The sequence below is a fragment of the Nelumbo nucifera genome, chromosome 1, assembly GCF_055504915.1.
Source record: "Nelumbo nucifera cultivar China Antique chromosome 1, China Antique-T2T, whole genome shotgun sequence".
Lineage (NCBI taxonomy): Eukaryota > Viridiplantae > Streptophyta > Magnoliopsida > Proteales > Nelumbonaceae > Nelumbo > Nelumbo nucifera.
The window spans coordinates 9,889,590-10,013,692 of NC_142649.1; the positions used below are offsets into that span (position 1 = coordinate 9,889,590).

The 124,103-nt window shown below is 40.6% G+C and overlaps 2 protein-coding genes across 7 annotated transcripts; one reads left to right on the top strand and one right to left on the bottom strand.

The window, feature by feature from the left end:
• Positions 1–29,888: 29,888 nt before the first annotated feature.
• On the top strand, positions 29,889–42,801 carry LOC104612182 (protease Do-like 10, mitochondrial). The gene is made up of 8 exons (XM_010279514.3): positions 29,889–30,319; positions 30,581–30,826; positions 33,612–33,807; positions 38,527–38,786; positions 39,557–39,684; positions 40,464–40,667; positions 40,962–41,012; positions 42,362–42,801. Exons 1-8 carry the CDS (start codon positions 29,929–29,931, stop codon positions 42,605–42,607), a joined length of 1,722 nt encoding a protein of 573 aa, XP_010277816.1. The 5' UTR covers positions 29,889–29,928; the 3' UTR covers positions 42,608–42,801.
• A 1,837-nt stretch (positions 42,802–44,638) lies between these two features.
• Positions 44,639–120,194, bottom strand: ITPK4 (inositol 1,3,4-trisphosphate 5/6-kinase 4). 6 transcript variants are annotated; one of them, XM_010279515.3, is made up of 14 exons: positions 118,555–118,793; positions 118,363–118,434; positions 118,035–118,222; positions 115,313–115,348; positions 111,028–111,226; positions 93,960–94,051; positions 75,027–75,095; positions 73,955–74,157; positions 69,694–69,847; positions 64,345–64,458; positions 56,979–57,041; positions 45,698–45,843; positions 45,432–45,582; positions 44,639–44,970 (listed from the first exon to the last, which is right to left on the bottom strand). In XM_010279515.3, the coding sequence occupies exons 1-14, from the start codon at positions 118,649–118,651 to the stop codon at positions 44,812–44,814; spliced, it is 1,743 nt and encodes a 580-aa protein (XP_010277817.1). In that variant the 5' UTR covers positions 118,652–118,793; the 3' UTR covers positions 44,639–44,811. The 6 variants fall into 6 exon arrangements, with proteins under 6 accessions (XP_010277817.1, XP_019055778.1, XP_010277822.1 ...); XM_019200233.2 differs by lacking the exons at positions 118,363–118,434; positions 118,555–118,793 and adding an exon at positions 119,968–120,194; XM_010279520.3 differs by lacking the exons at positions 118,363–118,434; positions 118,555–118,793 and adding an exon at positions 118,914–119,068.
• Between the last annotated feature and the right edge of the window lie 3,909 nt (positions 120,195–124,103).

The following is a 124,103-nucleotide window of genomic DNA, read 5'->3' on the forward strand; positions in this document are numbered from 1 at the left end:
CCGAGGGTGATGTCAACATATTTCAGCCCCTTGTAGGCTTTGGTGGGCCGCTTGGATGTGGCCTCTTTCTTAACCATGGCATTGATGAGTTGGAGGGCACCTACTCTTGGCGTCGTTGTGGGTTTCTCCTCATCACTCTCTTCACTGTCGCTGAGTTTGGCGATGAGGGCAGTGAGTTTCTTCCGTCTTGGACAATCACTCATCCAATGATTCCCATTGCAAAGGTAACAAGGTGCAGGAGGAGTATTTGGTCTCCTAGTGAACCGATGGCCCTGATAGCTTTGGGCTCCTTGTGGCTTCTTCCCTTGTTGGTAATTGTTGGGCTTGATAGTGGGCACTGGTTTCTCCTGTGTAGAGATTGATTTCTGATCTCCCCACTCAAGCTATTGGTACGTGGGCTATGTGGTTGGTGGTCTTCCTCTTCTGACTTCCTTAGATCAACTAGTTGCTCAACCACCGCCATGGTTGTTTCTAAGTCCTTCACCCCACGCCGTTGTAGTTCGAGCTCTACCCATGGTTTGAGACCATCCATGAAGTTGAACAAATGGTCTTTGTCAAACATGTCGAAGATCTCAAGGGTCAGGGCTGAGAACTCTTGGACATAGTCATGCAATGAGTCTCGGTGCTTCAAGTTCTTCAACTTTCTTCGTGCCAATTACTCAACATTTTCGGGGAAGAACTGTCACTTGATCTCTCTCTTAAAATCGGCCCAGGTGTTAAGGGTCTGAGTGCCACGTTCAATGTCCTGGCAACATCTATGCCACCATAACATTGCAATATCATTTAAATACATGGCGACTATACGTACCTGAGTTTTGTCATCATGGATGCCAATCGCGGAGAAGTACTGATCAAGTTGCCACAAGAAGTTTTCAAGCTCCCGAGCATCACAAGCACTGAAGTATGGAATTGGTTGGCGCACCTTGATGTGGGTGGATGGAGTGGGTGAAGAGACGGTGGAGTTGGCCATAACTCTTTTCATGATTGTCAACTCAGCCCTCATCTCATCCAATTGTGCTTGGAAACTGTCCATCATGCCTTGAAGGCTGCTTTGGGAAGAGCTGGTTTGTGACTGCTGCAAGGTGTTGTGAACATCTCGGAGGGCTCCGTTGAAGCGGCTCTCCAGCTCCACCACAGCATTCTCTACAATCTCCGTGTTGAGATGGAGTTCATCGACCCGATCTCGAGTCTCACCTACTGTTGCCTCGCAACGTAGGATGCACATGTCCATGCTAGCTAGTTAGTCGATTGATTTGTCATGCTTGCTAGCTTTAGTTGTGCGGCCCTTCGGGGCTTGTGTCCTGGTGGGTTCGTTGAGTGGAGCCTCATTGGTGTCATGGGCTTGGTGTGGTCCGTGTAGTGTGTCATCGGCAATGTCGTGGTTGCTCTTCATTGTGTTGAATTAGGGGCAGTTGACAGGGTCCAATGTGTGTAGGAGCTCTTGCACTGATACCAACTGTCACGGGGCTAGACGTTGGGGCCCCGTGTGGCACTCGAATGCAACGAGTAAGCCTAAGAAATAAGTAACAACACAAGAAAATGAAACAAAGATGGCACACGAATTTGACAAAAGGCAAATTGTATTGCATTAATAGATGGCAAGCATAAGCACACGGTTCAGTGTCGAGGGGATCTCATGCTTAACCTTTACATGCTCTTGATTCACTCGACTACCTACCTCCCCTCAAAGAGTACGTTAAGCTTTTGGGGGAGTGACATAAAGATACATCAAAAGGATGAAAAATCATACTAAGTAATTACAAGAATGTCATTGGCAATCCCCCTATACAAAAGTACATGCACAGCCCACCCATGACACACACTTGGACACTTGAGTGGCGGCTGTAGGCACGATGGATGGCACTTGATGGCGCGGCAAAGAGAACACTTGTGACACTTAGGCAAGAAGACCCTCTCTCCCCTTATTTGTTTATGCTTTGCTTAGATTGCTTTTTTGTAGACCTCAATCAACTAGTAAAATCCTCTGCTCTAACTTGGATTAAGATAAATACTCATTGCCCCACTAATTCCCATTTATTTTTTGCAGATGATAGCTACATCTTAACAAAAGCCTCCCTACAAGAAGGTGCAACCTTTGTGGATGCCATCAAAAGATATGAATGTGCTTTTGGCCAAAAGGTGAACTTCTCTAAATCTGATGTCTTTTTTAGTGCAAATATCCATCCTAAAATTAAGAAGATTTTAGCTCATAGCCGGAAAATTAGAAGGGTTAGCCATCCATTTAGGTACCTTGGATTGCCTACAAATTTTGGGAGATAAAAAAATTGAAAAGAAAAACCTTTTTACAAATATGATTGAGAGGGTGGATGATAAAGCAACTACTTGGAGTAGTAAATACCTATCACAGGCTGGAAAGGAGGTGCTACTCAATGCTATGGTGGCTGCAATATTCGCCTACACCATGTCTTGTTTCCTCTTACCTAAGGTAATTTACAACCAATTAGGGAAGCTCCAAAGGAATTTCTGGTGGGGACATAATGAAAGGAAAAATAAAAAAGTTCACTGGATCTAGTGGGATCAACTAGCTTGGAACAAATCAGATGCAGGAATGGGATTTAGGGATCTACACTCCTTCAACTTAGTTCTCCTAGCAAAACTAGCTTGGGGATTAACTACTGATGCGGCACGATCCGGGCACTCCTAGCTGGCTGCTGACTGGCTCCTTGTTGACAACGGACGACACCTGAGAAGATGGAAAAGAAGGATTCCCGGGGATTTACTCTGTGGGAATACTTCGAAGCTTAAGTCAAAACATTTGGGAAGAAGAAAGAAGAGTGCGAAAACTAAGAGTGTAGGTTGCGCTTTATCACTGTGCTCGAGAGGTTAGCTCGCGAGCAAGTAAAGACTCAGGTTGAGAATGTGAGAGTACGGAAGTATTCAAAAGTCTAAGAAGAGTCCCCTTCCCCCCTGCCTCAAGGGCTTTTATAGGGGAGTTATTGTCAAATCGGGCATAACTGCCACTGGGCCCCTGCCGCAACCATTACCTGCTAGGACTGCGTAGGTGATCGTTGCAACGTACCTCTTGCTCGGATGAGTGACACGTCTTAAAGGGGCAGGCACACCTCCGCCTGCTGAGAGACGTGGGTGCAGACTGTCGAAAGGACAGGGACTGCGCCATCAGTCAAGAGACGTGGCATAGTCTGATCGGTACGGTTTGTCAAGTAGAAGCTTCATGAGAAACATCCGCGTTGCTCATTCGCGAGCTAGTTTGTAGCGAGCTTAGAAATACTTCGGGGTTACCCTTACTAAGGTCGTTCTCTGGGGTGACTTATTCGCTTAGGGGCTAGAGTGAGCTGGTTTCCCTAGATCGCGAGCTGATGCAGTCTTGGAGTATCCCCTTCGAGGTAGCTCGGGGGGACCCGGAGCTAGTGTTGCAGCGAGCTCCTCCTACAGTGAACTATGATATAGCGAGCCGCTCTATGGGCTCGTTACTTAGTTGTGATCAGGCTATGGCGCTGAGTTGTTCCTCCATCAATTGCCCCCCACTCCTCGAGCTAAGAGCATTGCCTTAGCGCAAGGAGTTCATGAAGTATGATGGACTGATTTGACCGAAATTCAAACTTGATTGATTGCTCACATTAAATGCTTTCGCGGGAATCGGGAGATTTTTTTACCTTTCGTATTCTGAAAACGTGCAGAGGTGGCTCTTAACTCCGGATGTCCTGTAGCCGTCGTTACCTCAATCATGGGAGACGTGCATCCAATCGCTTTTCAGTTTCAGAAGGCGTACGGTCAGCACACCTGCAAACCATCATATCTGCCTTAATCCGGACCGTTGATTCGGAGGCGTGGAGACTATAAATAGGAGAGCCCTCTGGGTCTCACTTTCTCTCACGCCATCTTGCTGTCTTCGGATTCTGAGGTCGTGCATCTATCAAGTCTACTCGAGTTCCTCAGTTTACTTCGTCCCGTCTTTTCCAGTGAGTCTCGATTACTATCAATCATGTTTGGATACCCGTACCATACTCACCACCGGGGTAGTGACCAGGATGATGATGCTCCCTCGGGCTTGGGGGGAGCTTGGGAACATGTCCCGGGGGCTCAGAAGACCTCCGGTGATGGAGCCTCCACTTCCCGGGGAAGGGAACCTGATACTTTCGGCCCTTCCTCTTTGACAGCGGGGAGACTTAGGTCTCTAATCAGCTATTTTCACCTTCCTGGGTACCTTGTCTACTGCCTTCCCACCTGTAACTTCCTGTGGGAGCACGGCCCCAACGAGATAGTCATCTACCTGGAGCAGCTCGAGGCTGGCTAGCGTCTCCCCCTACACCCCTTGATAGTGGAGGTGCTAAACCGTTTTAATGTCACTATCGATCAGGTTCATCCCAACGCCATTCGGAACATGGTTAGGACTATATCCTTGTGTTGTGAATACTGTCTTCTTTTGGACCTGGACATCTTTTCTGCTATTCTCGGTATAAAGAATGCCACCCCCAGGGTTCCACCGGAGAGGCATCTTTACTACCTCTCCCCTGTCGTGGCTACAAGCTCTTACACGAGCTACCCAATAAAATTCCCGCCTGGAAGCGGGATTACTTTTTGGTCTGCAACCCCGAGGGGTGGCCCTTCCCTACTTCTTGGAGGGGCACCATCCAAGACTTCAGGGTCGAGCTGGACTCTGAAACTCAAAAAATGATGTTGTCCTGGGCATCAGTAGGCTTCTTCTGTTCAGACTACTTGACCGAGGAGAAGCTCGTGCAGGTCGGCCTGAGCCCGGGTAGGTTGCCTCTTTAGGTCGCATAGTACCTTGTCACAATATTGTGTATATACATATACTTTGTTCTTACCGAACTAATACCTTATGGTTTCTTCTTGGCAGCCATCATGTCCGGTGTTGACTCGCGCCATCTTCTTTCAAGCAACCAGAGGCGCAAAGTGAAGAGGTCGCACCCCGACCAGACTCCCCCCTCTGGGGGTACCGAGTTCGGGTCAGCTGAGCCAGGCTTCACCTCTCTGCCGCCCGAAGTTCTGCTACCCCCATCCGAAGGAGGTGCCAGCGGGGCCAGCCTTGAGGAGGGCGAGCTCCCACAGCAAGGGGTAGTCCCCACGGGGCCTTCTCAGTCGTTTCCCTATCCTCGGCTCCCAATGGGGAACTGGGAGGGTGTAAATGACTTCGTTGTGGCTCGCCGGAGGAGTCGGAGAGCGATCTACAATGAAGAGGTTGCTAAGTGGGTAGCGATGGAGCTTGGGGATCTTGCCGCACTTGTCGCCTCTCACTATATGGTGGTAAGTGGTTCTTCTCTTCTCCTTCGTCTTTCCTTCCTTTTTTGTTGTCCTTTGACTCCAGTCTCTTGTTGGCAAGTAAACACTGCCATACACGCCATGGCCCTCCAGACGCACGTCCACTACTACGACGCTCGTAACCCGAAGGTCAACATTCAAAAGCTCCAAGGCGAGATCGATCGGACTCGGGGTGAGCTCCTTCACACTCACAAGCGGAGCGAGTCCCAGGAGCTGCTCGTCTGAGACCAGGAGGCGCAGATTGCCAGGCTTTCTGAAGAGAGCGCACGCTACAGGGAGGAGTCGTCAAGGGTGGCAGTGGAGAGGGAGCTCCTTCGCCAACAAGTTCAGGATTTGGAGTCCACTCTTCTGGACCGAACTCGGAACTTCGACAACATGGTGGAGGCTGAGCGAGAGAGAGCGGTCTAGGACTTCAAAGACTCCCAGGAATATCATGACCTCCAGGTAGAGTATGGTTCAAGTTCGTACCGCTCTGGGTTCATGCTCTGCTAGTGGTTGGTTTGGAAGAAATTCTCCGGGCTCAACCTCGACGGCATCACTATGAAGGGCCTGTCTCCCGAGATGGCATACCAGGTGAAGGAAGATGAGCCTGACTCTCCGGAGGATGAGGACGAGGAGGTGGATCTCTGAGGCTTCGGTGGCATTTGATCATCTGCTTTGACTTCTGGTGGCTCCCGGGTGCCATAGACCCGGTCTTGAAAGGATCTTTTGGTGGGGCGGTTATGCCCTTTTTATTTTCTATTTGACTTTTTTGAGATTTTTAGCTCGGTTGCTATTTTGTTGTTTATTTGTTTTTTTTTTGAGACAGTAATGAAATTTCCCTTTTCTTCCAAGTAGGGTGTGCTCTTTTTATTTTTGCTAAAGCGATCTCATCACTTCGTGCTATTAGGGCTATATGCTGAAAATAAGACCTTTTGGCAATTATGTTTAAGGCATCTCTATAGTATACCGCGGAGTGGTCACAATGTATGCCCAAACTACACGTTTGTTGCCTATACTTTGGTTTAACCAATGTGCCGAGATGAGCCATGCTCCATGGGGTTTGGACCCGAGCTGCCAATGCCTCTTATATTTCATACTTTGCCTTCGTCACTGAAGCGACTAAGTCTTTCCTGGTGCCGAGTTCTTTTATTAGCTCGGTGTTTTAGCCCTTAGGCTGAGGGGGCGAGATAGTCTGCCCTTGAAGTTTGCCCATGCCGTGGAGGCGATTGGGTCTTGTTGCGCCAAGGTCGTGTTAGCTCGGCATTTTGGCCCTTAGGCTCTGGAAGTGACTCATCGTCTACTCAGTAGTTCGCCCACGCCATAGAGGCGACTGGGTCTCATTGCGCCGAGGTCGTGTTAGCTCGGCATTTTGGCCCTTAGGCTCTAGGAGTGACTCATGGTCTACTTAGTTGTTATAGGTAATATTGTCTTAAGTTGACAATATTCCATGCCCGAGGTACTTGTTTCCCTTCGAGGGTTTCGAGCTCGTATGTTCCTTCCCCGAGAACTCATTTCACTCAGTAAGGTCCTTCCCAATTCGGTCCGAGCTTGCCAACGCCGGGCTCAGGTATGGGCGTAGGATCTCATCACGGGGCGGTTCACGGGGAAAACTCCTAGCCTTCCCTTGCCCTTCCCTTTGCGTGCTGACCCTATTGTGGCGAACTAGGGGGTGATTTGTCCAAGAGATCACCCTAACTCTCCTAAGCTCTTTTCTTGATAAAAAATTCAATCCCTTTTCTTCAATTCATGGCTCCTTAAATAGGAGATTACAGAAGGAAATTCCTAATTAAACTCAAACTCCTAATTACCTACTCCTAATGGTAACACAACTCTTACTTAAGATAAGATAAGATAAGATAAGGATAAGGATAAGGAATGAGGACTAGTGTAGCTGGCGGCGAGTTGGCGAGCAGAGCTGATGTGGCAAGATAAGTGTGGACCCACCTTGATGAGCTATCGTGTGCGTCCCGCCCTACCGATGCTGCCGGGCGGCGCACGCGTCTCACAGTGTTGCTGCCGTGTGGTGCATGTTGTTGTCGTACGGTGGATGCTACACGCTGCCAGGCAGTGCGTGCTGTTGTGCGTGCCGCTGCCTGTGACTGCACCGCAGTGTGCTGCCGAGCGGTGTGTCCATAACATCACACCCCTCCTGGACAACGAGCTTGTCCTCAAGCTCGAGGGCTGGGTAGGCGTTGTGAAGGTCGGTCTAGGGAATCCTAGTGGCCTCAGCTGAGGGTAATCCTTCCCATTCTACGAGAACCTCAAATGTACCCTGATTAATGCGTGACTGGACAAGAGATCGAGGGTGGAGGATGGGTCTGCCATCCTTTAGAGGAGGTAGAGAAGGCACGTGCTCATGGGGAGTCCTGTAAAACGCTTCAGTAGGGACACATGGGAGATATCATGGATTCTGCAATGTTCCGGTAGCTCGAGTTGATAGGTAACCTTCCCGATCTGCCGTAAACCTTGATGGGCCCGTAAAATTTTGGGGCTAGCTTGGGGGGGTCTCGACGCCAAAGGGAGAGCTGACGGTAAGGCTGGAGCTTCAGCCAAACGAACTAACCAGGCTCGAAGGTGACTTTGCGGTGGTGCTGATCGTAGGCTTGCTTCATGCGCGCCTGTGCCTGCTGTAAGCGTAGGGAGACTTCGGCCAGGAGGGCGTCGCGGTCTTGGAGACTAAGCTCTACTTCTTCCAACCGTGTGGAGCCTGGTTCGTAAGATAAAAGACGGGGAGGGCTCGGCCATACACAACTCGGAAGGGAGTCATGCCAAGGGAGGAGTGGTAGGACGTGTTATAGCAGTATTCGGCCCAAGGAAGGCAATCCACCCAGCGTCATGGTTGGTCCCCTACGAAACAGCGGAGGTACATCTCTATGGTACGGTTGACAACCTCTGTTTGCTCGTCTGTTTATGGATGGTAGGAGGAGGAGAAAGCTAGGGTCGTGCCCTATAATCGGAACAGCTACTTCCAAAAGGTGCTGGTGAAGACTGCGTCCCTGTCGTTGACGATGGACTCGGGCAGCCCATGCAGGCGGAAGATGTGGGTGAAGAAGGCGTGGGCCATAGAAACTGCGCTATATGGGTGGGACAATGGAATGAAATGGGCATACTTGGGGAAGCGGTCCACCACTACGAATAAGACTGACTTCCCTCCGACTTTAGGCAAGCCTTCAATGAAGCCCATGGAGATATTGGCCCAGATCTGTGTTGGAAGTGAGAGGGGCTGCAGGAGGCCTGCTGGGTGTAAATTCTCCCATTTTTGTTGCTGGCATGTGGAGCAGTTCTGGATGAAATCCCTAACTGAGCCGCACATACCCTACCAATGAAAATTGGCGCGGATGCAATGTAACGTCTTCTGAACCCCTTCGTGGGTGGCGTTATGGATGTTGGCGATGACGGCTGAAATCAATGGGCAATCTGTCGGGAGATATATCCTCCCTTTGTACAGCACAAGTCCCTCGTGGAAGGATCAGTTTGGGTTGGTTGTTCCGAACTGTAATTCTTGCACTCGATCCCTCCATGTTGGTGATTGGGGCAGTATGCTCCTTAGGTTCTCCAATAGGGTAACACGGGGCTGGGAGATCGCGCAAAGGTGTATCGTCTCTTCATCATGCCTAGATAGCGCATCTGCGGCCCGGTTTGATGCCCCTGCTTTGTGGTCTACGCGGAAGTCAAACCCTAGCAGTTTACTTGAGGCTGTAATGGTCTGTCTTGACGACGAAGGGTCTACCCCACAAATATGGCCTCCAGTGTTGGACGGCCTTGGCAAGCCCGATCAATTCACGCTCGTAGGCTGGTAGCTTTAGGTGCCGATTTGCTAGCTTGCAACTGAAGAAGGCTATGGGGTGCTCTTGCTATTGCAGCACTGCGTCGATGCCTATGCCCGAACCATCACACTCAACCGTAAACTCCTGGTTAAAGTTTGGTAACTGCAGCATGGGAGTTGAGGAGAGTGCATCTCTTAAGTTTGTGAAGGCGGCGTCCGCTGCTTCATCCCACTGGAATGCATTCTTCTTTAACATCTTGGTTAATGGGGCCACCAGGAGTCCGTAATCCCTTAGAAACTTGCGGTAGTACCCGGTGAGACCTAAGAACCCGCGGAGAGCCCTAGTGGACTAAGGCTTGTGCCATTCTCGAATGGCCTGAATCTTAGAGTCATCTACCAGGACTCCTTCCTTGCTGATTATATGTCCTAGATAAAGGACCTGATGCTCTCCGAAAGAACATTTGGTTCATTTTAGGAAGAGCTTATGTTGGCGTAGCAGCTCCAGAACCGTTCATAGGTGACGAACGTGCTCCACCCACGACGTACTGTAAATCAGGATGTCATCAAAAAATACTAGGATGAATCTACGGAGGTGGGGTCGAAATACCTCGTTCATCAAGGCCTGAAATGTGGATGGAGCGTTGGTGAGACGAAAAGGCATAACCAGGAATTCAAAGTGGTCGTGATGCGTTCGGAAGGTTGTTTTCTTCACATCTTCGGGGGCCATTCGAACCTGGAAGTAGCCTGACCTGAGATCCAGTTTAGAGAAATATTGAGACCCGTGGAGCTCATCTAGCAGCTCGTCCACCACAGGAATCGGAAACTTGTCCTTGACGGTCCTGGTGTTGAGCTCCCGGTAGTCTACACAAAACCTCCAAGTGCTGTAATGTTTTGGCACCAGCAAGACTGGCGAAGAGAATGGGGAGCGGCTTGGGCGGATAATACCCTGCTTCAGCATTTCTGCACATTGGTTCTCTATCTCGTCCTTCTGAAGGTGTGGGTAGCGGTACGGCCGAACGGCCACAGGTCCAATCCCTGGCATTAAGGGGATCCGATGGTCACATGATCGGATAGGAGGAAGGCCCTTGGGTTCTGAGAACACGTCTGGAAAATCGGCAAGAAGTCTCTCCATCTCTGCAGCGTGCAAGGCGTCGCCATGGAGAGTATGTACCTGTGGTCTTTTTGCTCTCATCTTGGTCCCTTTCCATGTGACTTGTTTCCCATGTAGGTTAAACGTCATGGTCAAGGCACTGATATCCCCTAGGATAGGGCCGAGGGTGATGAGCCACTTAATTCCCAACACTATATCGAACTCGTCTAGGGGCAATACAAATAGATCAGCGAGGAATGGTTCAGAATCCACTCATATTTGGATGTTTCGGCAGATCCCCGGGTTGTGAACTCTCTCCCCATTTGCTACGGCTACCTGAAGCCGCGGTCTGTCTTCCACCGGTAGTTTCAATTGGAGCGCAGCTTGTTTGCTAATAAAATTATGTATGCGCCCTAAGTCCACCAGAACCCGTACCTGTTTTCCTGCCACTTGGGCCTGCAGCTGCATGGTTTGGGAGTTTTGTATCCCGGTGATGGCTTGGAGGGAGATCTCGAGTTCTAGTGTTGTCTGCTCATCTTCTTCCTCCTCCAGTTCGTTTACCAGGTTAGGCGGGCTCTGCATCTCTACGTCAACTCGCAGAGGTTCGGCTAGGCCAGCTGTGAACATATCCACCTGCTGGTCTGGGCGTACTGAAGAGGCTCTGGTGAGAAGGGACTGAAACTACCATTGATACTCTGCTACTGTCCCGGTCTGCTTGAGGTTAATGAGTTCCCCCAAGGGGTTGCTTGTTAATGGGGGTCCGAACCGAAGGAGGCAGTACGACTTGAACTGCTCCCAACTAAGACCTAGTTCCTCCTACTCTACTCGGTAGAACCAGAGCTGTGCTTCTTTGATCAGGTGGAATGCGGCCAGGCTGACCTTGTCCTTCTCCTCCGTGCACTGATTACGGAAGAATTGCTCACAGCGGTACAGCCATCCCAGTGGGTCACTACTGCCGCTGTATGAGGGAAACTCCAGACGACTGTATTTGGGTATGACCGCTGCAGCTAGGGTGGCGTCCTGTCATTCACTAGAGCCTTCGGCCCAATCTGGGCGGCGGCTGTGGTTGGTGGCCACCTCTTCAGGACTCCTTTCTCTGGTGGCGAAGTATAACTCTAGTAGGCGCCGAAGCTCCCTGACATCCTCCTTCACCTCTCTTACTTCTGCGTGATTTTCCACGAGTCGGTGTTCCAGTTCGTGGACCTTGGATGATAGCTACTCCATGTCGCCCATGACGCTAGGCTCTGATACCAAAATGTTATGGGCTCGGGCATAGGATCTCGTCATGGGGCGGTCCACGGGGAAAACTCCTAGCCTTCCCTTGCCCTTCCCTTTGCATGCTGACCCTATTGTGGCGAACTAGGGGTGATTTGTCCAAGAGATCACCCTAACTCTCCTAAACTCTTTTCTTGATAAAAAATTCAAACCTTTTTCTTCAATTCGTGGCTCCTTAAATAGGAGATTACAAAAGGAAATTCATAATTAAACTCAAACTCCTAATTACCTACTCCTAATGGTAACACAACTCTTACTTAAGATAAGATAAGATAAGATAAGGATAAGGATAAGGATAAGGATAAGGATAAGGGATGAGGACTGGTGTAGCTGGCGGCGAGTTGGCGAGCAGAGCTGATGTGACAAGATAAGTGTGGACCCACCCTGATGAAATGTTGTGTGGGTCCCGCCCTACCGCTGCTGTCGAGCGGCGCGCGCGTCTCACAGTGCTACTGCCATGTAGTGCGTGCTGTTGTCGTGCGATGCATGCTGCGCATTGCCGGGCGGTGCATGCTGCGCGCTGCCAGGCAGTGCATGTTACTATGCGGCGCTGCCGGGCGATGCGTGCTGCTGTGCGGCCTGCTATGCATGCCGCTGCCTGTGACTGTGCCGTAGTTTGCTGCCGGGTGGTGTGTCCATAACAATATCGGTTTATATATTTGCCCAACTTGAAACCGATCGGTACTGATGAAAACCCGGCCAACTCGGGTTGGGTCGGTCCGGGTTGGTCGGTTTGGTTGGGTTGGGCATTCTTATGAACAGCCCTAGTGAGGACGACAACAGTATGAGCTTGGAAGTACGGGCAGAGCTTTCGGGCTGCGATAACCAGTGCGTAGGCCAATTTTTCTATCTTTGGATATCTTGTCTCTGCTCCTTGCAACACTTTACAAACGTAGTAGATAGGCCGTTGGACCCGATCAACTTCCTTTATTAGTAACGAGCTGACCACTTCATCGCTGGCCGAGAGGTACAGCTCTAAAATGTCGCCCTCTTCGGGGCGGGTTAAAACCGGAATACTGGCGAGGTACCTTTTGAGCTCGTCAAACATGAGCTGACAATCTTGGGTCCATTCGAACCCTTTGCTTTTCATTGCCTTAAAGAAAGGCAGGCAGCGGTCTGCCGATTTGGACATGAAGCGGGTTAGGGCAGCTATCCTACCATTCAACCTCTGAACCTCCTTCACTTTCCGAGGTGTTCTCATATCTAAGATAGCCTTTATCTTGTCCGGGTTGGCCTCGATGCCGCGCCGATTCACAATATACCCTAAGAATTTACCCGAAGCAACTCCAAAGACACACTTATTCAGGTTCAACTTCATACTGAATTTACGCAGAATTTCAAAAACTAAGTTCAAATCTTGAATTAAATCACAAGAAAGTTGGGTTTTGATGACCATGTCGTCTACATAACACTCCACTTTCTGGCCAATTAATGGCTCGAACAGTTTATTTACAAGTCTTTGGAAGGTTGCCCTGGCATTTTTTAACCCGAAGGGCATGACCTTGTAACAGTACAAGCCAAGCTCGGCTATGAAGGTAATTCTCCTCGTCTGTTGGGTCCATCCTGATCTGATTGTAGCCTGAGTAGGCGTCTAGAAATCTCAGCAACTCATGCCCCGAGGTCGCGTCCACTAGGCGGTCAATCTTGGGGAGTGGGAAGCAGTCATTTGGGCAAGCTCGGTTCAGGTCGGTGTAGTCGACGCACATGCACCATTTACCGTTAGCCTTTTTCACCAGAACGGGGTTGGCCACCCAGCTCGGGTAATGGACTTCCCTGATAAAATCGGCTGCAAGGAGCTTCCCAACCTCCTCATCGACTACCCTCCACCGCTCTGGGGCTAGGTTGCGTTTCTTTTGCTTAACAGGCCTAACTACGGGATCGGTATTAAGCTTATGAGTTATAATGTCGGGGTCTATGCCGGGCATTTCTGCCGCGAACCAAGCAAAAACATCTAAATTCTTAAGTAAAAAGCATACCAGCTCGGACCGTAGGGGCTCCTCGACGGAAGCGCCGATCTGAAGCGTTCGGGTAGGGTCCTCTGCCGAGGTCGGAATGGAGACAGTCTCCTCCGTGGGTGTAGCTCGTTCCTCGCTCTGCTCCGTAGGTCGCTCTAGCTCGAGGTCATCGACCACCTTAGCTTTTCCCTTGAGGGCGGCAAAATAGCACTTGCGGGACTCAAGTTGGTCACCCCGTGCTACCCCAATACCGAAGTTAGTGGGGAATTTCATGGCCAAGTAGTAGGTGGACACCACAACCCGTAAGGCATGGGTAATCGGTTGACCTACTATGGCGTTGTATGGGGAGGGGGTCGCGACCACCAAGAAGTCGTGGTTGTGCCTTACAATGCTAGGCCAGGTGCCAACTTCCACAGGTACTGTTACTCTTCCTAGGGGCCGAACTTCCTCTTCACTGAAGCCAACCAGGGAAGTGTTTGTGGGCTTTAGGTCGCTCTCCTGAAACTGGAGTTTGTCAAAGGCCGCTTTGAAGAGAATATCCGCCAAACTGCCTGAATCAACGAGGACTCGCTTGACTTCGAAGGCGTTGACCCTCATCTTTATGACGAGCGCGTCATCATGAGGGTAGTGGACCCCGCGCCCATCGTCCTCTGTGAAGAAGATGGGGTCTTCTGTCCTTGGCCATTTTAGAGGATTCTGCTCTTCCCTGCTGGATTCACAAGATGACGTGCGATTTACTGCTGAAGTGCAACCTGCCACAATCGATCCCCCGACTATGACGTGGATGATCCCCCGAACTGGTCTCTCTTCGAGGGGGCTGCTTCTGCGGTTGCTCCGCTTGTCGGCTGGATTCGGGGGCATCTCTACCTTGCTCCCCCTGTCGACCTGCTTTATTATTATTACTATTATTATTTTGTACAAAATTTCGTAAATATCCGCGACGGATGAGCTCTTCTATCTCATCGCAGAGGTTCTTACAACTCTCGGTACTATAACCGTGGTCTTTATGAAAACTACAATACAAATTTTTATTCCGGGTGCTCGGGTCGGCCTTCAGCCGAGGTGGCCACTTCACATACGGAGCGTCGTTGATCGCCATGAGGATCTCGGCCCGTTTTGTATTGAGGGGCGTGTAGTCCCTGTCTGCTGCTAGGGCTCGGGAGGGCTGGACTGGCCTCGCCCCCCGAGCTATGTCCTTCTTCTTCCTACTGTCGCCCTGAGACGGGGGTTCTGGTTTCCTCTTTCTTTTTTCTGGGGCCTGTTCGTCCTTCTGGTTGATCTTCTCCTCAGTCCCAATAAACCTATCCACGAGCTTAAGGAACTCGGTTACGGTTTTGGGTTGGTTGACAACTACGTGCCACTTGAACTCTTTATGGGTGATACCTCGCTTAGCTGCTGTGAGGCGTACTACGGGATCCAGGTCGGGTATCTGCAAGCAAGCATCATTGAACTGCTTGATGTAGCTCCGGATCGACTCCCCTTCCTTTTGCACTATGTCGATGAGGCTTTCCTGAGTTTGCGGGCATCTCTTGTTGGTGACGAAGTGGGAGGTGAAGACTTGCACGAACTGCACCCAACTCTTATTGATCCTGGCGCGAGGTTCCGGTACCAGGTGCGGGCCACTCCTTTGAAAGTAGTGGAAAAGGCCACACACATGCAGAACTCGCTAGCCCGTGCCAGGTGCATCTGGGACTGGAAGGCGTCCACATGGTCATTTGGATCGAAAGACCCATCATACTTGTCTAGAGGAGGGAGCTTGAAATTCTTTGGCATGGGGACAACAAGGAGTTCTGGAGATAATGGGGAAGAAACCGAGAGGAGGGGGTGGCTTTCACTTTAGTCGAGCACCTTTGAAAGTAGTGGTAAAGGCCACGCACATGCAGAACTCGCTAGCCCGTGCCAGGTGCATCTGGAACTAGAAGGCGTCCACATGGTCATTTGGATCGAAAGACCCATCATACTTGTCTAGAGGAGGGAGCTTGAAATTCTTTGGCATGGGGACAACAAGGAGTTCTGGAGATAATGGGGAAGAAACCGAGAGGAGGGGGTGGCTTTCACTTCAGTCGAGCACACCTCCTCCATTCCTTTGAGCTCGGGAGAGGCCCTAGATGCAGTTCGGCGATCTTGTCGGCGCCTTCGCTGCTGCTTTGCTGGTTCAGTGTTGGTGCTCGACGCCTCGGTGTTGCCGTGCTCGATAGGCCAGACAGCTGGTGACGACTCTAGACCGAAGGGCCCTGTCTGTAGTCCACTGCTAGGACCTCGAAAGGGTTGTTTGCTAACGGGAGCTCAAACTGCGAAGGTTGTGGTGACACGGGCTTTATTGGGTGAGAGGCCCCTGACCCGCCCACAGGCTGCGAGGCGGGTGCCGAGATGGCAGCCGGCCTCTCTTTCTTTCCACGGGAAGAGGCGCGGCTCTTGGCTGGATCTTGGACCTGGGAGGCTTCTTCTCGACGAGACCGTTCACTCTGGCAGGTTGGTTTGGCCTGCTTCGCGGGCAGGTTCCGAGGTGGAATCGACATCTGGGCCTGAGGCAGAGAGGGAAACTGTTGCTGGTACTGGTACTGGGAAACCTGGTGCAGCACTTGTTGTTGGTAGAGTTGAAACTGTTGCATTTGAGCCTGCATGGCCCGCATGCATTGCACTAAGTCCTCCAATTGGTTCGGGTTGGCCGCTGGGGGCACAACCGAGGGTTCAGTAAAGGTTACTCCTGCAGTAGAAGGGAGCGGAGCAATGGTGGGTGCCACTGTAAGAGGCACATTCAGATTGGGGACTCTGTCCACGGTGAGGGGGACAGTAAACTGTCCAATGCAGACAATAGGAAGCCGGGGCTGCTCCCCACTAGCGTTCTAGCTGTTGCCACGTCTGGCATTGCTGGAAGAAGCCATAAAGAATGCTAAGTTTTTGGAAGAAAAGTGTTGTAAAAGCTTGGAGGAAGGATTTTAGAAGCGTGTTCCCACAGATGGCGCCAAATGATGTAGCATGATCCGGGCACTCCTAGCTAGCTGCTGACTGGCTCCTTGTTGACAACAGACAACACCTAAGAAGATGGAAAAGAAGGATTCCCGGGGATTTACCCGATGGGAATACTCCGAAACTTAAGTTAGAACGTTGGGGAAGAAGAAAGAAGAGTGTGAAAGCTAAGAGTGTAGGTCGCGCTTTATCACTATGCTCGAGAGGTTAGCTCGTGAGCAAGTAAAGACTCGGGTTGAGAATATGAGAGTATGAAAGTATTCAAAAGTCTGAGAAGCTGCCTCAAGGGCTTTTATAGGGGAGTTATTGTCAAATCGGGCGTAACCACCACTGAGCCTCTGCCGCAGCCGTTACCTGCCAGGACTGTGTAGGTGATTGTTGCAACGTACCTCTTGCTCGGATGAGTGACACGTCTTAAAGGGGCAGTTATGCCTCCGCCTGGTGAGAGATGTGGGTGCAGACTGTCGAAAGGATAGGGACTGCGCTGTCAGTCAAGAGATGTGGCGCAATCTGATCGGTACAGTTTGTCAGGTAGAAGCTTCCTTCAAAACGTCAGCACTGCTCATTTGCGAGCTACTTTGTAGCGAGCTTAGGAATACTTCGGGGTTACCCTTACTAAGGTCGTTCTCTGGGGCGACTTATTCACTTAGGGGCTAGAGCGAGCTGGTTTCCCTAGCTCGCGAGCTAAAGCAGTCTTGGAGTATCCCCTTCAGGGTAGCTCGGGGGGACCCGGAGTTAGTGTCGCAGCGAGCTCCTCCTACAGCGAACTATGATATAGCAAGCCGCTCTATGGGCTCATTACTTAGCCGTGATCAAGCTATGATGTTGAATTGTTACCCGTGCTGAGTCAAGTCCATGTGTCTTCACTTCATAGGTCGGGTCAAATCATCCTCCATTAGCTAGAAGAATGGGTCTTAGGGGTGGAAAAGCTTGTTAGCTGGTAGAGACTTGGTAAAAGCCAGAGCAAGTTGGCTAGTGAAGAAGGGCCTTAATATTTCCATCTGGGACGATTGTTGGTTACCCTCAATGGAGGGGTGTAAGGTAGTGGGGCCAAGGCCAGGTCCAGGTTACCCTTGCTAGGTGAGTGAACTGATAAATTAGGAGGATAGATCTTGGAAAGAAAGTGTGGTCAGAGATCTGTTGGGTGATTTTATTGCCTCCCATGTCCTAAGAATTAATCTGGTCTCAGAAGAGTGGGAAGATATCCTATTGTGAATGCCTGATAAGAAAAAAGAGATTTAGTGTAAGATTTGCCTACTTTGTGGCTAAACAACAAATTGCTAATGTTTTAACCCTCTCCCCCACCCAAATCCAGCTGAATCCCCATCTATGGAACAAAATTTGGGGCCTCCCAGTGGAACCCAAAGTTAAGATTTTCCTCTGGTGTTGTTGTAAAAACGCAATTGCAGTCCAATCCAACTTGTTCAAGAGAAAACTTGCGAACACAAACCTTTGCAGGTTGTGTGGCAAACAGCTAGAAACAATATTTCATGCTCTTTGTTAGTGTGAAACCCCTAGAAAAGTTTAGTTTCTGAGCTGTTTTGGGGTTAACATGGAGAGGTACCCAACAAACCTAACCTTTTGACACTTGGCTCCTTGAATGGCTGGAAATCTATGCACAGTCAAAAGAAAACAAATTGTGGCTTTTCCAAACTACTGCCTATCTACTTTGGAATATCTGGAAATCCAGGAATTCCACTATCTTTAATGAAGCAAACAATTCATTTGATAGCATTATCTTGAATGTGAACAGGCAATTGCAGCTCATGACAGAGACTTTGAAACCCTGCTCAAGAGGTACAAGTGCACCTGAAGCTCGACAGGAGTTTTTCCCTTTTCGGTAACCACCAGAAAAACAGTGTTTAAAGTTAATACTGTTAGACAGTTGTATGCCCTTAGCTTCAATCAGAAATATGTACATTATGAATTTATTGTAAATGAATAAAGTACACATTTGATTCATGTTCCTGTGGTGTGTTTCTATGTAATACCCTTAAACTGGACACTTAATGAGACTTGTGTTAGTTTAGAATGTTCACAGCCATTGGGTAAGTCTAGGGAGATTTATCCTACCAAGGCTGACACTGGTGTGCTGCCAACTGTTGGGGTGGCTTGTCTCAGCTACCAGGGTGAGACCCGAAGCACATGCAGTGTAGGATTAATAGAACCTTTGAACCGGACCAGATTTCCAGTATTGCCCTGGACCTTGGAGATAGATGGGCAAAACTGGAAAGTTACACCTAACCCCTATACTCGATTATGATACTACACTAGGTGTCGGATTGGGTTGTCTTTGATGTACCAATCAGTGAGATCCATAGCGGGGGTCAAAACCTGGGTATGTTGGGACAGTCCAAGAATTCATCTGAGTGGGTGATCATAGTGACAGGATCAGCTCCTTTGTCGGACAAAGGTAATGATCGGGGATGCACTCTCTCTGATGGAAACCAAGACTATCGGCAACCTTTAGACATGCAACCTAAGACTCTTGTCTTCAGAGCTGAAATCACAGAATAGAGATTTCTGCAACCTCTGCAAAATCTCTCTTGCCGCCTCCTTCCTGCCGCCGCCATTACCTTTAGTTCGATCTCCAGTTCTTGGGAGAAATCAAGATCTGATCTTGATACCAATCTTTTGGGAAAAGATTGATTGGAGCTGTACTCACAAGCCATCAGATGATTCTTGCGAAGGTCAAGTTCTTTTGAAGAACATTGTTGATTCTACTCCATCCTGCACTGCGCCATCTTCAGTGGGAGCAGTCTTTGGATCCTTCCTTGGGCGTGAACACCTCCATTGGGAGATACTAATTCTCCATATCAGGTACATCCTCCCTCCTACTCCTTTTGGTTCAGATCTGGTTTGGTTCATGGTTCAAGATTGATCCTTGAAAAATATGTTTTTCTAAAATAGGGAATTCGATTCCCTGCAAAGATGGGAGAATTTTTTTTGAAATTTGCCCAGTCCATTCCGCAAGACTTGGGCGTCCATGTGATGGATATCCCATCCTTCAGTGGTATCAGAGCCATGGTTCAAATCTTGAATCAATTTAATTCAGATCTGAACCTGCGCAAATGGGCAGAAGGTGTTCTACCCAATTTGCGCAGATAAGTGTTTTTGGGAATTTGCTCCCAAAATTATGGGCGAATAATCTCAAATTAAATTTTATATAAATCTGATTATTGTTTAGAATAGTTCTTTATGATTTTCTTGATTTATGGGCTGTTCGTACAAGAGGAGATCGAATTCTTTGTTTGCACAGGGAACCTGCAAGCTTTGCAGTTTCTTGATTTACTCATTACATTTGGTCTGCAAATAATTTTTTTTATTTTTTTAGACTCAATGTATTAGGTATTCGATCTGATGTAATTATAATAGAAATTAGGTTTTCTATTTATTTTTTTGGATCGAAGATGGCGGCGCAAGGAAGGAGATTTCGCAGATGGGACATTCGCTACCTGTGATTTGCAGTTTGTGAAACTGCATTCTGTGATCTAACCTCTGTTTTGCATGATGGATTGTACAAACAGCCCTGGATTGACTGATTCTTGTTTTGTTTCATCAGTTCTTTAATTTCAGATCATTTTCTTGAATTAAAGATCAAACCCTAGACCCATTCGAACCAATATTGGTTCAAATTGTTTGGACTGAATCTAGGGTTCGATCATGGCTGAATATCAGCCCTATTTTTTTTTTAATGGGCCTAAGGATTGATAATTAATTGGATATTTAATTCGGCGCAACCTGTAAGGCCAAGTTTTAAATTGTTAAAACTACCAAAAGCCCACTTCATAGGATAAAGCTATATGGGCCGAACTGTGTAACCCTAATTCAGCCCATATACCTAGATGATATTAATTGTTAATATTATGGATTAAAATGGGTTTCAAATGGGATTTTACAGATAATTAATTGATTGGATCAATTCCTCCCTGCATGTGATGTATGGATGTGTGATGTGCTACGTTCATGGGCCATAAGTGCTTGGCCCATGCAGATTCGATAGTGGCTCTTGCGCACACCATGGCTGAATGCACATCATTGCCATGGTGTCCCTCCTGGTCATTGGATGACCTTTCTCATTGGTGGACCCCACACCTCCTGAAGATGTTACGTGCGGAACCCTAGTCGATTTAGGCCCATCGAAATCTGGCTTTATGAAAGTCAGTGGGAGCCACTTTGGTTTGACCTAAAATAAACTAGGGCGTAATTCTTGTTCCCTCCAGTAAATATGAGTGCACGTGATAGGGAGATTCATATGATGAACTCTCTAAAGGCCTTTCATCATTAGCATGAGGATGGGTTCTTCAGTAATGGGGAAACGCACCAGAAAATGGGCTATCCATTTGCTGATGGGCTTGTCCAAGTGTTTCATAAGATGATAGCGGCGTCATAGACCGATGTGGGAGGGGCTTCACCAGAAAATGGGAACTCTCTCACGATACCTTGGCATTCACGAATATGATGGGTGAGCACTCACTGGACAAAAAGGTTTACCTGAAAATGGCTATGAACCTTGTCTGACAGAGGCCAAAGGGAAAACTCATATGATGAGTGGATATGATCCTTCACAGAAAGGTGGTGGGGTTTTGCAACTGAAACAGTTGGCTCCATGCACCCTATGTGGTTTCCCACATTTCTAGAGACAAGTCGCTGCTCCGTCCCTGAGAAGGAGGGAAAACTCAGGGATGAACAAATGGGAATGGAACATAGATTAAAATCCATGTCTATGATATGAACATGAATCAAATAAGGTTGTGGACTGATATTTGTTGTTTTATCAGAAAATGGCAAACGAACAATTTTCAAAGCTTCTTGATGACAACAAGCTTAAGGGCCCAAACTATGCCGACTGGTACCGTAACCTAATGCTGGTTTTAACATCTGAAAAATTGGACAAGGTAGTCAAGTCTCCTGCTTCGGAGCGTCCAGGTGATAGGGCTTCTGAAGCCCGTAGGAGAGAATTCCAAGATTGGGAGGATAAAAACTCCCTAGCCCGCTGCTATGTCGTTGCTTCTTTGGACAACTCAATACAGAGGCAGTTCGAACAAATCGAACTCGCTAAGGACATATTGGACAGTCTGAAAACAATGTACGAAGAGCAGAACCGTTCTACTCGGCAGAAGGTCTTGAAAATGTTCATGACCGCTCAGATGTCCAAGGGGCAGAAAGTTCACGACCATTGTCTTCGGATGATGGAATACATTAACGAGCTAGAAGCCCTTGGATCCGGGCTAGATCTTGGCACTCAAGTGGATGCCATTCTGAACTCCTTGCCCTCTTCCTTCAATGGGTTCATATTAAACTACAATATGAACAAGTTGAATGTCAGCGTCCAAGAGCTCAGCAATATGTTGCAAAGGGCCGAGGACTTACTTAAGAAGGATGAGCCTGTGGTGATGTTTGTTGAAGCTAACAAAACGGGCAAGAAAAAGAGAAAGGCAAAGAAGCCTCAGAAGAAGACTATCAAGCCCAAGAAGCAGAAGAAGGACAGGACAGTAGATACATGCCACTTTTGCAAACAAACCGGCCACTGGAAGAGGAACTGTCCTCAGTACCTGGAATCCAAGAAAGGCAATTTCGAATCTTGTGTCATAGAAACCAACTTATTGGTGGCTTCTGCGTCCTGGTGTATTGATTCTGGGGCTTCAACTCATGCGTGTAACTCACTGCAGGGGTTCAAGGTAAGCAGAAGGCTGAATGATGGAGAAGTGATGCTCTACTTGGGGACTTTTGCAAGCGTTGCTGCTACGGCAATAGGCACCGTAGAATTAAAATTTAGAGAAGGAAATATTGTACTTAAATATTGTCTTTTTATGCAAAATCTAAGAAGAAATTTGATTTCTGTCTCAAAACTGTGTGCGGATGGATATTCTGTCTTTTTCAGTAATACGATTACTATTAAAAGAAACAATAAATTCATCGCATATGGGGAACTGGAGAACGGTCTCTATGTTCTACATCCTTCTCTAGAAACTAACATAGCCGAAACTACGTCGGCTGAAATCCCCAAGAAAAGAGCACGTGATACAGTTAATCCCACGTGCCTGTGGCATTACCGACTTGGCCATATCGGTATTGACTGAATCACAAGACTGGTAAAGGATGGTCCTTTGGATTTTCTAACTGTAGAAGATCTTCCCACTTGTGAGCCTTGCCTTCAGGGTAAGATGACAAATAGGCCATTTAATGGTAAGCCTGAAAGATGTACAGGCACGCTTGACCTTATACATACTGATGTATGTGGTCCCCTGAGTGTTAGGACCCGTAACCAACACGTGTATTTCATTACATTCACCGATGACTATTCTCGGTATGGTTACGTGTACCTAATGAGACCTAAGTCTAAATCCTTTGAAAAGTTCAAAGAGTTCAGACAAGAGGTCGAGAAACAGTTAGGGAGATAAATTAAGTCCCTTCGATCAGATCGAGGCGGCGAATATCTCTCTGACGAATTCAGGGACTACTTAAAGGTAAACAGGATAGTATCACAGTTAGCTCCTCTTGCTACACCACAACTTAACTGTGTTTCAGAGATGAGGAATAGGACCCTATTAGATATGGTCTGATCATTTCTCATCCATTTAGAGTTACCCACATCTTTTTGGGGATACGCATTAGAGACTGTGATATACGTGCTGAACCGGGTTCCAACCAAATTGGTTCCTAAGACTCCCTATGAGCTTTGGACCGGAAAGAAACCAAGTGTACGACACTTGAAGATTTTGGGTTGTCCGGCTCACGTTAAAAGAACGAATCCGGACAAATTGGAATCCAAGACCAGCCGTTGCCTATTCGTAGGCTACCCAAAGGGCTCAGTGGGCTACCTATTCTATGATCCAAGTGAGCATAAGGTGTTCTGCAGTTGGAATGCACAATTCTTGGAAAATGACTATATCCTGGACAATCTTCGTCAAAAAATTGTTCTTGATGAGGAGAGCTCAAATGCAGTGGGAGGTGTCCCACAAGTTCCAGGTAGTGATCAACCTAGAAGATCTACCCGGGTGTCCAGGCCACCGGTCCGTTTTGGTTACGATCAGGATAGTTACCTGGTCGAAACCTTGACTAGTGAAAAGGATCACATGACTTATACGGAAGCTATGTTGGACATAGACTCCCTTAAATGGGTAGATGCCATGAGAGCTGAGATGGACTCAATGGAGACCAATGGAGTCTGGACTCTAGTGGATCCGCCCTCCGGGGTAAAAGCAATTGGTTGCAAATGGATTTACAAGAGGAAGAAGGGCCCCGATGGCAGGGTTGAGACCTACAAAGCTCGTCTAGTGGCGAAATGATACACTCAAAAAGAAGGCATCGATTATGGGGAAACCTTTTCGCCCGTGGCCATGCTTAAATCCATTAGGATCCTGCTAGTTGTAGCAGCTTACTATGACTATGAGATTTGGCAGATGGATGTCAAAACTGCGTTCCTGAATGGAGATCTTGCTGAATATATCTATATGCAGCAACCGCAAGGTTTTGTAGTTGCGGGTCAGGAACACATGGTCTGTAAGTTGAATAGATCCATATATGGACTCAAGCGAGGTTCTAGAAGTTGGAACATCCGATTTGACTCTATGGTCAAAAAGTTTGATTTTGAGCAGAATCTGGATGAACCCTGTGTTTACAGAAAGACCAGTGGTGACAAGGTTACGTTTCTGGTTCTGTATGTAGATGACATTCTACTCATTGGGAATGATGTAGGAATGTTAACTACGATAAAAGTATGGCTATCACAGCAATTCTCCATGAAAGACCTTGGAGAAGCCTCCTATATACTGGGTCTTCGACTCTATAGAGATAGATCGAAGCGGATAATAGGATTATCCCAATCTGCTTATATTGACAAAATAGTCAAGAGATACAGCATGGAAAACTCCAAGAAAGGAAATGTTCCTTTCAGGCATGGAGTCAATCTCTCCAAGAAGATGTCTCCAAAGACCTCTGAGGAGATTGAGAGCATGAAAGACGTTCCCTATGCCTCAGCCGTAGGGAGCATCATGTATGCCATGCTGTGCACTCGTCCTGACATCGCCCAGGCTGAGTGTAGTAAGCAGATTCCAAGCCAACCCAGGGCAGGAGCATTGGACTGCTGTGAAATGCATACTTAAGTACCTTCGAAGGACAAAAGAGTTTTGTTTGGTATTCGATGGTAGTTCACCACAGATCCAAGGGTATACAGATGTAGATTTCCAGTTGGATCCGGATGATAGAAAGTCTACATCTGGATATGTTTTCACGATAGGATCGTATGCTATTTGTTGGAAAAGCAGTAAACAGGGGTCCACAGCAGACTCCACAACCGAGGCCGAATTCATTGCTGCAAGTGAAGCTGCCAAGGAAGCCGTGTGGATGAAGAAGTTAGTTCACGAATTGGGAGTAGTTCCGTCCAGCACATCACCCATCCCATTGTTGTGTAACAACAATGGAGCGATTGCTTAGGCTAAGGAGACACGAGCCCACTCGAAGTCGAAGCACATCGAGAGGAAGTACCACGTACTCCGAGAGATTGTTGGAAGATGGGACATCTTGATTCAGAAGGTAGCATCAGCGGAGAATGTAGCAGACCCATTGACTAAGCCACTGACACAGAAAGTGTTCGAGAAACACGTGGAAAGTATGGGACTCCGGCTTATACCAAATTGGACCTAAGTGCAAGTGGGAGCTGTTAGACAGTTGTATGCCCTTAGCTTCAATCAGAAATATGTACATTATGAATTTATTGTAAATGAATAAAGTACACATTTGATTCATGTTCCTGTGGTGTGTTTCTGTGTAATACCCTTAAACTGGACACTTAATGAGACTTGTGTTAGTTTAGAATGTTTACAGCCATTGGGTAAGTCTGGGGAGATTTATCCTGCCAAGGCTGACACTGGTGTGCTGCTAACTGTTGGGGTGGCTTGTCTCAGCTACCAGGGTGAGACCCGAAGCACATGCAGTGTAGGATTAATAGAACCTTTGAACCAGACCAGATTTCCAGTATTGCCCTGGACCTTGGAGATAGATGAGCAAAACTGGAAAGTTACACCTAACCCTAGACTCGATTATGATACTACACTAGGTGTCGGATTGGGCTGTCTTTGATGTACCAATCAGTGAGATCCTTAGCGGGGGTTAAAACCTGGGTATGTTGGGACAGTCCGAGAATTCATCTGAGTGGGTGATCATAGTGATAGGATCAGCCCCTTTGTCGGACAAAGGTAATGATCGGGGATGCACTCTCTCTGATGGAAACCAAGACTGCCGGCAGCCGATTTCAATTGTTGAGATTTTGTTTTGCAAAATATATTTATATAAAGATATATATATATATATATATATATATATATATGTTATGGTTTCGAAATGATTTGTAAAATGTTTTAATTCCCGGGATCCATGTAAGCAGAGGGTGCAACACTGTTCCTTGCAGTCGAGGGAGAGGTCCTCCCTTGTCGGGCAGTGTTTAATCATTATGGGTTGAGAGGTTAAGTGTAAGACCATTGAGGGTAATACCTGATGGGCTAATCTTGCATCTGCCCACAGTCCCTAGGTGTTACATGGTGGCTTGGCCCATGGACCACTTAGAGTAAGTGTTGGGCCCATAGAGCCCATAAGATGGGTTTCAGGGGGTGCACTGTCCATAATAGTGTATTCGGCCAGGCCTTATAACAAAGGCTAGGCTGAACCCATGTGGCTGATGTGTAGATCAATGTTTGGGTCCCATGCCATACAAGGAAGCCCAAATGGGCAGCAATTTCAAAGGCTAAGTGAGTACATAACCTTAAATAGGCCTTAAGCCCATTTCGAACTGGGCTGATTTGATCAGTCAATTAAAGGGGCGGCAGCCTTTAGACATGCAACCTAAGACTCTTGTCTTCAGAGCTGAAATCACAGAAGAGAGATTTCTGCAACCTCTGCAAAATCTCTCTTGCCGCCGCCATTACCTTTAGTTCGATCTCCAGTTCTTGGGAGAAATCAAGATTTGATCTTGATACCAATCTTTTGGGAAAAGATCGATTGGAGCTGTACTCACAAGCCATCCAGTTGATTCTTGCGAAGGGTCAAGTTCTTTTGAAGAACATTGCTGATTCTACTCCATCCTACACTGCGCCATCTTCAGTGGGAGCAGTCTTTGGATCCTTCCTTGGGCGTGAACACCTCCATTGGGAGATACTAATTCTCCGTATCAAGTACATCCTCCCTCCTACTCCTTTTGGTTCAGATCTAGTTTGGTTCATGGTTCAAGATTGATCCTTGAAAAATGTTTTTCTAAAATAGGGAATTCGATTCCCTGCAAAGATGGGAGAAATTTTTTTGAAATTTGCCCAGTCCATTTTGCAAGAATTGGGCATCCATGTGATGGATATCCCATCCTTAAAATACAGACGGTGGATTTAATGATGGCAAAGGTGGTTTTGGTGTAATAATCAGAGATAGTTCTAGTCTTAGCATTGCAACTTGTTTTGGATCAATTTTTGTTTCCTTAGCTCTCCAAGTAGAAACTTTTGTTGTTAAATAGGGTGTTGCCCTAACCAAGCTTGCTGGGATTGAAAGGTGTGCTATTGAGACAAACTGCGAGACACTTGTTTGTGCTCTCAAGGAGAAGACTAAATATTTTTCAACTGATATTTCTCTTTTGGTAAAAGACATCATTGTTGCTATAGCAGGCCTAGATTTTTCCGTTAATTTCATTAACAGAAATTGCAACAGTGCAGCTCACAAGCTGGCCCACCGGGGTTTCGTGGATAGGGGTCTCTTTCTTTTTGATTGCCTAGATTGGATTATTAATCTGGAATAGACAAACCCCATCTAGCAAGCTCCATGATATTGAATTGGTTTTACTATTAATGCATTTCCTTTTACAAAAAATAATGTATTTTTAAGTAATTGTCTCAAAGTGTATAAAATTCGAGAATTCTCTATCCCCAACAAGAGGAGGTACCTCTGCCCCAAACCCATCCTGCCATTAGAGATAGAGTAAGGGATTTTGGCTACGGGGCGGGGATCGGGAGAGGGTGCCCTACACCATTGCCATCCCTATGACCCAGCATTCCTTCCAAACATGGAAGTGTTAGATAAAACTGCATAACTAGTGAGCCTCAATGATAAAATCAGTGGACTTCATGTACACCCCCACTATATCCCCACACCTTAATCCTAATGTGTAATATATAATACCAAAACAAAACATGGGGACTATATGAGGCGGCGACAATAGTTTTCCTTTCTCTTGCTTTCTGGCTTTTTCAGCCGACATCTCTTCTTTTTTACATGAGGTTTGCATATTAGGGAAAATCTCATATAAACATTTGCCCTAATATGCAAACCGTCCGAACCGTTTGACTTGGATGGTTGAGCCGCTGACCCAGAAACTGATAGCTAGAACAGTTCCGTTTTCGGATCGGTTTTTAAAACCTTGCTTTTACCCATGCATGTCCCTTTTTACATGACCAAATAAATATCTCAAGCAAATTTGTGACACCCTTGCGTTGTGTTATTGTATAGGTTTCCTTTACCTTTCTCTTACTTTCCCTACTTTTTCCTTCAAGCCAAACAGAAGCAAGTAATCTCCATCATCTTTGAAGTACAACACTTCATTCAATCCATGAAATGTAAACTCATATCTTTGCTCATCAAAGTTTTATGAATCCTTTACTTAATCAATCTGTCAAGCTCAGTTGAAAGAAACAAATTTAATCATCGATAAATTCGGAGAAACACACCATGAGATTCTCATTTTAGGTTTGGCCAATAGAGAACCAAAGGTTTTATCTCTTCTATGGTTCTATAAAAGAATGCAAAACAAAGAGTTTATATGCTATTTATTTTGATTGAATACAAAAAAATCATGTTCTATAAATTTATTTTTGTGTTTTCTTACATGAGAGCTCAGTTTGGAAAGAATACGGGTACAAATATGTACAGTACATAATATAAAAGGCAAGGTTTTGTACTCTACAAATTTGTATTTGTACTCCTTTCAAACTAAGACTTAGTTTTCAAACTCAAAAGTTGCATCAACAAACCCAAAGACTTTAGGCTCAGTTTGAAAAAAATACAAATGCAAATATATACAAAATAATACAAAACATAAGGTTTTGCACTCTACATATTTGCATTTGTACTCCTTCCAAACTGAGGCTTAGTTTTGAGATTAAAGCATTGCTTGTATTTCTCGAAGTCTCCCGTAGTTGCAATTTTGTCATCATGACAATTAAGTGGATCTCCTACATTTTGCAGCTTTCTTGTTATCTTCAATTTTGTAATTTTGAGCTTAAAGCATCATTTTTCGTGACTTAGTTTTCCTTACTTTGGGCTTCCTCCTTGATTGGCTGTGAATAATATTTTTCTAAGAAATGGGCCTTTTTGTAGTGGCATGACTTTCCTTGGGAGCTTTAAATTCAAATGTGAAGAAGAGAGCTGAGAGATTGTTACTCTTTCTTTTCCCTTCAAAGTAGAATTGGAGTGAATTTGCAATTATTGTTGATAATAATTTTCATGTGTGTTGATGAGACTTGAAAAACAGAGTCATCCTCAAAGTCAAAGTCCCTAAGCACCTATACTCATATAGCCTAAGGTTGGATTTACAACATTAGCCTACTTTCTAATCCTATCTAAATTGGATATTGGTCTTTTACTTACTCCATTATGTGTGAGATATAGGCTCACTCTATTGGGCTTATGGATGCCCATATTAACTTTTGGGGCCCATTTGCAAGAAAGAATGTGGCACCTAAAATTTGTTAGTAGTAGGGGTGGATCTGAAGCAAGCTATTCATGAGCCATGTTAACTTTTATTTACGGCCCCACTCAAACTTCAAGTTTGAGTTTATATAGGCTTGATTTAATATCGAAATCAAGTTCAACTAAATTTAAAAATAAAATAGGGAAAATCTATAATGTGGGAAAAACATAGTATGAGAAGAGTTTTGACCAATCAAAATCCACCCATGAATTTTGATAAATAACACCTGATTAACTACCACGTTTATGATTCTAGTTGACTAGTTAGAAGTTTTTCATATATCATATCTTTACCATATAATAATCTAACTCTTAAAAATATGAGCTTTTAAATTGAGTCAATAATTTTAACTAAAATTGAGCTTGAGCCCAAAATTGAACCTTATGCTTTTATATTGAGACGAACTCAAAATGGTTTAGTTTGACTCTACTCATATCCACTCCTATCCCAAAGGCTATATTTGATTTGAAGGAAAGGGTAGGGAAAGGTAGGGAAATTCATACAAGGTTTGTAAAGGTTTTCCTACCTTTCCTTTCCCTACTTTTTTCTTCAAACCAAACAGGCAAACACAGTGAAAATGTATCCCCAATTTAAAGTTAAAAGACAAAAAATTTATAATGTTATACAAGTATGACACTTCTAAGTCACGGTATACTTGTCCTTTTAATATTAAATATAACTTGAGTTTAAAAAATAAGATTATTTTAACAAAAAAAGCAAAAACAAAAAAAAAAGGGCCAACCCGAAGTCTTCGGGTTGGGTTATGGTTGCATTCAACCCGACCGGACCCCGGTCCGGCTTACACCCCTGAGCAGAACCCGCGACCTTTAAACCTAAACTCGTCCCTCGCTCTCCGTGGTGCGGAAACGAACCAACGAGCTCCGAGAGGAAGTGAGGAACCATGCTGAACTCCTCTTTTCGGACAGTTCGTAGGCTCTGCTCTCTTCGCACTCTTCTCGTTCACTCTCGTCGTCTCCCTCTCTCAGACGAAATCCTCTCCGAGTCCTCTCTTCTGTCTAGAGTTCCTCCTCTGCGCTGCTCCCCTACTCCAACTACCATTGCTTGTTCGTTCTGTTCTACTTCTATTACTACTAACTTCATCAATGACAACAATGGGCATGTACCTCCTCCAGTCTCGGATGAGAAGAAATTGGAAGAATTTCGATTCACAGATCCGTATTCGGCTATAGAGCTCGTTCTCGACTCTGTAGTGAAGATATTCACAGTGACGAGCAGCCCCAACTATTTCCTTCCATGGCAGAATAAGTCACAGCGAGAAACAATGGGTTCCGGTAATTCTTGAGACTACCATTAATCACATTTTAGTTATTTCATTGGAGAATTATTCGGTAGGCCTGGTTTTACTACTATAAGTATTGTGGTGACTAATTTATTTGAAACAACTGGTTGAATATCTTTTCAAGCTGATCCATAAGTGTTGTAGACATAATATAGGCGATCTAATAGACCAAAAGAAGTGCTTGTCTAAATTTGAGAAATTTACTTTGCACCTTGCCGGTCTAACCTTGGTATTTCTTTAATATTTAATGTAGGATTTGTTATCTCTGGGAGAAGGATCCTAACAAATGCTCATGTAGTAGCTGATCATACATTTGTACTTGTGAGAAAGCATGGTTCCCCGACCAAGTATAGAGCAGAAGTTCAAGCGGTTGGACATGAATGTGATTTGGCTATTCTTGTTGTTCAAAGTGAAGAGTTTTGGGAGGGAATGAATTGTTTGGAGCTTGGAGATATTCCATTTTTACAGGAAGCTGTGGCTGTTGTTGGATACCCACAAGGTTTGGTTTTCAATTTTATCTGAATGAGAGAATACGAATTCATTAATGGCCTGTTTGAAGTCCATCTGTAATGGAATTATATCGTTGTTGTTTATGTTTTTTTTTTTTGATAAATTCGTTGTTGTTTATGTTTTAGAATATAAGTTCAGCATCTATAATTGATCCATTCCCATTTTTTAAATGAAATACGAATGAGGTCATTTCTTGATTTCAAGAAATAAATTCATTTGCATTTTCTTCTTTCTCAACTGTAATGAGTCCATTTCAAGTGATGATTGATGAAGGTGTGAGTTCAATGCTATGTAAAACCAAAATGTAACAATTCCGTTTCCATTTTTTGGACTTATTAAAAAATTGTATTGAAATAAGATTATTTCTTCAACCAATTGTAGGAAGATGAATCCTACTAACATGATTTTGGTTTAGAAACTCATATAGACCTGGAAAAAATAATAAGAATTAAAATAACCATACAAACCCATGTGTCTGTATTTTGAGATAGGCAGATAGATGGATAGTTCTCTAAGATCAAGTCAAACTCAAGGAATTTGGGCATGCTTTTTCATAGAAAAATTAAATCACGAACAGAACAGGTGGACTATCTTCCGGGGAAGTACCTAGGCCTTCCCTTAGGTGCTAATTGTTCTTCTTCTGCTATATGGGATCCAGTCATTGAGAGAGTAGAAAAAAAATTGGCCTCCTGGAAGGCGAAATATTTGTCTATGGGAGGGAGAGTGACCCTTATCAAAAGTACACTTTCCAACCTCCCTACCTACTTCATGTCCCTGTTTCCTATGCCATCTAAAATAGCAAAGAAACTTGAGAAGTTGCAGAGAAATTTTCTTTGGAGAGGTTGGAAGAAGAGAAGACAATGCATCTTGTGAATTGGGACCAAGTATGTCTACCTAAGGCAGAGGGAGGTTTGGGCCTAAGAAGGTTGAAGGTGGTAAATTCGGCTCTGTTGAGTAAATGGTGTTGGAGGTTTGCTTCAGAAAGATCCTCTTGGTGGAGGTCTTTAATTGCCTCAAAATTTGGGGTGGATTGGGGAAATTGGAAGCCTCAGGATCCGTTCCCAACATGGGGTTGTTCAGTTTGGAAAGGGATTCTTAAATGTCTTCATGTGAAGTATGAAGGTGGGAAATGGGGGCAGGCTGAAATTTTGGAAAGATCCCTGGTGTTTGGACAGACCTTTAGCTGAGGCTTTTCCCCTTCTTTACCAATGTGCAGTTAACCAAGAAATATCAGTGGCAGAATCCTATGTGGTATCTAACAACACAGTGGCATGGAATTCTCAGTTTAGAAGAGATTTGTTCGATTGGGAAATTGATGGAGTGCTGCATCTATTGCAGATATTACAGGAGCAGTCAATAGACATTTCTGGTGAAGATGAATGGAGTTGGTCCTGGAGTAGGGATGGCTGTTTCTCAGTTAAATCCCTTACTACTAAACTTAGCAGAACAGGGGTTACCAACTTTCCCTGTCAGCAAGTGTGGAAGTCTTGTGCTCCCTCGAAGTCTAACTTCCTTGTGTGGACAGTGGTGCTGAACAAATGTCTCTCAAGACTCAACCTGGATAGAAGGGGTATTCAGCTCCCTTCTCTGGTGTGTGGTTTGTGTGGTCTATTGCCTGAGTTCACAGACCATCTGTGCATTCATTGTCCTATCTCTTCTAGAGTTTGGTATCATTTTATAGGAGCTGTTGGTCTTTGTTGGGTCATGCCAAATTCAGTAAAAGAGCTGCTGCTTTGCTGGAATTCTCAAGGTCTGAAGGAAAAAAGGAAAATTAATTTGGAGAACCATTCCTGCGGCTGTGATGTGGGTAATCTGGTCAGAAAGGAACAGAAGAATCTTTAGCAACAAATCAAAGAGCACTGAGGAGATTGTGCAGCAGGTGGTCAGCAAGCTGATTTCTTGGGTGTCTGTAGCCCCTGATTTAAAAAATTTGAATGTTCCTGAGTTGTTTAGATCTGAATCCATTTGGGATCTGTAACCTGTCCTGTGTTCTGAGTAGCCACTTGTGGTTAGCTCTCCTGTTGTAATGAGTCTTTTCTGAATTAATAAATTTCTTACTTTACCTTTCAAAAAAAAAATACTTCTTTTTTGTTAGGAATGTTCTTATGCATTATGGATGCTTGATATATTGGTACTCCATGTGTGATTGATTATCATGTGCTAAGAAGGGTATATTGGAATAGATGCTAATGTGAGAGGTTCTATGTTGGAGAGTTTAATGGTTGGGAAGGATTTATTAGCAATTTAATTTTCATTATTTATATAAAAAATACATCAGAAGCATTCTTTTACTTGCTTTTCTTCTCTTAACCTTCATGAAATAAAAATAAAAAAAAGGACAAATTGGAAGTTGGAATTGTTTCTTTTCGTTGCTGGTTCCCCCAAGGAAATATTTAAATGGTAGAACATTTGATCTAGAACTTTGTGGTGGAGAAAGTTGTATTTTCCATTTGTTGTTCCATTGTACACTTTTAGACTGGAAACCTCTGCACTATACCTCATACATCTCAACCATATAGGTATAAAATTCCTCAGTTCTAATGACTATTTTCATGTGCATAATTGTGGCATATGATCCTTGGCAATTCCCTTATTCTTCAAAAGATTAAGAAAAAGAAAAAAATGTGCAACATTCTTGGAAATAAATATTAGGAAAGAATGGGCAGTGTTATGTGTTACATGTTCTCCTATAAAATGGATGCAAGGTGAACACATTCTCCATTAAAATAGATAATAGATGCTTTATATGACATAACTTTTCTCCATGGTTACAGGTGGAGACAATATCTCTATTACTAAAGGTGTTGTCTCTAGAGTTGAACCAACTCAATATGTCCATGGTGCAACCCACCTCATGGCTATACAAATTGATGCAGCCATTAATCCAGGGAACAGTGGAGGCCCTGCAATCATGGGTGACAAAGTTGCTGGTGTAGCTTTTCAAAACCTTTCAGGTGCAGAGAATATTGGGTAAGTTTTAGATTAAACTTGAGGTTTCCTCTCTTATGATTTTTTGGAATTTTATTAATAATCAAAAGTATAGGCATTACAAGCATCCCCAAAGAGATGGCACAAGGTGCTACCTCTCACAAATTATAGAGCATAATACGAAAGAGAAACAATTACAATTGAGCCCAATACAAGTGATCTCTATTTAACCCTTGCTTAGCCAATGCATCCTCCATTCTCACTTCTTGATCTCCTATCCCAACTTATTCTCAAACATATTTCTAATAAGCCATTTAAATTTCTTGATCTCCTCCCTAAAGTTTTAGGTTATAGACTCGGGTTCCTTTAGCCAACCAACCACCAATTTTGAATCTCTTTCAATCTCCACATTTATCAAGTTTAACTCACTTGCAATCTGTATCCCTTTTAAGTAAGCAGTTCCTCCCTTATGAAATCCACCACTCCCATTGGACCCGAAAATAAAACAATGACAAATCCTTCTCTATTTCTTTGTACCCCTCCTATACCTGAAGGGCCTAGGTTGCCTTGACTACTCCCATCAATGTTCAATTTCACAAAGTCTTCCACTAGAGGTTTCCAAACTACATTAACTCTTTCCTTTCTTGATGAACTTTTGGCCACCATCCCCCAATTTCTCCAAATATCATCAAAAGAAACATGCAAAAAAGAGTCCGAAGTTCTTATCCAGTGTATTACTCTCACCATTACACAGTCTCTTACTGCTTCCTTCTCTCCTCTGAAAAGATTCTAGCATTCCTTTCTTCCCATAGGGTCCAAATTATAGATGCTCTTACACTTCTTCACATGATCCTGCCTCTTTTCTTAGGCCAAACAAAAGTAGAAGGGTCAAAAAGCTTATCTACTTCTGTTGGCAAATTCCACTTGCGCCCAAACAAAGAGAAAATCCATTCCCAAATATCTGCAGCAAAAGGACAGGATATTATCTAGTGGTAACAACTCTTTCCATTGGACCTACAAAGAATGCACCAATTTGGGGATAAGCACAAAGGGGGTCTTCTTTTTTGTAACAAGTCCAAAATATTAACCATCCCATGAAACACCTCTCAACAAAAAGCTCCTATCTTGGGTTGACGCCAAACTTCTGTAACAGGGAAAGGCTGGGGGGGGGGGAGAAGATGAATAGAAACTAGAGAGACTTAAAAAAAAGGAGGCACAATAAAAGCTATTTTGTGGTGCCATGTAGAAATAGTTAGGCGTTTATGCTAGGTGACCATCACCCTCCATGGCCACCTTGTCACTTAGGTGCCCACCTAGGCATCACCTTTACAACTATGTATCAACAAAAGAACCATTTTCTTCAAATTAATTTAGGAACAGAATATTTCCCTAAAGAAGGGGTTATCACTTGGTGTAATGGTAAAACCTTGGGCAGTTGGGCTGGCAAGCATGAGAATGTTAGTTCGAGTCTGAGAGCAGCCACTTTGTGCCAAAAAAAGGTCGAAGTTTAGGACTGTATCCAGTCTACTCCACCCAAGACCAAAGATAGCTGGGGCTAACATTGGGTAATGGTCTTTTTTCCCATCCCCAAAGCCCATGTTGTTCCCAATCCCTGATGAAGGTAGAATGTGATCCTAGGTATTCATTACAACCAGTGGGAGACTTTACCAACATGCTAGCTGGCACCATCAAATGAAGTCAAGATCATGATGGCATTCTTATTTGTGGTTTTTGAATTCTCCTTGTGAAGAGAGAATTGATTTACCAATGAGGTCTTTTTCTATCCCTGAGCTCTGCCTGAGTGGAGAGCAAGGTTAATTGGATTTGTTCTGTTCGCCCTCTCTTTGCTTTCTCCTCTTCTGGTTTTCTTTTCTTTGTCTTCATACCTTTCTTCTTGTTCTTTAATGAGCTCTTTGTTACCAATGAAAAAGAAAAAAAAAGAACTCTTACTCCAAACTCCAAAGACAACAAAAAGGAGAGATAACACCTTACAATGAGAAAGATAAAGCAATTTAAGTATAATTATGGTAGCAACAACAACAATACAAGTATTTTGACCAGATGAGCAATCTTAAAGAGGCATCCAACAGGTACATAGATCAAAAAAAAAAAAAAATGCTCCTAGTTGAGTGCTTTCCCAATGGTCTGGACCCCATACCAACTCTCCAATTTGCTCCTTAGCCTTCTTGTCCACCAATGAGTTGGTTTATCTTGGAACAAATTTGAATGATCTATTTTGTTCTGAATTTTCATGCTTTAAATTTTCTAATGTGATGTTTTCATACAAGTGTTATATAGAGAACTCCATATCCATCCAATGACAATCTGTGAGTTTCCTTCCAACTCAACTATCTCAAGTCCCAGAGGAATGACACATTTAAGATGGATTAGACCCTACATGATAGTCTTAAGGCGTAGCACAACTTGTTTGAGGATTTTGGATGAGATTATTCTGGATCTCCATGTTCTAGCTTCTTTTAATATGATTTCCATCACCTCCTTTTATTTTCTCACCTTGGTTAAGTGGTCACCATCACAATCATGGATTGAAATTTCAATATTGATGAACATTTTGTTATACAAAAATATGGAAGCTAATTTCATTAAGACATAGAAAATGTAGAGAAATTGGTGGAAGATTACTGAAAAAAATGGATGGTGACCTAAAGGGGTTAGAACAAATATAATTTGCACATCTAAGAACAAAAAAAATCTGTAGTAAATGATTGTGCATATCAAATAAAAGAAGATACGGGGACTCAAATAGGTTTACCAATTACAAACATTTATGATAGTGTTAACAAAATACCAGAGAGTTTCAACAATATTCTGAAAGTTTGAACATTAAACATATAATTTAGAAACAGAATTTGAAATATTGCTGATATATTCACAATATAGCTTTGATTTGAGAGAAAAAGAAGCCTGGGAGATTTCATATCAATGCCTAACAAAATAGGGAGATTTTGGTGAAACTTCACCGAATTTTGCTATTGCAAACCATGGCCATAATAATAAACAAGTTGGCTTTGCCTCAAAAGGGTTTGGTGTCATCTCTGCTTTACATGGGTTGGGAAAGCTTACCATTGCTATGGATGGGTAAGCACTTGGGAGAAATGAAAAGTATCAAATGGTTTTAGGCAATTTTTTTTATCAATAACTTCAGATTTCATTAAACCAGAAAATAGAATACAAAGAAGGAGAGACAAAATCTCTTAACTCTCCCCAAATTTAATGAAAAAAAGTTACAATTGAGCCCAGAACAACTGATATCTTCCCACCCCTTGTTTTTCCTGGACAATAGTAAAATTATTAGCTGTTCTTTTGACCCAATTAATTCTCACATCCATGCCTCGTGTCAACAATTTAAGTTTCTTCCTTTCATTGCTATAGCTCCATAATCTGGCTTCTTTTTGTAGCCAACACACCACCAGTTTTGAATCCGCTTCTATAATCAACTTATTGATGTTCATCTCCTTTGCTCTTTGCACTCCTTCCTTCAAAACCAGCATCTCAGCCCTCAAAGAATCCCCAACACCTATTGGCCCTGAGAATGGACCAATGATGCTGCCCACCTCGTTACTGAAAACTCCACCAATACCTGAGGGACCTGAGTTGCCTACACTACTCCCAAGTCCCATCAAAGTTCAACTTAGTGAAGCCGTTGGTTGGTGGGGACCAACCAGGATTAATAACAAGCTTATTCCTATCTGAACAAGCCTCCTCCTTCCACTTTCTCATAATGTTACCTGCTGAAAAAGCGTCAAATAACTCCAAGGATTTTGCCCATTGAACTGCCTTGACAGTGATAGTCTCTACAATGGCCTCTTTGCTTCTGTCCTTTTCTAAAAATATCCTTGCATTCCTTTCCTCCCAAATGGTCCAAACTAAAGCAGCTCTTACACATCTCCACAACAATTTTCCTCTTGTCTTTGGCAAACTAAAAAAAGTAGATGCAAACGAACTTTGCACATTTGGCGAAAAGTTCCACCTACACCCAAATAAAGAAAAAACAATCCCAAATGGAAGATACAAAGGTGCTCGGTCTTAATAAGTGATAGCAAGACTCTCCACTGGATTTACAGAGAACAGACCAGTGTGGAGATAAGCACCAACTGGATCTTTTCAGGCAAAATTGATACATGAAAAACAAGAAATTCATCGATTCTTTAGTCCTGGGGTTTCCATACATGAAAAGGGAAGAAAACCTGGGCTCTATCACTGAAATCATTGTCCGGCAGTGGATGCAGCTTTTTTTTTTTTTTTTTTTTCAGTATTGGGTGTAGAGGGTGGTATACTGTGAAGAACTGCAGGCTAAGTCCTCGTCTGATCTGTTTAGTTGTTACCTCTATATATGTAATGCATCCATAAGATGGGATCAAATTTGGACCCAGTCTTTATTTTTATCTATTATATTTCATACCTTACATGCTTCAGTATTGTAAATAAATGCATACTTGATACAAAGATGGAACTGGTATAGATAAATATGAAATCATCTAATATGAATGTTATTATTGTTATTGTTATTGATGGAGTGTAAAATAAACAAATATGAATGAAACATAACTTCACTTCAAATGTACAATGCTTAAATGCCTATAAATTCTAGTTATAGGCTTTGGTATTGATCCATTGCTCATGTAAATATGCAGAAGTAATGCTTGTCAATAATCTGAAAGAGAAAAAGTATGTGCAACTGTAATAATGACTTTAAAACTTCATTTATTTCTTTTCTTATATTTATTTATTTTTATTCAGGTATATAATTCCAGTCCCTGTAATAAAGCATTTTATAAGTGGTGTAGAGGAAAGTGGAAAATACATTGGATTTTGCTCTCTAGGTTTGTCGTGCCAGCCTACAGAAAGCATGCAACTGAGAGAGCATTTCCATATGCGCCCTGATATGACTGGGGTTCTTGTCTGCAAGATTAATCCTCTTTCAGATGCCAATCGGGTGCTAAAGAAAGACGATATCATCCTTGCATTTGATGATGTGCCTATAGCAAATGATGGAACGGGTAGATATATTGTCTATTCTTGTTGTTGGTTTCAATTTTCAGCTCACCCTTATTCACTTATTTTGGTTCTCATGTTGCAAGTTCATTATGATTTATCATTCTTTTTTTTTTCCATTTTTCTTTTTCCCAGTTGGGCAAGAAGCCAAAAAACTATTAAAGAAAAATCCAATTTATTGTCCTGACCAGAAGTACCATTTACAAAGGCATACTAGGACATGCAGCACAGGTTATGCATTTGGACCAACCAATCAATGAGACCCATGAAAATATCTAGTTGAAAAATTAACCTTAACCAGCCATTCTTAGCATTGCTTTCTTATGATACTTACCAACCTTATTATTTGGACAGCAAGGAAAATGATGCTTCATTGCTATGATTTTTGTATTCGTTTGGCATTCTAAACTAGAGTCCATAATTGAAATTTGTTGTTGCAAATTTCTGTTTTTGTGACCATTGTCCTGACATTCCAACCATAAACATAGCTGTTCTATATAAATAATGGGCTTCATGTTTATCCTACAAAAGTAGCTATCAGAAGTTATGTGCAAAATGATACTAATGTATCATACATTGAATACTGTGGTTTCACTTCTACTTCCACTAATTGAATCCATCATGACCTGGATAATATGTAATTCTATGTTACATTGCAAGTTTTTACCACTCTTTATTGGATCCATCATGACCAAGGATGTAGCATTATTTATTGATGCATCTTTTATGTTGTGGTTTTAACTGTTAATTTTACCTAGTTGTGTGATTTCTGCAGTTCCTTTTCGGAACAGGGAGCGGATAACGTTTGATCATTTGGTCTCAATGAAGAAACCCAATGAAACAGCTAAAGTTACGGTGTTGAGGAATGGTGTAGAGTATGAATTCAACATTACCCTCCTACCTGTGAGCATTTGTTCTCCATGACTTTTATCTTATCTTATGATGAAGTACCTGATCCCTGTTACAAATTGAATAATCTTGTTTGTATAACTAATGAATAACACATAAGTTGTAGATATGTTAATCTGCCATGTTTTGAGAGGAAATTTGATGTTATTAATAAGGAAAATTGCTATTTTTCCAATTAATATGCATGCTGAATTGTATATAAAAACTACAGAATTAGGAAAAACTTTGTTTTGTATTTTATGAAATTTTTACCGTCTAGGTGCCTTAACAACTATGTGTTTGTGTCAAACAAGTCAACATGTGATGCCATAAATTAAGTAATAAAACAAAATAGTTTCCTTTTCTCAAAAAAAATTAAGTAATAAAAATAAAGAATATAGAAAGTTTCATAATAATCGTAGAAAAATTGGGGATCTTCTTGTATCTATTCATGAATAGTTTCCTTTTCTCTGTTGTAGTTTGTGTATTTGCTGTTTGGAGAGGCTGCTGCTCGCGCCTCTAACGGGATTTTCTTGTATCTATTCATTATTTTAATGGAATTGATGTTCTTTATCAAAAAAAAAAAAAAATAATCGTAGAAAAATTGGGCATGTCTCTAATATTGTATATTAATCATTTTAAACAAAACTACTCTTGATAAATGAGAATTATTTTTGTTAATGATGGAAGTAGATAAGAAGAGATTTAGTGTCTAACCCATCACCCATTGATTGGGTCAAATGGTTTAGTCACCTTTTTCTGTTTAAGTAACACGAATGCTTGACGATTTGCAGTTGCAGCCATTAGTTCCAGTTCATCAGTTTGATAAGCTGCCTAGTTATTTCATTTTTGCGGGTCTGGTTTTTGTTCCATTGACCCAGCCATACCTTCATGAATATGGGGAAGACTGGTATAACACTTCACCCCGTCGATTGTGTGAACGTGCATTGAGGGAATTGCCTAAGAAGGCTGGTGAACAACTTGTCATTCTTTCTCAGGTATTTTCTTAGTCATGTTTTGTCCTCCTTTCCTTCTTCCTTGCTTAATAGTTGGCATGAGTTTGCCATGTTCTCTTGCTCCTAAGTAGGGCATGTTGAAAATAAAGTAACAGTTACTGATTAATAGCCAGAAGTAATAACATAACATTCATCTTCCATCATATATATTTGCTATTTCTTCAAAAGGAGCTGCCATAAACATCATATTGGCCATCTGAAACTGAATGACACAAAAATGATTCATAATTATGTTATTCTTTTGGTGATGATTGTTCATATTCTGAGATGTTTCAGGTGTTGATGGATGATGTCAATACGGGGTATGAGCGTCTTGCAGAAATGCAGGTACTGCTATCTTTATGCTTTTATAGCCTATTTTTGAAAGGCTAGTCTGTAATCTTTGATAGTTATCAGGACAAGTAATGTGCTTGCAGAAAGAATGTACAAAATGTCAGCTGGTCAGCTGATTGTACCATCTGATTGTCCACATTTCTTTGGATGGTGAAAAAGGGTTAGGAAAGTGAACTGTCTAGAAGGAAAACCACTTCACTGGGTGTGTATAATATTTTAGTCTAATTTGATTTCTGATGTGGGTGATTCAGGGAGAACCCATTAAACAATATTGATCTAGTCAAGAATTTTGACCAATTTATTGCCGGGTTACTAAATATAATTCTGTTGAGTTGGCCATGTTAATTCTTCTGCCTCAATGCCAAACTCTATCTAACTTGATTCCGCTAAACTTTTACACAACTATTTGAAGTTGGTTACCAAAGTCCAGGTCTAGTTTTCTCAACCTTTTCTAAGGTCATACTTTCTGTTAAATTATGTCCTTCAATCTTTAGCATAGAACATAAAAGAACCCATACATGGTCAATCCCATGCACTCTCTCTCTCTCTCTCTCTCTCTCACCACAACCCATATTCTCTCTATACTCCTGTCATTCTGTTGGATACTTGCAGGAAACCGACCATTAGTGGTGCAGTCACTGATTTTTTATTCTAGCAAACTGATTCCAAGTATTTTTTTTTACCAATAACAGGAATATTTTATTAAAGATAAAAAATGCAGATACAAAAATGAAAAGGGGAGGGATAAACTCTCTTATCCCTCCCCATAATAATTATTCAAGATCACAACAATCCCTTCCCACCCCTTTGTTTAGGAAGTGTATCAGCAAAGGAATTAGTGCTTCTTTTCACCCACTACACTCCTAGATCCATACCCTGGGTCAGCCACTTAAAAACTTCCTTTTTCATTAATATAGCTCCAAAACCCATTCCTCCTTTTATAGCCAGCCTATCACCAGCTTTGAACCTTCAATGATTAACTTCCTGATATTTATCTCCTTTGCCCTTTGCACACCTTCAATTACTACCAAAATCTTAGCTCTAAGTGAATACACCCGAACCAATAGAGCCTAAAAATGAGCCTAAAAACTCCTCCAATGCTTGAAGGTCCCTGGTTTCCTTCACTACTCTTATCAAAATTCATTTTAGTGAATTCATTAGTTAGTGCAGACCAAATGGAGCTGATCATAGTTTTAATAGGGACTGAATTGGCCACTTCCTCCAAATTTCTAAGCAAAGAATCTGCAGATATCCATTGTGTGAAATACTAGGGAACTAATTCCAAGTATGTTAATCAAGACATTGTTATTCATGATCTGACAAAGTGAACATGTCTTGTGTAGGTAAAGAAAGTAAATGGTGTTGAAGTTGAGAATCTGAAACATCTGTGTAGACTTGTAGAGGATTGTAGTGAAGAGAGCTTAAGATTTGATTTAGATGATGATAGGGTAATTGTTTTGAACTATCAATCGGCAAAGGTTGCCACATCTCGGATCTTGAAGCGCCACAGAATACCTTCTGCCATGTCAAATGACCTGATTGAGGAACAAAAAGAAGAATCACAAACGGAGTTGGCCAGCTTGAGATGATGCACTTTTTTATTTTTTTATTTTTTATTTTTGTACTCCCTTCTCTGAGATTTTTTTATGGCTGGTAAGTTATCCAGTTGGCTAATTTACTGTTCACAATCATCGCAGTAGTCCGTTCTTTGTGATGGCTTCTGAATTAATTTTCGATTTTCATCTTTTTGCGTTGAAAAAAAAAAGCTCTCTTACCAAATCAAGCCCTGTTCTCCATATATAGTTCTTTTAAAATGTGGCTTCTCACTATGACAAGAAGTTGATTTTGCTTACAAGTTTTTGTAATCTCTCTTACCAAACCTAGTCAGATTGTTTTTGTAAGTTTTCCTATACACCAAAAGATCTTCCATGTATATTAAGTTAGTTTGGAGCCCGAAGAGACTATGCTCCCCCGTCTGTTATCATTCGTGATGTTTTTTTTGGTCCTAGAAGACCTTGCAATGTGTTAAAAATAATTAATTTTAAGCTATCTGTTATATTAATTAGATGAAAAATAATATAGATGGCTATTACTAAGTGGGCAAAATTCCAGTGTAAGGTTGATTGTGGTTATAGGGTTGACATGGACTGCAGGATGGAAAACAGCTAATTCACTGGTTCTCCTATCTAGTGCGCAGTCTGGATTGACTACAAAATCCCTCCAGGCAGAAATGTATAGGATCATGTAGTGGTGTTACTGAAACCCCCTGTTAAGTGTTGAAAATGCCTTTCAGGTGGAAGCAAAATTTTGTGAACTGAAGAAGCGAGGATCAAAATTTCAAAACTCTCTGTGCCATGTGAATATTGGGCGCCCCAAACGCCCACCCAAGTTTCTGAGGGCCTGTCAAGGAGAGCCCAGGTTCAAAATTTCAATGTGATATGCTTTGGATAGGGCATATTGTATCGTATCAGTGGCCCATTGACATTGACATGCCTTTTTTTAAGACTTTTTCAAAAATAGTCCCCTCGGGAAAATATGAAAGCTCAGTTATCAGTTTGGAAGGAGTACAAATACAAATATGTAGAGTAAAACTTTACATTTTGTATTATTTTGTACGTATTTGTACTGTACATATTTGGATTTGCACTCCTTCCAAACTGAACCGAAGTAAAAAATAAATAAATAAAAACTGATGATTCAGCTGGCCAAGCTACCTCCGTCCCGTGTAGCTCCTGTTTTCTACCAAAAAAAACTGATGATTCAGCTAAGCTGGTTTGGCTACTTTGAAACTCTGTATAAGCTATTAAAAAAGGCTGAAGCTGACTGCTCTTCGAAGGAGTGACTGACAACCAATTTGGCATTTCCCGATTTTTCATCAAACATAACTTAAAGGCTGTCCTTGTGGTCCCCACCTTGGGAAGCCAGAAGCCGCTGTCCATCAGCCCTCCCAAAACGGCACTAATAATGCGAAAAACATGAGCAAACTGAGCCTTGGCCTAAACCAAACCTGCCTCCATGGGGATCGTCTTTGCTTCAATGCAATCTTCATTCTTGGTGACATATTAGTGGTCTGGTCGGTGGATGGTGGATCCCATAAGATTGAAAGCTCACATCTGCTGCCAGCACCTAATAACATACTGGTAATGCTACCCTGCTTGTTTTAAATTCAAAAGTGGGGCCTACAAGTGGAAAGAAGTTTAGAAGTCAATGGAATAGACATCTCATTATTCTTGTGCCTTAAAATCTTCCACAGCAGCTGTATGAACGCTTGCTAGGGTCCTTTGAGTTTGAAATGCTTCTTTTTGGCGTTCGAGATAGAATGAGCATCGGAGAGTGAGAGTTACTTGCTGACTGCAGTTCCAAATGTGTCAGGAGAAAGTTCCGCAATCCACAGTTTGTAGGAGGATTCACCGAGAGAACCTCTTATTTTGGTTTCTCCCAAAGAAAAGTACTTCATTATGGAAATATTACCATTTTACATATGCTAACTAAAGTTCTGATGGTACTAGCTACATGTGCTACTAGCAAAGGGAGTAAACTTTTGCAATCATCAATTAGTGGGGCGATGCACCATATTTTGAACATATTGTATCAATATTTTAAACCTTGCTTACTGCTCAAAAATACAAAACTAAATAAATAAATAACTCAGAAAATTCCAATACTGATTACTTTGTCCTGCATCAACACAATGTCTATAAACGTTCACAAGCCAAGTATGTCTGATTTCATCTTATTCCAACTCTTTGTCAATGGGTACATTGTAAAAACTTGCAAAAACATCTAATCGGCATTAAGAGGAGCAAGCTGATTCTAACTTTGCCTTTCTTGATTCATACGAGTTCCTGATAGCATCCCAAAAGGCCGGTATAGCAACATCATTGGGTACTTCCTTGAATGAAGGAAGGTAGTTTATATCCACGATAACATGGTCTCTGCTGCCTTCTTGAATCTGTAGTTCCCACAAAATTGAGAAGACAACAACAATCATTAATTCTCAACGAGGAAATCCAAGGTTCGCTCTAACTAGACCTCATAGGCAAGCTATCAAATAGCACACTAGACACGCTGGTAATTGTGAGGGATGGATTGCCATCAAATGAGACATCACATAATTCAAATGGGTTGAAAGATGTTCAGGAGTGTTAGGTCTCACATAGGACCAACCACTGACTCAGTGACTCCAACCAACTGTTATGTCCACTAAATATACTGATATTGCTATTACCAGGACATCCTAAGGTTCTGAAAATTGAGGCGCTTATGTATATATCACTAGAAGTAATGTCTGCTTTCTCCTAATTAGGATTCACAGATTCTCATGAAGCCAAGTCTTCAAGCAACTAATACTAAACAACAGTATAGTAAATAAAGTTTAGTAAAGATCATTTAGGGAAACTTAATGGGCCATACCACAACATCAAACCCAAAGATGGTGAGATCTAGAGTTCTCTTGAGCCAATTTGCAGCATCTTTCACTAATTCTATATCAAGAGGACTGTCATCCTTGGACTGAATTGTTTCCCCAGAAAGATCCTTTTTAGCAGTGGGTAGAGATTTCAAACTGCAGAGGGAAAAATGAAAAGCAATAAGAAATAATAAAAAACATTAAGGGTTCTTGAAATTCAAAGCCTGGGAAAGCAGCCCAAAGACGAAGGCAGAAAAATGAGATTGCATACCTGTCAAAGACAATAGGTTTGAGTCCATTCTTCTCAGATGATGACAACAGCACATCAGAATTTGGTGTTGATATCTTTACAGCATGGAAAACTTTGTTGCCCAATACATAAAATTTGAACAGCACAGATGAATGATCCACATATTCCTGCAGTTCCAACAATTTCATCCCAAGACCCAAATGCACAAGCAGATGATTTTTTCCCACTTGTAAAATAATTACAAGAATAGATAGCAGCCACCAAGTATGGTAGAGATGCCTAGATGGTGTAGGATATGTCATCTCCTATGCTGAAAATTGACATGACTGGATCACAATTTGATCTTGAACCCTTTTGGATGTCATGCAAAAATGTGGTACATAGTCCAGAGAATTTTTTTTCTTCAATAAGAAAGACTATTCATTTATTCAATATGCTTACTGCTGGTCATGGGAGCACCCATATGCAGACATCTTCTTGAGGTCTAACCCAATGGTTATCCTTGTTTTTGCTGGATGCAAGGTTCTAAATATCGGCACGGGCCAATACACCGGAAGGGAATATTGGCCCTGTGTCGGTACATTTTTTTAAGACTTATTTATTTTTTCAAAACCGGTTCAGAGGGGTCGGTTTAAGGCCCGGCTACCCTCTGAACCGGTGGCTGACCCGATACAACCCCTGGAGGGGCGTATCAGTAAGCCACTGGCACGATACGTATCGGCTAATATGGACCGGTACGTATCGATACTTTGAACCTTGGCTGGATGAACTGTCATTAATGTAAATTCAGAACAGAAGAAAGCATTTCAAAGGCAAAATGAAGATGTTTGACGGAAGGACTGTATACCCAGCAGGTATTTTCTATAGCCTAGTCTTTTGGTATCTCTTCAGTCATTTAGCTTCATGAGAACATACAAGTTTGTATGAATACACCAGCCAGGATTAATAGCATGATACCCACAAAAACAACAACAATTTTTTGTGTTTCTTAGAAAGCATCATGATGTAATCATATCATAAAATCAAAATTAGATTTGTTGTTTAAATTATAATATTTCTTAACCCTCATAAAATCTGTACATCTAAATCTGACAGTGGACATTAGTAATAACACTATTGCTTCAGTGAGTCCTCGTAGAATGATAATGCTAAGATATGCTTGAATAAAGAAAACTTGTCTTAAAACTTCAGAGATAATTCTTTTCTGGATTTGTTTCATGGATCATGCAAATTAACATGCACTAAGCTGTTTCAGAAAGAAAAAGCCCTTACATGCTAGTCCTAACTGAAAGGACTAGGAAGTAGTTGTAGAAGATAAAAGATTCAGTCAAGTATATATTCATTCCATTGAACAAAGGATCCCAAGTTCAGTTTACACCTCCAATTGATATTGAGCAGTTCAAGGATCCAAAAAAGAACTGTAAGGACAATTCTTGAACAGTTTGTGCGTTGCCACCCAGGAATGTAACCTTCCCCAAATGCTCTTTAAGACTTCCTCCTCTGATCTTGACTGATTTTCATAGTCTCATGTTTCTTTCCGACCAGATTGACCACACCACCGCCGCCGCTGGCAACACCTTCCATACAATCTTACCTCTTCTCGACAGACCCCTTAGACCCCAGCCCCGTAACAGGTCCAATACATTCCTGAACTCCAAAGACCTCTAACATTTTCATCCAAATTACCCAACTAAATCTGCAGTGCAGGAAGAGATGCTCCAACTTTTCAGAGTTGTTGCCACATAGGAACTTACCTGATTTCTCCTTTGCCAAATCCTCCTGTCCCCCCTTGTTCTGTCCACCTTATCGTGCTCAGATCTGCATCAACTCCTCCCATTGCTCCACTTCCCAATCATTCAGGTTCCTTCTAAAACTGGGACACCACACACCTGCCCCTCCAACCTGAGAAAAAACCTCCGACACCAAACACTCCTTGTTGATGGCAATATCAAAGAGGGTTAGGAATCTATCCTTAAGTGATCCCCACACCAGACCTCCTTCCAAAATGACTCTAGAACCATCTCTACTTCCATTCTTAAACCTTGTCTGAAATCCTTCTCTGGCTTATGAATACCCTTCCAGACCGCACATCCATAAGATAAATTTGATTCCCCTGGGTCCCAACTTGAGTTCCTTGAGCCATACTTAGCCTCTATTATTTTTCTCCATTGACTTGTGGTCTGTTCATTCCACCTCCAATACCATTTCCCAAGACAAGCCAGATTAAACTTTCTCACATTCCTTAAATCCAAACCTCCCGCCTTTCTAGGTTTATAAGCTTTGCTCCAATTGATTAAATGGAATTTAAACTCATCCTTCCATCCCTGCCAAAGAAAATCTCTCATTGTCTTTTTTTTTTATCAATAACAAATTCATTAATTCAACATGAAAATAATTACAAAGAGGAAGACAAATACTCTTATCCTCCAAATACAACTTGAGTCCTCAAGAAGAAAAAAAGGGAAAAGAAGAAACAATAAAATTACAATTTAACCCAAAACACTGAATCCCTTTCTACCCCTTGTTTAGCTAATCCATCAGCTAAAAAATTAGCTGATCTTTTAACCCAACTCATCTTCACTTCCATCTCCCGCATCAGCCACTTAAATTTTCTCCTCTCATTGCTGTAATTCCATAAGCCACTGTTATCTTTATTCAGCCACCCTATCACCACCTCTGAGTCCCCTTCAATCATGAGTTTTCTGATATTCATCTCCTTAGCTTTCTGGACTCCTTCCATAACTGCAGAGATCTCAGCTCTAAGGGAGTCACCCACTCCAACTGGGCCTGAGAACAATGCAGAAATGACCTCATTCTCATCCCTAAAGACACCCCCAATCCTTGACTGTCCAGGATTCCCCCTACTACTCCCATCAAAGTTTAGTTTTAAGAATCCAGCAGGTGGGGGGTGGGGGGTCCAAGGCACACTCATTACTGATTTGGTCTGTGTATAGTTTGCGATTTCACCCCACTTCCTCAACATGTCATCCACCGTGTAATCTGTGAATAGCTCTAAGGATTTCAGCCACTGTACAACCCTAATATGGATTATAGCCCTCGGTTCTTCAGCCCCTCTCTCAACTTCTAAGAAGATCCTGGAATTTCTTTCTTCCCATAATGACTAGCATACTGCAGCCCTCAGTCCTCACCACATAGTCCTTCCTCTTTTCATACACCACCTAAAAACAGAGGGGGAGAAAAGACTCTGCATGTCTGATGGAGGGTTCCAACTACACCCAAAGAGGGAAAAGGCCCACTCCCAAATTGACTTTGCAAATTGGCAAGACACCAGTAAGTGGAAACCAATCTCTCCCTCCGCTTTGCAAAGAACACACCAATGAGGTGACAAGCAAGTATTGAATCTCTTCTTTTGGAGCAAATCACCAGTGTTGATTCTTTCCAAATAGGCTTCCCAACAAAAACTACCAACCCTAGGAGGAATTCGTTTGCACCAAACCTCATTAATAGGGAAAAGGGGGGTAACAGGACTGGTGGACTGGCTTAAGACTTTAAAGAAGGAAGCACAAGAAAAAGAGCTAGTGGGGGTAGGGGTCCAAATTCTAGAGTCCACCTTAGTGGGGTCTAAAAAGACATTATCAAGAAGTTTGAGGAGGCTCAAAATACTGTCAAGGTTTGAGTCCCTCACAACCCTTCTCAGACCCAGGTTCCACCCAGGTGCAAAACTGGAAGAGGAAGGGGTGATGAAAGAAGATATTGGCTCATTTTTAAAATCAGAAAGAGCAATACAAAGAAGGAAACTGGTCTTTTAGGGGTGCAATCCCCACCCAAGTTTGTTCCCAAAATTTTATGGAGTTGCCTGAATTCAAATCATACCTGATAAGAGGGGAGAAAACTGGTAGCAGATCATGAATGGCTTTCCAAGGAGAAGTGCTTGTGGTCTTAGCTCTGATTCCAACATCCCATCCATTTTGCTCCAGCCCATGTATGCTTGCCACTATTCTAGCCCAAAGCTTCTCCTGCTCCAATGGAAATCTCCACAACCACTTCACCAAAAGAGCCATATTCCTTTTTCTAATGTTCCCAAGCCCCAAACCACCATAGTTTTTGCTCCTGGTCACCACCTCCTAGCTAACTCTATGATCCCTCTTCTCCTCTCCCGGCTCCCAAAGGAAATCTCTCATCATCCTCTCCAACCTGTTAGAAACCTTCATTGGGATTTTGAATACTGATAGGAAATGAATGGGTAAGTTTGTTAGCGTGGCCTTAATCAGTGTAGTCCTTCCACCAAGAGAGAGGTAATTCTTTTTCCAAGAGACAAGTCTCTTTTCAAATCTTTCCACCACCGGGTTTCAGAAGCTCTCTCTCTTAGGGTTATCACCTAATGGCAACCCTAGATAATTCAAAGGCCATCCCGAGACTTCACACCCTAGCACTTCTGCACTCTCCCTAATCTCTCCCTCCATATTCATACCCACTACACAGCTTTTCCCAAAGTTCACCTTCAAGTTTGACATTTGCTCAAAGAGTTGTATCACCAGTTTCATGTTCCTGATGAAACTCACATTACCTCCTTCACAGAACAAAATCATATCATCAACAAACTATAAGTGAGTGAGGGGTGTTTCCTCCCTTCCAACTCTCCAACCTCTGATAAATCACCTAGAGTCTACTCTATGAATCAAATTCCCCAAAACATCAGCAATTAGTATGAACTAGAAAGGAGATAGAGGGTTTCCTTGTCTTATACCTCTAATGGCTGGAAAGAAATCTACCACTGTCCCATTCACTGGCACTGAATGATGACAATTCCGAACACAACCCATGATCCATTTGCACCATTTAGCTCCAAACCCAAATTTAGTCATAACTTTCCTCAAGAATTCCCAATCCACCAAGTCATAAGCCTTTTCCAGGTCCAACTTACAAACCACCCCCTTCTTTTTCTTATTGTCTTCTCCAACTTCTTAGCTGCACTAGCTGGAATAAAGGAGAGAGACAACAAGTAGGTAGGAAGAGAAGACAAAACACTTTTTAAAAGCTTAAGTTTCCCTCCCTTTGATAGATACCTCGATTTCCAAGAGGCAAGTTTCCTTTCCATTCTTTCCATCACCGGGTCCCAAATCTTCTTAGAAGTACGCTTTTCCCCAAGCAGCATCCCCAAGTACTTTGATGGCAATTTTCCAACCTTGCATCCTACAATATATGCCGATACTTCCAAATTTGGACCACTCCCCACTGCCATTAGCTCACTTTTATGCATATTGAATTTCAGGCCAGAGACCACTTCAAACCAAATCAAAATCATTCTGATTTTTTCCACTTGATTTTCTGCCGCATTGACAAAGAAGAGAGTATCATCAGCATACTGTAGCACTGCTACCTCCACTTCTTGACCCACCTTGAAGCCTTTGAGTAATCCTCCTTCCACTGTCTTATTCACCATCATACTTACGGCTTCTGATACACAGATAAATAGCAAGGGAGAGAGGGGGTCACCTTGCCGTAGACCCCTTGAGCTCTGAAATCTGCCTTCTGAAATTTGCTAAAATGTATTGAACGTATCTTGAAGTTAGAAACTAAACTTGCCAAGAGCAGTATCATTGGGGTGAACTTGGAAGGGGGCATTATTGGAAGATATGCTAAAATCTTGAGGTGTTTGGTGATAGAGTGGCCTATAGAAATATTTAGGTCTTTCTCTAGGAGGAAATCACAAATCAAGCATTTCAGAAATTTTGTCCTAGATGTAAATCAGTCCTCAAAAATTAGGTGTAAATTTGAAAATTAGAGAGAAAAAGGAAGAAGAAAAGTAAGAGTAGTAGTACAAGAGAAGAAGATGACAAAAAGAGGAGGAAGAAGAAGAAAGGTTCGAATTATTCTCCCCTTTCTTCTCTAGTCCTTTTTATTAAGAATTAATGTTAATGTAATTACAAGTATGCCCTTAAGTGGGCAGCCAGCTAGGTAGTAACATAAAGAGATCAAACAAAAAGAAATAACAGGCCCATTAAGAGAGGCCCATTAGCTAACAAGAAAAAGAAAAGATATTACAAGAGAAGATAGTAGGACCCATTCGGCCCAGTCTCTTTACAGTCCATGATATAGTCTACAAAAGCAGAACCTATACAATTGGGATAAGGATTTGATGATGATGATGATAGATTGTTTAAGAAATTGGTTGCTTGGAAGAAAAATCATGCATCTTTGGAGAGTAGAATAACACTAATAAAGTCCACATTTGCCAAATTGCCTACTTACTATCTCCTGGTTTTCAAAATCCTACTCATAGTATCCAAAAGACTATTTGATCTAATGGTCTATGGTACGCGAGAGTAAGGTGGTTCGGATATGGGGAGGTTGGTATTTAGGAATTCCTCCTTGTTAGACAAGTAGTTGTGGAGTTCCATTTTGGACTCAAACAAATTAAGGTATGTTATAATCGAAAGCATAATGGGTGGGATGTGAGTTTGAATGTCATAGCATTAGCATCTTTGGCCTCTTGGAAAGCTATCTCCTCCCTTATTTATTTATTTTCAACTAAATGTATATGATGTTCTTTGTGAAATAAAATTAGAAAGATTAGATTCTAAGAAGATATGGTGGGGCATGGGGGTAGATGCCTCCAAGGGACAAATGTCTTTGCCAAAGGTTAGGTCCAACATTGCATGGACTCTCCTAAATGGATGAGGTGTTCATGTTAGACATGTATCAGAGTCCAACACTTACATGTAATATTTCCTTTTTATCTCCTAGCTTATTTGACAGAAATTAATAGTTACTATAGAAGATGAATACTATTTCTTATATAAAATGAATTCAAAACATATAAGCAACTTTAGTGGTATATGATTTTCCACGTATGTTTCTGAGAGTCATATTGTGCCCACGGATGGCAAATTTCCCCATTTCCCCGATCCTCGTGGGGATCCACCCTGAATGGGGAGGGGGTGGGGATGATTTCCCCCCCGTGGGGATGGGGATGGGGAAATTTTCATCCCCATTGGCGGGGACGGGGCAGGGATGAGGAGAGCACTCCCCACCCCACGGGGACCCCAATCCCTTACCCCGTAGGATCCCCACTAATATATATGTATATATGTACGCATACATTTATATATATATATATTAAAATATGCTTGAATATGCTTGAATCTTTTCTAATAGGATTGTAAATTTTAATGATTTTATATTTATTTATTTTAAATAAAATAAAAAACAAAAACAAAATGGTTGACATTATAAAACATCACAGGGAGTGGGATCCCTGCGGGGATGGGGATAACCATGTCCCCGTTAGCGAGGACGGGGGTGTGGAGAGGCTCCCCGTCCCTGCCCCGCCCCATTGTCATTCCTATTCGTCGCCTTATCAAGTGAGGCACTTGGACATGCACTAGGTTACTCCCATGTCCATTTCCATGCCATACTAGTTAGGCTCGTATCCAGTCCATCCCTCCCAAGACTCCAAATAACTGAGATCACTATTGGACAATGCCTTTTACTACAAAAAGAAGAGTTTAGAAGAGATTGATGCTTTGTATTATTTCCTATTTGATCTATAATGATCCTGTTATCAACCAAAAACTACCTAGAGGCAAGACATGAAAGGACAAGCAATACTATTTTACAAGGTACATGCTATTTTTAATACTGTTAGTATTACTAATCTCCTCTCCATTAGCGTCCTCTACATGTTCATTTAATAATTTTTCAAAATAGTTTTTTCATCTTTGTTTGATTTTCTCATCTTTAACCAAGACTCTTTAATCATCCTCTTTAATGCACCTAGCATGGTTTAATTCTCTGCCTTTCCTTTTTTTATTTATCAGTAACTAAGAGCATTAATTCATTAATATAAACAAATGGCGTACCACATTAGTTATTTGTATTATTACTTCTATAATGGAATTTAAATTGATAGAACTCTCTTTAAAAGTGATAATTTTTATTAATTTGTATTATTATTAAATAGAATGTAAATAGATTCTAATTTTTGTGATGATTTATTAATTAATTTTAAATTTTATAATGAACAATTTTAAAATATGATTATTTTTTATTAATGTTTTTATTATATAAATTAAACTTTGTTCATAATTATACATTTTAATTCATATTTATAATTAAATGAAAGTATATTAAATGGATTTTAAATTACAATTTTTTAGTTTGAAATGAAATTTAAATGGATAGTAATTATTTACATTTCAAGTATTAAAAATTTTATTGTTGAGTGGAGTACATGACATATATATAGCATAAAAGTTTAGGTCTTTTAATCAAATATTAAGAGAACTTGAAAGATTTTATGAGATTCAAGAGGACTAGGGAAGGTTGGGTTGGGTTGGGTTAGGGTTGGGGGTTCAAAACCTTGGGTTAAGCTAGGGTTAACTTCAACCCAACCTAACCCGGCCTGAGTTGCACCTGTACTCCTGAGCACAAGAAGGTGTAAGCCTCCTCAAGAGGAGGATGAGGAAGGACTTATTTTTCTTGTTTTCTTTTGATGAAAGATGCCTTGTATATAAGAAGAATGTGGATGTATAAAGTTGTCTAAAAGGATGATCTTGCCTTGCTTTGGTAGGACGCCCTAGCACAAGAAACCAAACTGTGTTGCATTAGAAAGGTGTTGGGGGTGAAGCCCCTGACCATGGGGGTCCAAGGAGTAGAGCCCTGGCCAGACTTCCCTTCCCTTCCCTTTTCTTTCTTTTCTTCTTTCTTGCTTTCTTTCTATATGAGTCATGCATGAGACACGAGGCACAAACCTCCAGTATGCCTCATGCAATTAAACTTGTTCATGGGTCGGGCTGGGCCGGGCTTTCACTCTATATTAACAGATTCTTCTAAGGCCCGAGCCCGAGCCCGGCCCTCATAAAAAGCCCGAAGCCAGGGCCTAGGCCCAAGCCCGAAATTTAACCCATGTTGTTACTACTGCTGAAGCGACTGAAGAGAGAGAGAGAAAGAGAGAGATTATAAAGAAAAAAATAAAAAATGTATATATCAAATTATAAATATATATTTCAATAAATATTATATTATTTATATAATATATAAAATACATATTATGTATTTTATAAAATATATAATGCTGAGTCGGGCCGGGCTTTTTTGAAAAATCCTGAGCCCGGCCCAAAACACAATAGGGCTTACTGTGTTAGGCCCACGGGCCTAATTACATGACCAAGCCCGACCGGGGTGCGGGCTGGACCAGGCCGGGCCATCGGGCTACCCATCCCATGAACAGGTCTACATGCAATAAGGGTTTAAGGTGTATGCCTCAAGGCGTTTTAATGGTGTCTCACTTGGAGGCAAATGTCTCCCATGCCCTCTAAAACATTAGTTATGATTGCCTAGTTGTGATGACAGCTTTAGTTTTCTTTGTTGAGTCCAGTGGTTGAGGATTGCAACAAGAAACAGCTTAAACAGCTGCTATTAAACAACAATTTACAAACATGATTATATCACCCTACTTGGATCAGATACAGGCAGCACACTACTGTTCAGAAAATTAATTCGCATCAACCAAGAAACTAGACTTTTGATCTTTGACACACTCCAAAGAGTAGCCTGTAAACCAACATGCAGAAATTGCCCAGAGTTGTTAAAACTCACCTATGAGCATGATAGGATGAGATACTCTGGGTTCTTTTGTCATCTCTCACATCACAGAACCACTCCTTCATCGCATACACCCTATGGCTATCTAAAACACTTCAGATCTGCACACTGGAAGCTTTTACACCATCATCGAAGTGAACATGACATACCAAAAAAACAAGTCTTTCTCTCACGGTCATGAAAAAATAAATAACATCAAGCCTTGTCTTTGATCTGTAGAAATTGATAAATCTCTCCACTGGTTGTTCAAATTAGCAAGTAATGCAGAAAAAAAGAATAGAAGAGTGAACAGTTTTAATGATATCTATGGCAGATAATGCTCTGCTACTATATTACCTATCATAAATTAGGGAGAGAGACAGAGAGAGAGAGAGCAACAAACTGTTGACAATATCAAGGTTTTTAGAAACGAACCGGAAACAGAACCGGTCAGGGGACTGGTTTCCGGTTAAGTGGTTCAACCGTCCGGGTCGAATGGTTCGACCCGTGATGTCATAATAAATTAAAAATAAAAAATATATTTATAAATAATAAAAAATTAAATAAAATTAAATAAAAACAGAAAAAATTACAGAAAATAAAACTAGATCATCCTATATCCATAAAATGAGAATCTGAGACTGAATTCAATTAGATTTACTCTGGAAATCCTCACCACCATCTCTAACTCCAAAGATTGCATGAAAAAGAACTAGAGGTAATCCGATGCCAAGTGACAAAAGAAGGTGAATCACAGCATGTGTGCGGATGAGCTCAACAATGGTCACGATGACCAAGATTCCAATGCCAAGGACTAAGCTCTCAATTAAATCGGCGATGGAAACCAACGGGGCAATGACAGGAAGCAACAGAAAATTAGTCAAGCTTGTAATCTGTATCGCCGGAGGGAACCAGAATCTATCCAGTTTCGAAATTGCCACCACCGTCAATAAGGTCCCAAACACCAAAAGTCTTTGCAAGAGGCTCAGAAAGATCATGGCCCAGACAGTGAGAGCATAAGAAAACCAGAAACTCTGCAAGTTTCTGATGGTTCGCACTGCAGCAGCTTCTGGGCTAATTAGGGCTGCAAATTTTCTGCGTTTTTGAGCTATGAATTCCTTGACATGCTCAAGCTTGGCTATCACTGCCCCCGCCATGGACCTGCTGCAAAATCAACGCTGGCAGGTGGTCTGTTGGGTGTGAGGGCTGAGAGGAGGGAAGGTTAGAACAAAAATGGGGTCGTTCTAACCCTAAGCATTCGTAAGATTTGGGATCAGGGATATGGGAGTCATTTTATTTTTTGTTTTTTATTTTATAGTTCAGCAAAAATAAAAAATGATAACCCGCAAACCGCTGCCCAGGTCAAACGGTTTAGCAGTTCAACTGTCTGGGTCAGCGGTTTTCTGACTTTTTCAATGGTTTTTAAGGAATCCCCGGTTTACAGTATAACCAGATCCGGGGGCTCAGTTACCAGTTTTCCAGTCCAATCATCCGGTCCGGTCCGGTTTTGAAAACCATGGATAATATGATGCTGCAGCAGCACCTCACACAATGGATTTTATCTGAGAATATTAAAAGGTAGAGCAATTACCAAACTACCCCTATATCCTATATACTTCAGATTTACAACAATATCCAATTTTCAGTTGACACATCTCAAGATGAAAATCAAAATAAAATGAAAGAAAAGCAATATGATAAAATAGTAATAGATATTGACACAAGGAAGAAACAGGAGTATTATCATGTTTTTTACCTGAATAATAGCTGGAAGAGGGACACTCAAGTTTCTAAAATCTTCAGCTCTGAAGACAATTGCCTGTAACAAAGGGATAAATATGATTTCCACAAAAGAAAATCAAAGATATGTATACTGTACTACTTTGATACAGTAAGTGGATTCCATACAAACAGGTATAGAGAGAGAGAGAGAGAGAGAGATTCAGCCACTAGAAACACATTATGCATCATTGATACACATTTTTCAATTTGGCAGACACGTATCAACTGATTACAGATCATAGTGCAAATAACTGAAAATTTCAGAAAAGTGGGAGCAAATATCTATATCTATCTATCTAGGCATATATAACAAGAGGGAAAAGGTGTCTTCAGATACTCATTTAGATTTCTTGCGTAGATGAGCTCTTGGACATCACCCACTTGGATCCATTGGCCAATGTAGACTGTTGACCAGAGGAGGCAATCTTGATTGCCCATGTTCAATGCCTAATCTACATTTGCTCTATGAACCACCATGTTGGACTTTGGTGACATCTACTCAGCACAGGAGTTTCCTCAAGGGAGACTCTTCCTCCTGAAACAGAAATGGGGTGGGGAAGGGAGAGAATCTATATCTATATCTATATCTATATCTATATATTAAAGCGCAATGTGCTGAGCTGGCACATTCTTACACTGAGGTTGCTTTGGAAGCGCACATTTCTGCTCTGTGGTTGCTTCAGGAGCTCACCTTGGTGCGTTCTCATTTTTTGAGATTTTTCATTTTTTTGTTTGGGTTTCCATCCACGTTCCTCTTATAGGGAGACGTGCAAAAGTAATGAGAAACACTTTCTGTCACATCCAATTAAAATCAAGCAGCCACCCTCCCACTTCTTTCTCGTTTCTTATTCCCTCTCCCTACACAGCACCGAGCCAGCCGCTTCTGGGTAAGCAGCAGAAGGAACAAAAATGGTAATCTCAATTCTCATGGTATCAGCTGAAAGTAGCAACCAGCTGCTGAACCCATACTGACCAGATATGGCTATGCCTGTACTCATGCCTTATAAGAACCAGATCACCGTCTCAGCGATAATGTATCCATCAGGAAATTGCTTTTCAAGCTTGGAGAAGGAAGGTTTTCAGATGATCATCAACAACCAAGCGACTAGAGCATGAACTTTCAATACCCACTTGCTATTTCCCTCAACCCAACAATAGCTTTATGAGAATTCCATCAATTTGCTACCTTGTCAAACTCCCATGAATTGCTTAAGTAATGGGATTGTACATGGATGGTGTAAATTTAATGTGTACCTGTACTAAGGAAGTCATTCTTTGTTTCTCAAAGAACCCTAATAAACTCATTCAGAGGTTCGTTTGTTGGAGCTTCTATTTTCATTCAATGGTAGTTATCATATTATTATTTTAATTCCTTTGTGAACTGTTTTTTGCTGGTAACAGCAGTGGAACCAGAGGTGTGGTGAGAAAAAGAAAGGGGAGAAAGAGAGGATTTGATGGTTTGGGTGGGCAAGATATTAAAACAAACGAATTTTATTTTTTTTAGAGTCCAGATTGACGTTAAAGTCTGGGCTCCGTTAAGGTGTTAATTTTTGGTTTCAAGTGAATGAAAGACATGTTCAAATGGGACAGAAAATTTTCTATCCCCCGGGGACAAACAATGTGAGCTCCCGTTTTTAACTTTTTTAATTTTTCAAAAAATAAAATCCGGGTTCTTTTTGCGTTTCTTCCATAAAAGATAAATGACTCACACGGAACACAGAGCAGATTTTTGGGTTCTAGGTTCATGCTTTGACCTATTAGATGGTTCTTTAAATAGATTGTTCTGGGATAACACTTCATTTTATTCTCCTCGATTTTCTTTTGAGATATTCATTTTATTCTTTGAAAGTAAGCTTTCTTGAGGATGCAAAAACGTCACTCCTGTAATTATTATTATATTATTTAATAATATGATATTAAACAATAATATCATATAATAATAATAGTAATAGTAATAATAATTATAATTATAATAACGATATATAATCTTAAAAAAGCAAAAATAATATAATATAGTGATAACAACAATAACAACAACAACAACAATATAATAATAATAATAATACAATATTTTTGTTGTAACCTCAACAACACTGATGAGGTAGTTAGAATGATTCAACATTATTTTAATCATTTAGAGCTTAATTGAATTTATCTTTTATGTGAATATTAGTGAACTACATTAACTTTCTTTCCATAAATTATGTTATTTATGATTATTTTCTTAAACCATGCAATTGATTTTGCTTTTGGCCATTCTTATTATAATTTATTTTAGTGTTTTGTCAAATTGATTGAACCTTTTCTTTTAGATTTTTTAAGTTGTTTGTAAGTTTTTATTATTTCACTCTTGATTAACAAAACTATGACTAAATGCTCTTTCCATTCTAGATCCCGCCTTATATATCAAGGCTCAATTACAAGTATCAGTATAACTAACTGAGGTCTCTTTTGTAACAACTTATGACAAGGGAGCCACTGACATGGCACACAAAAGATTCTTCTTTTGTCGAACATGCGGGTGATGGGAATTGGTGTTGGGCCTTCTCCTGCCTAAGCTGGGCTGCTCCTAACAGTTCCTCCCTATTGAATTTGACCAGCCCATTCAATTAATGCTTCTGTATGACCCCATTTCCCTTTCACGCCCAGCAAAAGTCCACAATTTGAGTGTGCTCTGTCTAGGCCCCTTCTTCAGTAAACCTCGGGAGTGATTGGGTGACAATGATGTTGGGCCCAACTGCTTTCTTGAGGAGAGATACTGGGTGCAACTTGGACGCAGCTGGTATCTCCAGCCTATAGGCAACCTTGCCTACCTTCTAGAATACCTTTAAGGGGCCAAAGTATTGAGGTGCTAGTTTATTCTAGGCCCTACGAGAAACAGAAACCTGCTGATATGGCTGCAACCTGAGGTAAGCAAAGTCACCAACATGAAACTCAATGTGCCAATGATGCGAGTCATAGTGGGCCTTCACCTTTTGTTGGGTCTTTTCCAAGTTCCTGAGGGTATGTAGGACTTCACAGACTAGGAGAAGGGCTTCCATTGAGGCCACAACCATAGAACCTCCTTCATAGGGTAGAATAGGGGGGTGGGAGGATTCATGCCATATAGAGCTTTGAATGGGGTTATCCCTATAACAAAATGGAATGTAGTATTGTACTAATACTCTGCCCAGGGTGACCAATGGGCCCACTGGAAAGGCTTCTCACTTGCAAAACACCTCAGGTATGTTTCCAGGCAGCAGTTTAGAACCTCAGTCTGTCCATCTGACCAGGGATGGTAGCTGAATAGCTGGTGGATCTATTCAACTGAGTCCCTTGTAATCTGAAGTTCAAGTACTCCCTCTAGAACTGAGTGAGGAAAGAGGAATCTTGATCTGAAACAATAGAATGGGGGTGCCATGCAACTTGGCCGGCCTGAGGGAATTTGAGAGATGTACTTCTGTTCTTGGCACAACACATTCGACCACATATTACTGGACATCCCTTTGCATGCTTGGCCAATAGTAGTGACTTGCAAGGCACTTGAGTATGAAACTCCTAAATGGCCCCCTATTGTGGAATCATGGAATAACTTCAATAGATTAGGAAGATGGGCCGACACCTCAGGCTGTTATGGGGGTTCCTCGCTTGGAGGCACACCTCCAGGTGTACACCTCCCACGCCTTTTAAAACACTGCTTTGTAGTATTTGGGTTTTCTTTCAGGGAGGGTTTAGGAGGTTACAAGGGTATACTTCTAATGTTGATAAAGTATTGGGAACTTATATGTATTTATGGAAGGAAAAGGAGATTCAAGGCTGACAGTTAACTGGTTGCAGGAGAAAGATTCTAGTTTGTGGAAGTTCTCAATTGAAAAAAAGAAAATCAACCAGATTACTCGAAACATGTAAATTCAGGTTCAGTGGGCCAAGAGGTGTGCCAATTCTTTGGCAGATTTTTTGGCCAAACAAGGGGTGGGAAGAGCAAATCTTTTTTGGGCTGTGTTGTAATATGATCCTTATTGTTAGGGAGGGTTAAGTGTTTTTACCCCTCCCTTTATACTGTATCTTTCCTTAATATTTTTTAATAAAAGTTACTGTTATTGATCAAAAAAAAAGGAAAAGAATACTTATATGTTAGAGGGGATCTCTCTACTTCAGATATTTCCCTAGACTTCATCACCTCCTTAGGCCAAGTCAAAAAAGAACCCCTTTAATCTAGCAAATACATTTGAGACCAAAACATTTCGATTACTTTTTTTTAACTCTTGAACCTTCTAACTATGAGATTAGCGTTCCTGAACTCCAAGAGATTCTTAGATTCATCATTAATTCTTTCCAATTCCAGAACTATTTCTTCTCAAACAGCTGACCTGCAAGTTGCAACCATATCTTCGCTCTATTGATGTTTGTATTTGGGTTTTCATTCAGGGAGGGCGTTGGAGGTTGCAGGGGTATACTTGTAATGTTGATAAACTTTTAGGGACTTATATGCATTTATGGAAGGAAAAGGGGCTTGTCTGCAATTCTAATATAATTGGATCTTTTGCTTATTTAAGCCATTGGTTGTTTGTGGTTAGAGTTGAGTGAGAGTGAACATTTTGTTGTGAGACTGTAGAGTGTAGAGACTAGAGAGATCATCCATGTATCTCCTACTCTCATAGTAGATAGTTTTCTCTCTCTTCCCATGGATGTAGGCTACCAAGCCGAACCACATTAAATCTTGGTGCTTTCTCTCTTTCTTCTTCCTATTTTCTTCTTGGCTTACCATCTTCTTTTCTGTTCTTTGACATGGTATTATAAAATGTTTATTGCGGGAATCAGTTAGGTAAACTAAGGAGGCCTAGCAATCGAGTTACTGTTCACGGATACCATTCACATTACTATTCAATAAGGAACATTTGTGAGCATTTTTCATTATTATTCTGGAGTTTTTCTAGGCTCCTAAAGGAGTGATATTGCTTCTCATTGGTTTTGTCAAAAGCTAGGAAAAACTTACATGGGATTTTGTTCCAGAGTTCAGGTTGTTTTTATATGATAAAGAAGATTAAATGGTCATTTGTGCAAAGAAATCTGAACTGGTTGATAAATAGGGTGTTTTCTAGTTCTTATTTTAACACCATTAAAGCCTTTTTTTTTTGGATTTCCTCTTTCTAGCTCTTTGGAAGGACACCATCTCCAGAAGGATTTATATTTGTTCTCCTTGTCTTGTGGGTTATGCTCCTTAGCATCTGCACTAGTTCACATCTTTAAGCAAATTCTGGTTTTTATGTTGCATATCATCTGTTTGATTAATTGTCTTAAAAGCTGACTGTTGGTCATTTGGTTAAGTTTGGTATTTTCTTTGGGAGTTGTAATTTTACAAAGATTTGTCATAGAAGTTCTGCAGATTCTCTGATCTATTGATCTATTTATGATTATCTGTACCAGCATGTGAAATTAGATCTCAAGGTGACTATTTGATGTTTGAGAAACCGTCTCAATAGTGCAAAATTTCTACAATGATTCTCTGTTGTCATGATCAGTTCTTGTATGATCCTGTTTGTGATTTAATTTGGTATTTGGAATATTCAGGTGAACTTTGGGTTATTATAATCCGTCAATATTTGTGTTGTTCAAAGAAAATACAAAGGAAGGTGACCACCAATCACATAAGAGAAGAACAAAAACCTATGACTCCAAAAGGCCAAAACTAGTCTCTGAAAAACCAACACAATCAACCACACTACACAACACAACAAACAACATAAAAAAAAAAAAATACAAAAACAAAAACAAACAAACAAAAAGCAAAATAGAAAAAAACCTCTCTAGCAAAAAGACTCAACTCTCTGCAAAATAGAAAAGCACCTTCTTAGTAGGTCCTATATTCCAAACAAACCCCCGTCCAATCTTTGTAAATACTTTTGACACTTGGATTGTTCGATGAGATTCTGGCTATTGAATCTTCTAACCGCATTAGGCTTCTTCTTCATAACCCTGAAAGCCAACTTTTGACACTTGGTCTGGTGCCAATTCTCCATCACAATGTTTTCAGCAGCGATTCTTTATCATGTTCTGTTTCGGATCATTGAGGAATCTGGTTCAGTTTTCATAATTGACTTTCATTGACCATTTGTAATTCTTTCATCTAGTTTATGGAGTTCATAGTTGGCTTTCTGCTAGCCAACTCCAATTTGGTTCAGTTTTCCAGTTTGCTTTCCGCTGGCCAACCCCAATTTGGTAATTCTATTGGCACTTTTGGTTATCTAGTTGGCTCTTCAGTTCAGTGACTGCAATTGGCCTTTCAATGGATAACTTCAATTCCTTGACATGATATTTGTTGGCTTTCTGTTGGCCAGCTTCAGTGTGGTGATTATTAGATCATGACATGGCTGCACTTTGGCTTTCCAATGCAACCTCATTTCATGCTGTTATCTTATTCAACTTTCAAAAAGCCAACTCTACTTTAACACCTCAAGTTTCGCGGCTGCTGCACTAACAATACACCAATTTTCATGGAGGTTGTTTCACCATCCTTATTTGCAAACTCAAGCCGGTTTTCCCATCTTGAGTTTGAGGGTGTAGAGAAATATATTGTATTTGGTTGTATTTCAGTTTTCTTTCAGGGAGGGTGTTGTAGGTTACAAGGGTATACTTGTAATGATGAAAAACTTTTGGGGGCTCATATAATTTATTGAAGGAAGAGGGGCCTGTGTGTAATTCTGATATAATTGGGTCTTTTGCTTATTGAAGCCATTGGTTATGTATGATTAGGGTTGAGTGAGAGTGGACATTTTTTTTGTGAGACTGTAGAGTGGTCAGCCATTTTCCCTCTCTTCCCGTGGATGTAGGCCACCGAGCCAAACCACATTAAATCTTAGTACTTTCTTTCTTCTTCCTATTTTCTTCTTTGTTTACTATTTTCTTGTCTGCTCATCGAAAACCATGAGCTCCCCCACTTCCTTTTCTTCCCTCAGCCTACCTATAGCACAAGCCACTAATACAAGTCTGCAAGTACATTGGCTGCTTTTATGCACCGTATGGGCTATTCAAATTATTGGCTAAAAATCTAGCTTCCTTAATGTACCATTGAAATTCCAATGGAGTGTCAGCCCCTCTCCTCATCTATAATCACAACTTGTGAGACACCTCCCACCTCCAGTTAAGGAGGATGTAAAGAAGTGACTAGTCCCAGTCCATTCGGTAAAGACAACCATTTCACTTAATAACATGCATATAGTAAGAAAGATAAGACAAACAAGTGGAGCATGCTCAATATTAAGACAACCAGTTACTTGAACTTCAAAAAATGAAAACGAGGAGATTTCATATTCATAAAACCAGATTCCAAAACATACAGGAAACATGGAAAAAGTCAATACCATACTATGGGCATCAGTTACACCACAAGCAACTTGAGGTTTCGCAATACATGGAAGACATAGTTTGGCTTCAGAAAGCTGTTCTGCTAAACTATGATCATTAAAATGATCAACCTGCAGATTAAAGCACGTATAAGTATAAGAAAAAGCAGATAACTCATTCATCAATGCACCTACACATACAGAGCCACATATATTAATAGAAAGTAGGAAACAAGCATTAAATATTGTTTAACAAGTTGCAATAAAATACATTAAGAAATAAAAATCTCATCAATTACTCTACATAGGACTAAATTCTTAATTTAACTAAAAAAGGATAATTGAGGGAGAAATACTAAGGGTCTTTTTTCCTCAAACAGAATGGTTTTATCCTTTTTTATCAGTATACTTTCATTTTTTTTATTGGAAACGGTTATCAGTATACTTTCATCCTTTTTATCATTTTAAATAACTATGCCTTCCCGCAACCAAGTTAAGGAATTATTTTTCCTTTACATGCATAGATATGTATGGGTATTAATACCTGTATAAGCAACTGAAAATTTACAAAGGGTCCAATGTAGAAGTGGTTATATATTAAGCAATGCATAGGTGAAGATACTGCCTTCATCTAATATGGTGCCATTTAATGCAATGAAATTGTTCCTCATTTCTTTATTTGTTGATTTCCACCAGAAAGGAAAGGAATGATGTTGTCATCCTTTAGATAAAATATGAGAAGCTCTTTTGGTTATAACTTATAAGTTAAAATATGAAGTAGCCCCCCACCCCCTGGGTATAAAACAAAATACATACAGCTTCTGACTTCAAGCAAGTTGGTTTAAGAGGGGGAATCTCTGGTTGACATAGGCTGTTGTCTTCTAGTGTGGAGGGTGCATGGCATTTGAGAAACTTTTATTAGGGATTAGGGAAGTAAGTTTTTTCTACTACTTGTCAGCAGAAAGACAGACCAAGGAGGAATCCAAGAGGAGTTTGCTGGTTCTGATATTCCTAGGATAGAATATTGATCTAATTATTTTCCATTGAACTTTGGTGTCATTTTGCCACTTTGGGATTATGAATGTCTGTACATCTCCTCATCCCCTTATCACCTACGTCTTCATTTATTGAGGAAGAAGAAAATATGCATGTCCTCTTCTTCAAGAAACCAGTAGTTGTTACAGATAGTGATGGAGGCCCAAACCTAGCCTAACAGGACTGGCCCAGTCTTTTAGGACCTAGACCTTCCCTTTTGGAGCAAATACCCCTCATTGAAACCAGTGGGCCTCTTAGTTTATCCCATGTTTAAACTCGACCTTGGAACCAGTAGAAAAAACACTACAAGAGAAAAGCATTGTTTTTGAATGGTTTATTATTTGTTTTCTTACCATAAATTTTGTTGAATAAGGTACTGTATTTCATTACTATGAAAAAAGTATGAAGTCCATGTACAATAAGAAACTGTACAATGGCAATGTACAGAATCATGACAGATTTATACTTCTGTTCACAAAAAGAGATTCATGAAAGAAGAAGAAGAAGAAGAAGAAAATGGTTTACAAACTCCCATCAAAGAAAAATATGCCTTTCAACTGGTATTTAGTACCTCCTCTTCTGAATTATATTTGAAGTAAAAAATGCGGCTTCCTTTTTTTTTGATAATTAACAGAAACTTTTATTAATAGATATTAAGAGAAAAAGATACAAGAGGAGGGGTAAAATCTCTTAACCCTCCCTAAAGGTACATTTCAGTTTACAATATTGCCCAGAAAAAAACTCTTCCCACCCCTTGTTTGGCCAATGAATCTGCCAAGGAATTGGCACTCCTCTTAGTCCATTGAAACTTGATTTCCATGTTTTGAGTGAACTGTCTAACTTTCTTTCTCTCATTCAGATATTTCCACAAACTGAAATCGTCCTTCTGCAGCCAATTGATAGCCAGCTTAGAATCACCTTCCACCATCAGTTTTCTGATATTCAACTCTTGGGCTCTTTTTACCCCTTCCAGAACAGCCAATATTTCAACTCTTAGAGAATCCCCCCATCCAATAGAACCAGAATACATGGCAATAATCCGACCTTCTTCATCCCTGATAACTCCTCCTATACCTGATGGGCCTGGATTTCCTTCGCTGCTACCATTGAAGTTCAGTTTAGTGAACCCCAAAGCTGAAGGAGACCAAACTGGGTTAGATGAAGTCTTCATTGGAGCTGACCATACCACTTCTTTCCGCTTCCTGATGGTGTCTCCTGAATAATTTTCAAAGAGCTTCATAGTCTTAGCCCAATGAGCCAACCTTGTAGAAATCAGTTCAATGATGGCACCCTTACTTCTTTCTTTCCCATGGAAGTTCCTTTGATTCCTTTTCTCCCAAACTGTCCAACAGATAGCTGCTCTTATGCATCTCCACAAGATTTCCCCTCTCTTCTTCAACCCCCTAACTGAAGCAGAATGGAACAAGCTTTGTACATTTGAGGGAGGGGTCCACCTACAACCAAAAAAAGAGGAAAACCAACACCAGATCTCTGAAATAAATGGGCAAGATATTAGTAAGTGATGACAAGTCTCTCCATTCTCCTTACAAAGGATGCACCAGTGCGGGGATAAACACCAATTAGGCCTTTTCCTTTGAAGTTGATCGCAAGTGTTACACTTTTCTAAGAAGACTTCCCAACAAAAAGCACTAATTCTAGGAGGGATTGGTCTACTCCAAACTTCCAAAACTGAGATGGTGAGTCCAAAAACAGGTGGGGAATGAGCCAATTCTTTGAAAAAGGAAAAGCACGAGAAGACACCCGAAGGAGAAGGGACCCCGATCCTAATATCCCTCCTAGAGGGATCAATACCCACCTCATCTAGAATTTTGAGCAGGTCAGAAATAAGGTTCAATTCGAAGTCTCTAAGGGCCCTTCTAAAACCCAAGTTCCAATCAACAGTTGAATTAGAAGTGGTCAGAAAAGTGGAGATTGGCTCATTTTTAAATTGTGAAAGGGAATACAAGGAGGGGAATATCTCTTTCAAAGGTGTGTTTCCCACCCAAACATGTTCCCAAAATTTCACAAAGCTACCATATCAAAGGTCATACCTGGTTAAAGGAAGGAAAGAAGGAAGTATGGCATGAATGGATTTCCAAGGAGAAGCTCTTGTAGCCCTAGATGATACTCCTATGTCCCAGCCATCCGCCGCTTGCCCATGAATACTTAAGACTACTTGAGCCCACAATTTATCCCTCTCCAAAGTCAATCTCCAAAGCCATTTCCCCAATAGAGATTCATTCTTTTTTTGCAAATTACCTAATGCAATCCCACCATCACTTTTGGTTTTGGTAACTATACCCCACCTGACTCTATGATCTCTTTTCTCCTCTCCCAGTTCCCATAAGAAATCTCTCATTAACTTTTCCAAAATCCCACATACTCCCTCAAGAATTTTAAACACAGACAGAAAGTAAACAAGCAGGTTAGCCAATGTTGACTTAATCAAAGTTATCCTGCCACCCAAAGAGAGGTAATTTTGCTAAGGCCTTCCAAATGCTGGTAGATGAAGAGAGAAGCCACTCTCTCAGGAAAGCAACCAAGAACTCCAAAATATTTCATAACAGCAATCCAAAGCTTAGCTGTGAGCTTATAGTGAATGAAGAGGTGGAAAGGCGCCCTTGGAGGCTCGCCTCGCCCAGTCGCCTAGCAGTTTTGTATATTGTCTTATAAAATACTTTTATATTGTTATTTTTTTGAGATTATAATTATAAAATAGACATTACTAAACAAAAATATTCATTTTTTGTGTTTATAAACTAATTTCTTTTTATTATTTTCTTATTTGTTAGGGTTTAATCAACACAAACATTGCTAACTGCTGTATTAAACCCTCAAAGACTTCAGAATTTGAACCAATAAGTAAGGGAAAAACTTTAAGTTTTGTCTAATCAACACATTTCTTCCTCCACATCTTCCACCTTTTCTTTTCTTCTTTTCCTATAACAAAAACAGGGGTTCAGTCCCCGTATTTATTGAATTTTCTTTTCTTTCTTATTTTTCTTCTCATAAAGATGTTGATTTTCTAGACATAAACATGAAGTTTATAATTTTCTTATGAAAATTATGGATAGTTATTAAGGAAAGATGGTTATGGAACCCAGGGAACTACCTAAGATATGTATTTTTCACTTAAAAAAATCCATCACCTAGGCGCCCGCCTAGGTGACTAGGTGACAAGGCGCCCCCCTGTTGCCTAGCCTCGCCATGGTGACTTCAAAACTATGGCTATAACCTGTCACCACAAACTGGTAGTGTTGGACTCTGGCCAACTCAGGCACCACTTTGAGGGGATGCTACCTCCAGAACAGGGAGAGAGAGAGAGAGAGAGAGAGAGAGTTCAGGTTTCCTTTTTTTCCTCTTTATTGTTTTACATCTTGCTTTTTTTAGGCTCAGGCTCAATACACATCAAGAACTAGTAGTTACATTCTAACAATTTCTTGATCAATACAGTAAATAGAGAGCACTTAGAAGTGATGCAATAGCAGACTAGGCATGGTGAGCAACAACACATTGCCAATTTATGTACTTGTTTGAGCAATCAGGGCCTTTTTTTTTAAGCAAAGGTAACTTTTATTGAAGATAGAAGAAACAGAAGTACATGAGAGGATGTACTGAAGACAAGAGTGGCTTGGAAGAATTACAAAGGCAAACAATTGTCACTAAACAAGAAATCTCTAGAGAGCCCTGATTTTGCTAGGCTATGTGGTTTTGCTAGGCTACATCACATTGCTAGTCTATGTGATGTAGGAAGTTAGATCTTCAGCATTTTTAGCTTTATTTTCAAAAATCCTATTGTTCCTTTCTTCCCAAATTCCCCATGAGTAATCAGGGCCTTTAGGACTTACCAATGTTAACATTGGAAGCCAAAAGAACTCAATAACTCCAATGTAAATACCAAAGGAGAGGAAATTGAGGCAGACAAACTATAGAGGCCTACCACCAGGAAATAGTGTCTATCGCCACAATAAACCCATTATGGTCCCGAAACTAATTAAAATTTTCAAATACAACTCCTTGATTTCTACATCAACAGCCAGCTTTCTCCCTCTTTTTCTGAATGTTGATCTCTTGTTTGGACACATCCAACAACTTCCCCAGGATATGATTTTATGCTGCATAAGCTGTCATAACCCTGGTTTATAAATTTGTCAGTACACTTAATAAAGTGCTTAGTTAATTGATGACTACTTACACGAAACAAAATACACATGAATTATGTGAATCATCAAGTATTATTATACAATACAGCCAAGTTCATCATCAGGATGATTTGTTTCATCTTTGAAATGCAATGTAAGTATCAAATAGATACCATTTCGTACTAAAAACCTTTAGAAAATGTGGGCCCCTTATTTTACAGCGACCTTCTGTGTTGAGATCCTCCAACCCAAGTAGAATCTTCTGGATCTTTAGCCGATCCAATACAGGGTATATGTTATTAAGTGGGTCAATTACACAACAGTCTGGGTGATCTTGGAAATACCTGTATAGAAACAAAATGCAATTAGAAAGGATCTGGTAGCACCTTATTTAAGCTAAATTATACATAGCAAGTTTCATAAGATAAGTTCACTATACATCAATCAAGGTCATGGAAATGGTAAGAACCAAACCTGATAAAAAAAAAGTAAAATAAAATAAGAGATGTCTTCGTTTAAACTAAGTACTCCTGTTGAGTGACTTCAAAGAAGAACAATGGCATCAATATAAAAATTAACAAAACAAGAATCATCCTCTAAAAGCTTTTCCCAAGAGCAAAATGTTCTTGTTGGAGCTGGTGTTGTTGTTACAATGATATGGAAAATCAAGTCGTTTTGAACTATAAAAGAAGTCAAAAGATGGCACCAATTGATCATGAAATAACACAAAAGGGAATACCAATTGCATTAGTTTCTTCTTCAAGGTGGTGATGATCAAGTGAAGGAATCCATTCCTAGGATACAGGAAAAGATGAACAAAGTGTTGGCAGGGAGCACAGTGAATGGAAAATAAAGATACCCCCAGACAAGTTACATTCTGATAAGAAAGCTGATGGCTCTAAGGGAGGATTTAAAAGTATGGAATAGGGAAGTTTTTGGGAACATTTCAAACAAAAAAAACTGAACTTCTTAGAAAAATGGCAAATTTTGAGAGACTAGAGGGCAGGGATGTCCTCTCTAGGGAGGGTAAAAGGGAAAAGGAAAGTGTGGAAAGGGAACTTTTGGAGGTGATTCATATGGAAGAAGTTATGTGGAGGCAGAAATCAAGAGCAATTTGGCTAAAGGAGGGAGATAAGAATACAACATTCTTTCATGCCCTAGCAAGGGGCAAGAGGAGATAAAATTTCACCTCTAGATTGGAGGACAAAAACAAAGACATTGATGATCCAAGAGAAGTGATGGAGGAAATGGAGGAGGAACTTCTACCTCAATTTGTAAAAAGTATTGAGGATGGGAATTTGATGAGAGGGAAGTATGGAAAAGGAGTTTGATGAGAAGGAAGTATGGGAAGCAGTAAGTATCATGAAGGGTGACAAGGCCCCAGGCCCTGATGGTTTCAATCTCTTTTTACAAGAACTGTTGGCATGTGCTAAAAGAGTATGCATTGAGGATGATGAATGAATTTTGGTAGTAAAAATTGGTTGAGAGGAGTGCAAATGCAACTTTCGTATCTCTAATTCCAACAATGGAAGGGATGCCTAGAGTCAAGGACTTTAGACCAATCAGTTTCATCTCGAGTCCCTACAAAATCATTGCTAAGGTGTTAAGATAACACCTAACTTCATGCAAAGGAGAAACAAAACACCCAAATGCACAACAAAACTGCCCAGGATACAACTATAAAACCCCAGACTTCCCCAAAGAAATCCAAAGGAACAAAACAAAACTTTAATATATCCTTGAAGACAAAAAAAGGTGAAACCCACACAACCATATCACAAAACTTCAACTAAAGCTCTTAACCTTCTCCACTCATCTGCAGATACTACAACAGCCTCCATCATTCTTCATCCACAAGTTCTGCTTCCCTCCCTTCACCTTCCTTCCAAACCTCACCCTCCTTCCCCAACTACTTTCAATTTGTTATATTCTTCCTTTAACCTGAACCTCCATGACTACAAATTTTTTCAGGTCTCCCTTTCTTTCACTTTTTCCCACTCTATCAGCAGTCACTTGCTCAATGTCCTCCTTTCCAGCTTCGTTCTCTTCAGCAAACTATATTCCATTCCTTTCCCCCTTCTCCCCTGGTAAGACTTCAACTTTTTGATTAAATGAAACTAAACCTGATGTCTTTTTGACCGAGCCTAACTCCAAAGAAATTGCTTCGCCTCTATCTTTCAAAGAAATCTGACCTCTAGCCTTGAACTTCGATCCCTTCCCCTTGTAAATTCTCTTGAACCTGCAACAAGTACTGTCCCTAACGAGCCCGCCCTTAAGACAATGAAAAACTTTGGTCACATGAACAAGCTGCCCATTTCCCGACCCTTTTGATTTTCCCAACTCCCTGCATTGAAAGTGTTAGTAATAGGATTCTCCAAAACTCCTTCACTTCTTCTCCTACCTACATCCGCCCCCAATTTTCCTATTAAGACTAAGTACCTCAAATCTTCCTCGTTGCACACCTTTCAAGTTCAATGAAACTCGCCTCTCCCCCCATCTCCAAATCCAACTCCCTACTGCCAATATCAATGGAAAGCACCTTACTTTTCAAAGCAATGTCTGGAGCACATTCACCACCTTCCTTAACCTCATCTGAAACAGAGGAAAAACCTGTCGCAAAAACCAAAGCATTGTCCCTAACTGTAGCCCTGCCTTGAGGGACACCACCGTCGGTAGCCAGTAAATAGAGCTTGAGAGTTAAGCAGGACCTTATCTAAGCCTACTTCGTCCTTAAAACATTTCAGACATTTTGACGAACACAAGTCTTCAGTGCAAACGAACTTTGTAGTCACCCACTCCCAATTCTCAATCTTCCTCTTTCCTAATCCATTGAGAGATCTTGAAAAGCAATTTTTGAACCTTCTTTGCCTTCAACCGCTTAGTCTCACCAACCTTTGCCAATCTAGCTCCTCTAGATGACCAAACCCAAGCTTATTTTTCTTCTTTGTCTCACACAACTCAAGAGGGAAACACAATCTAAGCCCAAAGGGAAGAAAATGGACAAGTTACTGTCTGTGATCACCCTTTGAAATCATGTGGCCAAAAGAACAGTCATGCAATTTAACCAACATGGGCACAACACCAATTGGGCCATCTGGCCTACTTGGCCCAAACTGATGATCCAAGTGGCATTGCCCACATGGCCCATCTGTACGTCAATTTGCACTGCCTAAAATAGCCTTTTTGATTGCCCCCTGTCCCTTCATCTTCCATAAAACTCTTTTGAACCGACCCAGCCTCATTCATTGTCTTCTCACATTCTGTCATTTCCTCTTCCCATCTCCCTACCTCCTCCCACTCCCTCTCCTCCTCTTCCACATGGCCTCCAGCCCAACACATCGACATCATCTATGAATTCCCGGTTGCACCTACACAGCATTGCTTCAGCTTCCAATGCAATCCAAACCCTGTACCAAAGACCATCCAACTGCAGCTTCACAGATTGGGGAATGGCTTCTAGATTCACTCCAGTGATACCAAATTTTGCAGCATGAAGATCATGGATGTCGATATCAACTAGCACCCCTCCAATGGCCTTTGCAATGTTCTCAAACACATGACCCTCCCAGAGATTGAAAGGAAGACCATGAGCTTTAAATTGATCGAATTGTGAGTAAATCTCTTACTGTTACAAACTGGAAACCATTGTTCCACTAATGCCAGACCAACGCAAGTCTCTACTTTCTGCAAATCGACCATATCTTCCTCAAGCTCAACCTCAAAAATCGCCTTTCTGCTATCAAAATGCCTGATGAAGACAGGAGCAGGGCGGTTAACCTTAATCCTAATCACTTCCAAACAGCCTAACAATCAAGTTCCTACATCAGTTAATTATGAGAATGGGAGCTTTGCATTCATCTATTTAACAATAGACAACCATACTTGTATGTGAGTTGACTCGTGGACTTATGTCAGCTTGCTAATCATTATCAAACATGGTGTGTCCATGCAACACTTAGGGCCCATTTGGTTCACAGGAATAGGGGTCTGGAATCGGAATCAGAGTGGACCATTCCAACTCCAACTGTTTGATTGGGTGGAATTGGAATCTCATTCTCATTCCAGCTGATTCCAATTTCCATTCCCATTCCTGTCTGAACCAAACAGACTATGGGAATAGACCATTCCAGTTCCAATTCCAAGGGATTTTGATTCCGATTCCGATTCCATCTGTGAACCAAACGGACCCTTATTTGTCTATAGATTCATGTCTTATTATATATAATATATGTTTTATGAGCCATTGTAAACCACCCATTGTCTTCAGTTTTTAGTTCACATATTGAGTTTCTGCTCCATCAATTCACAACTCGACGGCATTTAACATGGTTTCATTCTCATATCAAATATGATACAAGCAAGAAAAGAAAACAGAATGCATGGAACCGCAATATGATGAACTCATTACATTTCTTCCAGCTATGACAACTAATCAATTTCAGGAACTTAACCTTTCTAGCTCTTGCATGCCCTTAGAGTAACAAACTTTGTAAGAAAATTCTGAAGAACTTCCCAACTCAATGGTGACTATTTCATCAGTTGCTTTATGAAGAACCACGTCAACCTCTTGTAGTTGAGATGCTAAAGGAAGATCAAATGTCAGAGGAACAAATCTCAAGCCATTTTGAGTATGACACATTGGGAAGGCTCCTCGCTGTTAGAGAAATGTGTCAGTTTCAACTATATCATTGGTAATATAGCCAACAATTAAGCAGATCGGATGATTAAAATAATCAGATCATCAACCAAAGGAAAGTACATGCAAATATATGCACACACATATGTAAGAAATATAAATTTACTGATCCAAAATGGAATATTTATACACAATTATTCGTGCATATGTACAAATACGAAGGCAGACAATTTGTTAGCTGAGTCAATGAAGAAGTCTAAACAACCCAGAAATCAGAATCTTCAATGTAGCAAGATGGTTTAGGCCCAAAAGAGCCCAAATGTTCCTATAGCCTCCAACTATTCACAGGGCTGCTTAAACCCCCTTGTGACATGCCAAAATTAATCCCCTTTTTGGGAGTACTTTTTTTTATTTTTACTTTCATTTTTTTATTGCTTTGTATATTTTAAATTAAAACATGGTAATTTGTCATGGCTTGTATTACTCGAGGTAAGTTCCACCATTCCAATAAAAGGTGCCCATAGAACTTATCCAGATTAGGAGAGTGGACATTTGGCCAATCTACAGGGTTCAATATCCAGAATGGCTTGGATTGGACACAAGACCCCTCCACATGGAAAAATAGGTAGTTATCTAGCAATCATCCATTGATTAAGAAACCTTCTCAATATTGGTCATGAGCATGATTATGCATCAATATAGCAAATTCAACCTTTAACACTCAGAAGTTGTGATTATCACAAGTGTGACCATCGCAAACAGAAAATCCACTCCCTGTACATCTGTCATGTATACAGTGGCATTACCAGAGAACACTCCCCATCTAAATCTACTTAAACAAGAGATAATTATTTGCAGAGTTTAATTGCTTCTATCAAAGGACATACCTTGGCAAAATCTTCTTCACGAGAAGGTTTCATAACATAACCAATTGTCAAAGCACCATCACCGATAGCCTGAATTCAGTGGAACAAGAATAAGGAAATTCCATTAATACAGGTACCATAAAATTACATTTTGTCATATACATCTGAGGAACTAGTATAATTTAAGTATTAACCTGGAAGTCTGGAACTACTAACCATATACCAAGGAGCAGATTCAACTGCAGGTGTCCAATGCAGTCACTCCAAGATGGCAACTTAAAAATAATATGGTATATTATATTCGACGTAGAGTTGCCAGCAGTTTGAGTCTACAGCTTACACTGGAGCAGATTCCCCAAGACCCCCGCACCCTGGGTGAAGGCAGGATATGATCCCAAGTCCCCACTACAGCCAACCAGGGACCTTACCAGCAAGCTAGCTGGAACCTTTGTCAGGGTAGACCTTTCTCTAAATTGAGTCAAATGACTAAAGAACATAGATACCAAGTCCCTGTTAAGGCCCCATAAGGTCTATAAGTAATCAACCCAGAATTGACATCATTATTAATTGGGCTTATTGGTCTGACCCAATTGTAGCCAACAGACCTTAGCTTGGTAACCTTCTCCAAAATATCTTATTAGGTCCCCTAGAAAATGGCAATTTCAGACATCTACAAGATATTATTAGAAGTAAATCATGAAAAACATATGTAAAAATGTTGGGGAAAAGCTCTTTAATGATGTTGAAGGTGAAAAAGAATTTAGTGCTAGGTGGCAGAAGAAAAGGAAGTCTGAAATTTGGGTTCATAACAAGTAACATGAAGATAATTAGTTGGAATGTGAGAGGCCTTGGAGGTCCTACTGGAGAAGGACAATAAAAGAGGTGCTTAAAAGGGAAAACCCAAATTTTTTGTTGATTCAGGAGTCTAAGGTGCAGGAGATTAATAGAAGATGGGTTAGGAGCTTCAGGGGGAATAATAACATTATGACAAGAGGATACAGTAGAATGTCTCGAAGAGTTGGTGGGCTGTTTTACAGTTTCAATAAAACTGAAGAATGCTAATGATGGATTTGTTTGGCTATTGACTAACGTGGGTGGTCATCCAGATTTTGTAAAAAGGTGAAGTTGTGGTGTGAGCAATAAACATGTTTTAAATGGGAGAGTATGTGATTCTTTAGGAAATTGCTAGATTTGAAGGCAAAATCAAAGAATGGAATAAAATACACTTTGGGAAATAGGAGGAAAGAAAAGAACATTTTATCAATCAAACTGAGGAAATTGATAGGAGGGGAGGATTGGGCCCCTTGAATGAGTATGACAAGAGGAAGAGACTAACTTTAAAGAAAGACTTGGAGGATACTTTGTTGAGAAGAGAAATAAGTTGGAGGCAGAAGTCTAGAGTTAGATGGATTAAAGAGGGGGATAAAATACGAGGTTTTTTCTTTTTTTGATTTCTTAAAATACAAGATTTTTTCATGCTATTGCCAATGGTAGAAGGAGAGAATTTTATTCCAATGTTGGAAAAGGATGAAAGTGTAATTACATATAAAACATATTCACGCATGTAAACTCTTAATCTCTTTATTTTTTTCCCAATTGCATTACTTCAAATAGCTAATGTGATACTAAACATTATGCATTCCTGATTCTACAAGCCACCTTTCTACCAAGCCCCTCGAGGCAAGGGGCACCAGGTGCACGCATTTTAAGTGTGTTGTGCCTGGGACCTAGGTGAGGCGCATACCCTAAAATGCACAGATGCACAAACTTTCAAAAGGCCTCCATCTGGACTGAAGTGCAAGGTGCACCAGGCATGCACCTTTTGAAAGTGTTGTGCCTAGGACCTAAGTAAGGTGCACACCCTAAAATGCGCCACACCTATGTGCCTAGGCGCACCTTTTGAATCACTGCATGGATGTCCCTTTGACTTTTTTGGCTTCTTTGACTTTTAAAACGCCTAACTACAGAAAGACTAGATTCAACTGCCTTCCTATCAGAAACCACCTTACTTGCATTATCCCTTGCGCTATCCTCAAAAAAATTCTAAGAAATAAGAGTATCATCCAGTCTTTATTGCCTTTCCTCCACCTCTTTAAACACTTTCCTTGTGAAATCTTCCCCACCCACAGAAAAGACCCAGAATTTTACTAACCTAAACTTCTGTCTCCACCACTCTATCAACTAATCCCTTCACAACATGAGTTGTCGTCCAACACCACGTCTTCATCTCGCACATCTTCATTCTCTTTCTCTTCTTCGAATCTTCTTTATCATCTAAATGTTTGGTCCTATATTTTTCCAGTAATAAACCTTTTGAACCTAATAGTTCCAAATTCTCTCTTCCCACCTCTGTATCTGACAGCTTCGACACTCCAGACACCTCCGCCTCAACCACTGAAATCACAATCACCTCATTTGGGGATACCTCACCCTGGAATCCAGAAACCTTTCTTCCCAATCTACTCCTAGCTGCACAACCACCACCTCGAAGCAACTTACAGTGTCAATCAATTCCAGACCCTCTACCTAATTGTCACAGATGTTCTCTGAAGAAAACTGAAGAGAGGAGAGCTTGAGAGTTCAGCAATGAGGGTCTGAGAATGAGAGTTTCGAACCTTCTCTCTCTCAGCACCCTAACATTCTTTTATTAAGATATATTTGAATAATTACAAAGAGGCCCTTAGGTGGGCAAGAATTTACAAAGAACTTAATATAGACAGGATGGGCCCAGAATAAGGCCCATTATAGAACAGAAACATAAATAACAAGAAAGAATAAACAACCTATGGGCCATTCGGCCCATCTTCTCTACACTCCCCCTCAAGCTGAGCATAGATGTCAATCATGCCAAGCTTGCTGGTATCATGCTGAAGTTTTGCCTTGGGAATGCCTTTGGTGAGAAAATCTGCCAGTTGTCCTTCAGATGTGATGAAAGGAAGACACACTTCACCCGAAGAGATCCTTTCCCTAATGAAGTGTCGATCAACTTCAATATGCTTGGTTCTATCATGTTGCACTGGGTTGTGAGCAATGTTGATGGCAGCCTGATTATCACAGTACAACATCATTGGCTTGTCATATTCAACTCCAAGTTCTTCCATCAATGATTTTAGCCATAATAATTCAGAAACTCCATGTGCCATGGCCCTGTGTTCTGCTTCAGCAGAGGACCGAGCAACAACCGATTGTTTCTTGCTTCTCCAAGAAACAACATTACCAGCCACCAAGCTGCAATACCCAGAAGTAGATCTTCTGTCATCAATGTTTCCGGCCCAGTCAGCATCGGTGTAGGCTTCAAGTTTCATATGACCATGCTTGGCAAACAGAATACCTTTTCCTGGGGAGCCCTTCAAATAACATAGGATTCTCTCTGCTGCTGCCAGATGAGTGTCTCGGGGAGCATGCATGAATTTGGCTAATGCAACTGACTGCATATGCAATATCTGGCCTAGTCATGCATAGATACAAAAGTTTCCCAAGAAGTCTCTGAAAGATTCCTTTGTCTTCTAACAATGTCCCTTCTAAGGCTGAGAGTTTAAGACTCATATCAATAGGAGTAGCAACCGGTCTCGCACCCATCTTTCCAGTCTCGGAGAGCAAGTCAAGAACATACTTCCTTTGGGAGATAAGAATCCCATCCTTGGATCGAGCCACTTCTATACCAAGAAAGTATCTCAAGTCCCCCAAATCTTTAATCTCAAACTCTGTATGGAGAAAAGATTTTAGATCATGAATTCCTGAAACATCATTACCAGTCACTACAATATCATCTACATACACAATGAGGTATACTGCCAGAGATCCACTCCTCTTTACAAAAAGAGTATGATCGGACTGTGTCTGCACATAACCAAAGTTAACAAGTGCTGTTCTAAATCTCTCAAACCATGCTCTAGGGGACTGTTTTAGTCCATAAAGAGATTTCTTCAGCCTGCATACCTTCCATTTCATATCAGTTCCATACATCCCTGGAGGAAGAGACATATAAACCTCCTCATGTAATTCACCATTCAGAAATGCATTCTTCACATCCAATTGATAAAGGGGCCAGTCAAAGTGAGCAGCTAAAGATAAAAGAACCCTCACAGATGTCATCTTGGCAACAGGTGCAAAGTTCTCTAAATAATCAATCCCATATGTCTGTGTATAGCCTTTTGCAACCAGCCTGGCCTTGTACCTTTCAATAGTGCCATCAGCTTGGTATTTGATAGTAAAGACCCACTTGCAACCGACTGGATCCTTCCCTTCAGGCAAATCCACCACTTCCCATGTGTCATTCTTGTATAGGGCATCGATTTCAGATCTCATAGCATCCCTCCACTCTGGAATCTTAAGAGCTTCTGACACAGACCTGGGAATAGGATGAGAAGCAACAGAAGAGATATAGGCAAAGTATGGAGGTGAAAGCAAACTGTAAGAAAGGTGCTTGGAAATGCAGTGTGCAGTGCACTTCCGTTTTCCTTTCCTAACAGCAATGGGAATATCAAGGTCAGGGAAGGATGAATCCAAAGATGCTGAAACAGTACCTGTTGTCTCTTCTGTGACTGGAAGTGTATGAGGCCCATGTGTTATAGGAGAAACAACCTGCACATTTTTGGATCTTTGCCTTTGATACACCATGGGATTGAGGATAGGACGAGGAGGTAGAGTACTGGGACAAGGGGAAAGGAACGACTGATCCACCCTTGATGCATTTGAAGGAGAAGCAGACACATCAAGAGACTCAACAGGGACAGGAAGAGGAAAAGCAAACACCTGTGACAAATCCTCCCCCTGTGGACAATGTCCTTCTGGAGAGGAACCATAAAAGGGGGAAAGCTCATCAAAGGTGACATCCATTGAGACATACCGATTGCCAGACTTTGAATCAAAACAACAATAACCCTTCTGTGTGGGGGAATAACCAAGGAAGATACACTTTTGAGCTTTGGGTTCAAATTTATGCCTTTGGACACTTGGAACATGTACATAACAAGTGCAGCCAAAGACACGAATAGGGACAGGAAAAAGGTCCTTGTCTGGATGAAGAAGATTGAAGGGAGACTTAAACCCCAAAACCCTGGATGGCATACGGTTTATAAGATAGGTAGCAGTAAGAACATCACCCCAAAACCTGGTAGGAACATGTGAGGCAAATAAGATACTTCTTGCAACTTCAACAATATGCCTATTTTTCCTCTCAGCAACCCCATTCTGTTCTGGGGTCCTAGCACATGAGCTTTGATGAATAACCCCCATGTCAGAGAGATAGCAGGATAGGTTTTTCTCAAAGTATTCTTTTGCATTGTCAGATCTGAAGATTTTAATCCTGGTATCAATTGGGTTAAAACAAATTCATGGAATTGTCTTACAAGTCTTGGAACTTCATCACGGGATTTCATCAGGAATATCCAAGTGAACCGAGAAAAGTCATCAATAAACAGGATAAAATATTTATAGCCACCCATGGAAGGTAAGTGGTAAGGCCCCCACACATCAGAGTGCACAATATTAAAAGGAAAAGAAGATCTTTTATTACTCAAAGGATAATTGTTTCTACAATGCTTTGACAATTCACAAGACTCACAATGAAGACTAGACAAACTAATTCCCTTAAACAGTTCAGGGAAAAGATGACTCAAGGCAGAAAAAGACAGATGACCAAAATGACAATGACACAACATAATCCGACTAACAGACTCTGAAGAAACAGATCCAAGAGCAGCATTCCCAAGATGATCAGTGCATTGTTCCGGGGTATCAAGCAGGTATATTCCGTTCGCCTCATGGCCACTCCCAATCACCTTCTGAGACTCCAGATCCTGAAAAACACAGTAGGAAGGAAAGAAGGTTACACAACAGTTTAGTGATTTGGTTAAACTGCTTACAGACAACAAATTTGTATTTAGTTTAGGTACATGAAGGGAAGAAGGTAGGAACAAGGAATCCGTAGCCTTGGTGGTTCCCTTACCAGAGATAGGGGCAAGTGAACCATCAGCTAAAGTGATTTTATCACGTCCAGGGAGCAAGTCATATGAAACAAATAGGGTAGAAAGATTAGTCATATGGTCAGAAGCACCCGAGTCAATAATCCAAGGGATCTTGAGATTACCTGAAGTGGTAGCATGATTGGCAGAAGCCCTTATACCTAAATGAGCAAATGCTGAAGCAGCAGAAGAATTGCCTGAAGGGTTGGAAGAAGAGGTCACATCACTTAGCTGACTGATCATCTTCCCAAACTTTTCATATTCTGCTCTCATGGCTGCCAACTGTGCAGAAGCAAACATTTCTTCACTAACTGGCCCGGCAGCTACATTTGCACTTCCTGATCTTTTACTATCATACTTTTTTCTGAAACCGACTAGGAACAAGATTAGGATGTAATTTCCAGCACTTATCTTTGGTGTGTTTTGACTTCTTGCAATACTCACATATAACTTCTTTCTTTCCTATGCCACCAAAAGTTCCAGCATTCCCTTTGGGTTTAATCCCCATATTGGCAAAGTGATCATTCATATCAGCCCCTTGAACCTGAACACACACTCCTTGGAAAGAATATTCTGTTTTGTGATATCATATTCTGGGTTTAGTTCAGTTAAGAACTCAAATACCCTGTTCCTTTCAACCAATTTTCTGTAGGTCTCTGCATCATTGGTGGTGTCCCAAGGTACAGCTTCTATTAGGTCAATCTCTTGCCATAAGGACTTCAGGGTTGAGAAATATACAGCAAGAGGTTTCTCCCCTTGTCTTAAATTCTTTACATCACTTCTCAATTTATATGCACGGGCCACATTGAGTTTTTGTGAATAGGTTTCCGCAACACTGTCCCAAATTTCTTTTGCTGAATTCATCCATAGGTAGTGTTGGCTGATTTGCGGCTGCATTGAGTTCACAAGCCACCCAATGAGAGTGTAATTTTCTTGCATCCACTTCTCGTAGGATGGATCATCTTCTGGGGGAGCCTTCTTACTCCCGGAAATGAATCCCCACTTTCCTCTACTACAAACATGAATCTTTACTGATTGTGACCATGCCAGATAATTAGTTCCATCTAGTTTAACTGTGGTCACAGTCAATAAGGAATCATTTGGAGTTCCCTGAACCAGTCCATATTCGGCACCACTTTTGTTTTCAAACTCTGAGGAGTACATCATGTAAACACTCTAAACAGAGTACAGCCGATCACAAGAAGACAATATACTGAGTTCAGCCTTCAAGAAGTAATCAGAAACTCCTAGGCACTGTGCAATCAGCCGAAGTACCTTTTCAAAGTTGTGCACTCAGCCAAGAAGAGTAAATACCAATCGGTATTGCTGAACAGGCCTTTTCACAAACACAGTGTGGGCAATAGAGACAGCCCCACTGTCAAGGAAGAGAAAAGACCCCAAAAAACAGTTCGTACAGCCCCTTAAAACAGCCAAAACATGAGTAACAATACACAGCCTTGTTACAAGGATGTTTCGGCAGGTTTTAACAGTCCAAGAAGAAGAGAAAAAACAGCCCAGAAATTTCTAGGTTAAACCAGATTTAATGCAGTCGAAGGTAGTACAGAACAGCTAGGGTTTTCGGACACTTCAACAGTCCAAACACAGTCGAAGATAATACAGAACAACCAGAAACTGAGCACAACTTACAGTTCGAGCTTCAACAGTCCAAACACAGTCGAGCTTCAAAAACAGAACCGAGCTGTTCCCCTTCTCCTTCCCCTTTTTTTTTTCTCTGATTCTTCCTGGCCACCGAACCCCTTCCCCAAGAGATTCTAGTCTTGGGCTCGTCCACTGACCTCCAAGAATCAGGCAGTATGTGACTAAGCTTCCAACCCTATGATATTCAGGTTCAGATATGCTCTGATACCATGAAGAAAACGGAAGAGAGGAGAGCTTGAGAGTTCAGCAACGAGGGTCTGAGAATGAGAGTTTCGAACCTTCTCTCTCTCAGCACCCTAACATTCTTTTATTAAGATATATTTGAATAATTACAAGGAGGCCCTTAGGTGGGCAAGAATTTACAAAGAACTTAATATAGACAGGATGGGCCCAAAATAAGGCCCATTACAGAAAAGAAACATAAATAACAAGAAAGAATAAACAACCTATGGGCCATTCGGCCCATCTTCTCTACATTCTCTTCCACTTCAACATTTCCTCTACTTTCTTTTTTTTTTTTGATGAATAAACATTTCCTCTACTTTCCTTGTCCCTCTCAAGCAAACTGCTCACATTCTTGCCACCCAACAAAGTAATTGTATCCTGGTTCTTGACGCCATCTGAAACATCACAGGAGGACGCCTCCCCAATCAAACCACCACCCACAATCTTGGTATTTGGATCCTTAGGAGAGCCCAAAATTTCTTGACCATCAGCAGGTCTATCATCAACTGGAAATCCAACCGAAGAACGAATTACCTCATTGCCTCAACATTTTTTTTTATCAGTAACAAAAGCTTTCATTAATTATATAAAAAAGATTAAAATACAAGGGTGGGGGGGAGGTAAACCCTCTTACCACCCCCCAACAATAAAATTACATAGTAGCCCAAAACAATTGGCTTCTTCCCACCCCCTGTTTGGCCAAAGCATCTGCAAATGAGTTAGCAAATATTTTGACCCACCAGACACGCACATCCATTCCTTGGGTGGTCAGCCACTTAAAATGCCTTGTTTCATTAATGAAAGCCCATAACTCATCGTTTGACTTCTCTATCCAGCCAATTACCACCAGTGAATCTCCTTCTATAATCAACTTACTTATATTTAACTCCTTAGCCCTTTTGACCCCCTCCAATAGGGCCAAAATTTCTGCTCTCAAGGAATCTCCAACTCCAATTGGTCCCGAGAAAAGAGCCATAACTGAACCTACCTCTGTTCTGAACACACCACCAACCCTTGATGGCTCTGGGTTTCCTTCACTGCTCCCACTAAAGTTGAGTTTGATAAAGCTTTCCATTGGAGGGAACCACATCGGATGGACATTGATTCTGCTAGGAGCTGAGACTGTTATTTCCTGCCGATTATTCATGATGGTCTCTATTGAAGCATCCCCAAAAAGATTCATTGTTTTTACCCATTGTGCTACCCTCATGGATATTACTTCTATAATTGTGTCCCTGCTTCTTTCCTTTTCCACAAATATCCTTTGATTCCTTTCCTCCCAAATTGTCCAACAAACTGCTGCCTTAGTGCATCTCCACAAGATTTTTCCCCTCTTTTTGATCCGGCTACCAACTATATTGGTGAAGAGGCTGTGAATGCTAGATGGAGGAGTCCACCTGCACCCAAATAAAGAGAGAAACCACTCCCAAATAGAAGAAATAAAAGGCAAGATATAAGTAAATGAAAGCAAGACTCACCATCAGCTTTACAAAGGGAACACCAATGTGGGGACAAGCACCCAAAAGGCTTCTTTTTTTGAAGAAGATCGCAGGTATTAATTCTTTCCAAAGCTATTTCCCAACACAGAGCACTGACCCTAGGTGGGACCGGACTTCCCCACACCTCTTTAGAAGGGAAAGGAAGGGCGGGAGAAACAGAAGAAGGGGCCAGAGCATTGAAAAAGGAGGCATAACTGAAAGAACCAGAAGAAGAAAGGGTCCAAATTCGGGAATCCCCCCTTGACAGATCTAAGAAAACCTTTTGAAGAACCTGAATTAGGGACCCCACCAAATCCAACTCAGAGTCTCTGAGACCTCGTCTGAGCCCCAAATCCCAATTAATTTGATGTCCTGGGCCAACAGAAGAAACAAAAGATGAGGTAGTAAAGTTTTTGTACCTAGAAAGGGTAAAGAGGGAAGGAAATTGATCCTTAAGGGATGCCTCCCCCACCCACACATGCTCCCAGAACCTTACCATATTTCCAGAACACAAATTATACCTGACAAAGGGCAGAAAACAAGGAAGAACATCCCAGATGCCTTTCATCACCCTCAGACAAATTTGGTCACCACCCATTCTCATTTTTTCCTTCTCCAAATGCCTCTCGTCACCCTCTGCCAACACTTTCAAACGTCCCCAATTTGTTTTATTCAATCTTAAAAAAGTGTTCTGATATTTCCGTCTCTGCTACTTTTTAAATTGACCCAAAATCCCCTTCTCTCAAAGCACCTGCCCGCCCATTAAGACCTCTTGATCACACATGAAAACTTAAAACATCATGTATCCAGTATTCCCAACAGCTTCCCATTCTAAACATTGGGTCCAACCATCCTCTTCACATGAAACCACCCCTCATTACCCTAGACCCTGAATCGAGAACCCCACCTAGCACTGCACTACCCTTTTCCTCCTGGCTATTCGTCTTCCTCAACTTTTTTTTTATAATAGCAAGAAAATTTCATTAAAATAAAAGTCATTACAGACAGTCTGGTGTTGAGAGGAAACCAAAGACCAATTACAAAACATTCTCAAGATTACATTCTTGAATTTCAAGAACATCCCAGAAATTAGATTACATTCATCTTCCTCACCTTGGAAGCCTGTAAGACCTCTTTAAAAGAAATTGCAGCCTCAAAATTTTCTGTTGCATTGAGTCTCACATGATTTTTTCTTAACGCTCACGCTAACAACTCCAGAGACAATTCAGCTCCTTTCTCTTTTGTCAAAACCTGAGTATACAAGCAGCCAAGCATCGACTGCACACTTATACGAGAATGATCATTTAAAGGAATTTTGGAGTGCAGCTTCTCTGCCCATAGGTGATTCTACTACTTCTCTGTTAACCCTGTTTTCATTTGAAAGCACCACGTGGTCCACGTTGCCATGTAGCACCTCTTGCTCTACCCTTTCGTCTTCCTCTCTGCAACAAGTTGGAAAGAATACACCACTTTGAGATCATCACTTGGCCAACTTGAGTATGAACAGTTTCAGCTTCTAACTCCACAGCATCTTCGAGTAGATCAAAGATAGCTTTCTTCCTCTCAAAAGGGGTGATCAAAGCACACCTATTAGCTTGGAAAACCTGCAAATTACTTCAGCAATCTCTTTCGAATCTCTTCACATCCTGCTTGGTCGACACCACCCAATGCTCCTTATGCTGATTATGCACTATTTTGAATATGACATTTCTGCCTACCACCATAGTGTTCTCCCCTTCAACAGGATTTTCCATGACAAGGTAATACTCCTTGTCTTGTGAAGTCCCAAATGTCAAATGAAACGTCTATAAACACTTCAAATACTCATGGAGAGTGTTAAGACCCTTCCAGAACCCACAGGGGAAGTGGAGCAGGCCACCACCCATCAGCCATTCACAAGGAGACAGAGAGGACAGGTGACAGAGCCCCAGAATTAGTTACACTCAGAGTTGGTTACTCTGCCGCCAGAGGATATTCCATCCATGTTATCTGCCAGAGTTAGTTACCCAGAAATCAGAGGATATTCCCTCTGATATTACACCTGTAGGCCAGCTATATAAGGCCATCATCATATAATGAAAGCAATGAATGATTCTCCTTTAATTTTCATCTCCCTGAGTCCAGTTTATTCCTTCCTTCCCTTCTTTTTTCTCTCCATCTTCTGTTTCAGGAGGTCAAGCCCCTTCGAAGAGGCTTCCGAGGTGAGCAGAAACTCACCAAGTTGGTATCAGAGCCAAGTCACAGACCAGCTATGCTGCAGACGAGATCGTCTACCATGGAAGATAGAGTCGACCAACTTGAGATTGGGTTCCACCAGGTACTGAACGAACTCAGGGATCTCAAGGTGGTCATCTCTAACCTCGCCTCTCAACAACAGTACAGCGAGACCAGTCATCCAGCAGGGGCTGACGCCTCTGCTTCCGGTAGCCAAGGAACTGGAGATCCCATTCCTTGGATTTTCAGAGCAGAGAGATTCTTCGAGTACCATGAAACCCCTGCACACCAGCGCGTCGCCATCGCCTCCATTCACCTAGAAGGAGACGCTATTCTCTGGCTCTAGTGGTATCGACAAACCCATCCTCAGGTAACTTGGGCGGAGTTCACGGAAGCTCTGTGCATCCGTTTTGGGCCAACGGCGTTCATGGATTACGACGAACTCCTCACTCGACTAAAACAGACTGGACAGTAGCAGACTACCAGCTCGAGTTCAAAAGAATGGCGACCAGGGTACATGGATGGCCGGAGAAGGCCTTGGTAGGGTGTTTTGTGGGAGGTCTCAGAGAAGACATCCGCCTGGAAGTGAAGCTCTTCAACCAGCGACAGTCATGGCAGCGGTGGGTATGGCTCGCCTGCAAGAAGAGAAGATCGATAGTATGCGCAGAACTAGCAAGCTATCCTACCTGAATGTGAGGGTTCCCCAGCGGGCCGAACAGCAACCCATGAAACAAGTTAGGGATTCTCAGAAGCCCATTTTGCCCAGGCCCACTGTGCCCTTCAAACGCCTCTCGTGGGCTGAGATGCAGGCCCAACGCGAGAAGGGCCTCTGTTACAATTGTGATGACAAGTTTGGACCGGGCCATAAGTGTAGAGTCCAGCGAGTGTTTCTCCTTCAGACAGAGCAACCCATGAAACAAGTTGGGGATTCTCAGAAGCCCATTTTTCCCAGGCCCACTGTGCCCTTCAAACGCCTCTCGTGGGCTGAGATGCAGGCCCAACGCGAGAAGGGCCTCTGTTACAATTGTGATGACAAGTTTGGACCGGGCCATAAGTGCAGAGTCCAGCGAGTGTTTCTCCTTCAGACAGAGGAAGAACCGGAGGGGACCGCCCCAGAACACATAGAAGACTGTGAACTGATCTCAGATGAACCTGAACCTGTTGGAGTCGAGATCTCCTTACACGCCTTCATGGGCCTCAACCCTCTTCAGTCCATGCGAGTAGAAGGAAGGTTGGTGGGCCGATCTGTGATGATCTCGATTGGCAGTGGCTCTACCCTGAATTTCATCACTTGCCGATTAGCAAGGCAACTAGGTATGACTATACAACCCACTCCACTCTTTTCGATCTAGGTGGCTAATGGAAGTCAGATGTTATGTGATGGTGTGTGCAAGAAGGAAAAGATCCTTATACAAGGCCACAATTTCGTGGTGGATCTCCACCCATTGGATTTCTCAGGGGCTGATATTATTCTGGGAATTCATTGGTTACGTAGCTTAGGGCCTGCACTTTGTGATTGGGCCAAAATGACAATGGACTTTTATCAGGATGGTCAGACTTACCATCTACAAGGGGTGCGGCCTCCTAGTCCCCAAGGTGATACTGTAGCTTCCATGTTACGGGCCTCCAAGGATACTGGACAGCCCTTATTTATGCACTTAGGCATGCAGCCCACAGTTCCAACTTTAAACAATCAAGGCTGTGACCAACCCACGGAAGCCCAACACGAGGCACTACGATCGATACTCGATCAGTTTAGTGATGTGTTCAAGGAACCAAGCCAATTACCTCCACCCCAGGCCCAAGACCATCAGGTACCCCTCTTACCAGATTCTAAACCGGCCAATGTGAGGCCATATAGATACCCCTATTTCCAGAAGCTAGAAATTGAGAAGGCGGTAAAAGAGCTAATGAACAAGGGGCATATACAGACCAGCACCAGCCCAGTTTCATCCCCTGTACTCCTAGTAAAAAATAAGGATGGTAGTTGGTGGTTTTGTGTAGATTACCGGGCCCTGAATCAGATTACAGTGAAGGACAAGTTCCCGATACCCCTCATTGATGAACTGCTGAACGAGTTAGGAGAAGCACAGATGTTCTCCAAACTTGACCTGCGATCCAGGTATCATCAGATCCGGGTTCACCAGGCCGACATCCACAAGACAGCCTTCAGAACCCACGATGGCCATTATGAGTTTCTGGTTATGCCGTTTGGACTCACCAACGCCCCCTCCACCTTCCAGGCCCTCATGAATGACATTTTCAGGCCATTCTTAAGGCAATTTATTTTAGTATTCTTCGATGACATTCTGGTTTACAGAAGGATTGGGACACCCATATGGAACATCTAAAACTTACCCTCACCACTCTAAGGGAGCATCAGTTACATGCCAAAATGACCAAGTGTTCTTTTGGACAAAAACAGATACAATACTTAGGCCATGTGGTTGCAGCAAGGCGGGTCATGGCAGACCCAGAAAAAATAGATGCCATCCAAAAATGGCCCAAGCCCACTACTGTAAAGGCTCTCAGGGGTTTCCTTGGGCTTACCGGATACTATAGGCGCTTCATTAAGGGGTATGGGCTCATGGTCGCCCCTCTAACGCGTCTGTTGAAGAAGGATTCTTTCAGCTGGGTTGATGAGGCCCAACGGGCCTTTGAAGACTTGAAGACAGCAGTTTCAAACCCTCCAGTCCTCACTCTTCCGGACTTCATCCAGCCCTTTGAAATAGAGTGTGATGCCTCAGGTGCAGGGGTAGGGGCCGTCCTGATGCAGAAGGAACAGCCCATTGCTTACTTCAGCAAGGCCCTATCAGCCGCTCACCAGAACCAGTTCACTTATGTCAAGGAGATGATGGCAGTGGTAATGGCAGTCCAGAAATGGCGTACATACCTATTGGGACGCCAATTTATCATAAGATCAGATCAACAAAGTCTAAAGTATATAGCAGAACAAAGAGTGCATACCCCGGAGCAGCAAAAGTGGCTTAGTAAACTGATGGGCTTCGACTACCGAATAGAGTATAAACTTGGGCCCGCCAACAGGGTAGCTGATGCCTTATCGCGGGTAGAGGAGCTGGCCCAACTAACCTACTCTCAGCCCAGTTTTCCATTGTTTGAAGCTATACGGCAAGAGGCAAGGTCTGACCTGCAGCTGCAGGACATTAGGGAAAAATGGAGGCAGGACCCTTCCCAGATTGCAGGTTACCAAATTGTAGGACCAGACCTCTTCTTTAAGGGCAGGTTCGTGATTGCTCCAAATTCCAGCCACAAAACTGAACTATTGAAGTTGTTTCATGATTCCACATTGGGAGGACATTCAGGAGTGCTAAGGACTCTAAAGAGGCTCAGCAGCCACTACCATTGGGTAGGAATGCGCAAGGACGTGTTACACTATGTATCCGAATGCCAAACCTATCAACAGAAGAAATACTCCTCACAGTCTCCCGCGGGCCTTCTACAACCCCTCAAGATTCCAGAGCAAGTATGGGAAGACCTCTCCATGGACTTCATCACCGGACTTCCCTGTTCTTTAGGGAAGGAGGTTATCATGGTAGTAGTTGACCGTCTCACCAAGTATAGCCATTTCTCTGCCCTGCCTCACCCTTACACCGCAGCAACGGTGGCTGGCATCTTCATACGGGACGTCGCAAAATTGCATGGGACACCAAGATCCATTGTCTCGGACCATGACCCTGCCTTCATGAGTTCATTCTGGAAGGAATACTTCTGATTGCAAGGAACCCAGCTGCACCCATCCACAAGTTACCACCCCCAGACGGATGGACAGACTGAAGTTCTTAATCGGTGCTTAGAAGCCTACCTAAGATGCTTCATAGGGGAGAAGCCCAAACAGTGGGCCCACTGGCTTCCGTGGGCAGAATACTGGTACAACACGACTTATCAGTCAGCGGCAGGAATGACACCCTTTAAGGCTCTATATGGCAGAGAACATCCTCCCATATTACCTTATGAATTTGGGTCGGCTAAGGTGGCAGAAGTAGAGACGAGATCCTTAGATTGCTCAAGGCCAATTTGACTAAAGCCCAGCAACGGATGAAGGTCTACTATGACTCTCACCACCGCCCACTAGAGTTTCAGGTAGGTGATTTTGTCTACCTTAAGCTCCAACCTTACCGCCAGGTCTCAGTGGTGAGACGGGTTGGGCACAAGCTAGCTCCCAAATATTAAGGGCCCTATAAGGTGCTGGAGAGAGTGGGCCTTGTTGCTTATAGATTGGACCAACCTGCTACCTCGAAGCTTCACCCGGTGTTTCACATCTCACTTCTCAGGAAAGCTGTGGGGAATCATACCCCTACCTCATCCAACTTACCCCAATTTACAGAGGAAGGGGACATTTACACGGAGGGCAGGTTGTGCCAAAAGCCAAGGTTGAATGGGCCGGACTGCCTCCAGAAGATGCCACTTGGGAACCTTATCTAAGGCTGAATGAGAGGTTTCCCAACCTAGACCTTGAGGGCAAGGTCAGTGCTAAGGGGGGAGGAACTGTTGAGACCCTTCCAGAACCCACAGCGGAAGTGGAGCAGGCCACCACCCATCAGCCATTCACAAGGAGACAGAGAGAACAGGCGACAGAGCCCCAGAATTAGTTACACTCAGAGTTGGTTACTCTGCCGCCAGAGGATATTCCATCCATGTTATCTGCCAGAGTTAGTTACCCAGAAATCAGAGGATATTCCCTCTGATATTACACCTGTAGGCCAGCTATATAAGGCCATCATCATATAATGAAAGCAATGAATGATTCTCCTTTAATTTTCTTCTCCCTGAGTCCAGTTTATTCTTTCCTTCCATTCTCCTTTTTTCTCTCCATCTTCTGTTTCAGGAGGTCAAGCCCCTTCGAAGAGGCTTCCGAGGTGAGTGGAAACTCACTAGAGAGCCATTGAAACTTCTTCCCAACCTTGACTCTTGCCTTCTGAGGAACACAGCATTGGTTTTCCCTCATTTCCAAACAACTCAATCAACACTGAAAAACTTCCTTTCATGTTTTCCTTTCTCTCCACAACAAACTTCCTCTCCCCTTCCGATGTAAATCTTTTCCAATCAACACCCCTTCTAGAATGAACAAATGGCCTCATCAACACACACTTTGAACCATTCAATCACCTTCCTAACTAAAAATACAGTCGCCATCTTTAACTCTCTAATTTTCAGAATAACCAAACCCTTAACCTCAGCCTCTTCCTAAAGGAAAGTTTTTCTTCCTATCTTCAATCCCCATCCTTAATGGCTTTATAAAGCTGAACTTTGACGGGAGTATTGCAAAGAACCCAAGTCCTCAAGTATTGGTGGTATTTTCAGGAATGAGGAGGACAGCATTGTTGGCTATGGGTGAAGGGGATTCATTAAGGGCTGAGATATTGGCTATGATAGAAGGAGTGCAAAGACCAAAGGATATGAACATCAGTAAATTGATTATAGATGGAGATTCAAAGCTGGTGTTGGGATGGTTGCAAAAGGAAGAAGCTGGACTATGGAAATATAACAACGAAACAAGGATTAAAATTTTGTCACATATCAGGGGCCCCCCGATACGCCCCTACACAAGGTGTTTTGGGGTCCCACCTATTTCAGGGGGTAGATGGGCCTTTAACCAACTCCCCTGAACAAGTTTCAAAGAAAAACTTTAAAAACAAAAGAAGAGCAAGCCAAGATACAGCCCGATACGCCCCTACCAGCGTATCGGGCTGTACCGATATTTTGAACCTTGCAATGAAAGGAAGAAATTTAAATGGTTGACACAAGGCATGGATGTGAGAATTAGTTTTGTTAAAAGGCCTTTTTTGGTGCTTGTCTCCTAATTTGTGCATTCTTTGCAAGGCTAATGGTGAAAGCTCCTACCATTTATTAATTTCTTGCCCTATTGCTTCTGATATTTGGGACTGATTTCTTTCTCCATTTGGTTGCAGCTGGAACCCACCACCAGATATTCAAAGCTTGTTTAATTCCGCTTTCCTTAGGCCAAAGAAAAAGGGACGGAGTATGTAGAGGTGTATGCGGGCTGCCATATGCTGGACTTTACGGGAGGAAAGGAATCCCAGGACATTCTCTGAAAGTGAAAGGAATAAAGAAGGTATTATTGAAGTAATAACAGTTACGGTGGTGCATTGGTTGAAATCATTGGACCTGTTTGATGATGTCTCTATGGGGATGTTGCCGAACGGCTGGATGGAGGTGGCAAACTCTGCTCCTGCTCGTTCATCTATGTGTCCTGTGTGGTCACCACCAGGCTTTGGTGTTATATAGTTAAATTTTGGTGGAAGCAATGAGGGCATTCCAGGTCCTTCAAGTGTAGGAGGTGTCTTCAGAGATGAGAATGGGAAGGTGATTGCAATGCATTCAGATCCCACTGGGGATGGGGACTCTCTTAGAGCTGAGGTTTATGCTGTACTAGAGGGTATAAGGAAGACAAAGGAACTGAATATACAAAAGCTTGTTGTTGAAGGCAACTCTAAGCTGGTATTAAGCTGGCTACAAAAGGATAATGAACTGTGGAAATTTGCTAATGAGAGGAGGGAAATTAAATGGCTAACTAGGGGGCTGGAAATCCAGTTTCAGTGAGTGAAGAAAACGGCAAATGCTTTTGCAGATACTTTGGCAAAGCAGTGGGTGGGAAGGGATCAAATGTTCATGGCTGTATTGTAAGTTTTTATATTGTTCTTTGGGGGAGAGTTAAGTCTACCTCTCTCTGCAGTGCTGTAATTAATTTTTAATTAATATGATGTGAATTTGTTACTGATCAAATAAAAAGTTAGTTGGGTTAAAAGAACAGCTAATAGTTTTGTTGATATTTTGGCAAAACAAGGGTTGGGAAGAAATCAATTGTTTTGTGCACAATTGTAACTATTCTATTAATTTTTGGGGAGAGTTAAGAGTTTTTATCTCTCCTCCATTGTAATTTATTTATTCTGTTTTAATTTAATCTGAAGTTATTGATCCAAAAAAAAAAAAATCTTCGTCCTCCATGAGCTTGTTCATAGCTTCAGAATAACCAAACTTGGCCATCATATTTCTCTCAATCTAACCATTAGAAAACCCCAGTTAACTCTACTTTTCTAAATTTTTTGGCCAATGTACTTCAGTAATAGGGGGCATTGCTTGGTCTAATGGTAAAATCTCAAGTCAACAAGTGTAAGAACGTGGGTTTGATTCAGATAGCAGCCACTTTGTGCAAAAAAGAAATGCCCATGGTTAGGTTTGTATCAAGTCCACCCCTCCCAAGACCCCAAATAGCTTTGAACCAACATCAGGTATTATACTATTATACTAGTATAGATATAAGTTGATGTGTTAAATAAATAATAGTTAAAAAGCAGTCAAGTCGAGATTCTTTCATCCTCTAGTAGGAACAGTATGGGAAAAAGAATGGAAATTCTTATCTCTTTTAGTACCTTATTGAAACGGCACAAACTAATAAGCAACTCTTCCAGCTTATTAATAAACATCATTCTCAAATTTTCTGGCACAGCACCACCTTCAGGACCTAAATAAAGGAGGAAAACATTGTTTTAACAGCAGAAGAAATGCATAAGGAAAACATTGTTTTAGCAAATGAAGAAAATGCATGTGCATAGCCAAGTCAAGAGAGGCCATCTTCTGCTCCACTGAAAGCATGATAGGTGACAAAAAAGGGAGATCAATACAATAATTCATGCATCCTATAACCACTGCCTTAAAAACTAGACCAACCCATATTTCAAACCATTTGGACCAGTGAGAAGACCTTTTATCAGTTTGGTTTGGGATTTGAATTGAGATGACATAAAAAAGAGTGCTGAACCACACAGAATTTTATAAAATTTTAACCAGATGTGTCAGGTCATTCTATACTCAGGGATCAATGTAACAAAATGAGAAAAAAAAAAGATATTTTTGTTATTTTTCCCTCTTAATATCTCTCTTGTTTTCATTTATTTTCAGAAATGAAGTAGAATGTATGAGAATTATCTTTTCCCTTTTTTGCTTGAAAATGTTCTCCTTTTAGAAACAAAGGAATCAGGGAAATAGATGACTAACAGAGAGGGGAAAGGTTGAAGGAGTGATAAAGGGACAGTGTGCAGGGGGAAATAAGACACCACAGCCTCTCCATCACTGATCCATTGACTGACACACACTGAGAGACAGAGTGAAGGACCAATCAGCAATCTGTTAGCCTGCAGACCCTGCACATGTACATGCATGCATATGCACGTATACATGCATGAAACCCTCCTCTCCAATGCATACACACAGGCTGCATAGAGAGTGGACCCAGATCAGATATACCTAGATCCAAATCTAGTTCTATTTTCAGATTTAAATGGGAATTGGATATTATATATTAGGAATAAATTAAAATAAAAAGAATGACCAGAATAATTACAATATTAATAAAATAGACTAGGAATAGCTTTGATATTATATTTATGATTAAAATGACTTAAAAATAGCTAGTATGAAAATTAAACCTATGACCCTTGGGGGAACTTCAACATTCAAAATGGGGAACTTCAACATTCAAAATCAAATCAACATTTTTTTATAAGTAAAATTCACATTTACTACCAATGAGAAATAAGCATTACAAGTGAAGAAATAGTTGGTTAGCCATGAGAGTGGGGTTCCATACCCACACTCAGGCTCTAGTGTGTGTGGTTTCATACCCACACCTAGTTGTTTCTAATTTCTTTTATTAGAAGTTTCTAATTTCTTTCAAGTTGGGCCGGCTGGTCTTATTGTTTCTAATTTTTGTTTATTTCCTATTCTTGTAAGGAACCTAAAGCTATAAATAAAGAAGTGTATGGGGCGGCAGATCATTAACTACTGAATCGCTTCTTTCTTTTCTCCTCTCTTCACTCTTCTCTCTCTCTCTCTCTCTCTCTCTTTCTTCTTCTCTTCGAACCTGTATTACTGCTCTAATACAGTAAACAGTTCTTCTTCTTCTTCTTTCAAGTTGGTATCAGAGCCTTCGATCAAGGGTTTCTCATGTGGATTTAATTCAGCCAACCACATGAGAATTGTTTAGGGATGAAAGTTCAGAAAGATCCTTACTTCGGCTGATTCTTGGAGGTTGCAAGAAGGCTTTAGCAGCTGTCCTAAGATTGGAGAGAGCTTCTTGTAATCAGGAAGAATCAGGTAGGAATTGAGTGATCAAGATCAATTCTTGATCAAGATTGGAGGTGCCGATCAGCTTTTTTTTGGTTCTTTGATCAAGATTCAAGGTGCTGACAGTAATCGATTGATCGAGTTTGAAGACTGAAGGTAGCAATCAGTTTTCTGGGCATTTTTCTTCATAAAGTAAGTACCTTTTCTTGAGATTGATACTCAAAAGGACTTTGTTATTCATTCGGAGAGGTACAGATAGAAAATCTCAGGACTGATATCAATCCCAAGACAGTAGTTGACTGTTATCTAACTGCAAAATCATTGTCCTAGGTTGGCTGTTATTAGCCTTGGAATACAGTTTTTCTTGTCACAGTAGTTTAAAGCCTCTTCTTAACATAGAATGGAGTACAAGAACCAAGGGGAAGGTGCTTTTAGGACTGGTGGTTCAGGTAACATGACTGAAAACACCTTTCATATTACAACTGTTAAGTTTGAGGGATCAAACTACTTGGAATGGGCCCAATCAGCCATGATGGCTATTAGGGGTAGAGGAAAATTGAACAACTTGCTAGGGGATGTGAAGGAACCCTCCAAGGAGGACCCTACTTATGCTAGGTGGGTCCAAGAGAATTTTATGGTGATGACATGGTTGTGCAACTCTATGCAGCCACACATCAGCCGAAACTACTTATGGGCCAAAACAGCTAAGGAAATATGGGAAGTTATGAAGGAAACCTACTCTCAGCCCCTTAATGTTGCTAGGGCTTATGAGCTAAAATGTGAGGTTAAAAATCTGAGGCAAGGAGCGAAGCAAGTCTTTGTTTACTTTTCAACCTTAAAATCCCTGTGGCATGAAATTGACCATCTTGAAACAATTGAGTGGGAGAGTCAGAAAGATGCACAAACATATAGATTGCAGATTGAAACTAACAGAGTTTTTGAGTTCGTAACTGGTCTGAATTCTGAATATGATATTGTGAGACAGCAGTTGTTGACAAGAGATAGTGTGACTTTATCACAAGCCTATTCCCTAGTGCATAGTGAATAAACTAGGAGAAAGGTTATGTTGCAACAACCCCCCTCCGAATGAGCCTTGGCAGCAATTAGACCTAAATCTAGGGGAGATAAGGAGAAGAAGGAAGCTAAGAAGGACTTAGTATGTGAACACTACAAGAAACCTAAACATACTAAGGACACCTGTTGAAAGTTGCACCCTGATCTAGTTCCAACAAAGCTCAAAAATAAGAAAGGGAATGCTAATATGGTTGTCAACACTAATAGTACAACTTCATCAGGCACAAGAGGCACTCCTCTAGATACCCTAGCTGCAGTCCGAGCTGCTCTGACTCAGCTAGAAAATGAATTTAGTAATTCAGCTCAGCCTACTTCAGCCCTTGCTCATACAGGTACAAGAGCTACTGCTTGCGATGCTTCTATCCCAGGTAATACTAGACCTTCCTGGGTAATAGATTCAGGTGCTTCAGATCATATGACCAGCATATCTACTCTATTTAGCACCTATTGTTTATCCTCTGGGAGAGACAAGTTTCTATTGTTGGTGGCTCTCTTGTACCAATTTCTGACAAGGGAGACATCAGATTATCAGATACCATCACCCTATCCTCAGTTTTGCATGTTCCCAAGCAGAGTGCTAACTTACTTTCAGTTAGTAGTATTACTAAAAGTCAAAACTGTTCGGTAACATTTTTTCCTGATCAGTGTATTTTTCAGGATCTGGAAACGAAGAAGGTGATTGGGATTGGTCGTGAAATGAATGGAGTCTACCTGTTGGAACATTCACAAAGGGAGCAGAGTGAAGTAAGGAAATTGTTTGTTTCTCAGTCTTGTAGTAAGATTATGCTTTGGCACAACCGCTTAGGTCATTTATCTTTTGGGTCTTTAAAGAGTCTTTTTCCAAACTTGTTTGAGTTAGTAGAAGTGTCTGGGTTAAAATGTGAAAGTTGTGAACTTGCAAAACATAGTAGATCATCTTATCCTTTAAGTAATAAAAGAAGCAACCTTCCTTTTGAGATTGTGCATACCGATGTTTGGGGGCCCTACCATACTCCCACCATGGGGGGGTGCAGATATTTCTTATTATTTGTTGATGACTATACCCGTTTTTCATGGGTCTATCTTATGCACTCTCGAAATGAGGTCCCCTCTCTGACCCAAGTTGTCCATCAGATGATCCTAACTCAATTTGAAACCAAGATCAAGATTCTTAGATCTGATAATGCCAAGGAATACTTTGCAAAACCTTTGGCATCCTATCTCCTTGATCATGGGATCATTCATCAGAGCACCTATCCTCACACACCTCAGCAAAACAAGGTTGCTGAGAGAAAAAATAGGCAAATTTTAGAGATAGCCAAAAGCATCATGCTCAACTCCAATGTTCCCATATGCTTCTAGGGAGATGCAATCCGTACAGCCATATACCTCATTAACAGGGTTCCTTCACGGGTCCTAAACATCCAAACCCCGTTCAATCTTCTATATCCAGATAAGGACCTATTCACTATTCCCCTCAAAACTTTTGGGTGTACTTGTTTTGTTCAAATCCTTTGACCTCATTGCTCCAAGTTTGATCTCAAAGCCACTAAGTGTATTTTCCTTAGGTATGCACAAAATCAAAAGGGATATTGCTATTATGAGCTAGTTTCAGGGAAGCGCTTTGTGTTCATGGATGTAACCTTCTTTGAGGATAAGCCCTACTATCACAAGGCTTCTCCTCAGGGGGAGAATAGTGAGGAAGGGATTTCAGTTTCAGCTCCAAGAGTTCATTTACCTGTCCCGGTTACTGAGGGGGGGAGTTGCAAAGAAGGATGTCAAAAAATGCAGGGAGTTGAGAGTGTATCACAGAAAGTGGTGGAGGCAGGTTGATTCTCGTACTCAACAGCAATCTAGGCCAGTTCCAACATCTTCTACAGCTCCAGATCCAGACACTACTACTACTCCCACTGTTGATCCCACTGTTACAGATGTTCAGCCATCATCGACAGATGACCTTGATCTTCCAATTGCTATTCATAAAGGGAAGCGTCGTTGCACCTCATCCACTGCCCATTGCATCTCCAAGTTCCTTTCATATAATTGTCTCTCAAAATCCTACAGATCTTACTTGGCATCTATTTCTGCTATTCCTATACCCAGAAAAGTGCAAGAAGCTCTTTTGATACCTGAATGGAAGGAAGCAATGCAAGTAGAGATGGATGCTCTTGTCAAAAACAACACATGAGAACTAGTTAACCAGCCTGAAGGGAAGAAACCTGTTGGATGCAGATGGGTGTTTACTGTGAAATATAATGTTGATGGTACTGTAGAGAGGTATAAGGCCAGATTGGTTGCAAAGGGATTCACACAAACTTATGGCATAGACTATACAGAAACCTTTGCACCTATTGCAAAAATGAACACTATCAGAGTTCTTCTATCCATTGCTGCAAACTTCTCATAGCCACTATTTCAGCTGGATGTTAAGAATGCCTTTCTCAACGGAGACTTGCAAGAGGAAGTATACATGGAGTTACCCCCTAGTTTTTATAGTACAGAAGCAAGAAAGAAAGTTTGTCTTTTGAAGAAGGCCTTGTATGGGCTGAAACAATCCCCGGGAGCTTGGTTTGATAGGTTTAGACTAGCTTTGGACAAATTCGGATACATACAGGCTCAGTCAGATCACACTCTCTTCTTTAAGAAGACAGGTCATTCCCTGACTCTACTTGCAGTCTATGTAGATGACATTGTGATAACAGGAAGTGACACTAGTGAAATTGAAACCCTTAAACAGCACCTTCACAAGGAATTTGAAGTGAAAGACCTAGGAAAGTTACACTATTTCCTAGGAATTGAGGTAGCTTGATCTAAGCATGGCATTTTCATTTCCCAAAGGAAGTATGTTCTGGACTTGTTGGAAGAAACTAGCAAGTTAGGAGTGAAACCTACTGATACTCCCATTGAGCCTAACCATAAGATAAGTGCAAAAAGTGGAGAACTCCTTGAGGACAGGGCTATGTACCAAAAGCTGGTTGGGAAACTTCTTTATCTCTGTCTAACCCGACCAGATATTTCTTATGCCGTCAGTGTTGTCAGTCAATACATGCATTCTCCTAAGACCACCCATCTCCTTGCAGTAGAAAGGATCGTTGCCTACTTAAAGAGATGTCTAGGGAGAGGTATACTCTTCAAGAATAATGGTCATATGAAAATAGAAGTGTATACAAGTGCGGATTGGGCTAGATGTGTTGATCATAAGAGGTCCACCTCTAGATATTGTGCATTTGTGGGGGGAAATCTTGTTTCCTGGATAAGTAAGAAACAAAATGGTGTTGCTCGCTTCAGTGCAGAAGCAGAATACAGATCCATGGCCAATGGTATTGCAGAAGTGTTATGGCTGAGATCCTTGCTTAATGAGTTGGAGGTTGATTATGAGAAGCCTCTGATGTTGTATTGTGATAATCAAGCTGTAATTAATATTGCCCACAACCCAATACAGCATGACAGAACTAAGCATATCGAGGTTGACAGACATTTTATCCGAGGGCGAGTTGCATCTCAAGAAGTATGCCTTCCTTACATTGCCTCAGACATGCAATTAGCTAACATCTTCACCAAAATAGTCACAAAAAGCAAATTGGAGACAGATCTACGCAAGTTGGGCATGACAAATATCTACTCCCAACTTGAGGGGGAGTGAAGAAATAGTTGGTTAGCCACGAGTGTGGGGTTCCATACCCACACTCAGGCTCTAGTGTGTGTGGTTTCATACCCACACCTAGTAGTTTCTAATTTCTTTTATTAGTAGTTTCTAATTTCTTTTATTAGTAGTTTCTAATTTCTTTTATTAGAAGTTTCTAAGTTCTTTTAAGTTGGGTCGGCTAGTCTTATTGTTTCTAATTTTTGTTTATTTCCTATTCTTGTAAGGAACCTAAAGCTATAAATGAAGAAATGTATGGGGCGGCAGATCATTAACTACTGAACCCCTTCTTTCTTTTCTCCTCTCTTCACTCTTCTTCTCTCTCTCTCTCTCTTTTTCTTCTTCTCTTCGAACCTGTATTACTTCTCTAATACAGTAAACAGTTCTTCTTCTTCTTCTTTCAAGTACAAGCAACCCATAGAGAGGCGTGAGGTGCTACCTCTCCTTACAAGAAAGTTAATTTTGTAATACTGTTGGATTTGGATCAGATCAAATCAGACTGAGAGGATCCATATCTGATGTGACTAAATGGATGAAATTAGGATTGCCTTAATTGGATTGGAATTTTTTTCTTTTTGATAAGTAATAGTAAATTTTATTATATAATCAAAAGTAACAGATTATACAGTGAAGTTTCCCAAGTAGTAAATTTTATTGTCGGATTTTGGATTCGAAGTTGGACAAAAAGGTACAATTAACAGCCCTGAATGGCTGAACATAAAGACCATTGCACCATTCTGAGTCTGAAACACAGGTATCAGGTTACAGGTTGGGTGGAAGGTAATATCTTTTTCTTTTTTTATAGATAAACTTTTTTAATAAAACATAGAAAATTTACAGAGGTATGTACAATCTGAGGATAGGCTAGAAGCACCCACTGAACTCTACTTCCAGATTCATGGGCAACCATTTAATTTCCTTGAGTTCTTGTAAGTCCACAAAACCATCTCTTCATGAATTAACCAGCTGACCACAATCTGAGTTGCTCTCAATGATCATATTAGTGATGTTCATTTGCTTTGCCAGTTTAATATCTTGAAGTACAGTAAAGTTCTCCTTTAGTGGAGTCTATAACCTCTATTGGACCTGAAAAAACTGGCAGAACTCCTTCATGTTCATCCATGAAAATACCACCCACACCAGAGGGTCCTGGATTAACCATACTACTGCCATCAAAATTGAACTTGATGGTGCCTTTATCAGGTGGTTGCCACAGCTTTTGCACCACCACTTTTTTAGAGTAAGAATTTGCCACCTCCCCTATTTATGCACAATATCATCACTAGAGAAGGGCAAAAATATGCTTAAAGACTTCACCCCGTGAGCTACTCTGATTGTAATGGTTTCAATGAGAGCTTCTAATACTTATTTCTTGATCTTTGAAGATCCATGGGTAGAAGATAATATTCGCATATAAGAAAACATTATGGTGCATGGAAGCATATGTTAGTAGAAGAATATAGCAATATCTAGATGGAAACAAACGATATGGTGGTTAAAATTGGTTTGGTGTGTCCCAACTCCTCTGTTTGGTCACTAATTTGTTTTAAAACATAGTGTGCAACTCAGTTTCATAGATAGCATGGAAAATTGTATAAGTAAAATCACACAGAAAAAAACTGTCTAATAACTTTCCACAACAATTTTATTTTCCTAAAATCACACTAATTGGGTGGTTATAAGTTGAAACTACCATTTTATGAATTCTGAAAACGCACAACTTATGGCTTTTTTGGATGGTTAAGATCATGCACAGGCACAACTTAGGTTGGCCTAATTTCAATTTGGAAAGACTATCAAATCTCTAAATCAGTTTGATTTGGATTTTTACAACCTTAGGTAGTATTTGACTCAAGTAGCTCAATCTGACTTACACTTAGGTTCTTGTATAACTAAACTTTTTTGTTTAATAATTACATGTTAATAGGACCATTCGTTTTCATAGTAATACAATTTTATTTTATTTACCAAAAAAAAATAAAAGAATTATGTGTATACAAATTTAGGCATATGAAAGGACGAGCACAGGCTTGCACAGCATGTATGTGTTTATGTATTAAGGAATTAACACCTTAGAATGTTTTCTCTTTCTTCTTTTAAGGGTAAGTCCTTTGCTGATTTTATTGTGCTTTCAAATTCTACTAAGGGATTTGATTGGAATCTGGACCTTAGGAAAAAGCTTAGTGACTCTGAAATTTTATCAGTCTCTAATCTTTTGTGTATCTTGGACAGGATTTACCTTGAGCCTAGAAAAGAAAATGGCCATATTGGACTCCTAATGCTTCTCGATTCTTCTGGTGTGCCCATAGTTCCTTCTTCCCAGGATCTGCAATCCTTTCCAATTAAGGAGGTTGATGTAACTGTGTAAGCCTATACCTCCTAAAATTGGAGTTCACTGTCAGGAAATTTTTCATCAATGTATCAACACCTGTGACTTATTGCAAAAAAGGAGGCCTAACTGGTATATTTCCCCATTTTGGTGTATGCTATAATGGTGAGTGATGTAATATGTACTATATGTCACAGGGACAGAATCTGGCGCCACCAGCCAGAATTTTTGGCTCTCTCAACTCTTTCCTCTCTTCTCCCTCTATCTAACTGAAAACATGGTATTAGAGCGGGACAGTGCTCTGTAAATCCTTTCTTTTCTGATCGAAGCCCTCCTTTCTATTCACTAGACCAAGATGGAGAAGACAAGCCTGTCCTAGACCTGAGAGCTCTTCAGCTGCACCTTTCTCTCTTGTTTCTGGGCTGAAACTCAAGAGTAGTGATTCCAGAGGCTGGTTGATGACTGACTGAATCTTCCTAAGAGGTCGGCTGTTATTTTTTCTTCATTTTCTACTGTTTCTTGGACTGGAAAACCCAGAACCCTCTCGGACTGAACAGGGACAGAAGCTAAACTCTTTTCTTCTTTTGTTCTCAGTGTTGTTACCAAGAACAGGTTAAGGTTTGCCTTAACTGAATGGTATAAGGGAAGTTTTAACCCTTTTTCTGTGGGTCTGATGATCCAGAAACCTGTGTGCACGTGGAACCTTGTGTAGGTCATGATGACCTAGTTCAGCTTGCTGGTACAGCAGCAGCAGTGAATGTGGGTGACAGCAAGGGCTGTGTTTGTGTTTTAGCAGGAAAAAAAAACCGTTAAAGTGAGGGCTGTGTTGTCCTTTGTGTGTATGAATTGAAGAGAAGGATTTTTTTTTTTATGAATGATAATAAATTTATTAATTCAGAAGCTGATTTAGAGTGAGTTCATTCAACATCCCAGGGAGAGGCACAAGCTGCGGCCCCTCCTTGAATCTTACAAGTAAACTAGGAAAGAAAAGCAAGAATCGCAACTGAGCCCAAAACAATTCTTCCCTATTTACCCCTTGCTTGGCTAACACATCTGACAAAGTATTTGCTGATCTCCCCATCCACTGTACAGTGACCAACATATTCCTTGTCAACCAACTAAATTTCTTCATTTCATTCTTGTAACGCCACATAGCCTCTTCAGGATTTTTCAACCAACCCACCACCACTTTGGAATCCCCCTCAATTATTAGGTATTGTACCCCCAGCTGGTTTACAAATTGCACCCCTTGTACAGCAGCTAATAGTCCTGCCCTGATGGAGTCCCCAATTCCTAAGGGACCTGAGTAGAGCAACAAAATCTCTCCCTTCTCATTTCTCAAAGCACCTCCTATTCCGGATAATCCTGGATTACCCATGCTACTTCCATCAAAGTTCAACTTCAGTGACCCTTCGGATGGAAGAGACCAGCTTGTAATTGATTTGTCCTTTAGGGATGAACACCTCGCTATTGCTGACCAATTTCTCCAAAGGTCATTAAAGGAGAATTGATGAAAGATTTCCAAGGTCTTCAGCCAAGGTATTGCCCTATTCAGCACACAGTCTTTCAATTCCTCACTGCTCCTTTCCTTTTCTTGAAAAATTCTAGCATTCCTTTCTTCCCAAAGAGTCCAAATTGAAGAGAAGGATTGTTGTCTTTTTGGAAGTGTTATTCATGAATTTTGAAGACTCTGCAACCTCAGGAACCACCACTAATCAGGGTGGAATTAACAGTGGTCATAATTCCTTGAATTTTCCAATGACTATTACCCCCTTGGACGGCAGAAATTACTTGACATGGTCTAAGGAGATGCAGCTGTATATTACAGCCAGGGGTACGGCAGGATAAACTAATGGGAAAATAAAGGAACCTAGGGCTGGTACTGCTGAATATGATTATATCCTGTCTCTTGACATCTATGTTACCATCTGTCAAGCAGAACCTTATGTGGGCTGAGACAGCAAAAGAAATATGGGAACAAGTGAAGGCAACATATTCAAAACAACAGCACTATGCTAGAATTTATCAGTTGCAAGTAGAATCTTCAACATGTAAGCAAGGAGAAAGGAGCTTATCAACTTACTTTCCTGCCCTCACTTCAATATGGAAAGAGTTAGGTTACTACCAAAGCTTTCAATGGGAGAGTGAGAAAGATGCCAAAGCCTATAAACAGCTAGTCTCACAACAAAGAGTGATCTAAATCCCATGTATGAACCCATTCGGGTACAGATTTGGGGCAGCAAGGATCTTCCTTTTGTCCAAGAGATATATGCACTTGTTCGATCTAAGGAAAGTAGGAAGTCTACTATGAATCCTTCTGAGGGGGAGACCATTGCTTTAGCTATAAGAGGTAATATTGATTCAACAAGAAAGAGGGACAACCAGAAAAAGATAGATGACAAAGATAAACTATGGTGCACTCGTTGTCAAAAATCCAGGCATACCCGCAAGACTTGTTGGGAATTGAATGGGAAACCAAAGTGGGCGCAAGAAATCAGCACAAGAACAGAGCAAGAAGCCAAATCAGAAGAAGTTCACTTCAGCAAACTTAGCATCCCATGAACATCAAGGTGTTCTTTTTAACATGAGTTCTTTCAGGATTACCCCCTTGTTCTGATCCTGAGGATTTTTTTTATCAGCAAAGAAAATCATTTATTGATTTAAATCTGAAATTAGGATACATTACTTTCCATAGCAAAGTAGTTTACGGTACTGCCTAAAGTAAGGATGGTCTATTAACTCCATGTTTGGCTAACACATCCGCCAACCCATTAGCTTCCCTTTTAACCCAATTGAAAGAAGAGTCGAATCTATTTGCAAGTTGGTCAATCCATTAGCCTTTGATTCAATTTGCTTTGTCCATGTTATAATCAGAAGTGAGTCTCCTTCAATTTCCGGCTCTCTTGCCCCCAGCTGTTCTACAAACTTCAGTCCTTGCCATAGAGCCTTTGATTCAGCTTGGATCGAGTCTGCAGACCTGATTGGCCCCGAGAACAAGGTCGTGCTCCATGATGACCTCGAAAGACTCCCCCTACTCCTGCTCTTCCTGGGTTGCCAAAGGAACTCCCATCGAAGTTTAGTTTCAATTTATTTGTCCCTAGTGGTTTCCACTCCACTCTTATAGTTTCTCTTTGTGGTTCTGAGAGTGCCACTTCTATCCAATTTGTTAAGAAGTCATTCGTGGGAATACCTTTGAGCAAATCCAAGGTTTTGACCCAATGTATTGATCTGATTTTGATGGCTTCAATCACCTCCACTAAGGATTTACTTTTTCCATAGAAGATCCTCTGATTTCTCTCTTCACAAATTGACCAAACCACAGCAGCACGTACAGTCTTCCACATGCATCCAAAGTAATTCAATCTCTACTTTCTACTATCTTAGTAAGGTTGGGTTGAATAGACTCGCTATGTCTTGTGGGGGGGGTCCATCTGCATCCAAAGAGAGAACTTGGAGCAATATGGTAAGGCCCTCAGACAGGCAGATTCCAGATCTACACCTTCTACTTCATTTGCTTCCTCCTCAAGTAATTCAACCTCTGCTTTCCATGTTCCTACTGAAAACCTAGAATCCCCAAGGATTTTTGATTCTGGTGCCTCCAACCATATGACTGGTAAGTCAACCTTGCTAATCATATACTCTTCTCTCGGGCAGATATAAAGTGAGGTTAGCCGATGGATCCTTCTTCTCCATTGTTGGTCAAAGATCTATATCTTTGCCTTTTTGGTCTTTCCTTATCCAATGTCTTACATGTTCCAAAGTTACCCATTAATCTTTTTTTTAAATAAATTATATATCACATTTCATTAAAATCAAGAGGAAATTACACGTGCCTTGAATTGTTCAGTAACCTTTCTTCCACATTCTTGTATATCTTAGGACTTGGCCTCCAAGAGGACAATTGGTAACATGGTCGATGGTCTCTATGTGCTAGAGAACAAAGTTGGTCTTGTAGTCTCGGAGTATTTAATTCAGTCTAGTAAGAGTCAAGTTCTTTTGTGGCACCATTGTTTAGGTCATATGTCTTTTAAGTCGTTGAAGTACTTGTTTCCAGATTTGTTTAAGTATATGTCAGTCAGTGATTTTCAATGCCAAGTATGTCAACTGAGTAAACATTGTAGAACTTCATTTTCTTTAAATAATAAAATATCAGAGTTTCCTTTTTATATTGTGTATTTTGATGTTTGGGGACCTGTTAATATTCCAACTGAGAATGGCTACAAAAATATCATCTCCTTTATTGATGACTTTTCTCGATACACTTGGGTTTATCCTATGCACTCACGGGAAGTCCCTAAACTTGTGATAGATTTTCAACGTATGGTCTACACCCAACTTCATATAGAGATTTAAATCTTCCAATCCTGCAATGCCAAAGAGTACGTTCACGATGACCTCACATATTTCTTTGTTTCCTATTGCTCCCATCACATGAGCACATGTGCCAGAACCCCTCAACAAAATGGGATTGTAGAGAGAAAAAGTCGCCACCTTCTAGAAGTTGCTCGAGGGCTGATATTACAAATGAATAAGATTTTGGGTGGATGTTTTGACTATTGCCTATGTTATCAATAGGGCGCCATCTCGGTTACTGGAATATAGGTCTCCTCATCAACTCCTCTTCCCTAAGGCCCCAATGTTTCCTATACCTATGTATGATTTTGGGTGTCAATATTTTGTTCATGATCTCTTTCCTACTCGTGGTAAACCCAACCCCAAAGCTATTGTGTGCATTTTCCTAGGTTATCCTCTTTCTCAGAAAGCCTATTGTTGCTTTGACCTCGTGTCCAAAAAATATTTTGTCTCTATGTATGTTTCTTTCTTTGAAAATGTTCCCTATTTTCCTATTTCCCCTCAGGGGAAGAGTCCAATTGAGGAGAAACAAAAACAGACACAAGTTGTATTACCTCATCTTCCTGATCCTCCTCCATTTTGTATCTTCCGAAGACAATGTTACAAAAGTCAAGGCCAACAAAGTTCAACTACCACAAAGCCACCAAAAACTATGCCACCAATGCCATCGAACTCTTAGGGGTTGAATCTCTCATCACACCCAAGTACCATTGTTCCAGTTGATACCCCTGAACCCATTGATATTGACACTTCAAGCTATGATGTGAACCTCCCTACTACAAAAAGGGTGTCAAATCATGCACCACACACCATCCCATGATTCATCTCTTGTCCTATGAGAATATCTCATCGTCATTTCGTGCCTTTCTTTCTGCCATTGATAGTGTTCCCCTCCCTAAGAGTGTTGCAGAGACTTTACTTATTCCTAAGTGGGCAAATGCAATGAAAAAATCAATGCCTTAACAAAAATGGCACGTGGGAGTTGGTAGATCTTAGGGAAATGAGCCAATGGGGTGCAAATGGGTGTTCACTATGAAACATAAAGTAGATGGCACTGTAAAGAGATACAAGGCTAGGATGGTTGCAAAAGGGATTACACAAGTGTATGGGGTTGATTATGCTAAGACTTTTGCTTTGGTTGCAAAAATGAATTCTATCCGGGTTCTTCTCTCTTTAGCTGCAAACCTTGACTAGGAACTTCATTAACTAAACATAAAAATGCCTTCCTGAATGGTGATTTGGAGGAGGAAGTATACATGATTCAACCTCCTAGATTTTGTGCTAAGGGCAGTGAACATAAAGTCTGCAAATTGGAAAAAAAATCTTTATATGGCCTAATATAGTCTCCAAGGGCTCAGTTTAGTAGGCCTATCACATACTCTTTGTAAAGATATTTTTAACCTTTGAACCTCTGAGACCTTGTCTCTAGTGATAACGATGTCATCCACATTGACAATTAAGGTTGTTGTTTACAAAGAGTGGCAAACTATCACACGCTCTTTATAAAGAAGGAATAAGGAAAAACAATAGCCTTAATTGTCTATGTAGATGACATTGTTATCACTGGAGACAAGGTTTCAAAGGTTCAAGGGTTGAAGAAGTTCTTGGTTACACAAATTGAAGTGAAGGATCTAGGACCTCTATGCTACTTCCTTGGAATTGAAGTTGCCCATTCTCGACAGGGTATCTTCATTTCCCAAAGGAAGTACACCCTAGATCTTCTAAAGGATATAGGAAAGCTAGGAGCTAAACCTGCTGACACACTTATAAATGTCAATCACAAACTTGGGGACTGTAATGTGAGCCCTTGAAAGATCCAAGGCTATACCAAGGACTTGTGGGCAATACCAACAGGGTATCTTCATTGCATATGCCATGAGTGTCCTCAATCAGTTCATACATGCACCCAAGGCAGCACACCTAGAGGTAGCAAATAGGGTTCTCATATAGTTAAAGAAATTCCCAGGGACAGGCCTTCTCTTTAAGAAGCATGGACATATGAGGGTAGAGGTGTAGATTGACACTAATTGGATCAGATCAATAGATGGCAGGAAATCCACCAACGGATACTATACCTTTGTAGGAGGAAACCTTGTGACTTGGAGAAGCAAGAAGCAAAGTGCGTTGGTGAGATCAAGTGTAGAGGCAAAATACAGGGCCATGTCACATGAAGTTCCTGAATTGCTATGGATTAAGAACCTATTGGATGAATTGGGCTTTCACTTTGATGATCTTATGTCACTCTATTGTAACAATAAAGCCACTATCAACATTGCAACCAATCTAGTTCTCCATGATAGAACCAAGCACATTGAGGTTGACAAGCATTTTAGTAGGGAGAAAATTGAGAAGGTAGAAGCGCTCACTCCTTACATTAGCTCTGAGGAACAACTTCTAGATGTTTTTACTAAGGGATTAAACTCATTGTGGCATTATGATCTTTGTGACAAGTTAGGGATGATTGACATCTACGCCCCAACTTGAGGGGGAGTGATGTAATATGTACTATACATCATAAGAGCATTTATGACTTTTTCCCCTCTTTTATTTTGTACGGTCACCCTAGTCTATATAAACAAAATCCGATGCCTCCAGCCAGAACTTTTGGCCCTCTCAATTCTTTCTTCTTTTTTTTCCTCTTCTCTCTTCTTCTTTTCTTCTATCTAACTGAAAACAGTCAGTCTTGTTTACCCTAGCTCACTAGCTGTCTCAGACTGGTTTTGGTGTGGCCTGAATTCACACAAGTCCAAAAGAGAAGATGATGGGGACAGGCCCAGGGAAGTGTTGGGATTATAGTTTTGTATTTTGGATTTGTTCTGTTTTTCCCCCTATCTCGTGATGTTTCCAGGTGTTTCCTTAACACCTGACCAGTTTGTAATGTTTTTTTCTTTTCATGAAATCTTTTCCTTTATTATTAAAAAAAAAAAAGAAAGTCTTGCTTACACTTACTAATCTCATGTATTGCTCTTAGTATTTGGGAAAGGCTCTTTTCTCTTTTCGAGTGCAAATGTAATACTCCTACTTGTGTGGATGGCCAAAAGGAAGGGGAAGAATTATGTGGAGATGTGCAAGGGAAGCAGTGTTGCAGACTTTATGGGAGAAAAATTTATGACAGAATATCCGATGACAAGAAAATAATAAGAAATCTTTGAATGTGTCACTTATAGGACAGCTTCCTGGCTAAAAACTCTGGAGCTGTTTTTACCATTATCTATGGATTACATAAGAAATTGGGCCGCAGTAGTAGGTCATCTTCAAAAAAGAGGAGGGAGATCTGTGCATGAACAGGACTGAGCAGGGGCTTCCTAAAATTGAACTGTGATGGCAGCAGTCTTGGAAATACAAGGCTTTCCAAAATAGGGGTCTTTTCAGAAATGAGGGAAATTTAGTTGCAATGTTTTCAGGTCCAATTGGTAATGGGGATTCAATAAGAGCTGAAATTATGGCGGCTATGTTTGGAGTGTAGAAGCCTGTGGAAATGGATGTGTCTAATCTAATTATAGAAGGTGATTCAAATGTGGTAATAAGTTGGTTACTGGATGGGGACAAGTTATTTGGGCATACAGAAATCTGATGAAGAAGCTCAAGTGGTTGACTAGGAATCTACAAATCAAGGTTCAATGGGTTAATAGGAATGACAAATGGAATGGCTGGTATGCTAGCTAAGCAAGGAGTCAATAGAAACCAAGCTTTTTGGGCTGAATTGTAAAAATTTGTATTGGGGGAGATAGCAGTTGCTATGCTCCATCGGGTTTAGCTGTTTTTTTATTGAGGGGGAGGGGGAATTCTTGTAAATTTTAATTAATGAGGGGGATGGGCTTCAGTTGGCCCTAAACCTAACCTGGGAGTCTCAAGTTACCAATCTAGGTTTTGCTGGTGAGGTTGAGATTTGGGCCAATAAATCTCCCATATCAAAGCAAATGGCAGTTCCTTGTATAAATTTACTTAAGACTGGGCATAAACCTTCAATTTCATAACTTGAATATTGAGTGCTCACATTTAAAAACAGTCACCCAGCCATGATTGCTCAGTTTAAGAAAGAGGTCATCATCCTTGCTACAAGTTACGTAAAGAAAACTCCCTCCATCATCACCCCAAGCTAGCAAGATCTCATTAAGAGAATCATCCACGCAAGATACATCCAGCAAGAAGCAATCCATTGAGTATAGTGTTGCCATCTTTTTGACAAAGGTCCCCTACAACAAGCAGATAAAAGTGTTAATAACTAAATGTAGGTGAATAATTTCTCCTTCCTTTTCAATTTGTAAATAAAGGTAAAGAATCGCCATATGTATGGTTATTAGGTAGTGGCAAACCACAAAAATGGCATGCATAATTACAGATGCCAGACTCTGTTAAGAAAATGAGACAGATCCTAATTCTTGAAAGAAGAAATAGCAGCTCCCATAATGCCACCTACATAACATAACACTAGAAGGATCTTGTTCTGCAGTCTGTGATAACAACTGCAAAACTAAGATTCTTAGACTAAGATCATGATTGTAACTTTATAAATTTAATATATTTATCTATAAATTATTTTAATTGTTTAGTTCAGTTTGCATCTTTTTTTATAGGTAATAGAGCCAAGAATACTTATATTAGAAAACAGCAACAGAGAAAAAAGACAAGAACATACCTAGACCAGAAGGACCAATCCTCAAGTAGAAGAAGACTTTATCGGGTTGTTTAACCTCTTAAAATGCCTTTTTCAGAATATTTGCATCATATGTAGGTTAAGGAGCCATTTTATGTAGGTTATTCTCATTGAAGTGAAACTTGAATACATCCTCTTATGGTTATGTTATAGGGCACAAGTGGTAAACTTTGTATGATAAATACATATATGGTGGATGTGGCAGGTAAAATAATTCTTTTCTTTATTTAAGATTTTAACTGCACTTTATAGGCTCTAACTGTACAAGGCATGTGAAACGATTGGGGCATAAAACAGAGGGGAATGGAGTCAACTTTCTTTAGGTAAGGAGATTAGAAAATTGTTTGGCTCATTGATTGGCCAAAGAAGAGGTAAACAGGCAAAGTTATTTTGAGCGGATTGTAATACACAGTCTTTTGGAAAGGAATAGGTAGTAACTAGTAGCCTATGTTTGGGGTGCATGGCATATTGTATATACAATATTCTTTCATTTAAATCAATAAAATTCTAAAGTTACTCATCAAAACAAAATGTTTTAAAAAACTAAAAGAAATAACTGTCAACTTCAAAAGGATAATCCAACAAAAAGTCAAAATTGAAGTGTTGAACCAAAACTAAGGTTGAATGTTAGAGGATCTTGTAAACAGGACTGTTATATGGTCAGAACAGTAAATAGAAAGAGAGAAAAAAAAGTGAGGGAAAAAGATGTTAGAATTGTTAGAATTAGTGACAGGGGCATACTTATCTGTTCCCTTGTTACTTTAATCTCTTATATCTGCTGTAACTTATCTAGGGGCATTGTTGTCATTTCAGCAATCAGTAAAATGTTAATACAAGCTCGGTCAACAGTGAGGAGAGTTAATTCGACTTCTCCTTGCTTGTCTCCCTTCTTTTCTATCTCTCTGCTACTTCTTTCCCTTGCTTCTTTTTCTCTTTTTCTTTCACTTCTCTTTATTGATGAAGTTGGAACATGGTATTAGAGCTCTAAGGGCGACTGTCACTGTTCACATCTCTCCTTTTTGTGCCCTAGGAATAGAGAACATTCTCTACTCTTTATTGGAAGAGAAAAGGACTCAAGAGGACTGATGGCCCCCTTGGAAAAGAGGCTTCAATACCTCGTTGCAGTGTTGTGTGAGTTGTTGGAGCTTTTCCAAGGACCCTCTACTCGGCAGTTCAACGAGGACAGCCTTGTGATGTCTCAATTTGTGTGGTAATGCTCCTCAATGTGTGGTGATTTTTTTGGTGGTTTGTGGTTTGGTGACATCTTGTAGTAAGTGTGTGACGCTTCCCTAGTGTTTCTAAAGTAAAAGTGGGGTGATTCTTGGTGTTTTTTCTAAGAAAAAGTGTGCTATAGTAGGTATATACCAGCTGTTTGATAGTTGACCTAAGTGATACACCAGTGATTTCTTCTCATACTCACGGCTTTATCAAGTAGTAACACTGAACCTATAGTAGTTGTGGAATTAGATCTCATGACTTCTCAATTAAATACAGTGAAACTTAATGGTACTAATGATGTATCAAAAAAACCTTAATGATACTAATTATATCCCACGGGCCAAGTCAATTGAGGTATCTCTCATTGCAAGAGGTAAGTTGAAGTACATCAAGGAGGGCCACTGAAAAGTGGACCAGAAAGGTACAATGAATAGGTACAAGAGAATGCCCAAATTATGACTTCTCTTTGGAACAGTATGGAGAATCATAAGGGTACAATGAATGGGTACAAGAGAATGCCCAAATTATGACTTCTCTTTGGAACAGTATAGAGGATCATATTAGTGTGAATCTCATGTTTCTAGACACAAACAAGGAGATTCGGGACCATGCCAAGTAGCTGAATTCCGAACAAGACAATGTAACAAGAATTTATCAGTTATACCAGGACTATTTTTCTCTTCAACATGGGGATAAAAGTGTTTAAGAATACTATGCTTCTTTAAAAAGCATAAGGAATGAACTTAATGTTTATCAACCCATATCCACTAATTTGAAGACACAACAAGGCCAAAGAGAACATCTAGATGTTGCAAGGTTTTTATCTAGGTTGAGGTCTGAATTTGAACCAATGTGGGCCCAAATCTTAAGGCATGTTCATTTCCTCTTAACTCTTATCTCTTAAGAGGAATCTTTTAACTTTAAGAGAAAAACGGTTGTTCATTTCATCTTATATCTTATCTCTTAAAATGCAATCATACAACTTTTTGTTTTCCAATGATACCCCCAAAAAGATAAACAAAAACTCTCATATATGAGGTCAAAATGGATATTTGATAATTTTTAGAATTCAAAATTCAGAACATTCTCTGCATTCAGAGTTCAAAAGAAAGAAAAGTTTATCAATACCAATACCTTTTAATGTAATTATTGCACTTTCAGATGTCAAACTTCAGAGCAAACGAACAGGCCCTTAGGTAGCAATGATCTTCCATCATTGTCCGAGGTTTTCTCTCACATAAGGAGAGACTCAACTCCACATAGTGATCATGCTCCACATTCAGAGGGATCAGCCATGGTAGCTTCCAGAGGAGGTTTTACTGGTAGATGCGGAAGTAGCGTGAAGGGTTTTGGCTGTGGGCCCAAAGGGTGGACACAAAGGTAGTAGAGAGGTAGAAGGTGCAAGAGGTGGTAGTGGTCGTAGTGGTGGTGGTCGTAGTTCAGCTCATGAGTGCTCACGTTGTGGACGAGAAGGTCACATAGTCAACTTTTGTTATGATCTTTATGGCCCTCCATCTTCTTGGGCTAATCATGCTATGGTGGAAGATGATTTTGGGAATCTTAGTGTGACTAAAGATGCTCTTGCTTTTAATGTTGGTAAGGATAAAGATACAATCTCTATCTCACCTGAGGAGTATGAAAAGCTTCACCGGTTTGCTTCTTCCAATGCTAGCACTGCTACACTTGTGAGGTCAAGTACTGCCTACCTTGTTTCTAGACACCTTCACCCTATTCGTGTATATCGGGTGTATCGGTACTTTGGAGGTGACGCCTTATCACCTATTCAAACTCTTCCCTCTTTTCTTAATAAATTTTCTTTTCTATTGATCTTCAAAAAGGAAATTTGTTGTGGTGTATGAACACAGGATGTTAGATGTCAAATATCATGCTCATCAAAGAAATCGGAAAGAGAAGAAGACATATATTCTTTGGCATTATTAGATTGGAAAGCACAAATAGTAAGGCCAAACTAGGTTTCTATTTCCATGAAAAATGATTTAAAAACAGAAAATAACTCCGATCTATCTTTCATCAAGTAATCAAGTATAACTAAGTGAATCTAGAAAAATCATCAACGAAAGTGGCAAAGGATCATATGTGACTTCAATATCATCACAAACTAGTAAATATCTTCCCTAAGATGCAAGATATGGCACCAATTATGAAACAGATAATAGTATCAATATACTCATTCCAAAAATCTGACTAGGTTTTAGTTAACATTTGAGGCATCAGATATGGTTATATGGAAAATGAAATTTCTACTTCAGTAAAATGTTAGAAGCACTGGAATTGAAAGCTAAGCTTTCTTATTGATGAACAGCCCATAAGCATATGAAATATAAACAATTTAAAAATAGAAATAGTAAATGAAATGCAAGAGCATAAACATTGGGAACAAAACCACCTTTTGGTCTGAGACACCCTTTCCATAAGAAATTCCCTGCAATAAACAGACATTACATAGGTCAAATAGAAACTCCCCTTTACTGCTATGCTTCCAAGCTGTGTAAAAAGTGTGATAGAACCACCAAAAATGATTAAATTTCTACAGTCACTTGACCACTTATGGCAGAGATCTAGGGGTTAAAATACCACAAAAGAAAACAACTAATATTATTGAGCTTTTAATGGAACACGAAATCTTTCCAATTGCGATTTAGCTTTACTATTTTTTCCCTTAGTATTGTATCATTGGTTATGAAAAAAACATATCAACAAACTAAAATGGAAAAAAAACTGTACATGTTTGTGGCTTTCTTTTCATGGAAAAATATATTAGAAAAATGGAACCAATGCTCCATTAAGTTACTTGTTTTTTATAGGCAACAGTAAAAGTATATCTGTTGATTTAAAAATGGTTTATGCAGAGTAATTACAAGATTTAGGCTATGCTCAGCTACCTAACTCAAACCAATATCATAAAATTACTCCCCCAATACAAATCATCCCTACTGACTCCTTGTTTTGCAAGTGAACAGCCACACTGTTTGTTGATCTATTAGTCTAGATCCAAGCCACACCCAGTTTTCTAGCTAATTGTTTAGCCTCCCTCAAAGTATGTCTTTGTGGCCATGTGTCTTGTGTCTCCTTCTTTAACCAGCCTATTATATTCCTTGAATCTCCTTCCACTACAGTGCTGCCCAGACTCATCCCTTCAGAAATTTGTAGCCCTTGAAGTAAGCCTTTCGAGAGCGGTCTGGGACAAGGCTGATAAGGGGCAGGAGGAGATGCTCGAGGGGGAGGATAGTGATGAAATCTGTATTCTGTATTTTGTATTGTTTTGGCAGAGTCGGGCAGTTGTCCGTGGTTTGGGAGTGGTGTTGGAGGTTGGAGGCTTATGGGAGTTCGGTGTTTCAGTTGTAGTTTGGAGTTCTTTTTGTTTTTTTATGGATGCTTGTTGTAGTTCACTTTTTTTTTTTTTTTGATAGATCTTGTTGTAGTTCAGTTGGTGTTGGTGTTTTCTCGTGGGTCATAGCTTGTCACCTTTCTCTTGTACTTTTTCCTTTTATTAATGAAAATTTTCTTTTATCTATCAAAAAAATAAAAGTAAGGTTTTCAATTCTGTTGTCGTAGAATCTGTAGTTCCTATTGGTCCCAAAAAGGCAAGAAATTAGCAATGAAATCCTCGATCATATTTCTTGTAGCCCCACCAATTCCTGCAGGTCCTGGGTTTCTAATGCTACAACCATCAAAGTTTAGCTTCCATTGGTATGCTGATGGTGGAGATTCGTTCCTTAAAATGACTGATTTAGAGGTAGAAGAATCTGCCACCTGCTGCAAGCCCCTTAGAATATCATCCTTTGTAAATGGGTCAAAGAGTATAATATGTTTTGCCCAATTTACAACTGTCCATTGGATAGTTTCTATGACTTCCTTCTTGGGTCTTCTCTTGTCACTAAAGATTCTGATGTTTCTCTCCTCCCAAAGGGACCACAATGTGGCCACCCTAGGCCCCTAGCACATTTCCACAAGATTTTGCCCCTCTTTGTGTTGGGGTTGAAGAATTCCTTTTGAAACAACAGCTCTATATCCCTGGGGTAGACCACCTGCTGTCAAAGACAAGAATCTATCCCATACACTAGACATATAATTGCAGGAGATTAGCAGATGAAGTGCAAACCTGTCAAGAAAATGCTGTGACATGCACACTTGTCAAATTGACATCAAACATCTGAAACTTATAAAACTATTAGAAATTCAAAACATCTATCTAAATATCAATCAACTCCTTAAACTCCCCTTGTCCTTCCAGAGCTAGCAACTTGCAGTAAATCACTCCTGTTCATATATGGGGCCTATTTCTAACTTCTCTTCAACTAACCTTTTTCTATTTTTACCATAGTCTTCTCATCTTGCATCTCAACATACTGATCTCAGTTGTGCCATGTCTATAGTTGATTTGTCTTGATTGCCAAATCTTCTTCCACATAAAGCATGGTCAGCCTAACATTACTACTTATCAAATTTCCCTTCAGTTTGATTTTTCTCTATCATCATACAGTACTCATGGAAAAAACATCTTAGTTTATCTGTTATGTATTTATATATAATAATCTAGACATCTACCCGTAATTGTCAAACCTCGAAAACAAGAGACACTACTTTATCAACTATCATACGAATGTTCATGCAAAAATGAAAAAACAAAACCAACAGATTTAGTAAGCCCCTACTTTTGGGGTGGAAACAAAGACCCCTCATAGACAACTAAATGATATTTATTTCCTCACATGAATATAAAAAGAATCGTTGTGTCATAAGAAAACCACCAAATTAGATGCAATTTCTGTTATTTACCTTTTCCTCCCACAATAATTCCCACCATTTTTGCCATGGACAAAATGAATATAAACAATCACATGCACAAGCATTTCGAAGAGAAAATAAGAATACCCATTAACTCAATTGCATGGAATCCATTAATGAAAAAAAAAAAAACAAATCAAATCTCTTAATTGCATTGAATCCACTAATGAAAATAAATAAATCCGCATGCACTCCGAAGGGAATTAAGAATATCATCGACCAAAGACAACCCCGGAAGACAGTAATAAACAAGAACCCCTTGCTTGTCTACCCACTAAGAGATCAGAGATAGAGAAGAAAAATAAGACACTCGATCATACCGTACGAAGCTTGGAATACTGCAGTCTACGAAGCAGACCCTCTGCTCCAGATTGGAGGGAAATATTTCCATTGCCGTCTTCACGGACGAGAACATACTCATCCAGGAGAACTCCTCGTACGGCAGCCATTCTGTTCTCCTTCGATTGTCTGTTGTTCGCCCCCGAGTTAAGAGTTAACAAGCGCTGTGCTGTTAAACAGTTAAAGTATCAATTACAGTACAAAGGAAAATTATTCGAATATCACTCCGAATCCGGTGCGTTACAGGCTTAATGCTTTGTAAATAAAAAAATAATTAAATAAGAGAATAAAACCCTCATCCTCACAGACCGTATTCTCCCTGGTCGTCAACGACAACCAAAAATAAAATAAAAATCCAAAGTTTGGAGTTCTCAGACCAAACTGCAACAGAACAACGACAGTGATTAAAGTTTTAGAAAGCAAATATCTCTTAAGTGAAAACAATGTTTGATTGGTACTGTATAGATAAGCAAGAGTGGATAGATTAGCAGTGATCCGAACCATGATTTCCACCAATGGGAAGAAGCTTAATGCAGAACATGTTTTCCAACCATATTTGCACCATCACAATATAGAAACCCAAATGCAGACCAGGCATCCCAACCCGAATGCCGAGCAGGTTTCCCTTGGCATTCAGGTTGCGCACAAAGAAGGTGGAAAACAAGGACCAATCGTATAATTACTTTTCCAGAGACAGTGGATCAAATTCTATTCACCGTCGTCACCAATCACCATCATATTTGATAACATAGACCTGGCAATCCTTGTAAATACTGTGTCCATATTTCCTTTTCACAGATATAAAGAGGAGAATGCCGTTTGACAGCAATTAACAAGAATGCAGAAAATGATTCTCTTACCGGCGTTCAAGAAGAGAAGACGAGAACGCGGGCCAATTCACAGTTACAATTCTGTTGACCTTCACAACTTGCCGTAACAATTCATCGAGAGTGCTTAAAATTAGTGCATAATAGCAATTATTTTGGGCCGGAACTACACCAATAAGCAATTGTTTGGGCTGGGGAAATAAGCCGAATAAGTGCTTATAGAATTTCAGATTTTGGGCTTATTTCCTTTATGACCTGTATTGGCAGGCCATATCATTTTAAGGCCCTATTTAATGAACAAGTGGTTTATGAAAAGTGCTTATTGCACATTGCACTATAACCCCGTTTTCTAAACCACTTATAAGTTTTTATTAAAGTGAGGATGTTTGGCGAGCCACTCCAGTATTCAAGTATTTAATTTTGTGAAAATGACATTTTTAACCCCTATTTTATAGACACTCGTATAAATATTGGTTTTCACATAGTGTATTATATGTTTCAAAGAAACTTGCCACATAATTGCTTTGTGACACATTAGGATTCACATGTAACCTACATGGAGTGCCATGTAGACCCACACATGACAATAATACAACAATAAAACTACTATTACTATTACTATTAATAATGAATATTTTCACCAATACACAATTAATTATTTTCATATAATAAGTAATAATTAGAAAATCAATATTTGCATATTATCCCAAAATAAAAATATGTATTATGCAAGCAGAAAATAATATGGAAGCACACCACAAGTTTGCAATGAGAATTAAAAAAAAAATGTCAAATAGTCACATTAATATTCCAAAAATCAAATAAAAATTCGGAATATGTAAAAAAATAACAAAAAATTCGATAATGGCCTATTATTGGTAATACTCAACCAAAACGAACATAAAAAAAAAATCTGCTTATTCACGCAAACAAAATATACCAAAAAACACAAACAATATTGCACTAAACTTCGGTGTATATTAATGAAAAATCAAAAGAAGAAATCGATTTTTGGTTGCCGGCCGGTGGTATATTTTAATGGAAAAGGAGATGAAACAATCAAAGTTTTATGGGTTAGAGTTCTTACCTCCAGTCGCCGGGCAAGATTCCGATGAGATTTCGGTTGTAGATCTCAGATTTGGACAACCACAACACACAGTCCAATCAGTTAGAAAACCCCCAAAAAGACCAAAATTGGTTTTCGAAGCAATGGAAGTGATAGAAAAATGGAAAATGACCGCCTACCGGTCGGTTTCCAACCATTAAACTTGTCATCGGTCACCCCTCCAAGGTCTTGCTGCCGCTGCCCTATTCAAACTATGCGAATGGAGAATACAAGGGTTTTCTCCATTCACCGGGGCTAGTGTGGGCATTACGAAAATATTTTGAGGATTGGACCATCTCAAAATTTTCAAATAAGCACTTGTTCAATAAGTGCTTAAAAAAGCCACCTTGAACATGTTTATTTTTTAAGTGTTTACTTTCAAATAAGTACTTGTTCAAAATAAGCACTTATTCCTGACTTATTTGCCAAACAGGAATAAGTGTTTATTTTTCACTAATTGCGTGGTTCCACTACTTTAAGTACTTATTTGAATAAATACTTGAAATAAGTGAGATCAAATAGGGACTAAAAATACCTATACTATCTCCATCTCTGTTTGAAATAAATGCTTTTTCGTGGAATGTTGTTTATAATCACTTATTTTTAAACACTTGCTCAATAACTACTTATTTTTCAAATAATCACTCTAATCTCCGCTAAAATCTTTGGAGGCTTTGTGTTGCCGTCAGTGGTTGGAATATCAGTTTTCTGTTGCTCGTACAATATGGTATGGGAATGTGAGGTTTTGTGACTTTTGTTAGTTATTTTATTTATTGATTTTTTAATTATATTTATAAAATAAAATATTTTCAGCCAGTTGCAAATTTAATCCAATTCAGTAACCGTTGATGTGTAAAATTTTACTTAGACTCAAAGAGAAAATCCTTTGGATGCCAAAACGCAGCCAGAGTGGATGTGGAAGACCAAAATGCTCAGATATACACTATGTTTAACCCTTTGATAGGGGTGCAAATGGATTGGATCATGATTCGATCTGAAGTCCGATCCTATATTGTTAGAATTGAATATCCCTATTTCAGATCTTTGGATCGGATGGATCAGATCACCCATATCCGATTTTTTATACAAACATGTCTTGAAATCCATATTTGTTTACTTCATCACTTCTTGTCATTTTCAAGACATAAATGGATTCTTACCAAACACAAGCAAAATTGAACTAATGCAAATATGCACTGAACCGGCATTTGATCTCTTCCCAAAAAGTTGACTTAACTTATTTTGGCAATATATATATATAAAGTAAAAATAATAAAATCTAAAATAGATGATTTAATAATTAAAAAATATACTAGTTTCATATGATTTGTGTCTTATGCTCTATAATATGTAGATTGATTATATATTTATGTAATTGTTAATTAAACATTTAACACAAATAACTAATAATATGTTAATGGCTTATACAGGTAATAATTTGTAAAAAGCCATATAATGTGTCTTGGACTCTTTGTTGATTAAATGTTTTTCACTAACATGCATTATTAGTGAAGTTATTGTATGATATTGACTTTCCCACGTACTTGATTGTAATGTATAGTATATGTTTCTTATGTATTTATTCTTTATTCATGGTTATTTAGCTTAAAGGATTATATACATATATATATATATATAAGACATAGGTGGTAGAAGGAGTAAGAATTGATGTAAGTACCCACAATTTATCAATGCACTAGCAGGGACCCGTGCGGGATTTGTTAAGTGAAAGCTGAATAATAGAAAGGGTCATTTATTAAAACACTCATTATAGTTTCATGGATTTACTAAAATTTACCCTAAAGTTTGTATATAATTTATTATGGATTTAATCAATCTTCCATTAGATGATAGTGAAAAATGACAATGTCGACCCTAATGTTCATTTAAATAAATTTTATCAAAAGAAAATGAAAATACCATTTTTGCCCCTAATAAGACAAGCAACCACTCTATTGGCTATATTTGGTCAATTTTTTTTTTTGTACAAAAAAGTTATAAGGGTATTTTTGTAATAAAAAATTATGGCCCTAATGACAAAACAAACACTCCTTAATGAAAGGTTGATTAAGTAAATAAGTTGTAAAATATATGAGATATTTTATTAAAATGAAAACTATAAGGTAAGTTTAAGTAAATATGTAAAACTCTAAGGTGTGTTCTACTAAATGACCATAATAGAAACACATAAGAGTAGGGGTGTTAATGGACCGGTTTTGGGTTGGACTCTGTCCAAATCAAAATTCATTTGGATGGATTGAATGGACCAATAAGACATGTTGAATTTGGACGAATTGGATGGACCAATATGACATATTGGATTGGACCTGGTCCGTCCATAATGAATTTATATTGGATTGAACCAATATCTGGTCCATTGATAGAAAATAAGAACATAGGTGTCAACGGACTAGGTTTGAGTTGAAACCAATCTAAATTAATAGGAATTTGAACAAACTGGACAATCTTTGGAGTGGTCCATTTGTACCAGGTTCATTGGACTAGATTGGACCAGGTCCATTTGTAATGGACTCACATTGGACTGGACTAGATTGGACCAAATCCAGTCCAATTGACACCCCCTACATAAGAGTATACAACTATTTTATATTTTCAATTTTATAAATAATTAAAAATTATTTTATATACTACTTTTAATAAATTTTTTATAATACAAAAATAACAATAATTAGTTTCAGTTAGTTTTGTTCATTAAATTGAAGAAACTGACCAACCCAATCAACTTGACTTGACCATATTGGATCAATTTTGCTGTAGCCATTTGTAAATCGACCAAAATCGGATGACTTGACCATTGATTTATATTAATATTTTATATTTTTAATATGAAAAAATGAGAAATTTCTCATATTTCTTAGTCTAAAATGTTTTATATCATAAATTTCATTTTTAAACTTATTTTTTAACAATTGCACTATAATTTTTAAAATTTAAATTTAATTTTCAAGTTTAAATCTTTTAAACCAACTAACCAAACCAAAAAATCGACCCAAACTGATATAACTTGAGTGAGTCAGTTTTCACAAATGGTTAGTCGGTTTCAACTAACCAGTTCAATTTGGTTGGCAAAACAACATATAACCGAACCGAACCAACTCATGAACATTCATAATTTCAAATAAATTAATAGTTTCATCTTTGATAAATAATAATATTTTAATCTCCAATAATTGTTGAAAATTTATAGCAAAAATACAAAATTATTGGAAAATATATTGATAACGAAAAATACAATAAGTTCTAAAAATATATTAAATTAATCAATAAATAGTATAATCTCTAATAAAAATTAATCAATAAGTTATTTAAAAATTTCAATAATAGTAATTTAATCTACAATAATTATTGAAAGTTTTTTGATAAAATAACAAAACAAAAATAAATTTGTACATAATTATATTGAAAATACATTTACCATAGGAAACAATAAATAATTACTAAAATACAATAAATATTAATATTAGAATATATAATTATATAATAAATATATATTAAGAGTTTAAAATTATTATTAATAAATATTAATTTTTATGAAAGTTATTTTCTCGAATTATTAATTGATATAAGTGAAATTAGTTACTTACAATATTATGTAAAAATATTAAATTATTATTAAAGTTATTTAATTATTAATTTTGTAAAATATTAAATTATTATTGTTATCAATGTTATGTTATAATTATTTTTCTACTTTTCATATTGTTTTAAATTTAAAATCTAGTTATGTTAAATATTTTGCTATTTAAAATATTTAGTTACTTAACTACTAAAATAATATGTAAAATATTTATTATTTATTGAATTTAATAATCCATTAAATTATACTTTATACTATTATTACATAATTTTATTATTAATTTTGTAAGATATTGAATTATTATTAATATGAATAATGTGCTATAATTATTTTTCTACTTTTAAGAAATTTTTTAAATTTATTACATAATTTCATTATTTTAACTATTTATAATCTAGTTATGTTAAATATTTATTTAAATATTTAAATAATATGTAAAATATTTATTTTTTTATTTGAAATTTATTTATTTAAAGCTATTACATATTACTAAATATTTTGTTATATATTTATTTATATA

Coding starts and splice junctions, on each gene's coding strand:
- LOC104612182 (XM_010279514.3), top strand. CDS start 29,929: ATGCTGAACTCCTCTTTTCGGACAGTTCGTAGGCTCTGCTCTCTTCGC. Junction 38,787..39,556: donor TATAGCAAATGATGGAACGG/GTAGATATATTG, acceptor TGATTTCTGCAG/TTCCTTTTCGGAACAGGGAG. Junction 41,013..42,361: donor AGCGTCTTGCAGAAATGCAG/GTACTGCTATCT, acceptor TGTCTTGTGTAG/GTAAAGAAAGTAAATGGTGT.
- ITPK4 (XM_010279515.3), bottom strand. CDS start 118,651: ATGCCTGGTCTGCATTTGGGTTTCTATATTGTGATGGTGCAAATATGG. Junction 57,042..64,344: donor TAACTGATGCCCATAGTATG/GTATTGACTTTT, acceptor CCTTTGTTACAG/GCAATTGTCTTCAGAGCTGA. Junction 44,971..45,431: donor TCTTTGGGTTTGATGTTGTG/GTATGGCCCATT, acceptor TGGGAACTACAG/ATTCAAGAAGGCAGCAGAGA.